Raw genomic sequence first — 144,179 nt, 5'->3', positions numbered from 1 at the left:
TGTAGCTACTTTTCCTAAAGTATTTATATTTACTTCGGAACCGGAACCCCTCAACTGAAGCTAACCACCAGCTATGCTAGCGGTCTTCAGCTAACCGGTCATCAGCTAACCTCTAGCTCGGAAAGCTCTCGCCAGTTCGAACAACGCGACGCTAACCAGAGCATAACGGACCTATTTATTTTTTATCCCCGGATTCCCACCGTACACGGAACATTTTTCAGCTGGATCTTCACAACTAGCTATCGAGCTAAACAGCAACCCTGGTTGATTACTCCTGGCTAGCGTTTCCACCCACGTAGCTTGAAGCTAACCCGGCCAGACCTCCTGTGCTCCTAGCATACTCCTGGGCTACAAGACCCGGACTCACGACCGGTCTATCGATGTCACTGCATTAAGAGGAATAAACAGACTCACCCCATCCCGTCAGTTGAGGATGCCTGGTCATTCTTTAAGAGTAACTTCCTCACTATTTTAGATAAGCATGCTCCGTTCAAAAAATGCTGAACTAAGAACAGATACAGCCCTTGGTTCACTCCAGACCTGACTGCCCTCGACCAGCACAAAAACATCCTGTGGCGGACTGCAATAGCATCGAACAGTCCCCGCGATATGCAACTGTTCAGGGAAGTCAGGAACCAATACACGCAGTCAGTCAGGAAAGCTAAGGCCAGCTTCTTCAGGCAGAAGTTTGCATCCTGTAGCTCCAACTCCAAAAAGTTCTGTGAAGTCCATGGAGAACAAGAGCACCTCCTCCCAGCTGCCCACTGCACTGAGGCTAGGGAACACGGTCACCACCGACAAATCCATGATTATCGAAAACTTCAACAAGCATTTCTCAACGGCTGGCAATGCCTTCCGCCTGGCTACTCCTACCTCGGCCAACAGCTCCGGCCCCCCCGCAGCTCCTCGCCCAAGCCTCTCCAGGTTCTCCTTTACCCAAATCCAGATAGCAGATGTTCTGAAAGAGCTGCAAAACCTGGACCCGTATAAATCAGCTGGGCTTGATAATCTGGACCCTCTATTTCTGAAACTATCCGCCGCCATTGCCGCAACCCCTATTACCAGCCTGTTCAACCTCTCTTTCATATCGTCTGAGATCCCCAAGGATTGGAAAGCTGCCGCAGTCATCCCCCTCTTCAAAGGGGGAGACACCCTGGACCCAAACTGTTACAGACCTATATCCATTCTGCCCTGCCTATCTAAGGTCTTCGAAAGCCAAGTCAACAAACAGGTCACTGACCATCTCGAATCCCACCGTACCTTCTCCGCTATGCAATCTGGTTTCCGAGCCGGTCACTATTGCACCTCAGCCACACTCAAGGTACTAAACGACATCATAACCGCCATCGATAAAAGACAGTACTGTGCAGCCGTCTTCATCGACCTTGCCAAGGCTTTCGACTCTGTCAATCACCATATTCTTATCGGCAGACTCAGTAGCCTCGGTTTTCGGATGACTGCCTTGCCTGGTTCACCAATTACTTTGCAGACAGAGTTCAGTGTGTCAAATCGGAGGGCATGCTGTCCGGTCCTCTGGCAGTCTCTATGGGGGTGCCACAGGGTTCAATTCTCGGGCCGACTCTTTTCTCTGTATATATCAATGATGTTGCTCTTGCTGCGGGGATTCCCTGATCCACCTCTACGCAGACGACACCATTCTATATACTTTCGGCCCGTCATTGGACACTGTGCTATCTAACCTCCAAACGAGCTTCAATGCCATACAACACTCCTTCCGTGGCCTCCAACTGCTCCTAAACGCTAGTAAAACCAAATGCATGCTTTTCAACCGATCGCTGCCTGCACCCGCATGCCCGACTAGCATCACCACACTGGATGGCTCCGACCTTGAATATGTGGACACCTATAAGTACCTAGGTGTCTGGCTAGACTGCAAACTCTCCTTCCAGACCCATATCAAACATCTCCAATCGAAAATCAAATCAAGAGTCGGCTTTCTATTCCGCAACAAAGCCTCCTTCACTCACGCTGCCAAGCTTACCCTAGTAAAACTGACTATCCTACCGATCCTCGACTTCGGCGATGTCATCTACAAAATTGCTTCCAACACTCTACTCAGCAAACTGGCTGCAGTTTATCACAGTGCCATCCGTTTTGTCACTAAAGCACCTTATACTACCCACCACTGCGACTTGTATGCTCTAGTCGGCTGGCCCTCGCTACATATTCGTCGCCAGACCCACTGGCTCCAGGTCATCTACAAGGCCATGCTAGGTAAAGCTCCGCCTTATCTCAGTTCACTGGTCACGATGGCAACACCCATCCGTAGCACGCGCTCCAGCAGGTGTATCTCACTGATCATCCCTAAAGCCAACACCTCATTCGGCCGCCTTTCGTTCCAGTACTCTGCTGCCTGTGACTGGAACGAATTGCAAAAATCGCTGAAGTTGGAGACTTTTATCTCCCTCACCAACTTCAAACATCTGCTATCTGAGCAGCTAACCGATCGCTGCAGCTGTACATAATCTATTGGTAAACAGCCCACCCATTTTCACCTACCTCATCCCCACAGTTTTTATTTATTTACTTTTCTGCTCTTTTGCACACCAATATCTCTACCTGTACATGATCATCTGATCATTTATCACTCCAGTGTTAATCTGCAATATTGTAATTATTCGCCTACCGCATGCCTTTTGCACACATTGTATATAGACTCCCCTTTTTTTCTAATGTGTTATTGACCTGTTAATTGTGTACTCCATGTGTAACTCTGTGTTGTCTGTTCACACTGCTATGCTTTATCTTGGCCAGGTCGCAGTTGCAAATGAGAACTTGTTCTCAACTAGCCTACCTGGTTAAATAAAGGTGAAATAAAAAATAAATAAAAAAAGGAGGGGGAGCCAAAGCGAAGGCTGGTGTGACAACCACCAAAAGTAGAGAAGCCATGATGAGGAATAAAGTTCCACATAGAAGTGGGCCTTCTTAGAAATTGTTTTATCCAATTGATCTTAAAAGTATTATAAAATTCAGCCCACGATACTCATAAGTGTTCATTACAACAGTTTTCCTAATGTAATGGGTATGGTTTCTTGACAGAAAGTTGAAAAGTATCTGGTCTATCGCTTTGCTTATGTTCTGTCAAGATATAAAGAAAGAGCGACATATGTTAATTTAGAGATACCTTCAGCCTTGGTTAATAGGACTCTTCCTTTTTGAGAGAGAGGGGGAAGCCACGAACTACACCCAGAGAGGGCCACGTCATGAAACTAGCTACATTCTTCCATAAAGCATAGCTAGACAGCTAGCAAACTTTGGGAACTTTTGGGAAACTGCCACGCTGCTAACTTATAATACATGCAATGGGCAAGATCATTTGTTTTATCAGCTACAGTTTGTATTGTGAGAGGCTGGTCTTGGTTGAGGAAATGTTCACTAACAAGCAGCTGTTTGTGCTGATAGTGACATCTGGCTGCACACGTAGCTATGTTGAATCTAAACCCGGCCAATGCACATGCAAGTAGCGCATCGACTGCGCATTGTAGTGAGCATCCAGAACAAATTTCAGCCCTTACCTTATGATACATAAAATCAGTACACTCACTCCTCTGTCAATGCAATTTTCTTCATGACATTTAAATAAAAATGTGCACTCTGATCAACAGTGTCAAGTTACTTTTCAATGTGTTCCCAAAAATCGGAACCCAGTAAGCAAAGTTACGTCTTTTTGCAGTTGTTGAAGTTAGGTTCATTTGAGGTTCTGAATGAAAGGTGAAAATATATATTTTCAGGAAGTTTAAAAGATGTATTTTCCAGACGTTGAATTGTTATTTTTAGATGGTGAAAATATGTTTTTTCCGGACGTTGAAAACACGTATTTTCCAGACATTGAAATCAGGCTCATTTTCGGTTCTGAATGAATGTTGAAAAGAGTTTCTCTACTTTGTTTTACTGTACTGTAATGTACTACACTCTGCTGTTCCCTGCTGCAGTGGTTCTCAAACTTCTCCTCTGAGTACCACAGACTTTTCACAATTTTGCTGTAGCTCTGAACAAGCTTTTCATTTAGTTACATTTATACATTTGAGTCATTTAGCAGACATTCTCATCCAGAGCAACTTAAAGTTAGCACATTCATCTTAAGATAGCTAGGTGAGATTTAAGAGCTTGAGGATTAGTCGACAAGTTGAATCAGGTGTGCTAGCTCTGGAATAGATTGATTATATCGAATGACCTGGGGTCCGCATGGAGAGTTTGGGAACTATATTGTGAAACGTAAACTACATGGCCAAAAGTATGTGAACACCTGCTTGTCAAACATCTAATTCCAAAATCATGGGCATTAATATGGAGGTGCCCCCCCTCTATGCTGCATAAACAGCCTCCACTCTTCTGGGAAAGCTTTCCATTAGATGTTGGAGCATTGCTGTGGGGACTTGCTTTCATTCAGCCACAAAAGCATTAGTGAGGTCGGGCACTGATGTTGGGCAATTAGGCATGGTTCGCAGTCGGCTTTCCAGTTTGATGGGGTTAAGGTCAGGGCTCTGTGCAGGCCAGTCAAGTTCATCTGCACCAATCTCGACAATCCATTTCTGTACGGGGCATTGTCATGCTGAAACAGGAAACATATTGCCACAAAGTTGAAAGCACAGAATCGTCTGGAGTATCATTGTATGCTGTAGCAATACAATTTATCTTCACTGGAACTAAGGGGCCTAGCCCAAACCATGAAAAACAGCCCCAGACCATTATTCCTCCTCCACCAAACTTTACAGTTGGCAATATGCATTCTGGCAGGTAGGGTTCCCAGATTCGTCCATTGGACTGCCAGATCACTCCAGAGAACGCGTTTCCACTGCTCCAGAGTCCAATGGCAGCAAGCTTTACACCACTCCAGCCGATGCTTGGCATTGCGCATGGTGATCTTACGCTTGTGTAAGGCTGGTCGGCCATGGAATCCCATTTCATGAAGCCCCCGGTGAACAGTTCTTGTGCTGACGTTGCTTTAGCAGGGCAGAAATTTGACGAACTGACTTGTTGGAAAGTTGGCATCCTATGATGGTGTCATGTTGAAAGTCACTGAGCCCTTCAGTATGGGCTGTTCTACTGCCAATGTTTGTCTATGGAGATTGCATGGAAGTGTGCTCAAATTTATACACCTTTCAGGAACGTATGTGGCTGAAATAGCCAATTCCACACATTTTAAGGGGTGTCCACATTCTGGTGTCCATGTAGTGTAGAAGTCTATGATTGGTTCACATTTGTTCACAAATTCAAGTTCTGTGGACGAGATTCCCTAATAACATGCCACTTCGATACAGGTACAACTTTTTGAAGAAGGTTGGGAGAATATACACAACAGGTTAGCAGAATTAATGTAACAGGTTAAGGTCAGGATAACATTTTAACTAACCTAAAATGTTATCCTAACCTGCTACGAAAAGTCCCTTGTATCAAAGTGGTCCGTTTTTAAGGAGTCCCGTCTGTGGACGTTGAAATCAAGGCCGAAAAGTCCTTTTAGTGGGAAGTAGCCATCAGTGAGTTAAAAGGATCTGACCCTTTTTCACCTAAAAAGACATAATCCAACTGATACCATTTGAAAGGAAACACTTTGAAGTTTGTGGGAATGTGAAATTAATGTAGGAGAATATAACACATTAGATCTGGTAAAAGATAATACAAAGAAAAATACATGTGTTTTTTCATATTTTTTTGTGCCATCATCTTTGAAATGCAAGAGAAAGGCCGTAATGTGTTATTCCAGTCCAGGCGCAATTTAGATTTTGACCCCTAGATGGCAGCAGTGTATGGGCAACGTTTTAGACTGATCCAATTAACCATTGCATATCTGTTTAAAATGTTGTATTAAGACTGCCAAAATGTGCCTAATTGGTTTATTAATACATTTTCAAGTTCATCATTGTGCACTCTCCTCAAACAATAGCATGGTATTATTTCACTGTAATAGCTACTGTAAATTGGGACAGTGCAGTTAGATTAACAAGAATTAAAGTTTTCTGCCCAGAACATTGTTCTGAAGTTATAGGCAGTCACAGAGAGACAGATAAACATCTTGATTATATGTTTAGCGGAAATATTGTGTATTAAGTGACATGGAAAGGCAAAAAGGCATTGAAGGACTCATTTAGCTGTTCTACGGGTGGTCTGAGGCAGTGGGTAAACAGCAATTGTTTTCAAGTGCCTTTTTAGTAAAACATGGTTTTGGGAAACAGCTCAGAGATTTAACGAAAAGCCTATGAATGTTCCAACGATAAACTTAGCCTTAAGATACTTTTTTTGAAACTGGGCCCTGGAAAATAAATTATGTGAGTCAAAACACCATTTTTTTAACCTAATTTGATGCGCAACTTACAATTTTGAAAGAAACCTTTTGCATGTATAATCACCTTAATTAAAAAAAAACATTAATTAAAAACAAAAAACTACATTTTAAGTTGGATGTAGGGATTGGTCTGAAGCCCCCCAAAATAAAGAAATTCATGAGTACCACAATTCCTACTCCACCCATGTTCTACCAAGGTTTTCCAGCGCACAGCTTTGACCTACTACATTAGCTATTGTACTTTCAACAATGTATATGCAGGCTGCTTAGGATTCAAACAGCTTAATTCATACTCTTCAGAGGAATAATGGACGTTACAGTGTCCTATTAGTCAAATAATGTACCTTCAACAGTGCATTCAGAAAGTATCCATACACCTTGACTTAGTCCACATTGTGTTGTGTTACAGCCTGAATTCAAAATGGGTAAAATATTTTTTTTTTCTGACCCATTGACACACAATACCCCATCATGACAAAGTGAAAAGATGTTTTAGACATTTCTGCTAATTTATTGAAAATGAAATATATAAATATCTAATTTACATAAGGTACCAATCAAAAGTTTGGACACACCTACTCATTCCAGGTTTTGCTTTATTTGTACTATTTTCTACATTGTAGTGTAATAGAGAAGACATCATAATTATGAAATTACACATGAAAAAAAAGTGTTAAACAAGGTTTTTACGCCCAGCTGGCACCTCCGGCTGCTATCCCTCCGCTGGATCGACAGGCCTTCATGCTTCAGCCCGGCTCGCCAGGCTCTCACGCCTCTGCCGCGGCCGGCCCGTCAGGCTCGCCCAGCTGGGACGCCGGGTGGCTCCCCTAGAGGGGCTGGTACTGTCACGCCTGCTCCCACTCTTCGAGCGCCAGGCTCCCCAACATTACTTACTCCTGCCACCATCATTGCACATCAGCGATTATTGGACTCACTTGGACTCAACCACCTCTGTCATTACCTCCCCTATCTGTCTGTTCCCCCGCTCTGTTCCCCGCTTCAGCATTGATTGTCATATGTCCTTGTATACCCGTGGACTGACATTGTTCCTGTCTTGTTCCATGTCTGTTCCGTTTAAATGTTTGACTCCTCGTACCTGCTTCTCATCTCTGGCGTTAGTCCCTACAAGTTGATGAGAGTCAGAAACATCTAAATATAATATGTTTTAGATTCAGGCAATAACATAACAACATTTTGAAAAAGTCAAGTGGTTTGAAAGGTTTCTAAAGGCACTGTACTCACTGTATAACTGATAATAGAGCTAAATGTGGAATAATCTGAAATGTTTAGTTCTGAATATGCTCTTCAAGAGGCAATATTAAAACATTTATTTAACAATCCCTTGAAAACAGCACATAGTTGTCAATGGTTTTAACAGACCTGGGATCTCCTTGCCCCCAGCAGCCAAATCTAACGCTATTGTGACATTTTGATAACTACCTATAGGGTATGTGATTTCATGGACTGTCAGGTCTTGTATCCATAGGTCCATCTAATTCAGTTGAAAGTGGTTACATTTCTCCAGCCCCATTGCTCAGCTTTACAGTAAACACGTGGCAGTGCTGCCATACCCACACTATGTATTACGTTTAATCACACAGAATTAAACAGATTAAAATATGCAGAGGAATGGAGAACGGACAGAGCATTACACTTTATAACATTTCCTCATTCAAATGATCTAATGTATAATTTTAATCAACCCATATGTACCTTCTACTCTAAATGTGCTCTACTCTGACAGAATAGAGGGCTGTAATTGCTGTGTAATTACTCTGTGATATAATTAGACAGTGATTAGTGGGATATTTTTGAGTTTGAATTAAATAATTGTTATTTTTTTACTCCCTCTGTTTGAAATGTTAATCATTCTGTAAGGCTAAGTTGACGGCGAGAATTGCAAAAACACTTTAAATGCTTGAAAGTAAAACCCATTCGTAATTGACCCAGTTTAGTTGCGATTGTCCTTGCGTTATTGTTACGTTCATACATAAAAAAATATCATATTCACGATTACAATCAATGCTCAATTGTAGGGCTTCAGTAAAAAGTTAGAACTACCCACAAGCAACACATCGAAGTATCTTATGTCAAAGCTTATGCTAAATTGCAATAAAGGCATTCGAACCAGATGTTCACCTTTGATGTGTAAGTGCAAAGAATCCTTAAACAAAAACCCAGAATGTACAACAATTTATTGAACAAGGAACGACAGCCAATAACAAAGGCTACCATTCTAGATGGTGTCAGGTTTCTAATAGTTGTACATTTGTTGACTGTTAAAAGTAATTAAACCGATTTACTGCAAAAAGAGAAAATATTGTTGATATGAAATGTTAGAAGTGTTAATTGTTCTCTGTACGAAATGATGTTCTTGGGATGTGACAATTATAACCAATCACAGGCCTACAGTATATCTGGAACTATGGTATACAGCCAATAACCCAGACATAAACAGAAACATCAGTGTCATCTGTACAAATCCTTAAAACAGTGAAGCTGACGTGAGCCTAAAATGAGTATTGTCAGATTTACTACCGCGCTAGTTCTGAAATGCATAGACAACTACCGCGCTAGTTCTGAAATGCATAGACAACATCACATGTGACAGTCTCTATCATTTCCCCTCTCCTTCCATCTCAGCATTCTATCTATGCATCAATCAGATTATAAGGGGCTGTCCGAATATATGACCAGTGTCCAGAGGTCATTGTGAATGTCCGAGTCCTGTGGAGCTCATCACGCCAAGCGCAGCACGCTTCAGGAAGTAATCCAAACCCTCCAACCTTTCCCCATCAACATTCTTCGCTGCCCTTAGGCCAGCAAGCAGATGTCAACTGGCATGCACCTCCAACTCAAAAGTAGCTGTTTGACTTTCACAAATCGGCCATCATCCAGGCAGCGTACATACTTCCAGGCAAGGTTGCCATATCCTTGGCACCGTAATTACATGCCAGTTAGGAGCGTCAGGTTACGCATGCAGATTTCCTCCGCTGCTCGCAATCAGGAGGTCCAAGTCATACTACATAGGTTACCGAGCATGTATAGATATTGTGGCATCTTAATTATATGCCAGTTAGGAGTGTCGGGTTGTGCATGCAAATGTCCTCCGCTGCTCGCAATTAGGAGGTCCTAGTCATACTACATAGGTTACAGAGCATGTAAAGATATCCCAAAATATTTAAATGACTCATAGTGCCAAATGTTGTTTTTGTTATATTCCCATTCCTCTTGTCAATAGAATACATTCTATGTAACGATAACCTTGGATATTCACTAAATGAGCTTAAAACTTTTTAATGTCATAAAACAAATATCTCTAACATCATTGACTTGTGTGGAGTGATTGATTGAATACACATGAATATTAATCAAACAGAAGATTGTCAACAAATCCCTCAATTGACAGCACGTTATTGGGCCAGAACTAAAGTGGGGTTGGACCAGAACTACTGTTTAAAGTGGGGTTGGACCAGAGCTATCGTTAAAAGTGGGTTTGCACGAATTCAACTCGCTACAAAACAACATACAGAAAATGGAAAGAGGGAATAAAGATGAGTACAGAACTTTGCACATTAGGTAAATATAATGTCATACGCACTTCAGAGAGAGAGAGAGAGAGAGAGAGAGGGAGAGAGAGAGCTTAGCCGTGCCTTTGAGGAGCTGACGGCTACAATATCATATTAAACAATCCATCAAATAGATTGATTGACTGATTGCAACACACCCGGGCTGAAATTCATTAACGGCAAAGTGCCTCATCTGGAGTGACAATGACTGTTAATTGTAATGCATAACACACTATCAGCCTAATATCTAACACTGACAAATAGATATGTGTGCTCACCCTAGAGAGTATTAACGGGAGCCAACTCAACTCTGCAGTGTCAGAGAGGGAGAATGGGGGTGGTGGAAGGGGAGCTGGTGGCTTGATGGTCCTGGTCTACAAAGTATTGCATAGGCTCAAGGTTTCGTTTCAGGGCAAAATAGGGACTTTGATTAATATGAATATTATAAACATCAGTGAAAGAGACATCGGTGTTGAAACAGTTGATATACAGTGCAACATTTTGGTAGAGCAAAAGCACTGTGCAAAGAGCAAGAAATACCTTAAACCTCACTCTAATCATGCTGTTTTAGTTTGAAACTTTTCCTCAACAATGTGCATTATAAGGAGGTGATTAATTAATTAAAGTTTCATAAACCGAGCATTACTTACATACAGTATAGCCACCTCTTTATAACTTTGAATGTTTATTTGAGATTATTACCTAAAATGTATCAATTGAAAGTGTGGGTTCACAGCTCCAATCCAGATGTGTTGGTCATTACTGAGATGTGATTAAGAAAGAGTGTTAACCTTTCTGGTTATAACCTTTTTCGGCAAGATTAATCTTCCAAAGGCGGTGGAGTGGCAATCTTTACCAAGGAACACCTTCAGTGCTCGGTTGGCTCCACCAAATCTGCCCCCAAACAATTTGATTTGCTGGCTTTAAGCATTAAACATTCAAATAGCTCTTTGTTGACTGTTGCTGGGTGTAATCGTCCACCATCAGCACCTGCCTGTTCCCTACCTGCCCTAAGCTCTCTCCTGGAACTTTACACTAAGAATCTGTCCTGCTAGGTGACCTAATTTGGGACATGTTTAAACCCCCTGACCAAATCCTATAGCAATAGGACTCCCTAAATCTTTCTCAGATTATTACCAATCCCACAAGGTATGACTGCAAACACCCATAAAAGGCTACTCTCCTTGATGTTATCCTCACAAATAATCCTGTTAGGTATCAGTCTGGTGTTTTCTGTAATGACCTTCGTTATCACTGTTTTATAGCCTGTGTTCGTAATCGCTGCTCAGTGAAACGACCAGTCCTGATAAGTCATAGACGCTTCCAATTTTTGTTTTTATGAGCAAGCCTTCCTTCATGACCTGGCCTCTGTAAATTAGTATAGAATCAGCTTGATCCCCTCTGCCGAAGACGCTTGGACCTTCTTTTTTTTATATTTTCAGTGGTACTGTTAATAAAAATGCCCCCCATAAAGAAAATGATAATTAAAACAGGTTCAGCCCCTGGTTTGACCGTGATCTTGCAGTGGTTACTCCACCTCAAGAATTGCATTTGGTGAAAGGCACGGCACACGCATACTCAGGCTGACTGTCTCTCGTTCAGGCAAATGAGAAATAAGTGCACTCAGGCTATCCGGAAGTCAAGTTAGTTACTTTAAGGGGCAGTTCTCTCTCTGTGGGTCTAACCCCAAGAAGTTCTGGAACATGGTTAAAGACCTGGAGAATAAACCCTCCTCCTCACAGCTGCCTATATCCCTTAATGTTGATGATGTTGATGATGTGGTTGTTACTGACAGAGCACATGGCCGAGCTCTTTAATCACCACTTCATTAAGTCAGGATTCCCGATTTGACTCATGCCTCCTTGCCCGTCCAACATTTCCTCATCTTCTAATATGACAATCCCCGATGCTCCTCACTCGTCTCAGATAATCGCATCGTAATCTTTCGCAGTAAATCCTTTTTTAAATCTGACAATGCAGTTGGATTAGCAGGATTCTAGGCTTTCAAAACATGTGAGACACTTTGAATGTTTAATATGACTATTTATGTAGCCATCACCGTATGTTGTCGAATTTCATCCCACTAACATGTTCTGTGCGCAGAGGTTAAATCTAGACTTGGTTTCCTCTATCGCAATCACTCCTCTTTCACCCCAGCTGCCAAACCCCTGATTCAGATGACCATCCTACCCATGCTAGATTACGGAGAAGTAATTTATAGATCGGCAGGTAAGGGTGCTCTCGAGTGGCTAGATGTTCTTTAACATTCGGCCATCAGATCTGCCCCGAATTATCCTTATAGGTCACATCACTGCATTCTATACTGTTCTCTAAACTGGTCATCTCTGTATACCCGTCGCAAGACCCACTAGTTGATGCTTATTTATAAAAGCCTCTTAGGCCTCACTCCCCACTCTCTGAGATGCCTACTGCAGCCCTTATCTTCAACATACAACACCTGTTATGCCAGTCACATTCTGTTCAAGGTCCCCAAAGCGACACACATCCCTGGGTCGCTCCTCTTTTCAGTTCTCTGCAGCTAACGACTGGAACGAGCTGAAAAAAGCACTCAAAATGGACATTTTTATCTCCATATCTTCATTCAAAGACTCAATCATGGACACTCTTACTGACAGTTGTGGCTGCTCCTCGTGATATATTGTTGTCTCTACCTTCTTACCATTTGTGATGTTGTCTGTGCCCAATAATGTTTGTACCATGTTTTGTGCTGCTACAATGCTGTGCTGATGTCATGTTGTGTTGGTACCATGCTGTTTTGTCATGTGTTGCTGCCATGCTATGTTGTTGTCTTTAGGTCTCTCTTCATGTAGTGTTGTGGTGACTCTTGTCGTCATGTGTTTTGTCTATTTTTTAATCCCAACCCATGTCCCCACAGGACGACTTTGGCCTTTTGGTAGACCGTCATGGTAAATAAGAATGTGTTCTTAATTGACTAAATAAAGGTAAAATAATGTACAAAACATTTGCCAGGAGTGCCAGACCTTTGGGGCTACTCAATTGGTTCCCATTGCACCAGGCAAGCTCAATCAAGAACAACTCAAGTCTTTGAAAGAAAACTATCACCACTAGAAACCCAGGTCTGCTCTCAAACACATAGGTGTGACGATAACAATCATTTGCACATTGTTATAGACTCACATACAAAACCATTTGCATTTAATAGGGAAGATATACATTTAAGACACTATGCCTCACAATATAAATGTTTTTCCTCCTACTTAGGAAGTTTAAACAAGGTGAGATTGTACCTGATTGACTTGTGTCGGTGTGATGTGAAGGACTCAGGAGGATGCAGAGTGATTGCTGTCTTCCCTCTGTCAATACTCTCATTACCACAGCCCAGCTGCAGGAAGCAGCTGTAGAATATATTGTATTAGCACCTGGCAGAGGAGGAGCCGGTGACACTTCATACCAGGTAATAAAGCTAATTTCTCAGGAGGAAGATAATAGGACTGCTTCCCGAATGGAAACCTATTCCTTATTAAGTGCACCGCTTTAACCAAAAGTAGTGCACTATGTAGGCAATAGGGTGCCAGTTGGGATGCAATCTAGATATTCATGCAGAGCTTTGGATTTGAATTATGCGAAATCTTATTGGTGACTTTTGTAAAGTGCATGTACAGTATGTGAAGGTGTGCTGCAGATTATTTCTCATAGCAGTTCACAATGCAGCACTCAAAGTGAGAAGTCTATTAGAAAATAAACAGGTTATACCAGTAGATAGAAACTGATGTTTGTTCTCACTGGGGAAAGAGTAAGATGAGCTGTGTAGTAACGTAATTACTAATAATATTTCATAATAACATTTAATAACATTTCATCAATAATATATGCCATTTAGCAGACACCTTTATTCAAAGCAACTTAAGTAAGCAATCTACAGTTGCTAAATTCATTTTTTTGGAGTAATAAATTAATCAAATGTAGCCCAACCTAATGATTCTTGGAGAAAATCATATTTAAAAAATTACAAATACAAGAAAAACGTTGAAAAAAAAGTGGGAAAAATATGAATTAAATAATTAATATATATATAAACATCTGATAACTGTTACGTGTCAAATCAACTAACTATGTTTAATTGTTACAAATTAAATTAATAATGTAACAATAAACTCATTAGGAATTTGAAGCACCACGGAAGAAGTTGTTTAACGAGTTAACATCTCCCGAACTAAACTCTAGAAGATATACATAAGTTATATATTGATAACTCACTTATTAATCATTACCTCATATCTGTCTCATTCTGAACAGTTGTCACCCTCTTGGATCTGCAAGAACCTCAACATTTGCTCATCATTCAGTACTACTCAAATTGAATTATTTATTTATTTACTAAATAATAACACAGAATACACATACATGAGACAAAAGTCCCTTGTGGACTGACACGATATGACAGCTTATTACACAAAGAAGGGAGTGGGGAAAACAGAGAGAGAGAAAATGGCACATTTATTGTGGATACATTCTGTAACTATTCTCACATTAATCATATTCCTTGCACATGAACCACTGCCCATTTGGGTAAAAAAAATAACAAATGTATTTACATTTGAATACCTTCATTCGTCGTCTATCTGGGTCAGAACCAAGCCCTCTCGGAAGGTTGTTTCGGTGGGCTCTCCTGTGCGTGTAAGGCTTGGATTGAAGTCACAATGTCCTTCTTAGTTGTCTGGTCTCCAATGGGCTGTTTTTGTTCAGAACCTGTTCTTAGCTTGTGTTGATAGTCAAAATTTGAACCCCTTTACATGGACAGTTGCAGCCTGTTCATGTTCGGGTATAAACTCACCATCTTCTTCACCTCGTGTTGAGATTGAGAGTTTCAGAGTTTCCAACCATTTCAACGTGTGGACCATGGTCTCACGTCTTCTGGTATGATAGGTGAGGTTTGAAAATAAAAGAGAGCCGCACACTCTAGGAGCTCAGATGCAAACATTTAATACCAAATTTTCGACAGCCAAGCTGCCTTCATCAGGGTATATATCTTTTTCTTCTAGATTGATAGGTGAGGTTATCTTCTCATCTAATGTTGAGGTTGATAGTATCCAATGTGTGGACCACATTCTCACTTCCTCTGGTATGATATGTTAATTCTTAGTCAGTCCTTTTAAGCATTCTGGCCGAAAAGGGCAGTTCTATCATGCTGACAAGCTATCTGAACTCATTTGGGGCGTGGCTGCTTAATGGGCAACATATCACCAAAACTATGATCTCGTTATAGAACTAAAATCATATTCCTATCTTTTTCATATTGTCTACACCACGTATTGGTTGGAAACTTGAAATAAACGATGTGTACACTTTCCAAGTTACAGTATTTTCATAATACATTTTTTTTATACCATTATTAATTACTTCACAAAATATACATTAGTGTTCCATAGACCATCTCTCATCATTCCCCACATCTAGATATTTAGAAATATTGTTCCTAAGTTCACTCTTTGGTTGTTAAGAGTTTTTGGGTGGCCAAAGCACATTCCAATCTTGATACTAAAGAGCAAGAGTACAGTATGTTCTCTACTGCATACAATTTATGAATGGCGTGAGGTGTCAAACCGGCAAAGCCCCCCACCCCCCTCCTCTTCTGTGGGTGTGAGAGGGGTCTGGTCATCGTCAGCCATTTGCCAAGCTGAGGCCTTGGATTCTGTCGTGACGTTGGCCTGGGGGGGTAGGTTTATGACAGTCATAAATACCTCTTCCCCCCTTTTCCCTCTCTCTACCCTACTGATGTTACAGGGCGGCAGGGTAGAGTGTTGGACTAGTAACCGGAAGGTTGCAAGTTCAAACCCCTGAGCTGACAAGGTACAAATCTGTCGTTCTGCCCCTGAACAGGCAGTTAACCCACTGTTCCTAGGCCGCCATTGAAAATAAGAATTTGTTCTGACTTGCCTAGTTAAATAAAGGTAAAATAAATAAATAAATAAACATTTGCTAAAACCTTGGTTGTGGTTAACATGGAGATTCTGGGAACATCAGAAGATGGGGGGAAATGAGCTATATTCTGGTAATCTGAACAATTGAACATATGCAGTGGTACTTAATTAATATGATGTCAGTTCAGTTGTCATCTGAGACATTCTCATCAATGATAAGATGACAAACTCTACAGTGGAAAGTCTACACATCAGAGTTATCGGATTCACATGGAATTGTTGTTCAATTTAAGTGTTTAAATGTGATTTTAGCTTCTAAAATGTGAGAATTGGGTTTTCATAAGACAGGGCTCTGCTCAATCACTGGCCCGCCCCTGTGAAGGGACATGGGCTATAAAACTTTTCAAACACGCCCTCCTCTCCCTTCCTATATAAGCCCTTGACGACAATATAACCTCATGTTCCGAAGATGTGAGGACGACGGTCCTATGTCAGAATGGTTCAGATAATAATTACAGAACGAAGCCAACATCAGCGTGAGCTTTGGTTGAGAATGGTATGAACTTTGAAATCTTATTCACTACAGAAGTGATACCTCCTAGCCGTTGAGTTAGCGACAGCTGCTGCAAACGAGGGTTAGGAAGGAACAGACAGAGTATCCCGTCTATCACACAAAGACGTTACTACAACTTATCCGATTCACAACCAGAGACATTCTTCAAAGGACAGAGGACTCGGTTTGGCAAGAAGGCCTTCCATCTACCACCAACCTACCGAAGCGCAGCTCAGAGTAAATATTTATTACATTTTCCTTTTCCAAATGGGTGGTAATTTAGAATGCATAAGATACTGTATTTACGATAGCACAGCTTCGCCTTTGTTCCTCAGTCTTCCCGCTCCTTCACTCAAACCCAGCGCTTTTCTTTTGTGTAACAAGCTGTCATATCTGTTCCGCCCACTAGGGAATGTTTTCATTTATGACGTGATGTGTAATCAAGTTATGATTTAATTATGTGTATGTGTAATTCTGTGTGATTAGTTAGGTATTTAGTAAATAAATAATTAAACCCAATTTTGTATTGCTGATTCAAATTGTTAGCCAGGGTTCGTGCAGATAACCAAGAATTTACAACTTTCAGATGAATTAAGATGACGATTGTTATTGACTGCTATTGATGTAAAATATGACTAGGTCTTTAAGAGTTTTTCCGGAAGATAACAGCTCTATAAATATTATTTCGTGGTGCCCGACTCTAGTTAATTACATTTATATGATTAGCTCAATCAGGTGATATTAATTACGGATAAATTATTTTATAGAATAGCATGTCATATCACTTAATCCGGCATAGCCAAAGACACGACAATCCTCAGCCAGGAGAGTCATGACAAAAAAATATGTATATATATGTTTTACAACCTTTGCATATGGGAATCATGAATGTAAGTCAGACACGCTTAATGAGTAAACAGCCTCAATAATGAATTACTTTTTCAATCATTGTTACTGTTTATTGCTTTGACATCAATGACAAAAAAACACTCAAACAACACATAAAGCTTTAGTTGAGAACACATGTTCTGACTTGGAGTGTGGCAGCTTTGTATATTCGACTTGACACCAGTGTTAAGGTAGAGCAGACATTGGGCCATGAGGCAATTTCACTCTGTAGCCTTAGATCCAGTCTAAGACTGCGTTCTGAATGGCACCCTATTTCCTATATAGTGCACTACTTTTGACTAGGGCCCATAGGGCTCTGGTCAAGAGTCGTGCACTATATAGGGGATAGGGTGTCTGGGACGCATCCTAAGCCTTCTCAACAGAACCCCCCTGCACATTCCTCTGCCACTGCTGAGCTCTACTACAAAATACTCATTACAAAGTTCACTGTAGTCAGCACATTAGAAATGGAGAACTTTGTGGCATGTTGTTGGCAATGGCAAGCCAACTCAAACTAGACGCTGGAGGCTAGATTGGATTTCTACTATTGCCATGTAGGACGCGCATCTCAGTTCAATAGTGTATCAACTGGATTCCTTTTTTGCTTATTCTTTGGGACACATTACTGTGAAACTGTTGTCTATCAATAGCACTTTGCATAAGTAGTAAACAATAAATCCAAAAATGCAAATGAGTCTAGCAAACATGAAACTAATGAAACACCTCAAGGCGGTTGACAGATTTGGAGTTCACACCTTTCTCAGTGGAAAAGTGCAAAGTATGAAACTGCAATGCTTTGGACAAAATAGTTTATTTATCTGCAAAGAAACACAGAGTGCAACTCCGAGCAAATATGGAACAGGTGCAAGGGATTCCAATCATGCATATCCATCTGCTTTTCAAAGTTAACACAGGATGTGACTAGGGGATCAGGACAGTATGTGACTGGAGGATGAGGACATGGTGTGACTAGGGCATGAGGACATTTTTTTTGGACCCACTCAAAAAAAATAATGCTTACCTCACAGCTGCACGTTTACTACAGATTTGACTTATTGTTATTCACTGTGTATTTATTGCTTGTGTCACTATCTCTTTTAGATTTTTTATCTTTAACTCTGCATTGTTGGAAAAGGACCCGCAAGTAGCATTTCCCTGTTAGACTACACCTGTTGTTTATGAAGTATGTGACAAATAACATTTGAGATGTTTAGCAGTTTTCACTCTCTGCTTCACCTGCGTCCCTCTTCACGCCACTGTTTTGACTAACCCCATGGATTGAGCACATGAACATTATTTACATTTTAGTCCAGGGGACAATTGGCCAGCTGGCAATTCTGGCAAATGCCAGATGGAAAGAACCATTTTATAGTTGGGTGTGCTGGTCGAAATTGACACAACCAAAAATAAGCAATTTCTCTGTTACACTAATCTATAATGAGCCTTTTGCTGTTCAGTGGGCAAGAGCCAGCCCCCCTACCAACATTCAAAGTCAAATGCTGCATCAGCAGCAAGACCTGCTCTGATTCTGTCACCAGTTAGACAACCAAGATCATGGATCGTAAAGAACTTAAAGGGTCCCTTAAAACGTAGAAAGAACACATTCTATACTGTCACCTCACTCAAAACATCACATTTTTGGGTGGCTAAAACCATGATTTGGTCAAACAGTAGTGTTAATCCTCATGATTCTTGAAATGAAAGTGTCTGCCCTTCCCCTGTGCCTGTGCCCTTGTTGGAGCCTGCTGCTGTGATGAGCAAGCCACTCTCCTCTCCCCCATGTGCTTGAGAGAAAAATTAATTCTGATCGTATAACATTTCAAAATCCAATTGCAGGAAAAACACAGCTTTGGAAGCGTTGTCTCCTTGTCCCTGTCAAAGAGGGGAGGGTCTCAGCATTCTGTAGGTATTCCCAACTCTCAATATTCAACTCAAAAGTAACTATTTTACAACCAAGATATTTGATATGGCTTTGAGATATGGAGCACCGGCCATTGCACACCGGCCATTGTGAGGGCAACCCTGGTCCCGGAGGGACCCTGGAAGATCAGATGTGTTGAATTTAGACAATCATTGAACTGATCAATTAGCTCAGTTGGTCAGGTGTGGTGTCTAGTTGTAATAAAATCTTGAACAGGGTTGCCTACCCCTGTGTAACGGTTCTCTTGTGGTGAAGGAGAGTCGGACCAAAATGCAGCGTGATGATGATTCATGATATTTTAAAGAAGGCAAAAACTATACATGAAGAAACTATAAAAAATAATGAAATGTGAAAACCGAAACAGCCCTATCTGGTGCAAACACAAAGACAGGAACAATCACCCACGAAACACTCAAAGAATATGGCTGCCTAAATATGGTTCCCAATCAGAGACAACGATAATCACCTGCCTCTGATTAAGAACCACCTCAGGCAACCATAGACTTTCCTAGACAACCCTACTCAGCCACAATCCCAATACCTACTAAAACCCCAATAAAAAACACACCACAAAATAAACCCATGTCACACCCTGGCCTGACCAAATAAATAAAGAAAACACAAAATACTAAGACCAAGGCGTGACACCCTGGCATAGACCTATAGGTCTCATGGGTAGTAGGGTAGATGGGTAGATTTTTTAGGACATTATATTTTCAGTTGGATGAATACATGACTAATAGCAGTGGGAATTAAATGTAGAGTTAGCGATTTAGTTTTGAGTTTCAACTTCCTGAGGTGAATTAGCCTATGATATTAGTTATTCCACATAAAAATGCTTAATTCATCTCTATTGATCAAAATTCTGGGGCCCTATTTTGACATTAAAATAGCAACTACAGTCAAATGTTTTACCCAAAAGTCATGAAAATCACTGGATTAGGTTACACATAAAAATATTTGACTGAATCATGGGCTGGTACCACCAACTGTAAAAGTTAGTGGCACCAGTGACACCAGTGGATAACGTTAATCTGGAGCCCTTAAACCCATAACAGTCTAAGCCCTGTATGAACCGGAGATAAGGGGGGTGGGTTCTACTTAGCTACAGTATATGGAACTGTTTTAAGAGGGTCATACGAAGGATCAATAGCTATTTGATTTTGAATTTTATGACCCCTTGAAGTATCCTAAAAATAAACAGATTATTTGATTAAACAGTTTTTTGGGGCCTTACTGCTATTAGCCAATACAAACACATTGAATAACAGATTCACTACATGGAACAGATAGTCTCCCCCCAAAAAATCAAAATTAAGTTTGTTCTGAAGTGTCTATCGTATATCTGAGAAAACTAAGAAATATTATGAAACAAATATATATATTTGTGTATTTAACCCTTTATTTTTGGCACGAAACAGTCTCCATGTACAGTTGAAGTCGGAGGTTTACATACACCTTAGCCAAATACATTTAAATTCAGTTTTTCACAATTCCTGACATTTAATCCTAGCAAAAATTCCCTATTTTAGGGCAGATAGGATCACCACTTTATATTAAGAATGTGAAATGTCAGATAATAGCAGAGAGAATGATTTATTGCAGCTTTTATTTCTTCCATCACATTCCCAATGGGTCAAAAGTTTACATACACTCAATTAATATTTGGTAGCAATGCCTTTAAATTGTTTAACTTGGGTCAAACGTTTCAGGTAGTCTTCCACAATATTCCCACAGTAAGTTGGGGCAATTTTGGCCCATTCCTCCTGACGGAGTTGGTGTAATTGAGTCGGGTTTGTATTCCGCCATGCTCGCACACGTTTTTTCAGTTCTGCCCACAGATTTTCTATAGGATTGAGGTCAGGGCTTTGTGATGGCCATTCCAATACCTTGACTTTGTTGTCCTTAACCTCTTGGAACCAACCACCCCCGGATCCGAGATAATTGCCATCAACTACGCTAAATATCATAGCTCAATGGTCAAATAATCTTACTAGAAAATATTCATATTCATGAAATCACAAGTGAAATATAGCGAAACACAGTTTAGCCTTTTGTTAATCACCCTGTCGTCTCAGATTTTGAAATTATGCTTTACAGCGAAAACAATACAAGCATTTGTGTAAGTTTATCGATATACTAGAAAAACATTATGTACACCTAGCGGCAGGTAACTTGGTCACGAAAATCAGAAAAGCATTCAAATTAATCATTTACCTTTGATGAGCTTTGGATGTTTTCACTCACAGCAAATGTTCCTTTTGTTCCATAAAGATATTTTTTATATCCAAATACCTCCGTTAGATTGATGCGTTATGCCTAGGAATCCACCGGAAATAGCGGTCACAACAACGCAGACAAAAATTCCAAATTGTATCCATAATATCGACAGAAACATGGCAAACATTTTTTATAATCAATCCTCAAGGTGTTTTTCAAATATCTATTCGATAATATATCAACCGGGACAGTTGGCTTTTCACTAGGACTGAGAAGAAAAATGGCTACCTCTCTGTTTAGCGCAAAAATCACACTGAGAGCCAACAACTGACCACATATGCAATGTGGACGTTTACGCTCATTCTTCAAAATAAAGGCCTGAAACTATGTCTAAAGGCACCTTAGGGAAGCCACAGAAAAAGGAATCTGTTTGATATCCCTTTCAATGGGCAATAGGGATGCATAGAAAGACAGGGGTTTCAAAATAAGAGTCACTTCCTGATTGGATTTTTCTCAGGATTTTGCCTGCAATATCAGTTCTGTTATACTCACAGACAATATTTTTACAGTTTTGGAAACTTTAGAGTGGTTTCTATCATAAGCTGTCAATTGTATGCATATTCTAGCATCTGGTCCTGAGAAATAGGCAGTTTACTTTGGGAATGTTATTTTTCCAAAAATAAAAATAGTGCCCCCTAGCTTCAAGAGGTTAAACAATTTTGCCACAACTTTGGAATTATGCTTGGGGTCATTGTCCAGTTGGAAGACCCATTTGTGACAAAGCTTTAACTTCCTGACTGACGTCTTGAGATGTTGCTTCAATATATCCACATAATTTTCCAGCCTCATGATGTCATCTATTTTGTGAAGTGTACCAGTTGGTCTGGAGTCCAAATTGGAGATGTTTGGTTCCAACAGCCGTGTCTTTGTGAACGGATGATCTCCACATGTGTATTTCCCACTGTGTGTTTAACTCTGCCTGTAATCACGCTGGATGATTCAGAATCCATTGAAGAGCTTCATTGACGAAAGATACTTACGAACTCAAGGAAACATGTCGCTGGTTTCGGAGGATTCAAGCATTGTTAAGGACAACCAACCCAATCAACACTAAACAAACCAAAACCAGGTTGGCCAATAGGTATCAACGATGGAACCAAACCATCCCCTAGTGTGGCGAGTGGGGAGAGGTTTACTGATATGGATGTGGACTTGTTAAAATCCATCAATGAAAGGCTTGCCAAACTTGATATATTGGATACACTACGAGAGGACGTCAATGCATTATGTGCCAGTCTAGAATTCAGCCAACGTCAGATTGATGATCTAAGGAAAGAGAACACCGCGCTGGAAGGTACTGTAGACTCTATTCATAGCAAGGTGGAGGTGATGCAAAGGGAGAACAAACAACTTAAAGAAACTTTGCTTGATGTACCGTGTCGATCAATGCGGAACAATTTTTATTTTTATTTTCAGGGATAGTGGAGAATGACAACAGCTGAGGCTGTGAGGACACAGTCCGAGACTTTATGTCAACTCAACTAAAACTGTCCACTGATGTTGTAAGTAATGCCACTTTCTCCAGAGTCCATAGAATAGGCAAGGCCTCTGGAAATAGGCCACAGGCTATTATTGCATGTTTTGACAAATTTAAGCAAAAGGAAATGACGAAGAACATGAGAAGAGAACTCAGAAACACTGATTTTGGAATGAATGATCACTTCCCCACCGAGATCAATGAAAGGAGAAAAAACTATATCGCATCATGAAGGAAAAATGTTGCCTGAATCAACAAGTCTCCATGGTGATGGATAAACTTTATATCAACGGGCAATTGTATCGGGACTCTGCAGTAACTCCCTGGCTATTTTAATTTAATGTTCAAATTTGAGTTTGTGTGTTGTAGTGTATCATGACAACTTCAACTATAACAAATACATGCTCTATTGATCTTCACTTGATAAGGAAAGGGTTGCATATAGCTCAGGTTAATGTATGTAGCCTTCCTAACAAAATACATGAGGTTTTTAACTTGGTCAACATAAATAATATTCATATTTTGGCTTTGACCGAAATACATTTAGATCCATCTGTAAATGATGGGCAAATTAACATTCATGGATATAGTCTACCGAGAAGAGATAGGAATGGTGGGGGTGTAGCACTGCACATTCAGAATCATATACCTTTTAAGAGGGATGACCTTAATGTATGTCAGGTTGATAAGAGAATTATGTTCTCCAGGTACATATCCCAACATAATTATATTACTCTCAGTCTGCAAACCAGAATATGTAAGATCCTGGTCGAATGAAACAGACGGAGGCCCAGCTAAAACAGTCAAAAAGGTTTATTCACGGGAACGTTCTAAAGTCAAGAATACAAAACAATTTGTTTTATACTGACTTCTCACACCCACCCATACACACAACCATACGCACACACATACACATAAACAGACAGAGATTAGTGACCTTGTCCTTGAGACGTACTCCCTGTTCTCTCCCAAATCTCTAGTCAGGTCGGCACCAAGCTCAAGACAGTCTGTGTTTAAAATACCATAAAGACATATTGTTTTCCCCTAATTCTGACTAGGACTACACATTTATTGACTATGATTTTATACATTCTAATCAATTCCATACAATTCTATGTTTCAGGGAGGAATATTCTAATCATTCAATTAACAGATCATTCTAAACTAACACAGGTAGAGGCACTATGGGCTCAGGTACATCTGCCTCACCAGGCACCCTGGTAGGATGTGTGTATAGACCTCCTAGCTCTAAGGTGTCCTATCTGGATATCTTATGTACTGGGTTTGACCAGGCCACAGATAGCAACAGAGATGTATTTATCTTGGGTGATTTTAATATAAATTGGAAGGATCACAATAATTGGAATAGAACAACATTGATGAGATATGCAAAGAACTGTGGTTTGAAACAAATGGTTAATGATACTACTAGATCATCAATTAAGTTGGGTCATCGTTCAGACACATGCGTTGATCTGATTTTCTGTAATATACCATTGCAATGCTTAAAAGCCAGATCAATGCCAGTGGGCTGGACAGACCATAATATTGTGACCATAACCATGAACACCAAGGTTCCAAAGAAACCCCCTTGGGTTGTGGTTAAGAGAAATGTTAAAACATTTAATCATGAGCAATTTCTAAATGATTTGGCTGCTGTACCCTGGGAGCTGATTTATCTAGAGGATGATTTAAATCACGCTACAGAATGTTTTATTGATTTGCTCACTGAGGTAATGGACCATCATGCCCCTATAAGAAAAAATACAGTTGGTGCTCGTGCATCTCCATGGATTGATGGTGAACTGGGTGAGGCTTTTTCTCAAAGAAATATGGCAAAAGTCTTAGCAGCCAAGTCAACATTAGAAATTGATGAACAGAATTCTAGAACATTATGTAATTATGCAGTTAAATTGAATGGAAAGATTTTTTTTTTACAACAATGCTTTTATTGATTGTAAAAATGATTCTAAAAAGGTATAGAACACAGTTAAGGGCTTACTTGGTACATCTATCTCATCATGCCCATCTAGTGTGGAGGTTGACGGGAGAATAATAACAAAACCAGCTGATATTGCCAATCATTTTGCAGATTTTTTTACAAATTAAATTAATTTACTGAGCAACACTTTAAACATACATTCTTCCAAACAAGCTATTGTCCAATGGATTGATGATCATATTATGAGCAACAAGATCTTTTAGTCTGCAAACGGTGTCAGTGGAGGAGGTGTTAAACCTATTGAAGTCATTACCTGATGGTACATCTACAGGTTATGGTCTTATGGACAAATTTTTGCTTCGCTGTGCTGCTCCCCAGATTGCAGTTCCACTGAGATACATATTTAATTGGTCACTGGAAAAGGGGATGTTTGCAAATGAATGGAAGCATGCAAAACTGTGTCCTATTCCGCAAAAGACTGCAAAGAACCCATTACTCCTGCCAATAGTCGACCAATTAGTCTACTCCCTACACTCAGTAAGATATTGGAGGGTATTGTGAGTAGAAAAATATGGGAGTACATGGAAAATAATGATCTGATTACAGCCAATCAGCATGCTTATCGCAAAAACCATTCCACTACCACTGCATTGGTTGACATGACTGACCAGTGGCTCAATTCTATGGATAATGGCAAGTTTGTGGGTGTGCAATTTTAGATTTCAGTGCAGCATTTGATTTAGTGGAGGTAGTTTTAAGGAGGTAGCATTGAATTGGGTACAGTTATATCTAACTGACAAGAAACAGTCCACCTATATCAATGGTTCATTTTCTTCCCCTCGTGTTAAACTGTGGAATACCACAGGGCAGCTGCCTTGGGCCACTTCTCTATTTAATATATACCAATGACCTTCCCTATGCCTGAGCTGAAACTCAAGCTACTATATTTGCAGATGATACTACAATTTATTTAGCAAGACAATCTGTTCAACAGGTACAGCAAGCTTTACAAGGAGATTTGGAGATTATTAGGGAGTGGGTTTGCCAAAACAAACTAGTCTGTTCCACTAGGAAAAGGCCTTTAACAGCATGGGATAAAATTAAGTATGGAAGGAGTACAAATTGATGAAGTGGCAGAAACCAAACTATTGGGAGTGCAGCTAGACAACTGCTTATCATGGTCGTCTCAAATAACTAATCTATGTAAAAAAAAAAAAAACATATTAAAACAGCATGCATAATCAGAAGGATAGCTAAATATTTACCAGGAAAAATTATTCAGCAAATAACACAAGCATTAATTGAGAGTCAGGTGAACTACTGTTCTGTGGTCTGGGTAAATGCATCATCAAGTGAAGTTAAGAGGCTGCAGAATGCACAGAACAAAGCAGCAATGATTGTTTTAAGGTGGAGATATGGTTCTTCTGTTGCAGTCATGCGCAATGTTCTTGGTTGGTCATCAATCGATAAGATAATTGAAAGGAACATGCTTATTTTATTTCATAATATACATCATTTAAAATGGCCAAGTTCTATTCACAATGGTATTCAGTTGGTAAGAGACAGACATTCCGTAAATACTAGGAATAGATTGTCCACCATCTATACGTTGACCAGACAAAAAAGAGAAATAGGCAAAATAACATTTCGATTTAGAGCAAAAAAGAAATGGAATAAATTAACTGAGCAAACCAGTAACCTTTCAATATATAAATTTAAACATTATACATAGAAATGTTGTGGGACTATAGTAGATGACAATCAATATTTTTTTTGTTTGACTATTTATTGGGTTATTATGTTAGTATATATGTATGTTTGTAATAGTGTGTTATGTGGAAATATGTTTCGTATTATAAATTCTATTTGAATGTTTAAGGACTCTTGGAAGATTAGTACAAATGGGGACTAAAAGAGATCCTGATAAAATAAAATCAAAAACCAGTCCCTCCTGCAGAAAAGCACCCCCACAACATGATGCTGCCAACCCCAGTGCTTCACGGTTGGGATGGTGTTCTTCAGCCTGCAAGCATAACGATGGTCATTATGGCCAAACAGTTCCATTTTTGTTTCATCAGACCAGAGGACATTTCTCCAAAAAGTATGATATTTGTCCCCTTGTGCAGTTGCAAACCGTAGTCTGGCTTTTTTATGGCGGTTTTGGAGCAGTGGATTCTTCCTTGCTGAGCGGCCTTTCAGGTTACGTCGATATAGGACTCATTTTACTGTGGATATAGATACTTTGTACCTGTTTCCTCCGGCATCTTCACAAGGTCCTTTGTTCTGGGATTGATGTGCACTCTTCGCACCAAAGTACATTCATCTCTAGGAGACAGAATGTGTCTTCTTCCTGAGTGGTATGACGGCTGCATGGTCCCATGGTGTTTATACCTGTGTTTGGTGTTTGGAAATTGCTACCAAAGATGAACCAGACTTGTGGAGGTCTACAATTTTTTGTCTGAGGTCTTGGCTGATTTCTTTTGATTTTCCCATGATGTCAAGCAAAGAGGCACTGAGTTTGAAGGTAGGCCTTGAAATACATCCACAGGTACACCTCCAATTGACTCAAATGATGTCAATTAGCCTATCAGAAGCTTCTAAAGCCATGACGTCATTTTCTGGAATTTTCAAAGCTGTTTAAAGGCACAGTCAATTTAGTGTATGTAAACTTCTGACCCACTGGAATTGTGATACAGTGAATTATAAGTGAAATAATCTGTCTGTAAACAATTGTTGGAAAAATTACTTGTGTCATGCACAAAGTAGATGTCCTAACCGACGTGCCAAAACTGTAGTTTGTTAACAAGAAATTTGTGGAGTGGTTGAAAAATTAGTTTTTATGACTCCAACCTAAGTGTATGTAAACTTCCGACTTCAACTGTATATTTCCAATATTTTTTTCAACGGTACCGTAGGACCGTATCTGTTCTATGTCAAGACTAAGTTGCTTGGGCCGGAGAGAGGGGAGAGGTCAAGCTTGTATCTCTTGGCTCCACAATGTCTGTGTGCCAGTCAGTGTGTCTCTGTGATCTTGTCAAGATAGGATGGATATGTTTATGGTTCTGAGTTTGAGAAAATAACATAGTTTAGGAGACAAAGCTGAACGATAAATTATGCCTATGCTGTCTCACTATGTGTGTCTTTGCTATAAAGGATCTCAGTTGCAATGTGTAAGGGACTCTCAGAGAATTCATTGATAGACACTGAATTGATCTGAGAGTCACAGGGTTGTGATAGAGCTCATATAATTAAATATGGACTTTTGTGATAACTAACTCTGACTTGTGTGTGGTTTGCTCTCATGATTTGGTAAATAGAGGAAATTTCCACGACAGAGCATGCAGATCTTGGTGCAGATCCTCTCCACGCCACCTGGTAGGAGCGACCTGCCAGGTAAGATGCAATCCAAAAGTGTGCAGAACCTGAGATGCCCAGCCCTGAGAGGGTGGAGAGGAGGATATGGTGGTTCACGGTATCGAAGACAGTGGATCGATCTCAGAGGATATAGAGTCATCTTTTACAGAGCCTCAGTGATGCAGATGAGAGTGGTCTTAGTTGAGTGAGCCATCTTGAAGCTGGTTAGGGTCAAGAAGATCATTCTGAGCGAGATAACAAGAGAGTTAGTCATACATTATTTTGGAACGAAAAGAAGAGGGGATACTGGTCTGCAGTTTTTGACGTCAGATGAGTTGAGTGTTGGTTGACTAGCCAGTGGTTAGGGATGAGTTGATGAGGGAAGTATGAAAGGTGAGAAGGTGTCCAGATATGGTCTGGAGAAAGGAGTAAGGGATGGGGTCAAGCGGGCAGGTTGTCGGGCGTCAGGATTTCATCTCGTGAGATAGGGGAGAAAGAGGTAAAGGCGTGTGGTCATTCTGTGAGAGTGGGATAAGTGGACTCAATTGGCTGATTGAAAGAGGAGCGGATATCGTCAACCTTCTTTTCAAAGTGGTTGACAGTCATTCATAGAGAGGAAGGTGGTGGAAGATTAAGGAGGGAGGAGAAGATGGAAATAAGTTTGTTAGGGTTAAAGGGAGAAGCTTGGAATTTAGAGTGATAGAAAATAGCTTTAGTAGCATATACAAATCAATAAAATAAAATAAATATATATTTGTCACATGCCGAATACAACAAGTGTAGACCTAGCAGTGAAATTCTTACTTACAAGCCCTTAACCAACAAAGCAGTTTAAAAAAATAGAGTTAAGAATATGTTTACTAAATACATGAAAGTAAATACATTTTTAAAAAGTAACAAGAAAAAAACAATGATGAGGCTATATACAGGGGGTACCGGTACCGAGTCAATGTGCAGGGGTACAATTAATTAATAAAAAAATAATATATATATAATAAATGTGCAGGGGTACAGGTTAGTCAAGGTCTTTTGTACATGTCAGCAGTCTTATGGCCTGGTGGTAGAAGCTGTTAAGGAGCCTTTTGGACCTAGACTTGGTGCTCTGGTACTGCTTACCGTGCGGTAGCAGAGATAACAGTCCATGACTTAGGTGACTGGAGTCTTTGACAATTTATTTGGTCCTTCATCTGACACCATCTGGTATATATGTCCTGGATGGCAGGAAGCTTGGCCCAAGGGATGTACTGGGCTGTATGCACTACCCTGTGTAGAGCCTTATGGTCAGATGCCGAGAAGTTTCCATGCCAGGCGGTGATGCAACCGGTCAGGGTGCTCTCGATGGTGCAACTGTATAACGATGTGAATGGGGGAGTGGTGGGCCCTCCTTTTCCTGTTGTCCACAATAATCTCCTTTGTCTTGCTCACGTTGAGGAAGAAATTGTTGTCCTGAGACCAGACTGCCAGGTCACTAACCTCCTCACTATAGGCTGTCTCATCATAGTCGTGGATCAGGCCTACCACCATCATGTTGTCAACAAACTTAATGATGGTGTTGGAGTCGTGCTTGGCCACATAGTCGTCGGTAAACAGGGAATACAGGAGGGGACTAAGCACGCATCCCTAAGGGGCCTCAGTGTTGAGGATCAGCATGGCAGATGTGTTGTTGCCTACCCTTAACACCTGTGTTCCTTTTGTCCAGGTGGGAAAGGGCAGTGTGGAGTGCGATTGAGATTGCGTCATCTGTGGATCTGTTGGGGCGGTATGCGAATTGGAGTAGGTATAGGGTTTCCGGAATGATGGTGTTGATGTGAGCCATGACCAGCCCTTCAAAGCACTTCATGGCTACTGACGTGAGTGCTACGGGGCAGTAGTCATTCAGGATTAGGATTAGTGTCCCGCTCCTTGAAAGCGGCAGCTCTAGCCGGTAGCTCATTGCGGATGTTGCCTGTCATCCATGGATTCTGGTTTCTGTACGTATGGTAACTTTTTCACACGTACTAACACACGGGTGTGATCATTCTACAGTGGTCCCTGTAGCGTACTATCAAACCGGTGTGATTAGAACGCTTATTTAGAATGCTTATTTAGAACGGGCAGTTTTGAATGACACAACAATCAGCATTAGAGCTGCCCACACTGTTTTTTTTAGAAACATTTTGCACAAACACAGCAGCCCCTACAATGTTGTCCAGAATATGAGCAGTTTATTTTTGATGCAATGTTCAGACATTCACAGAAGCATCTACAGCATTACAAAATAATCCAAACCCAAAAAATGTAAGCTACATTTGTCCTCGAGCTAACTGAGGAAAGATTGACGTAAAAATATGACCGCTTGTGTTATAACTCTCGGCTGACATAAACTACAATATGAATTAGCTAGTAGCAATTACTATTATAATTAATCACATCACGGTGAGCTCACCATTGATCTAAATAATTGAGTAAAACACTTTCTAGAAATCAATTGAAGTCTGACGATTGGTAGTTTCTGCGTGCCGCCATGCTTTTTTTCTCTCACAGAAACCAAAGATAATAAGAGAAGACAAGATAAGTTTGCTATGTTTATAATATGCATGTTGAAGGGGGTGTGTCGTCTACCATCGTTCACATCTCTCCATTCACTTCCAGAAGTTCTCAAAAAATGAGTGAACCCTTACTCACCTCATATTCATATAACATCTTTGGTCCGACAGACGATTACGTGACACCCAGAATGCTTTGTATGTCAACAAACATGGCTCCACACATTAGCGTAGCTCATCATAATCAATACAACCTTCAAAAAAAAATGTGCCCATTACAATCTATGCAAGGATCGGAATGCATGATTTGTCACTTGCAAACATGTGAATAAAACAGTAAATATAGAAATAATTACCACACAAAACATTTTCTGATAGTGATTAATTGATACAAGTGGCATGTGTTGTTGTATATTTATGTATGTAGCTAGTGAGATAAGCTGTAGCATTAGCAATGTCTTTCAAAAGGAGACAACTCTCAAATGCGGAAATTCTGGAGATTTTGTCAATTCTGACAATGAGTCTGAGTATGAAAGTGAGGAATCAGATTCTGACAGCGAAGAGCTGTAGCCATTGAGCCATTGAGAACCCCGAATCTGAGATCTCACAGGTCCCTTTTAAGACGCTGGTGGTGATGGAGGCAGACCGACAGTGGATGAAGTACAGTGATTCTGTGGTAGCTGGAAGGCTGCCAGCCATTTCACCCCTCCTGGCCCTGCAGTTTGCTTTGATAAGTCCCAGTCTGGAGTGCTACGCCCCTTGCCATTTCCATCTGAGGCAGAGTGCTTCAAGTTGTTTCTGACAGATGAGCTGGTAGGAGACATAGAGTGCCTTGCAAATGTATTCATCCCCCTGGGTGTTTTTCCTATGTTGTTGCATTACAACCTGTAAATTAAATGGATCTTTATTTGGATTTCATGTAATGGACATACACAAAATAGTCCAAATTGGTGAAGTAAAATAAAATAAAAATCTGAAAAGTGGTGATGGATATGTATTCACCATTTTGCCATGGAGCCCCTAAATAAGATCTGGTGCAAACAATTACCTTAAGAAGTCACATACTTAGTTAAATAATTTCAACCTCTTAGTGTCACATGATCTGTCACAGTATATATACACCTGTTCTGAAAGGCCCCAGAGTCAGCAACACCACAAAGTAAGGGGCACCACCAAGCAAGCGGCACCATGAAGACCAAGGAGCTCTCCAAACAGGTCAGGGACAAAGTTGTGGAGATGTGCAGATCAGGGTTGGGTTATAAAAAAATATCAAAAACTTTGACTATATCCCACCGAGCACCCTTAAATGCATTATTCAAAAATGAAAAGAATATGGCACCACAACAAACCTGCAAAGAGAGGGCAGCCCACCAAAACTTACAGACCAGGCAAGGAGGGCAGTAATCAGAGAGGCAAAGATAACCCTGAAGGAGCTGCAAAGCTCCACAGCAGAGATTGGAGTATCTGTCCATAGGACCACTTTAAGCTGTACACTCCACAGAGCTGGGCTTTACGGAAGAGTGGCCAGCAAGAAGCCATTGCTTAAAGAAAACATAAGCAAACACATGTGGTGTTCGCCAAAAGGAATGTGGGAGACTCCCCAAACATATGGAAGAAGGTACTCTGGTCAAATGAGAGTAAAATTATGCTTTTTGGCCATCAAGGAAAAGTATGGTGCAAACCCAACAGCTCTCATCAACCCAGAATACCATACCCATAGTGAAGCATGGTGGTGGCAGCATCATGCTGTGGGGATGTTTTCCATCGACAGGGACTGAGATACGGGTCAGAATTGAAGGAATGATGGATGGTGCTAAAAACAGGGAAATTCTTGAGGGAAACCTGTTTCAGTCCAGAGATTTTAGACTGGGATGGAGGTTCACCTCCCATCAGGACAATGACCCTAAGCATACTGCTAAAGCAACACTCAAGTGGTTTAAGGGGAAACATTGAAATGTCTTGGAATGGCGTAGTCAAAGCCCAGACCTTAATCCAATTGAGAATCTGTGGTATGACTTAAAGATTGTTGTACACCAGCGGAACCCATCCAACTTGAAGGTGCTGGAGCAGTTTTGGTTCAAAGTGGTAGGCATGTTGTGTAAATCAAATGACACAACCCCCCCCCAAAATCTATTTTAATTCGAGGTTGGAAGGCAAAAATAGGAAACATTTCAAGGGGGGCATTTGTAGCAAGCAACTGTAGTAGAGAAGACCAATCGCTATGCCTTGGATCTAAAGGAGAAGAGAGAGCCAGGAGTGAGGGGGAAACTCACTAAGTGGGTGACAACCACTATTAGTGAAATGTATACCTTCTTGGTGACAGTCCTTCTCAGGGGTATAGTAAAGAAGAATTCCCTAAGTAAATTCTGGAGCACAGATCTTATGTTTGCAACTCCCTTCTTTGCCATCCTCTTTTCCCAAGACGGCTTCCTAGTTTTGCTGTGATGCCTGCATTTCTTCAAAAATGCTACTCCCATCCTAAATGACCCATTATACAAAATAACAAATGTTCTTACAAGTCTGACATCAGCATTTGATCGGGTCTTTGTGCCATACAAGGACCTATGTATTGATGAGTCCCCCCCCCCAGGTAGGCTGGTGTTCCGTCAATATATTCCCTCCATAAAGCACAGGTTTGGGGTCAAGTTCTTTGTCATGTGCGATGTGAAGACAGGATTTGTCCAGGACATTATAGTTTACACAGGATCCACCACTGACATCCAACCTTATGAGGGGCATGGGGTGTCGGGGTCCGTGGTGATGACCATGCTGGCTTCTCATCTCAGCAAAGGGACACACTTTGCATGTGGACAAGTGATACAGCAGTCCCACACCCTTCCAGCATCTGCTCTCCAACAGCACAGTGGCCTGTGGCACAGTCAGATCGAACAGGAAGGGGATGCCAGCATTCGGATGCAGGAAGATGCAGAGAGGGGAGGTGGAGTTCAAGGAGAACGGTCAACAGCTGGCAGTAAAGTGTCATGACAAACGAGACGTCCATGTCCTCTCCACTGTCCATACAGCAACCATGTTGGCCACAGGGAAGGTGGACCACCTGACGGGAGCGAGAAAAATCAAACTAGACTGTGTGCTTGACTATAACCTCAAAATGGGGGCAGTGGATAAGGCGGACATCATGAACAGCTTTGTGGAATGAACACGGAAATTGACCAACTGGTACAGTATATGAAGATATTTTTCATCTGATCGACACTGCTGCCCTCAATGGCCACATAGTTCACCGCCAACTAACAGGTGAGATGATTACTGAACAAGGTATTTTTTGTAATTGGACCTACAGTTCAAGGACAGAAACTATTAACGCATTAACGTAATAAGGCACTTACTTTCATAGAAACACACACATTTCCAAAGTTATTATTGGTCACGAAAACAACAAAGACTGCGATGTGGGCAATAGACTGAAAATGTGAACACTTGTGTGCAGATCCTGTTCTGACGGAAGATGTGCAAATGTCTGCACATCTTGAACTGCACAAACAATTGGGAAGTGCCTGGGGTATTTTGTTCGGGTCAGAAATGTCCAAAAAATGTATTGTCCGTAAAAGTAAAATGGACTACTTTGATGTGAATGAATAAGGAGGTGGAACACACCTCAATTCAAACTGTTCTTAGAAAAATAACTTGTTCGAAAATCATTTGAAATTGACAAGTTGAAAACAGCCTATAAATAAAAACAGGCTGCTTGCCTTGGTTTACATTTACATTTACATTTAAGTCATTTAGCAGACGCTCTTATCCAGAGCGACTTACAAATTGGTGCATTCACCTTATGACCTCCAGTGGAACAGTAGTGCATCTAAATCTTTTCAGGGGAGGGGGTGAGAGGGATTACTTTATCCTATCCTAGGTATTCCTTAAAGAGGTGGGGTTTCAGGTGTCTCCGGAAGGTGGTGATTGACTCCGCTGTCCTGGCGTCGTGAGGGAGTTTGTTCCACCATTGGGGGGCCAGAGCAGCGAACAGTTTTGACTGGGCTGAGCGGGAACTGTACTTCCTCAGTGGTAGGGAGGCGAGCAGGCCAGAGGTGGATGAACGCAGTGCCCTTGTTTGGGTGTAGGGCCTGATCAGAGCCTGGAGGTACTGAGGTGCCGTTCCCCTCACAGCTCCGTAGGCAAGCACCATGGTCTTGTAGCGGATGCGAGCTTCAACTGGAAGCCAGTGGAGGGAGCGGAGGAGCGGGTGACGTGAGAGAACTTGGGAAGGTTGAACACCAGACGGGCTGCGGCGTTCTGGATGAGTTGTAGGGGTTTAATGGCACAGGCAGGGAGCCCAGCCAACAGCGAGTTGCAGTAATCCAGACGGGAGATGACAAGTGCCTGGATTAGGACCTGCGCCGCTTCCTGTGTGAGGCAGGGTCGTACTCTGCGGATGTTGTAGAGCATGAACCTACAGGAACGGGCCACCGCCTTGATGTTAGTTGAGAACGACAGGGTGTTGTCCAGGATCACGCCAAGGTTCTTAGCGCTCTGGGAGGAGGACACAATGGAGTTGTCAACCGTGATGGCGAGATCATGGAACGGGCAGTCCTTCCCGGGAGGAAGAGCAGCTCCGTCTTGCCGAGGTTCAGCTTGAGGTGGTGATCCGTCATCCACACGGATATGTCTGCCAGACATGCAGAGATGCGATTCGCCACCTGGTCATCAGAAGGGGGAAAGGAGAAGATTAATTGTGTGTCGTCTGCATAGCAATGATAGGAGAGACCATGTGAGGTTATGACAGAGCCAAGTGACTTGGTGTATAGCGAGAATAGGAGAGGGCCTAGAACAGAGCCTGGGGACACCAGTGGTGAGAGCACGTGGTGTGGAGACGGATTCTCGCCACGCCACCTGGTAGGAGCGACCTGTCAGGTAGGACGCAATCAAGCGTGGGCCGCGCCGGAGATGCCCAACTCGGCGAGGGTGGAGAGGAGGATCTGATGGTTCACAGTATCGAAGGCAGCCGATAGGTCTAGAAGGATGAGAGCAGAGGAGAGAGAGTTAGCTTTAGCAGTGCGGAGCGCCTCCGTGATACAGAGAAGAGCAGTCTCAGTTGAATGACTAGTCTTGAAACCTGACTGATTTGGATCAAGAAGGTCATTCTGAGAGAGATAGCGGGAGAGCTGGCCAAGGACGGCACGTTCAAGAGTTTTGGAGAGAAAAGAAAGAAGGGATACTGGTCTGTAGTTGTTGACATCGGAGGGATCGAGTGTAGGTTTTTTCAGAAGGGGTGCAACTCTCGCTCTCTTGAAGACGGAAGGGACGTAGCCTGCGGTCAGGGATGAGTTGATGAGCGAGGTGAGGTAAGGGAGGAGGTCTCCGGAAATGGTCTGGAGAAGAGAGGAGGGGATAGGGTCAAGCGGGCAGGTTGTAGGGCGGCCGGCCGTCACAAGACGCGAGATTTCATCTGGAGAGAGAGGGGAGAAGGAGGTCAGAGCACAGGGTAGGGCAGTGTGAGCAGAACCAGCGGTGTCGTTTGACTTAGCAAACGAGGATCGGATGTCGTCGACCTTCTTTTCAAAATGGTTGACGAAGTCATCTGCAGAGAGGAGGAGGGGGAGGGGGAGGAGGATTCAGGAGGGAGGAGAAGGTTGCAAAGAGCTTCCTAGGGTTAGAGGCAGATGCTTGGAATTTAGAGTGGTAGAAAGTGGCTTTAGCAGCAGAGAGAGAAGAGGAAAATGTAGAGAGGAGGGAGTGAAAGGATGTCAGGTCCGCAGGGAGGCGGTTTTCCTCCATTTCCGCTCGGCTGCCCGGAGCCCTGTTCTGTGAGCTCGCAATGAGTCGTCGAGCCACGGAGCGGGAGGGGAGGACCGAGCCGGCCTGGAGGATAGGGGACATAGAGAGTCAAAGGATGCAGAAAGGGAGGAGAGGAGGGTTGAGGAGGCAGAATCAGGAGATAGGTTGGAGAAGGTTTGAGCAGAGGGAAGAGATGATAGGATGGAAGAGGAGAGAGTAGCGGGGGAGAGAGAGCGAAGGTTGGGACGGCGCGATACCATCCGAGTAGGGGCAGTGTGGGAAGTGTTGGATGAGAGCGAGAGGGAAAAGGATACAAGGTAGTGGTCGGAGACTTGGAGGGGAGTTGCAACGAGGTTAGTGGAAGAACAGCATCTAGTAAAGATGAGGTCGAGCGTATTTCCTGCCTTGTGAGTAGGGGGGAAGGTGAGAGGGTGAGGTCAAAAGAGGAGAGGAGTGGAAAGAAGGAGGCAGAGAGGAATGAGTCAAAGGTAGGCGTGGGGAGGTTAAAGTCGCCCAGAACTGTGAGAGGTGAGCCGTCCTCAGGAAAGGAGCTTATCAAGGCATCAAGCTCATTGATGAACTCTCCGAGGGAACCTGGAGGGCGATAAATGATAAGGATGTTAAGCTTGAAAGGGCTGGTAACTGTGACAGCATGGAATTCAAAGGAGGCGATAGACAGATGGGTAAGGGAGAAAGAGAGAATGACCACTTGGGAGAGATGAGGATCCCGGTGCCACCACCCCGCTGACCAGAAGCTCTCGGGTGTGCGAGAACACGTGGGCAGACGAAGAGAGAGCAGTAGGAGTAGCAGTGTTGTCTGTGGTGATCCATGTTTCCGTCAGTGCCAAGAAGTCGAGGGACTGGAGGGAGACATAGGCGGAGATGAACTCTGCCTTGTTGGCCGCAGATCGGCAGTTCCAGAGGCTACCGGAGACCTGGAACTCCACGTGGGTCGTGCGCGCTGGGACCACCAGATTGGCGTGGCCGCGGCCACGCGGTGTGGAGCGTTTGTATGGTCTGTGCAGAGAGGAGAGAACAGGGATAGACAGACACATAGTTGACAGGCTACACAAGAGGCTACGCTAATGCAAAGGAGATTGGAATGACAAGTGGACTACACATCACGAGTGTTCAGAGAGTTAAGCTTACGTAGCAAGAATCTTATTGACTAAAATGATTAAAATGATACAGTACTGCTGAAGTAGGCTAGCTGGCAGAGGCTGCGTTGTTGACTAAGTAGGCTAGTTGGCATTGGCTGCGTTGTTGACACTACACTAATCAAGTCGTTCCGTTGAGTGTAATAGTTTCTACTGTGCTGCTATTCGGGGCTAGCTGGCTAGCTAGCAGTGTTGATTACGTTACGTTGCGTTAAAAGAACGACAATAGCTGGCTAGCTAACCTAGGAAATAGCTCTAGACTACACAATTATCTTTGATACAAAGACGGCTATGTAGCTAGCTATGTAGCTAGCTACGATCAAACAAATCAAGCCGTTGTACTGTAATGAAATGAAATGAAAAATGTGATACTACCTGTGGAGCGAAGCGAAATGCGACCCAGGATTGTTGAGTGCAGAAGTTCTGTTCGGTAGACGTTGGCTAGCTGTTGGCTAGCTAGCAGAGTCTCCTATGTTAAGGACGACATAAAACTACACACTCTAAACTACACAATTATCTTGGGTACGAAGACAGCAAAGACAACTATGTAGCTAGCTAACACCACACTAATCAAGTCGTTCAGTTGAGTGTAATAGTTGTGCTGCTAATCGGTAGACGGTGGACTAGCTAACGGTGGACGTTAGCTAGCTGGCTAGCTGCAGGGCAGTGTAGACTGCGTTAGGACGACGAAATACGATAATTACGCAATTATCTATGATACAAAGACGGCTGTGTAGCTAGCTAAGAAGAAATTGCTAAGATTAGACAAATCAAACCGTTGTACTATAATGAAATGTAATGAAATGTAATACTACCTGCGGACCGAGTGCAGATGCGACCGCTCGCTCCAACCCGGAACCACTGAGGGCCACTGAGGGCAGTGCGGATTAAATATACTGTTGCGTAACTATCACATTCTGGAATGGAGAACATTCTAACATCACGTGCATAAAAAACTGAGGCGCTGAGGCGACCGTTAGATATATTTGGAACTCACGCATGAAAAGGTTGTTTGCCTGCATTAAAGTTCCCGTCCACTAGGAGCGCCACTTCTGGATGAGCATTTTCTTGTTTTCTTATGGATCCCTGAGTGCGGTCTTAGTGCCAGCGTCAGTTTGTGGTGGTAAATAGATGGCTACGAAAAATATAGATGAAAACTCTCTTGGTAGATAGTGTGGTATACAGCTTATCATGAGGTACTCTACCTCAGCTGAGCAATACCTTTAGACATTTGCGCGACAGATGTTATTGACAAATAGACAAACACCGCCACCCCTTGTCTTCCCGGACGTAGCTGTTCTGTCCTGCCGATGCACAGAAAACCCACCCAACTGTATTTTATCCATGTTGTCGTACAGCCACGACTCGGTGACACATAAGATATCACAGTTTTTAATGTCCCGTTGGTTGGATAGTCTCGAACGGAGCTCTTCCAGTTTATTCTCCAGTGATTTCCCATTGGCCAATAGAATGGATGGTAGAGGCGGGTTACCCACTCGCTGACAAATTCTCTCAAGGCACCCTGATCTGCGCATCCTGTATTTTCATATTTTCTTCATGTCAATGACGGGGATGTGGGCCTTGACTGGGAGCGACATTATACCCTTTGCATCAGACTCATTAAAGAAAAAATCTTCGTCCAGTTCGAGTTGAGTAATTGAGGCAGAATCAGAAGACAGTAGAGAGGATTTAGCAGAAGGTAGAGATTATAGGATAGAAGAGAGTGTAGTGGGAGAGAGAGTTAAGATTGAGATGGTGCATTACCATCTGGGTAGGGGCTGAGTGGGTAGGTTTGAAGGAGAGAAAAATAATCAAAGTAGTGGTCATAGACATGGAGGGGGATGCAGTGAGATCAGTATGTAAACAGCCTCTAGTAAAGATGAGGTTAAGCGCATTGCCTGCCTTGTGAGTGGGAGGGGACTGGGAAAGGGTGAGGTCAAAAGAGGAAAGATGTGGAAATAAAGGAATCAAAGTCAGGCATCAGGAGATTGAAGTAACCCAGTACAATGAGCGGTGAGCCATTGTCGGGAAATGATCTTATCAAAGTCATTGAGGAACTCTCCAAGGGCACCTGATGGGCGATAGATGACAACAATGTAAAGCTTGAGTGAACAAGTGACAGTGACAGCATGAAATTCAAATGAGGAGATAGACAGGGGAAAAGAGAAAATCTCCACTTAGGAGAAATGTGTAGCCCTGTTCCACCACTGCGATGACCAGATGCTTTCGGACTATGAGAGAACACGTAGTCAGATGATGATAGAGCAGCTGGAGTAGCAGTGTTCTCTGGAGTAATCCATGTCTCCGTCAGGGCCAAAAGGTGTATGGATTTAAGGGCAGTTCCAAACGCCGACAGAGACTAGGAATTCCATATGGGTTGTTAATTAGAAGGGTTGCAGCCATGGGGTGGGGAACGTTTGTAAAACCCTTCCTAACAATGCAGAGATTTTTTTTAAATAATAGGAAAATAATAACATGAGGAATAAATCATGAGTAATGATAACTTTGCTATATAGATGGGGTACCAGTACCGAGTCGATGTGTAGGGGTACGAGGTAATTGAGGTAGACATGTACAGTACCTTCAGAAGGTATTCACACCCCTTTTACTTTTTCTACATTTTGTTGTGCTACAAAGTGGAATTTAAATGCATTTAAATGTGTTTTTGTCAATGATCTACACAAAATACTCTGTAATGTCAAAGTGGGAGAAAAAATCTAACGTTTGAAGAATAATAATAAACGCTAACATGTTAGAATTACCTTTGGATGTTTCAGGGTAAGTCTAAGAGTTTTACACACCTGCGCAAGTAGTGAACAATTAACAGTTCAGACAGCAATGATTAACTAGGTAACTAGAGAGACAACACTTCAAATCACCAAGACTATACCAATAACAAGTTATTGAAACAAAAAGTATACTCTGCTATTATTGTAGAAACAGTTGAGGTACCTTCCCAGCTATAGATGGAGCTGTACATTGAGTGTATAACATTAGGAACACCTGCTCTTTCCATGACGTACTGTAGACTGAGCAGGCGAATCCAAACGACAGCCATGATCCCCTATTGATGTCACCTGTTAAATCCACTTCAAATCAATGTAGATTAATGGGAGGAGACAGGTTAAGGGTGAATGGGCAAGACAAAATATTTAAGTGCCTTTCAACAGGGTATGGTAGTAGGTGCCAGGCCCACCGGTTTGAGTGTGTCAAGGAATGCAACACTGCTTGTTTTTTTTACAAGCTCAATGGTTTCCCATGTGAATTAAGATTGGTCCACCACCCAAAAGGTTTCCAGACGACTTGACACAACTGTGGGAAGCATTGGAGTCAATATGGGCCAGCATCTCTGTGGAATACTTTCAACACCTTGTAGAGTCCATGCCTCAATGAATTGTGTGTTCCTAATGTTTTGTACACTGTGTAGATGAACACATTATAATACAAAAAAACAGTCTTGTGCTTCTATTGACAGTCTGATCCATTTATAAAGAAAATATGTTCCTTCATGTCAGTATCATTTGTTTTAATTTCTGATCCAGAAAATAACTTACAAAAGCCATGTCAGTAGCTTGTGTGCTTGCAGTCAGTCTTTGTAACAATGAATCTTCTTTTCTTTTTGACCTGAAAAGATGTCATCCTTGCATTCTACGGACAGAAAATGACATTGTTACCAAAAGACAGCACAGATGTAGTGATAGACAAAAATGCCGTTGAGGCTTATTTAATGAAGCCTAAATGAGCATTATTATTAAGTTGTATGGTTAATGTGGAGACTTTGTGCAGATCTCACAAAGGCTATTGACACAATGGCTGGTCGCCATGGCAATAGCCTTGCGGCCGGCGTGGGCTCAAGGCCGAAGGGGCTTGATTATATACTGGCCAAACAGAGAAGGCAAATATAATATCTCTGGGTGTAAATGCCAGTCATTGATTAGATATGATTGAGCCACATCAGCAGGGCTGTATGTGCATGATAACATACACCTGCTGCCAAGCGTGGATGCCACTCTAGGTTATAGGTGGGGAATGAGAAAGGTGAAGATTAAAAGCATTGCTCTGGAAGTAACAGTCCTAGATCCGCTTCTATACAGCACAGCCTTATGTTAAGTATTTCAATCTTAATTTCTTTTTAATTCACAGAAGGAACAGTGTTTATATAATTTCCAATCACGTCTGGCACATTATAGTTGTAATGTATTTTCCTCATTACATCCCATGTTAATTAGAAATGCAAAACTGTATGTCCCAATATGCTTGTGTGTAGCTGTGAATGTAAAACATGAAAATCCCAAGCAGCCAGCCCATATGCATTGATGTGTATGATCAACTATTTTATGTTATAACAACCCTATACACTAAAACAAGTGACATGTTAGACAACTGCAACCTCTAAAATGTTATGATCTTGTGGCTAGCAAGTAGCAACTAATGTTGTTCAGAAAGATTTGTTTTCAATTCTGAGTCAGAAAATATTTAGCATTGTTCAACATATAGAAAGCCAGCCAATAACTTTAGTTTGCTAGCTATGAACTCGAAAATGTTTTAGTTATAAATGAACTAGTTCGCTAGTTAATAATAGGCTGAACATTTCCTTACCCCATTGAAGTTATTAATTTTCCTTCTCGGATGTCCTTTGTTCTACCCATGTTCACTTCTGACAAGTTTCCTCCCTGCCCCCTAATTTTGGCAATGCATGATGTACCCTAAACATTAATAGATCATGGTCTGGCCCAAAAAGCTCACAATACATCATGTATGACCAACAAAACCAATCAAAATGTTTGCTCAGATTCTGAGCAAATATTGCATTTTACATGGCCTCCTGTAAACGTCAGTCATGCTACGAGTCTCTAGCCTTTAATTGGGGAATTATCTGCACTGCCAAACTGCTTCTCCTCCTTTAGCGATGTGCTGCGCATGGTGGATTGACACACTTGGTTTACACTATCCTCATTCACATTAGAGGCATCAGTGAAGGAGGGGTGAATGTCATAGCAAAAGGCTAGCATGAAATTAACCATATCCAAGTAAAATGGGTACAAAGAACCACGTTCTTGGCTAGATATGGCCAGCTAGCATGCTAGCATACAAAAGCTTTATTTCATGCAAAGTGCTAGGTACTATGTCAACTAATGCGCAATGATTATAAGCAATGGCTATTGGTAGGCATTAGCAATATTGGAAAGAACAGGTGTTTTTTTGATCAGGTACAAAGAAAATGAAGGCAATGGTTTTATACCTTTAATTGTGACTCGTTTCAGGAAACTAGGCATATGTTGCGGGTACCTATTTCACAGGAGAGTCATTTGAATGCATTTTTTAATCCAAAATGCATTTTTTTGGCAGAAATGTCTTCTCGAACATGTGAACTTTCATGTGCCTTATTAACAGACTTTGAATAAAATTGTTAAATTACGAGTCCAGTTGGTTTAGCCATAGAAAAAGTCAGCAACCTCCCCACTAGCGTTGATTGGCTGAGATGATGAGTGGGCTGGACATGCCAAGAGATGATATCACGACTTCCACCGGAGGTGGCTCCTCTTCCTGTTCGGGCGACGCTTGGCGGTTGTCTTCACCGGTCTACTGTCTGCCACCGATCCTTTTTCAATTTGTTTTGGTTATGTCTGTTTTGTGTTTCACCTGGTTTCATTTTGGTTAATTAGGGGGCATATTTATCTTGACATTTCCTTTGTGTTTTTATGCAGGATTGTTTTCATTTGACTGTCAGTTTGGGTTGCGTTTTCATTAGTTCATGTTTAACAGGTGGTTTTTCCCTGGACTGTGTCTGAGTGGGGTTTTGTGGCTACTGTTGTAGTCCGGTGTCCTGTTATTTTTGAGCTGGTTTATTTAACAACCTTTTCATTCGGGACTTGTTTCTCCTGCACCTGACTCCACATCTCCTTGGGGAGTTCTGACAGATGAGTTCGGATTGGTCTGCCATATAGCATGCTTCTGTCTACTCGAGCTGGTCAGTATGTGTAGGTAATCCTGTCTAAAGCAGCTTTATTTTTAATTTTTTAATTTTTTATATATGTAGAACTGCATAAGTGTTACTCTCCACTTTCTGGAGGACAAAGTTTTGAAATCAGTGGAATTAGAGTATGATAGCTAAGGAGATGGAGAAAACACCTGTCTCCAGATTTCATCTTCAAACTAAGGGCAACCATGGCATCTGTGACAGGGAGAGGCGTCCATCCACGATGTACAGTGGGGCAAAAAAGTATTTAGCCAGCCACCAATTGTTCACGTTCTCCCACTTAAAAAGATGAGAGAGGCCTGTAATTTTCATCATAGGTACACTTCAACTATGACAGACAAAATGAGAAAAACAAATCCAGAAAATCCAGAAGGATTTTTAATGAATGTTCTTGCAAATTATGGTGGAAAATAAGTATTTGGTCAATAACAAAAGTTTCTCAATACTTTGTTATATACCCTTTGTTGGCAATGACAAAGTCTTCACAAGGTTTTCACACACTGTTTCTGGTATTTTGGCCCATTCTTCCATGCAGATCTCCTCTAGAGCAGTGATGTTTTGGGGCTGTTGCTGGGCAACACAGACTTTCAACTCCCTGCAAAGATTTTCTATGGGGTTGAGATCTGGAGACTGGCTAGGTCACTCCAGGACCTTGAAATACTTATTATTAGACAGAAATCTTGCTTGTTTGTAGGTGACCACATACTTATTTTCCACCATAATTTGCAAATAAATTCATTAAAAATCCTACAATGTGACTTTCTGGAATTTTTTCCCTCATTTTGGCTGTCATGGCAGACCAATGTATATGTGTAAGATAGTCTAGCTAGCTACATTTTCAGATATTACACATTTTTAATTTTGACGAAGTTGTTTTCATTTCGAGTTAAAGTGTACTGTTAGCTAGCTAGCTAACATTAGCTGAATGGCTCGCAAGCTAACGTTAAGTGTATGATCTTATTATTCTTATCTCAGAGCCATTTTCTTTGCTAGTTATAGACTAATGTTAGCTAGCTAACATTGAACCTGGTTGGTTACATACCTGCAGATTCATGCAGGGTAGTAATGTCATGAGTTGCGATTATGGTTCATTGTTTACCTAGCTAGCTAGCTACATGTCTTGACAAAAGACTCCACTATGCAAGTAACCATTTCAATAGAATGTCACTGCGACAACTGTTGATAGACGTAGCTGGTAAATTCGCTCTGGCTTTCTACTCCGATTTCAGAGCACTCTTGCCTGAGTGTGCTAGAGAGCAGAATAACTGTCAAATTTATGAGCGCTCAACACCCGTTAAATATGGCCGGTGTCAGCAAACGTGGGCAAAAAAGCGTAAATATTTGCCAGCAGCACAGTTGCAGTCACCAACGCTCTGGATAACATAAAAACAGCCTAACCAGCTCTGCTAGGGCGAGTAAAACGGTCAGTGAAAGGTTCACTCTCGTTAGCTTGAGTGCTTGACGTCTGCTAAATGACTTAAATGTAAATGTAAAATGTTGACGTTAGGACAGAACACTCGGATTACCCTTAAAGAAATGGGTGGTGCTAAAGTTTAAGAGGGTGTGAGGTCTCTAGTAGGTACCAAAACATTCAAAGTTGATCAACTTTAAAAGCAGGATTACTTTCCCATTGTTCCTCAAATGCAGTGTATGATATACCATTTTGTAGCTCTGTGTCTCTGCTTTTATCCAATGTAAAAAAAAAAAACACCAAATCAAGGCGGTCAGTCACTAATTGCACAGCTGTTCAAGACTTTTGAAAAAGTACCACCATTTACGTTTAATAATGTGAATATGGCTACAACTGTAGCTAGTTTCTGTAGGTCGATACAGTTGGAAAACATTGAATTCAGGCATCGTCAGTCCTTGAAGGGCAGACCTACTGGAACAACTATGAACTAATACCCAGCCAGCCAGGTGTTTACAAAAAACAAGCAAATTCATCATGAATATTCATCATGGTGTCTCACGCACTTCCCGTATTAAAGGAATTATGGAAGAAAGCCTTACGGAGAGAAAAAGGATGACATTTCGAAACACTCACAATACTGTCAACTGCAAATCCCAACCTAAACGGGAGATATTACAAATAGATTGGAGTGAACAGCATCCTATCCCGTTGTTAATACTGTACAATACTACAGATCACATCTAAGCTGTGTATTCACCCATCAGGGTTTCTTAAAGCCTGTGTTTGACAGCTATGGTTTCTCCCCTAGAGGCATCACATCAGTCTATCCAGCGCACTGTAGTTGTGCCACCTTAGGGGTTACTCAGGATTGTTGTCTCTTCCCGCTCCTCTTTCCTCTGCCACGTCCAGTATCTTTGCATCTTCGTTTGAGTGTGATATGGGAAGCCCAACCTCTATACTCTCTACTGTAAGGTATGACACACCTCACCCTTTTTACTTAGCGATCAGAAGGGTGTCTATGTCACTTGGCCTGCCGTGAGGCCCTCTTTGACAGGGTATGTGTGAGGTTTTATGGGCTTCCTTCTCTCCCCCAGGTAACAGGGTTAAGTCAAATGTTGTATGCTTTCAAAAGCTTTTCCCCCTCACTACCTGAACAATTTGCCAGAAAAGTATTTTCATTGCAATCACCATTACTGTCCCATTAATCCACAACAATTCATTACAATGTAAAGAGGGAACGTTCTGTATACAATAATACTTGAAAGTAGGTTGTTTTAATGGTATCAAACAGCATATTGAACTTTGGAGCAGAACAACTTAAATTCATGTCCTCCTACACCGTGCCTCTACAAGAGTTCTCTTTGATTTGAATGTTAAAAACATGTTACTTTCCCAGAACTGGAATTGTTTGGAATTGATTGATACAAGTTATTGTACCTTATGGTGGGGAGGTTGTGATTGAGGTTAGGGTTGCTGAGGCGGTGAGGAGAATTGAGATGACAAAAAAGGTCAATATCAGGGGATCTCTTTATCTGTATATTTCCAGATATCTGACATTTTATTAGATATAAGGAGTAGACATGGTCCAGATACACATGTTCTTAATTTCATATAAGGAGCTAGGATATTCTTCGTGAATAGGACAGTTTCTACATTCCTCCAATCCGGGCCTCAGAAATGTCCCTGCTACCGTATGAGTCCAGTTAGATATCTGGGGTGAGATACGTTCAAGACACACATCTGATACACATGCACCCGCTTACATATTTGTAGAATATTCTAACTCCAGAAAGGGCATGCGTAAACATGCTGACATATTTACGCCTTTATACTTAATAAGCATGAACGAATCCACATATTTGCAGAAATGTATATACAGTCAGTATTTGTCAACTTTATTTGGCCTATTTGGCCTTTCTAGGGAGCTTTTCCTAGCCACCGTGCTTCTACACCTGCATTGCTTGCTGTTTGGGGTTTTAGGCTGGGTTTCTGTTCAGCACTTTGAGATATTAGCTGATGTATGAAGGGCTATATAAATACATTTGATTTGATTTTGATTTGAAAATAGGATATCACATATCTCCGGATATTGAATGAGTCCATATCAAGCCATAGGAAATGTCCATGTGTGATACTCGGAGTAATCCCCAAATAATATATGTCTAAAAGACACATTTGGATTCCGAATTTGTCAGGAGAAAGTGCAAATCCCAAAAAACTCAATATGCATTGGAAATGGTCTGTATTCTATAGAATATCAAAAGCATGGACCCTGTAACGAATTCCCCCTCCTGGATGTTACAATAAATTACAACTTGTTTTTGGCTGGTGCCAAGTTGTCTAGGTCCAACCCATCCTTATCTGCTCTTGCTCATCATGTGGCTTCTGGGAGTAGGAGCTACCTCACCTTATCATAACTCAGGATAAGACCCAGATGCAGACAGCTAGAGTCACAGATGTTTATTGACCCAAACAGGGGACAGTCAAAAGACCGGTCAAAGGCAGGCAGAGGTCCGTAATCCAGGGTAGAGTCAATAAAGTACAGAACAGCAGGCAGGCTTGGGGTCAGGACAGGCAGAGGTTCGTAAACTGGTCAGAGTCATGCAGGTACAGAATGGCAGGCAGGCTCAGGGTCAGGTCAGGCAGAACAGCACTTGAGAAAGCAGGGAGATGGGAAAACATGCTGGTAAGACCTGACAAGATAAGACGAACTGGCAACAGACAAACAGAGATCAACATGTATAAATACACTTGGGATAATGAGAAGACACCTGCAGTGGGTGAAGACAAGCACACCTGATGGATATTACCATGCCACACTGATAAACGCCCACCGGTGTCGACTTGGATTACCCCTGCCGATCTTCACATCTTTTGTGATGCCTTCGAGAGGACATACGGCTCTGTGGCCTACCTATGTGTAACAGATGTGCAGGAACACACACACATTTCCTTCCTGCAGGCAAGATCCAGGGTGCCCAAAGAAGGAGCTCACTATGCCACGCCTCCAGCTGAATCTAGCTCTTACTTGGGCACAGGTCTCTGACTCTGTACGGAGCTGTCTGTGCCCCTGGGGCAGATCACTCTATGGTCTGACTGAGCTGTGCTCCTGGAGGTACGTGGACACTGCTAACAACCCTGCCGACGACATCACCAGGGGTAAAACTCAGAGAGCTCTCCCTGCTTGGGCAGTGGAGCATGGGCCCTCTGTTCCTTACTCAGCCCACAGATACTTGGCCTGATACACCGCTGCCTCCTGCCAAGGTTCCGTACCCAGAGGAACTTAAGAAGGGAATCTTCTGTAGCCTTTTCACTGTGGATAAGGATACTCCTCTGCCTGACCCGCTGCAGTACCAGACGTGGGGTGACTTGGTGGCGGTGACCTATCTCTCCCTGCACGGAGCGGCAGCGCCAGACCTGCCCCCTTACACTGACACTGAGGTGTTCCTGCTCAGTAAGGTGCAACAGGACGTTTTCCCTGAGGATTACAAGCTGCTGCATGTCAGTGAGTCTGTTCTCTCCTCCAGCCATCTCTCCTCTCTGTCAAGTCTTCCATACAGGTTGTACTGGGGATCAGACCATGTCTGCGGAGGTGCTGCGCACCGTTCTTGTGGAGGTTGAGGGCATACTGAACTCTAAGCCACCAAGATATGTCTCCCTTGATGTAGCTGACCCAGAACCTGTCACCCCTAAGCTTCTCCTGATGGGACGGCAGGATGCCTCCCTCCCCCAGGCTGTGTATACGGACAGTGACCTGTTGTGGAGGTGGAAGCACACCTCTTTAACAGGGAAATCATAATGAGTAAATAGTACACACCTGAGTGTTGGTAATGTCTCTAGGATGGTCTCTGCCACCCTCTGGTGACAGGCGGAACCATGACAGGTAATAGGCTACATGAGGAGTCGGCAACCTTTGTCATGTGGAATGCCAATTTATCTTACCATTTCTACCAATCTGAGTGCCAGTTATGGTTTTCATATGCACATTTATTTGAAACAGTTTAATTTAATTTATAATAACGTCTTCATATCTCAAAATCATTGTAATGTGGTTTATCAAAATTCTATCCAAATCTAAACTAAAATGATACAAACGTAAAAAGTAACTTATATTGCCATTGCCAACTACAGTGCCTTCGGAAAGTATTCAAGTCCCTTGACTTTTTCCACATTTAGCATCACAGCCTTATTCTTCAATTGTTTTCTCCCCCTCATAAATCTACACACAATACCCCATAAGGAAAAAGCAAAAACAGGTTTTTAGAAATTGCTGCTAATTTATGACAAAAATAACTTCACATTTACGTAAGTATTCAGACACTTTCCTCAGTACTTTCATGAAAAACCCTTGGCAGTGATTACAGCATTGAGTCTTCTTGGGTATGACACTACAAGCTTGGCATACCTGTATTTGGGGAGTTTCTCCCATTCTTCTCTGCAGCCCCTCTCAAGCTCTGTCAGGTTGGATGGGGAGCGTTGGTGCACAACTATTTTCAGGTCTCTCCAGAGATGTTCGATCGGGTCCAGGCTCTGGCTGGGCCACTCAAGGACATTCAGAGACTTGTCCCATGCCACTGCCGTGTTGTCTTGGCTGTGTGCCTAGGGTCGTTGCCCCGGTCTGAGGTCCTGAGTGTGCTGGAGCAGGTTTTCACCAAGGATCTCTCTGTACTTTCTTCCGTTCATCTTTCACTCCTGACTAGTCTCCCAGTCCCTGCCGCTGAAAAACATCCCCTCCGCATGATGCTGCCACCACCATTGTAAGGTTCTGTATGTATTTTCTTAGTCAACCTTGTGTTCTGTTTCGTTGTGTTCTTGAACGTAGCCCTGTCTTTCATTTTTGTTCATTGATTTCACCTGTGTTTAGTTACTCACCTGGTCTCATCAGCTCCTTATTTTGTTCAGTTCATTCTGTTTGTGCCTTTGTGAGGTATTGTTCTTTTTGACTCTACTAAGCCTTTTCCTAGCTCGTTTGTGAGAACCAGTGATATCCTTCAGTCATAGTTTTGATTCACCTGCCTGTTTGCCTGCCTGTGTTCTTCTGCGAAGGCGAAATAAACACCTTCCACGCTCTACGTGTGAATCTACACCTTTTCTTTCCGAGTATTCATTACAACCATGCTTCACTGTTGGGATGGTGCCAGGTGTCCTTCAGATGTGATGCTTGGCATTCAGGCCAAAGAGTTCAATCTTGGTTTCATCAGACTAGAGAATCTTGTTTCTCATGGTCTGAGAGACTTTATGTACCTTTTGGCAAACTCAAAGTGGGCTGTCGTGTCAACTGTGGGACCTTATATATAAATCATGTCCAATCAATTTATTTTACCACAGGCGGACTCCAATTAAGTTGTAAAAAGATCAAGGATGACCAATGGAAACAGGATGCACCTGAGCTCAATTTCGAGGCTCATTGTAAAGGGTCCGAATACTTACTGTATGTAAATAAGGTAGTTCTGTTTTTTTTATACATTTGCAAAGATTTCTAAAAATCTGTTTTTGCGTTTGTATTATGGGGTATTGTGTGTAGATTGCTGAGGATTTAAAAAATATTTAATCAAATTTAGAATAAGGCTGTAAAGTAACAAAATGTGGAATAAGTTAATGGTTCCGAGTACTTTCCGACGGCACTGTATGTAACAAATGACCTAAATAAAGCCAACAAATAAAAGCATTTCAGCCTGCAGGTAGAGAATAAATATCCTATAAATCATACTGGCTACACATGGCTTATCTGTAACGAACTTAAAACATTGTAGCAACTATTGGCGCATGGTCATTCTGACGTCTGCATTGGCCATGCAGCATTCATGGTGATATGGCCAGGGCATTCATACTTCAGATCTGTTGTCAAGGGAGTGAGTTTGTGTTTATACAGGATGTACCGTCTCCACCTACCGTCAACCAATCATGTCAATGCGGAGCTACACAGCACCCTCCGCATTGTTACAACATTTGGGAGGCGCATTGCTATGTGGTACAGAGCTCGATTTCCACTCTGCATGCTCCTGGAGGCTCTGCAAATGTATCACACCCTCTACATGGAGCCTCCAACCACATTTTCGAATCAAGCATAGATTGGCTTTTATTCTAGGCCTCCGCAATGGATTAGTTCACTGAGAAGTGTGCAAATATTTATATATATTTATATTACTGCTCTACTAAAACAGCCTAACGACAAAGCAATCGACCAGTCGACTAATTGGGGTCAGCCCTAGCCCACACATTGTCTAAAGAACATTTTAAATGTTTAATACCCTCAAACACTAAGTTAGGCATAGGCAAACTAATTTCAAAAATAGGCCATCACTGTCATTCGTGAATGATAATTCTTCACATTTTACCAGTGCAACGTCCAAGCAGCATCTCCATGACAAACATTTGATTGATCTCAATCAGTGTCATGGGAATGTGCATTAAGATCTTCTTGAACTATGGTTTTGTGAGCGAATTAGAGTATATGGTGTTGACAAACTATTAGCCTTTCTTGTATTTTGTTTCAATCAGTGCATATATCCTGACTAGTGGCACGCTTGTTGAGTTTTGGGCTAACCGTTCTAAAATCGAATTCGAAATGAGGTGTTTTTGATATAAAAGTAACGTTATAGGTCTACTATGGTATTATACTCTTATGTTAATGCTAATAAATCATAATGTGATATTGCAAGACATTGATTCAGCCTTTATCTAACTCTACTAAACAAGTGTCCTTGTGAGGAGTGATAATCTTCCATTTGTAATAATAATAATAATAATAATAATAATAAGTGATGAGTATGACGATTAGGATAGGCAACAAATCTTGATGAGATGTCATTTTAAGTTATCGTAGTGCCCGTTCTGGTGTTGAAAGGACAGCGTCAGGATCGTGCAATGACGTTAAAGAAGTTGAACCAACTTGTGGTGCTGATGGATAGCTCTGCCATTCAGCCCGTTCAGAAACAAACAACAATAATGTGCAGTAGGCCCCATAGCCTAATAGGTCAATGACTATGTGGTATAGTCTAATGTAAATAGAAATACATGTACACTATATATACACAAAAGAGTGTGGAAACCCCTTCAAATTAGTGGATTCTGCTATTTCAGCCACACCCGTGGTTGACAGGTGTAGAAAATCGAGCACACAGCCATGAAATCTCCATAAGACAAACATTGGCAGTAGAATGGCGTTACTGAAGAGATCAGTGACTTTCAATGTGGCACCTTCATAGGATGCCACCTTTCCAACAAGACAGTTTGTCATATTTTTACCCAGCTAGAGCTGGTGCTGTTATTGTGAAGTAGAAATGTCTAGGAGCAACAATGATAGTCCACACAAGCTCACACAGTTTGGGGAAGGCCATTTCTTGTTTGACATTGCATGGCAATGCCGCCGTGCACATACAGAAACGGTTTGTCGAGATCGGTGTGGAAGAACTTGACTGGCCTGCACAGAGCCCTGACCTCAACCCCATCGAACATCTATGGGATGAATTGGAACGCTGACTGCGAGCCAGGCCTAACCGCCCAACATTAGTGCCTAACCTCACTAATGCTCTTGTGGCTGAATGGAATCAAGTCTCCGCAGCAATGTTTCAACATCTAGTGGAAAGTCTTCCCAGAAGAGTGGAGGCTGTTATCGCAGCAAAGGGGGAACCAACTCCATAATATCATTGCACTTATCGCGAGGAGAGCTTTATTTCGAGTAGGCATTTCATTGTATTGTGTAGCTTACACTCGGTATCATAAATAAACGTTTGATTAGCTTGAACACATGGTTACAATAAACCATATTACTAAATACAAGAAAACAGAGGTGTAGGATCAATTCATTGAATTTATTTTCATAGATAAAACATGCCATCAAATCAAGATCAAGTATTGAACAGAAATCATTACTATGTAGAATAGCAGGATATTTGTTTTATAAACAGTCATAAAATCAAGCTTTTGGTATGGTGTATTCATGCATCGCAATAAACTATAACCTACATGCATTATTACCTCAAACGTGGCCCTCTTCATATTTCCAATTGCCCACCCTGACATACCAAGCTAGAATGGACACTGCTTCTCAACCAATACCCGTTAAATATCCCAAGCAGGGTTACAGCAACTTCCAGAGAGGGTCACGATCCTTGGGCTTTGCGGTGGCTACTCAAGTTTGGGTGTCCTCGGCAGAACAGTGTTGCCATGGTCACATATCATTCTGGGTTTCCCTGCAAAGAGGGGTCTGTAGGATTTTATGAACATCAAGACACACGCACAGTGAACAGTTTTTTTTTTCAATGTCCTGATTGGCCAAAGTGGTCAAGCCTCTGACTAGCATCCACAGTGCACACGCGTAGCCTATAGGTCTTCATCATTCTTGCCATCCAATGAGAGAAGACAGGGAGTGCCGCTCCACTGCACTCCTGCAGCACTTCACCCTTTTTCATTCCCACCATGCCCTTAGAATAGGAAACAAAGTGAATTACTTCATGCTTACTGGATTAAGTTAGACTGGCATTCAGACCGGCCTTCGTGATTGAACTTTCGTAAACTACATTACATCCTCTCTGAGATGAGGACTCCCTGAGTAACCAATTATTGTGCAATTTATCTATGGGGCAAGGTTCACTCAACATCTCCACTTCTACACTGAGTATACCAAACATTAGCCATCCAGACAGAAATCATTGATGAATGGTGGAACATGAATGACTGAAATAATTTATATTTGAGTAGCTTATATTATCTGGTTCAGAGAGGGACATCGGTGTGTGTGAGCATAATCGCTGTTGCTAACATGGCTTCTCAAGAGAATGCAGGCAATTACATTTTAATGCCAACTTTTGATACATGTCCCAAACAAAACCCGCTTTCGAGACAGAAACTTAGTTTCCTTAACCCAGTTATTAGAAATCATTCTACTATGAAACTTTTTCAAATTGTTAATAAGGTTAAAATGCTCTGGGATCCTTGTTCCAAGCCTAGAGGAATATTGAACGTCATATGAATATTCCAATCATTATTTCTAATAGTGAACAGGTAGAACATTTATTGAATGACTAATCTTGATTTTTTTTTCTGTTTCTCTGAGACATGGCTGAATAAATATTCTCCTATTTCTGCCTTTAATGTCCCTGGATATTCCACATTCAGGAGGGACAGGGCAGAGGGGGTGGATTGCATATGTACATGAATGATAACTTTACATGCATAGCCCATCCAACTACGTCATCCCCATAATGTATTTATTTATTTATTTATCTTGCTCCTGTGTACCGCAGTATCTCTACTTGCACATTATCTACTTGCACATTCATCTTCTGCACATCTACCATTCCAGTGTTTAATTGCTATATTGTAATTACTTCGCCACCATGGCCTATTTATTGCCTTACCTCCCTTATCCTACTTCATTTGCAGAAACTGTATATAGACTTTTTCTACTGTATTATTGATTTGCTTATACCATGTGTAACTCTGTGTTGTTGTGTGTCAAACTGCTTTGCTTTATCTTGACCAGGTCGCAGTTGTAAATGAGAACTTGTTCTCAACTAGCCTACCTGGTTAAATAAAGGTGAAATAAATCAAATAAAATGCAATGGTATCATATGGAAACATGCCATTGACCTTGAATGTATGGGGCTGAATGTCTTCCTCTCCCTTCATGTCTCTCACTATTAATGGATTGTATTGACCACCAACACATCTATCTATTTTGTGAACATCTAAATGCCATGCTTCATGGGCGATTTCAATATAAACTGGGAAAACAACCTGCAGGAAAAAACCTAGAGATCAAAAACTATTTCAACCTGACTCAAATAATACAACGTCCAACCAGAGTAACACAGTCATCCCAGACTTGTGTTTACAAACAGACCTGATCGAATAACTAAGTCCACTAACTTGCATAACTGACCACATTGGTTGTTAGAAAGCTCACTAAAAAGAGATTCAAGAATCATATTAATGCTCAACAGTATGATAAAAAATCTGAAAAGTGAGCAGAGTAACTATGATGCAGCTATAAGTCAAATTGACTGGTCTGATCTGTTAAGCAATGAAGACCCAGAGTCTGGATACAGAACATTTCTGTCAGCTATTGACGAAGGGTATACCTATTTTTCTATGAAACGTCAACGTAAGCCACAAGCTTCACACAATAAGTTGGGTTAATTTTGGCCCATTCCTCCTGACAGAGCTGGTGTAACTGATTCAGGTTTGTAGGCCTCCTTGCCCGCACACACTTTTTCAGTTCTGCCCACACATTTTCTATAGGATTGAGGTCAGAGCATTGGGATGGCCACTCCAATATCTTGACTTTGTTGTCCTTAAGCCATTTTGCCACAACTTTGTAAGTATGCTTGCAGTCATTGTCCATTTGGAATACTCATTTGAGACCAAGCTTTATCTTCCTGACCGATATCTTGAGATGTTGCTTCAATATATCCACATCATTTTCCAGCCTCATGATGTCATCTATTTTGTGAAGTGCACCAATCCCTCCTGCAGCAAAGCACCCCCACACCATGATGCTGCCACCCCCGTGCTTGGGATGGTGTTCTTCGGCTTGCAAGCCTCCCCCTATTTCCTCCAAACATAACGATGGTCATTATGGCCAAACAGTTCTATTTTTGTTTTATCAAACCAGAGGACATTTCTCCAAAAAGTACAATCTTTGTCCCCATGTGCAGTTGCAAACCGAAGTCTGTCTTTTGTATGGCGGTTTTGGAGCAGTGGCTTCTTCCTTGCTGAGCGGCTTTTCAGGTTATGTCGATTTAGGACTCGTTTTTTTTGTGGATATAGATACTTTTGTACGTGTTTCCTCCAGCGTCTTCACAAGGTCCTTTGCTGTTGTTCTGGGATTGATTTGCACTTTTCGCCCCAAAGTACGTTCATCTCTAGGAGACAGATATTCATATGGTTGCACTCAAAAGACTCCCATTTACTCAATAAATGTTTGTTTTGTTCGATAAAGTCCCTCTTTATATCCAAAAACCTCTGTTTTGTTTGTGCGTTTTCTTCAGTAATCTACAGGCTCAAACGCAGTCACAACAGGCAGACGAAAAATCCAAATAGTATCTGTAAAGTTCGTAGAGACATGTCAAACGATGTTTATAATCAATCCTCAGGTTGTTTTAGGCCTAAATAATTGATAACATTTCAACCGGACAATAACGGCACATGAAAAACCTCTGGGACACTGTAGGGTCCACTCATTCAGAGTGGTCTTACTCTCTCATTTTTCAGAATACAAGCCCGAAACAATTTCTACAGACTGTTGACATCTAGTGGAAGCCATAGGATGTGCAATTTGTGTCCTAAGTCTATGGATACTGTAATGGCATTCATTAGAAAACTACAAACATAAATCCATCCAGGAAGTGGGATTTTTCTTTCTCAGGTTTTCACCTGCCAAATCAGTTCTGTTATACTCACAGACATTATTTGAACCGTTTTGGAAACTGTAGATTGTTTTCCATCCAAATCTACCAATTAAATGAATATCCTATCTTCTGGGCCTGAGGAGCAGGTAGTTTACTTTGGGAATGCTTTTCATCCAGGCCCCCTACCCTACTGAAGGAAAAGCACCTTTAGTCAATCTGCTTTCTCTGTGAGAGCTCCCCATGTTTGGAATACATTGCCAGACACACATAACTGCACCACCTATCACACTTTCACAAAAACCTGAAGACATGGCTAAAGGTCAATCAGATTTGTGAACATAATCCCTAGTTGCTGCTTTCCATGTTGTCTGTTGTCTGTAGCTTGTGAGGTGTGGAAACACTTTGTTGCTTTTATGGATTTTGTCTTGTTTCTTTTGGTCCTACATTGCTCTGTGTGTGCTCACCGCTCAATGAGTGTCTGTATTGTTATTGTAATTGTTTTTAATAACACGAGTACACGAGTTATCTGTGGTTCCTCATATGTAAGACAACAGTTGATGATAGTGTTGTTGTTGTTGTTGTTAGAATGATGTATCATTGGATGTAATGTATTTGTATTTTGTATTGTTTTAGTGAGTATTTGTATAGTGGCTCTGTAAAGGCCCTTATCTGCCCAGGGACTACGGGTGCAAATTAGCTTTTGGCTAACCCCGGCACATTTACATGGCTTTTGCATTATTGTAATATTGATGTTGATTAATGTGCATTGTCCCCTATAAATTAATTAATTATTTAACAACACCTTCCTAATAGAGTTGTACCCCCCTACCTTTTGCCCCCCCAAAAAACTAGATTCGTCGGGGCATGAACTCTACAAGGTGTTGAAAGTGTTCCACATGGATGCTGGCCCATGTTGACTCCAATGCTTCCCACAGTTGTGTCAAGCTGGCTGGATGTTCTTTGGGTGGTGGACCATTCTTAATTCCTAATTTGTGAGTGTGAAAAAGCCAGCAGCTTTGCAATCCTTGACACAAACCGGTGTGCCTGGCACTTACCCCGTTGAAAGGCACTTACATTTTTTGTCTTGCCCATTTACCTTCTGAATGGCAAATTTCACAAACCATGTCTCAATTGTCTCAGGGCTTAAAAAGCATTCCTTAATAACCTGTTTCATCCCCATCATCTACACTGACTGAAGTGGATTTAACAAGTGGCATCAATAAGGGATCATAGCTTTAACCTGGATTCCCCTGGTCTGTCTATGTCATGGAGAGAACAGGTGTTCCCAATGTTTTGTATACTCAGTGTAAGTTGTAGCTGCAGTATTGCACAAAATCATGATCCCAGAAGATAAGTTGAACTCTAAATCATTTGAGTCGTGTCCAGTCTATGCTTATGAAATCAGTACAGATGTGGGATCTTGAGCTTCCCACATCACTGCTTTTACAAAGCCAGTGGTGCTTTCAAGGCGCTATACAACTATCCTCTAGATTTGTCCCCTAACAGTCTTAAGATGTTTTTCTTCAAGGATGTAGCTCCTTTTCTTCTTATAACCATAAATAAATGGTTTCTTTGCAAGATGTGCAGTAGGGCAAAGGAGACATGTTCTTGCAAGGCAAATGGATACAGTTGTTGTAACTGCACGGATTATGGAGTGTGTTGCCCTGTCAATTACGGAGTGTGGTGCCATCTATAGATTACGATGTGTGTTGCCGTTTTAATTACAGAGTATTTTTTCATCTGTAGCTGATCAGTCAAACTGTGCAAAAGTTAAACTGAAACCTCAACAATAAGTTCAGGCATTATTTTCAAGATTTTGGTTAAGTTTAGGCATAAGGGTAAAATGTAGCCATTAATTCCGACTGGTTTTAGGTCAGGGTTAAGGTTTGGGTTAAAACTGAAAAACAAAAATTATGAAATGAGTTTCTAGCAGCACTGGGTATGATTCTGGGATGTTCAGAGCCATAGATTCAATTTTTAGCCTGTCCTCAACCCTATCCCAAACACCCTTGCTTGTTGCGAGCCTACTAGGTAACAGGCACTCACGTTGCCTCTAGTGGCCAGTTGGAAAATAAAATGGCAATAAAACAACGAGCCATTCCTTACCTTCAACATTCTAATAACCCCTGGACAGCATGTACTCTATTGGAGTTTGGACTGTCTTCTCAAAGTACTTCAAAGAAAAAAAAATGATCCTGACATAATCCAAGTAGGTTTTTGAACAAGGTTTGAGGTTGCTCTTTTGTTGTACGTGCCATCTCTGAAATCCAGAGAACATCTGTGCCTGTAACTGTGGAAAGATGGAGCCCTCTCTAACCCTGTTGGAGTCCAAAAAGATGGGAGGCCCCTGGTACCATGCACGCACACACCGTGCACACCGTGCACACACACACACATCTGAAAATGTTGATACAGATGTGATAACGCTGTTGAGCAGTGGAGGCGCCGCAGAGGAGGAAGGGGAGGACCATCCTCCTCAGTGAAATTCATTTTTTTTAAATAGTTAAACATTTAAAAAGTTTACATTTTTAGACTCACGTCACCAAATAATTTATTAAAACATTGTTTTGCAATGCAGGTCTGTCTATAGCAGCCTCAACAGCACTCTGTAGTATTTTTCTTTACATTTACATTTACATTTACATTTAAGTCATTTAGCAGACGCTCTTATCCAGAGCGACTTACAAATTGGTGCTTTCACCTTATGACATCCAGTGGAACAGCCACTTTACAATAGTGCATCTAGGTCTTTTAAGGGGGGAGGGAGGGGGGAGAAGGATTACTTTATCCTATCCTAGGTATTCCTTAAAGAGGTGGGGTTTCAGGTGTCTCCGGAAGGTGGTGATTGACTCCGCTGTCCTGGCGTCGTGAGGGAGTTTGTTCCACCATTGGGGGGCCAGAGCAGCGAACAGTTTTGACTGGGCTGAGCGGGAACTGTACTTCCTCAGTGGTAGGGAGGCGAGCAGGCCAGAGGTGGATGAACGCAGTGCCCTTGTTTGGGTGTAGGGCCTGATCAGAGCCTGGAGGTACTGAGGTGCCGTTCCCCTCACAGCTCCGTAGGCAAGCACCATGGTCTTGTAGCGGATGCGAGCTTCAACTGGAAGCCAGTGGAGGGAGCGGAGGAGCGGGGTGACGTGAGAGAACTTGGGAAGGTTGAACACCAGACGGGCTGCGGCGTTCTGGATGAGTTGTAGGGTTTTAATGGCACAGGCAGGGAGCCCAGCCAACAGCGAGTTGCAGTAATCCAGACGGGAGATGACAAGTGCCTGGATTAGGACCTGCGCCGCTTCCTGTGTGAGGCAGGGTCGTACTCTGCGGATGTTGTAGAGCATGAACCTACAGGAACGGGCCACCGCCTTGATGTTAGTTGAGAACGACAGGGTGTTGTCCAGGATCACGCCAAGGTTCTTAGCGCTCTGGGAGGAGGACACAATGGAGTTGTCAACCGTGATGGCGAGATCATGGAACGGGCAGTCCTTCCCCGGGAGGAAGAGCAGCTCCGTCTTGCCGAGGTTCAGCTTGAGGTGGTGATCCGTCATCCACACGGATATGTCTGCCAGACATGCAGAGATGCGATTCGCCACCTGGTCATCAGAAGGGGGAAAGGAGAAGATTAATTGTGTGTCGTCTGCATAGCAATGATAGGAGAGACCATGTGAGGTTATGACAGAGCCAAGTGACTTGGTGTATAGCGAGAATAGGAGAGGGCCTAGAACAGAGCCCTGGGGACACCAGTGGTGAGAGCACGTGGTGAGGAGACGGATTCTCGCCACGCCACCTGGTAGGAGCGACCTGTCAGGTAGGACGCAATCCAAGCGTGGGCCGCGCCGGAGATGCCCAACTCGGAGAGGGTGGAGAGGAGGATCTGATGGTTCACAGTATCGAAGGCAGCCGATAGGTCTAGAAGGATGAGAGCAGAGGAGAGAGAGTTAGCTTTAGCAGTGCGGAGCGCCTCCGTGATACAGAGAAGAGCAGTCTCAGTTGAATGACTAGTCTTGAAACCTGACTGATTTGGATCAAGAAGGTCATTCTGAGAGAGATAGCGGGAGAGCTGGCCAAGGACGGCATGTTCAAGAGTTTTGGAGAGAAAAGAAAGAAGGGATACTGGTCTGTAGTTGTTGACATCGGAGGGATCGAGTGTAGGTTTTTTCAGAAGGGGTGCAACTCTCGCTCTCTTGAAGACAGGAGGGACGTAGCCAGCGGTCAGGGATGAGTTGATGAGCGAGGTGAGGTAAGGGAGAAGGTCACCGGAGATGGTCTGGAGAAGAGAGGAGGGGATAGGGTCAAGCGGGCAGGTTGTTGGGCGGCCGGCCGTCACAAGACGCGAGATGTCATCTGGAGAGAGAGGGGAGAAAGAGGTCAGAGCACAGGGTAGGGCAGTGTGAGCAGAACCAGCGGTGTCGTTTGACTTAGCAAACGAGGATCGGATGTCGTCGACCTTCTTTTCAAAATGGTTGACGAAGTCATCTGCAGAGAGGGAGGAGGGGGGGAGGGGGAGGAGGACTCAAGAGGGAGGAGAAGGTGGCAAAGAGCTTCCTAGGGTTAGAGGCAGATGCTTGGAATTTAGAGTGGTAGAAAGTGGCTTTAGCAGCAGAGACAGAGGAGGAAAATGTAGAGAGGAGGGAGTGAAAGGATGCCAGGTCCGCAGGGAGGCGAGTTTTCCTCCATTTCCGCTCGGCTGCCCGGAGCCCTGTTCTGTGAGCTCGCAATGAGTCGTCGAGCCACGGAGCGGGAGGGGAGGACCGAGCCGGCCTGGAGGATAGGGGACATAGAGAGTCAAAGGATGCAGAAAGGGAGGAGAGGAGGGTTGAGGAGGCAGAATCAGGAGATAGGTTGGAGAAGGTTTGAGCAGAGGGAAGAGATGATAGGATGGAAGAGGAGAGAGTAGCGGGAGAGAGAGCGAAGGTTGGGACGGCGCGATACCATCCGAGTAGGGGCAGTGTGGGAAGTGTTGGATGAGAGCGAGAGGGAAAAGGATACAAGGTAGTGGTCGGAGACTTGGAGGGGAGTTGCAATGAGGTTAGTGGAGGAACAGCATCTAGTAAAGATGAGGTCGAGCGTATTGCCTGCCTTGTGAGTAGGGGGGGAAGGTGAGAGGGTGAGGTCAAAAGAGGAGAGGAGTGGAAAGAAGGAGGCAGAGAGGAATGAGTCAAAGGTAGACGTGGGGAGGTTAAAGTCGCCCAGAACTGTGAGAGGTGAGCCGTCCTCAGGAAAGGAGCTTATCAAGGCATCAAGCTCATTGATGAACTCTCCGAGGGAACCTGGAGGGCGATAAATGATAAGGATGTTAAGCTTGAAAGGGCTGTGACAGCATGGAATTCAAAGGAGGTGATAGACAGATGGGTAAGGGGAGAAAGAGAGAATGACCACTTGGGAGAGATGAGGATCCCGGTGCCACCACCCCGCTGACCAGAAGCTCTCGGGGTGTGCGAGAGCACGTGGGCGGACGAAGAGAGAGCAGTAGGAGTAGCGGTGTTGTCTGTGGTGATCCATGTTTCCGTCAGAGCCAAGAGACTCCTCTGACTATTTAACTAGGCAAGTCAGTTAAGAACAAATTCTTATTTTCAATGACTGCCTAGGAACAGTGGGTTCACTGCCTGTTCAGGGGCAGAAGGACAGATTTGTACCTTGTCAGCTCGGGGGTTTGAACTTGCAAGCTTCCGGTTACTAGTCCAACGCTCTAACCACTAGGCTACGCTGCCGCCCAAATAATACACAACCTATGAGGCTCATGGTTCTGATCCCCTTTCACAGACTTTCAAAGTAAGTATGACAACTTCCGGAGGATGTCCTACAACCTATAAGAGCTCTTGCAGCATGAGCTGACATTTTGTCAACCCAATACAGCTAGCTAACAGGGCAGTGCACAACGTGTGGTGAGTTGTTGACTCAAAGAGAGAGAAAGACAATAGTTGAACAGTTTTGAACAAATACATTTCTTCAAAAATGAAGGAGGAACGAGAGCTATATATATATTTTTTTATCACTTTCACTTATAGCTAGGGAATGCAGCTAGCTAGTTTAACCTAGGGATGCTATGTTACTTAGCTGGCTATGGCTATCCAACAAGGGAACTCTTCCAAGTCAAGGTAAGCTTTTGGTTTCATAAATGTATTGCCACTGGGGCCCACCGGTGTAACTGCTAAACTCTTTGCTGACTGGACTCTGGGCTGCATGATTGTAGCGGGTTTACTAATGCATTAGTTCTAGTAGCTATATTGACTCTGAAATTAGCTAGCTGATATGGTGACGATGTAGGCCGTATGTAGCGGTTAGTGGTTATGATATGAAGGTTTGGCTTGGAAAGGATTTCTCACCTGGTCACAGACAGCTGATATGTTGTGCACGGAAGTCCACAAGTCAAGGGAAAAGGTGAGAGAGGAAGAGAGCGCAAAGATGCAAGAAGGAATCATGCTGTTTGTATGTGGCTGTTATGAAAGTGAACTGTGTTTGCATGTGATCAGAGGTGTATTCTTTCCACCCAAAAACATTTTGGTGTCGACCATACTCCACGTGTTATTTTACTAAGATTTATGGAGTCAAGAAGCTACTAATACTAGCTAGCTGGTTAGATTGACTGGCTAGGGTTCACAATGTAAACAAAAGCAACATGTTTACATTTAGTACAACCAGAAGCAACAATTTAATGAGTACTGCAAAAACAGGACCAAAGCTATTGTACTTACGCATGATCTACTTCTCTCCACTCTCAAAACAAGCGCTCTGTGTAGCAGGTGGAATGTTGCTGATGGCAAAGCAACACAACGCTTATAGTGGAGCTGAAGGGTTAGGCAGCGTTTACTTTTATTTTGCCCAATTATCAGATCAAGTATTTTACCAATAATTGGGCAAAAGATCAGAATTGGGCTTTCTGTGTGAACTCAGCCTAAGCTCCCCCTGGCTAATGCTATTCATCTGGTCAGAAACGTTGCATGGTGTGTATTTGAGTAGGTCTGAGTAATTGATGGTCAAAGCAGAGAGGAGTGCACATGGGACTAAGCCATCCATGTTCTGCACTGGAGGCACATGCTTTGCATCCAAACTCAGATGCTCAGCCTCTAATTGGACACACCTGCTCTAATATAGTATAGGCATTAACCTGGAGGATATTGCAGCAAATTCAGCAGGGTAGTCTGACTGGCAATCAAACATTTAGTCAAACACCTTAGGCATTACACCAAGAGATCAGAACCTCTTGACGTGGTTGCTAGGTGTTGAAACGCTAACGGATAATATATTATTTAGAATAGTGTCACACCCTGATCTGTTTCACCTGTCTTTGTGCTCGTCTCCATCCCCCTCCAGGTGTCGCCCATCTTCCCCTGTGTATTTAGAACTGTTTGTCTGTTGCCAGTTTGTCTTGTTCGTAAAACCTACCAGTTTTCCCAGCTCCTGCCTGTTTCTTGCTCCTGTTTTCCCAGTTTTGACCGTTCTGCCTGCCTTGACCCTGACACTGCCTGCTGTTTTGTACCTTACCCCACCGTTCTGGATTATTGACCCCTACCTGCCCTGACCCTGAGACTGCCAGCCGTTCTGGACCCTTTACACAGTCTCTAGATTATTCACCCCTGCCTGCCCTGGCTCTGAGACTGCCAGCCGTTCTGGACCCTTTACACAGTCTCTAGATTATTGACCCCTGCCTGCCCTGACCCTGAGACTGCCTGCCGTTCTGGACCCTTTACACCGTCTCTAGATTATTGATCCTGTCTGCCCTGACCCTGAGACTGCCTGCCGTTCTGGACCCTTTACACCCTCTCTGGATTATTGACCCCTGTCTGCCCTGACCCTGAGACTGCCTGCCGTTCTGGACCCTTTACACCCTCTCTGGATTATTGACCCCTGTCTGCCCTGACCCTGAGACTGCCTGCCGTTCTGGACCCTTTACACCGTCTCTGGATTATTGACCCCTGCCTGCCCTGACCCTGAGACTGCCTCCCGTTCTGGACCCTTTACACCCTCTCTGGATTATTGACCCCTGCCTGCCTTGACCTGTCGATTGCCTGCCCCTGTTGTAAATAAACTTTAGTTACTTTGACACAGTCTGCATCTGGGTCTTACCTAAACGTGATAGAATAGCAAGTGTCTGATGGCAAGCATGCTAGTTACTGATTCAAAATAAAGGCCCTTTCTTTCCAAAGTAATATGACGAAACTATGAATCTCATAAATCTAATGTTATATGTTTTGTCAAGTGATCTCTTAATGTGGCAATTTGGGATTCAAACAATAACATAGCAGTAATCCCATCACGTTTTTGGTAAACAGCTAAGGATGGGGCTGGAGAAATGTAACTACTCAAATTCATAGATGGAGCTATGGATGCAAGACCTGACCATCCATGAGATCAAAGTCATGTTTTTAACCATATTGTAAAGATATGGAGTAAAACAAGCATATATTTGAGGTTGTGATGGATTAAGACAATCAATCTAAACTCATCAGGCATTTATAAATTATATTCTTCAAAAATCAATGATTATATATACTGTGCATTCGTATAGTATTTAGATCACTCAACTTTTTATACCTTGTTAATCTTGCTTCTACTCGGGACGCTTGCGTCCCAACTAGAGCTCTGGAAATGCAAATGCGCTATGCTAAATGCTAATAGTATTAGTTAAAACTCAAACGTTCATTAAAATACATATGCAGGGTATCGAATTAAAGCTACACTCGTTGTGAATCCAGGCAACAAGTCAGATTTTTAAAATGCTTTTCGGCGAAAGCATGAGAAGCTATTATCTGATAGCATGTAACACCCCAAAAGACCCGCAGGGGACGTAAACAAAATAATTAGCATTTCGGCGTTACACAAACCGCACAATAAAATAGAAAACAGTCATTACCTTTCACCATCTTCTTTGTTGGCACTCCTAGATGTCCCATAAACACTATTGGGTCTTTATTTCGATTAAATCGGCCCATATAAAGCCAAGATATCGTTATATGTAGACTGTGTGATAAACGAAAAAAACATCGTTTCAAAACGTAACGTAATTTTTTTAAATTCAAAAAGTCGACGATAAACTTTCACAAAACACTTCGAAATACGTTTGTAATGCAACTTTAGGTATTAGTAAACGTTAATAAGCGATAAAATTCATCAGGAGGCGATGTAAAGATCATTAGCTGTCCGTCTGGAAAAATGTCCGGCTAGAAACTCAACGAAAATATCCGGTCCTAGACCTAAGGAAATACGGTGCCCTGCATGTGTTTGACCAAGAAAAAACTCGAAGGGAAATGACAAGACTCTAGACACCGTGTGGAAGCTGTAGGTACTGCAACCTCAGTAAATTAATTGTGGTTCACCTTTATCAATGGGTTCAAGTAGCGCATGGATATATTTTCCCATTTTCAGTGATCAGTTTTTCCTGTGCTTTTCGATGTAAATGCCGTTCTGGTAAAGCCACAGCAGTGATTTAACCAGTTTTATAAACGTCTGAGTGTTTTCTATCCACACAGACTAAGCAAATGCATATACTATATTCCTGGCATGAGTAGCAGGGCGCTGAAATGTTGCGCGATTTTTAACAGAATGTTCAAAAAAGTAGAGGGTAGAAGGAAGAAGTTACAGCCTTATTCTAAAATTGATTAAATTGTCCCTTAACAGTGTACACACAATACACCATAATGACAAAGCAAAAAGAGGTTTTAAGAAATGTTGGAAAATGTATAAATAAAATTAAAACTGAAAAATCACATTAACATAACAATTCAGAGCCTTTCTTCAGTACTTTGTTGAAGCACCTTTGGCAGCTATTACAGCCATGAGGTTTCTTGGGTATGAATACACCGGTATTTGGAGAGTTTGTCCACTTCTTCTCTGCAGATCCTCTCAAGCTCTGTCAGGTTGGATGGGGAGTGTCGCTGAACAGGTCCCTCCAGAGATGTTTGATCGGGTACAAGTCGGGCCCTGGCTGGGCCACTCAAGGACATTCCGAGATTTATCCTGAAGCCACTCCTTCGTTGTTTTGGCTGTGTGCTTAGGGTTGTTGTCCTGTTGGAAGGTGAAGCTTTGCCCCAGTCTGAGTTCCTGAGTGCTCTGGAACAGGTTTTCATCAAGGATCTCTCGATACTTTGCTCTGTTCATCTTTCCCTCGATCCTGACTAGTCTCCCAGTCACTGCCACTGAAAAACATCCCCACAAAATGATGCTGCCACCACCATGCTTCACCGTAGGGATGGTGCCAGGTTTCCTCCAGTCGTGACGTTTGGCATTCAGGCTAAATAATTTAATCTTGGTTTCATCAGAGAAGAGAATTTTGTTTCACATGGTCTGAGAGTCCTTTAGGGGCCTTTTGGCAAACTCCAAGTGGGCTCTCATGTTCCTTTTACAGAGGAGTGGCTTCCGTTTGACCACTCTACCATAAAGGGCTGATTGGTGGAGTGCTGCAGAGATGGTTGTCCTTCTGGAAGGTTCTCCCATCTCCACAGAGGAACTCTGGAGCTCCATCAGAGTGACCATCGGGTTCTTGGTCACCTCCCTGACCAAGGCCCTTCTCCCACGATTGCTCAGTTTCGCCGGGCAGCCAGCTCTAGGAAGAGTCTTGGTTCTTCCAAAATTCTTCCATTTAAGAATGATGGAGGCCACTGTGTTCTTGGGGACCTTCATAGCTGAATGTTTTGGTACCCGTCCCCAGATCTGTGCCTCGACACAATTCTGTCTCGGAGATCATGGCTTTTGTAAATGTTATTTTTATGTACAGTACCAGTCAAAAGTTTGGACACACCTACTAATTCCAGGGATTTTATTTATTATTACTATTTTCTACAATGTAGAATAAAAGTGAATAAATCAAAACTATGAAATAACACATATGGAATCATGTAGTAGCAACAAAGTGTTAAACAAATCAAAGTATATTTGAGATTCTTCAAATAGCCACCCTTTGCCTTGCTGACAGCTTTGCACGCTTTTGGCATTCTCTCAATCAATTTCATGAGAACCTGAAATGCATTTCAATTAACAGGTGTGCCTTGTTAAAAATCTATTTGTGTGTTTGAGCTATCAGTTGTGCTGTGACAAGGTTAGGGTGGTATACAGAAGATAGCCCAATTTGGTGAAAGACCAAAGTCATATTATGGCAAGAACAGCTCAAATAAGTAAAGAGAAACAACAGTCCAACATTACTTTAAGACATGAAGGTCAGTCAATCCGGAACATTTCAATAACCTTTTAAAAGTTTCTTCAAGTTCAGTCACAGAAACCATCAAGCACTATTGCTGCAAAGTATGACTACTAAACTACACCAACAAGAAGAACAGAATTGCTTCTGCCAAGAAACACGAGCAATGGACATTAGAACAGTGGAAATGTATCCTTGGTCTGATGAATACAAATTTGATATTATTGGTACCAACCACAGTGATTTTGTGAGACACAGAGTAGGTGAATGGATGATCTCCATGTGTGTGTTTCCCACCACGAAGCATGGAGGAGGAGGTGTGATGGTTCCTTGCTGGAGACATTGTCTATGATTTGTTTAGAATTCAAGGCACACTTAACCACCATTGCTACCACAACATTCTGAAGCAATACACCATCACATCTGGTTTGCGCTTAGTGGGACTATCATTTGTTTTTCAACAGGACAATGACCTAAAACACCCCCCCAAGCTGTGTAAGGGCTATTTGACCAAGGAGAGAGATGGAGTGGTGCGTCTGATGACCTGGCTTCCACAATCACCCAATCGCCAATTGAGATGGTTTGGGATGAGTTGGAGTGCAGAGTGAAGGAAAATCATCCAACAAGTGCTTAGCATATTTGGGAACACCCTCAAGACTGTTGGAAAAGCATTCCTCATGAAGCTGGTTGAGAGAATGCCCAGTGTGCAACGCTATCATCAAGGCAAAGGGTGGCTACTTTTAAGGATCTAAATGATACAATATATACTTATTTTGTTACTGCATGATTCCATATATGTTATTTCATAATTTTGATGTCTTCACTATTATTCTACTATGTAGAAAATAGCCTAAATAAATAAAACCCGTGAATCGGTAGGTGTGTCCAAACTTTTGACTGGTACTGTATATATAATAATTATAAATGTGAAACATTTTCTTAAAACTTGTTTTCACTTTGTCATTATGGTGTATTCTTTGTAGATGAATGAGTATTTTTATTTTATACATTTTAGAATAAGGCTGTAACGTATCAAAATGTGGAAAAAGTCAAGGGCTCTGCATTTTTTCCAAATGCAATGTAATTAATCTAAAAGTTTTTTAAAAAGTATGCATCAATCCCATTATGTGACCTGTAGCAAAATTTGAAATTGTGTTTTTTTAAAGTTTTTTTTTACATTGGACTAAAGTAGAGACTCGGAGCTAAAGAATGGTATTTCACACACTACAGTTGAGGAACAATGGGAAAGTAATTCTGCTTTGAAAGTTGATACATTTTAAACTTCAATTTTCTTTTAAGGCCCTTGAATGTTTTGGTACACCTACTGAGGACATCTTCTTTTTCTACACCCATTCAGCATCGTTCACACCCTCTTAAGCCTTAGCCCCACCCATTTCTATAAGGATTCACATGAGGCCATGTGCTGAATAGAGTGAGTAGAGTAGTAAACAATCAAATATTTCAATACTTAAAGTCATAAAAGTAGTAGCCTACAATAGGGGAAAATTCCAGGTAAAAATACACTTCATCTAGTCATTGGCCTATATCCTAATCTGACTTTGGTGCAGATCATGTTGTTCTTCACATTACCATAACTGGTAAACACACACTACATCAAATAAAGTTTGTCACATGCACAGGATGCAGAAGGTGTATACGGTACAATGAAATGGTTACTTGCATATTTGCATAGTAGCAATATCAAAAACAGAAGGTTTCCAAATACAAATATTTTTAAAGTATTAGATGACGCTTGCCCACAATGAATTGGCATAATCCTAAATCATACTACTACCGATACAAACTATTTGTCATAGCTGTAGTATGAATCTGCATGTAGCTAAAGCAAACCAACTACATTCAATGTTAGCTAGCTTGATAACATTAGGCAATAGCTAGCAATTCAAATGGATTTCTGATTTGAATCATACATGTAACATTAGTTAGGAAGCCAGCAAGCTAACGTTCACTAGCTAGCGAACAGTACGCTTTAACTTGCAATGAAAATTACTTCTGACAAAATTAGAAACATATCATTCTGAAAATGTAGCTAGACTCTTACCTGTATACATGGATGAACGCTTCAGGGCAGATTGGAACCATTTAACACAATTTTGTTTGTAGATACATCTTGTTTGGCCAGCAATGTGTCAAATCACTCCGTGGTGTGAGCAGAAAGTAGCCCATCAAAACATTTTCCAACTGATCTGTCGATAGTGCCTGCTAAATTCAGGACATCAATGTTCTTGAGAAAAGTAGCAAAACTCGTGTAGTTCTCGATGGCTAAAGTTTTATCTTTCAAAAAAGCTGTAGTACAAAGGATTATCAACACATTCTGAGCAGCTCACGTTATAGACAGACACATGCTTCATGGCATACCAATCCAAACTCATCTCCCGGCATGTTCAGCCCATCCATTCTCTCAGCCAATCATAGCAAGAGGGAAGGATCCTGCTTTTTTCTGTGACTAAACCAACTAGGCTTGTAATTTAACAATTGTATTTGTATGTACAGACGGAATACAAGTGTGTTATTTTAAGGCACATGAAAGTTTACATGTTCCAGATTGCATTTCTGACCCCCTTGCCCAGAAAATACATTCAAATGCCTCTCCTGTGAGTAGTGATGTGCAACAGTTAAGAACAAACTCTTATTTACAATGACAGCCTAGGAACAGTGGGTTAATTGCCTTGTTCAGGGGAAATACAACATTTTTTTTTTACCTTGTCAGCTCGGGGATTCAATCTAGCAACCTTTTAGTTACTAGCCCAGCACTCTAACCTCTAGGCTAGCTGCCGCCCCAGACATATGCCTAGCTTCCTGAAATGGGTCACATATTGCCCCTTTAATGGCCTCAGACAGTGAAGGATTCACGCCCCAACTGTTTAATAAACAGTATGATAGGTCTTCACAGTCAGTTAGAGAAGAAAACAAGTTTGTAAAATGATTTATATTCACTCACATGGCGTGCCAGTTTCATAAACAGAAGTCATTGTTATAATACAAAGAACATTTTCTTGGCAGTACTAGGTGCTTGACAAAACATCAAAGTAATTTGGAATGTTTTAACCTTGTGATGAAATATATTGTGCCCATATTTGTGAGGGAGAAATTCCACAGCCCAAATGAAATACATTATTTTTTAAATGCTAACTGACACATCCATTACCTGCAGATCCATTAACACAGGGAAGCAAATCACACACAAAATTGTCTATCAAATTGCAGAGGAATCAGCTATGTGCCTCATAGGCTGATGCCAATGATATTGGAATTAACCCAATGAGTCCCACCGTATCGCTGGCGTGTTTGGACTTATCACTTTTAAAGACTGTATGTATGAACTACAGACTGTTTATTTCTTCTACATCCATAGATACCAACCATTAGCCTATGTATTTTACAGGGGCTGAGCTAAAGTGGTGTTTGTGAGACAAGGGCGGATCCCACAGGGGCAGGGTCTTTTATACAAAAACGTCTGTCGAATCTGAATTGTTTGAGCTACACACTATTAAAAGCTATCTATGAAAAGCTGAGACTCTCACGAACACGCAGTTGTTGTTTTGCTCTATGACGCTCACAAGCTACACAAGATTCATTAGAAGGTAAGTATTTTTTCTACATAGAAGATGACTGGAAATCCCAGGACATAGTGTCTATAATACTGTGATAAGCTCATAGTTTCTGTCACAAAATCCAAACTCTACACAGTAGTCACTGACTAGTTGGATATTCATTTCCCAGTGAGCAAAAATGTCTGTACTTAGAGCATTCTTTAAAATTCATTTTTACCAGGTTTTTGCTTTGGCAGATCTTATTTTATTATTGACCTTTGTCAATATCAATGCAACTGTTTATGTAAAATTGTTTCGCGTTGTACTTGTCTCCCTGGTTGTACATAAAAATTACATGGTAAAATACTTAATTGTGAGTCTAAATATTAGGTATGGACATGACAATAAATGAAAGCCAAATAAATTAAAATACGATTTTTGCTGGGATCTCAGGACTGACAGGGTTAACTATTTGGGGATCGCTAATACGTTCTTAAAACCTCACAGTGAAAACATAATGCATGAATAAATGATTTAGTGGCGATACACCAGAACAGCAATTTCGAGCCACTCCAAAAAGTTACAGGGTTTGAAACACATCTCATTTCAATAGTTATGTTAATTATAATCTTCTGAGACATTCGTTTTTTTCTGAGATTGACTCACTTATTTATAATTTCGACTTTGTATAATGTGTTTTTGAATGGTTTCTCTCACAAATATTTGGATGCCACCAGAGTTATCCTTAAATGTACATTTAATGTGCATCATATTTATGTTGCCAAAATGCTATTTGGGTTTTTAGTTCACATTGACAACTGTGAATCAACAGTAATGATATTAGTCTAGAAAGTGGGACAATGAAAAATATTTGTTTAGTTTCAGTTTGATTTAATTTAGCTTCAGAAAGCCTCAAATTGCTCATTTAAAATCTGTAATGCATTCTATTTGGGTGAATTAAAGTAGTGCATCCCCCTTAAATCAAAAGTACCTATTTCGGAACAGTTCTGTGAAACAAAGTTTTGCTCCCGTCTGAAACTACAAATTGTAAGGCTGAATAAATTCTTCACAAAACCGTCATAAAACCTTCAACAGCCTATATAGATGCTTCAGAAATCATTAATGTTTCAGTAATTTTTTGGCCCACTTCAAGTAATGGCTATAGCTCAACCCCTACCCTCATTAGCTCCCCCATCATTTGCAATTTGAGTTAACCTGTATTTATTTGAGTAAGCTTTCAGACTGCACACAGCACCACTATTTATCCTTGGCGTGCTCAGGATTATCAGTAAAAAAGCATATACCCCACATCTCATATGGCCTTGCTGCTACAGGCGGCACAGATCAGAAAATAATGATAACAAAGCTCCGTAGCATTACACAGACCTACTATTGCTGTCTGATTTCATGTCTCCATAGAGTGCAGGAACTTGAAATACAACAGGCAGAGATTAACACATTTTTCAATGCATCTCATCCATAAGCGATACAAAAGACAAAAGATGGAAATAACTTGGGAGAATAGCTCTATGTGAACTCACTTATTACAATCCTATATAATTCATTCAAAAGGATTAGCCTGACTGCACTTCATTAATTTTCAAGGCTATTTGCTAAAGCCAATCCAACTGCATTCACAACGAGCCATCTTTTTTAAATGTGTTTCAAATAGATTTTTATTCTTTGTGACTGTTACGTCTTTGGCACCCACAATTATATTATTTTAGATTGGACGAAATATTGCAACTGGAAAATAAGTCTCATGACTTTTTAATCCTTGCCATAGTGGCTTTTATATGATGGGAATAGCAGCTTTAGGAAAACACAAAGAAAGAACCTGAAGGTTATGAACTTAATTTTCAAAAGAGCAAAGAGATATACTGTATGTTGTGCAAAAGCCATGGAAGTGACTATATTTTCTCTCTCAAGACTGTTTTCACTGTAAGATCTCTGTTGAGAATCTACTACCTGATAATGGTAGCAGATAAAGTTAATAATTATTGATCAACCAGATAATTCAATGAATTGAATAAGTTAGCATGTCTGTCAGACAGAACTCAGCAGTCCAGCAGAAAAGAAACACCTTTAAAATAAACATTTGCTTTAGGTTTATGGTTCCTTCAAAAACACATAAGGATAATAATGTCACATAGGATGACACTGGAGAGACGAAGCAGGTGCAGGGAGTCAAACATGTAATAAAGAATGGACATGGAACGAGACAGGAACACCATCAGCAAACTACTGAAACAAACAAAAAACTATTAATGCAGAAGCGGGGGAACAGAGCTGAGAAACTGACAAATATAGGGGAGGTAATAACAGGTGAGTCCAATATCACTGATGCACGTGAGAGGGAAGACAGGTGTGCGTAATAGATGATAGGAGTGCGTTATGCAGGGCAGCCTGGCGCCCTCAAGCGCCATGGGGGGGAAGAGCGGGAGCAGACGTGACAGAACCCCCTTAGAGGCGCCACCCAGCGTCCCACCTGTGCGAACCGGCCGAGACACGGGCTTTGGGAAAGCTGGTTGGGGCATGGAAGCCCAACAAACCGGCAGGAGCGTGAGAGCCGGCTGAGGCATGGAAGCCCGGCGATCTGGTTGAGGCAAGACGCCTGTCGATCCCACTGCAGAGAGGGAGCCTGAATATCCGGAGGAGTGTGACGTGGGATGGGAAGCCGCCGACCCAACCGGGACAAGGAAACCTCTCGAGCCAGCCAGGTGGTGAAAGCCAGGTGGTGAAAGCCCGAAGGGCTGGCTTAGGCACCTCCAGTTCCATCGGCGGTGTAATCCACCCCGACGTCACCAACAAAACAAAAAACAAACAAAAAATATTCCTGGACCGGCTGGGCGAACAAGAACTGGCGATCCAGCTGAGGCCCGACGTGGGATGAGCGCCATCCGAGCCAAGGAAACCTCTCGAGCCAACTACGGTGTGGAAACCCCACGAGCTGGCTAGGCATCCCCGGTTCCATCGGTGGCGACCCAGAGCCAATGCCACCATACCAACCGGAACGCCAGTACTCCCCGATGCTTTGTGTGATGGCTTCTGCATTCTGTCACATGTGTTGACGCTGGAGAGACGAAGCAGGTACAGGAGTCAAACATTTAATAAATAACGGACATGGATCGAGACAGGAACAGCATCAGCAAACTAGTAATACAAACAAAAAACTATTAATGCAGAAGCGAGGGAAAAGAACTGGGGAACTGACAAATATAGGGGAGGTGAGTGAGTCCAGGTGAGTCCAATATCGCTGATGCGCATGATGAGGGAAGGCAGGTGTGCGTAATGAATGATAGGAGTGTGTGATGCAAGGCAGCCTGGCGCCCTCAAGGGCCAGGGGGGGTTGGGAGCAGACGTGACAAATAACTCAATCTCCTGAGCTATATTACTGACAATAACTAACTCATTATGGCCAGAGCTGTTATTTCATACTTTTACAATAGCACAGTATAATCTTGGCCGAATATAGCCTTCCATAAAAATAAAAAAATTCCAGGCAAGATGGTAACTAACTTGCTGAGAATAAAAACAGTACTGTAAATTACAGTTCTGATGAAAGTACAGTAATATAGAAGTGCAAATGTTTTCACAGCATATTTCCACAGGACTTGAGGATTCACTGTTTATCCATGGCTGTGATTTATGGTCGCATAAATAGATGCACAGTGCATTCCGAAAGTATTCAGACCGCTTGACTTTTTCCACATTTTGTTATGTTACGGTCTTATTCTAAAATGTATTAAATACATTTCCCCTCATCAATCTACACACAATACCCCATAACAACAAAGCGAAAACATTTAAAAAAAACATTTTTGCAAATGTATTAAAAAGGAAAACAGAAATATCTTATTTACATATGTATTCAGACCCTCTGCTATGAGACTCAACATTGAGCTCAGGTGCATCCTGTTTCCGTTGATCATCCTTGAGATGTTTCTACAACTTGATTGGAGTCAAACTGTGGTCACATAGTTGACAGTGCATGTCTGAGCAAAAACCAAGCCATGAGGTCGAAGGAATTATCCGTAGAGCTCCCGAGACAGGATTGTGTCAAGGCACATATCTGGGGAAGGGTAACAAAAGATTTCTGCAGCATTGAAAGTCCCTAAGAACACAGTTGCCTCCATCATTCTTAAGTTTAGAACCACCAAGACTCTTCCTAGAGCTGGCCGCTCGGCCAAACTGAGCGATCGGGGGAGAAAGGCCTTGGTCAGGGAGGTGACCAAGTACCCGTTGGTCACTCTGACAGAGCTCTGGAATTCTTCTGTGGAGATGGGAGAACCTTCCATTAGGACAACCATCTCTGCAGCACTCTACCAATCAGGCCATTATGGTAGAGTGCCAAACGGAAGCCACTCCTCAGTAAAAGGCACATGACAGCCCACTTGGAGTTTGACAAAAACACCTAAAGGACTCTCAGAACATGGGAAACAAGATTATCTCGTCTGATGAAACCAATAATTAACTATTTGGCCTGGATGCCAAGTGTCACAACTGGAGGAAACCAGGCACAGCTCATCACCTGGCTAATACCATCCCTACGGTGAAGCATGGTGGTGGCAGCATCATGATGTGGACATTTTTTTCAGCGGCAAGGACTGGGAGACTAGTCATGATCGAGGGAAAGATGAACGGAGTAAAGTACAGAGATATCTTTGATGAAAACCTGCTCAGACTCGGGTGAAGGTTCACCTTCCAACAGGACAACAACCCATAGCACACAGCCAAGACAATGCAGTCGTACCCAAGAAGAATCTAGTCTGTAATCGCTGCCAAAGGTGCTTCAACAAAGTGCTGAGAAAAGGATCTGAGTACTTATGTAAATGTGATAGTTTCGATTTTCTTTTAATACATTTGCAAAAAAAAAACATGTTTTTGCTTTGTCATTATGGGGTATCCATTTTAGAATAAGGGTGTAACGTGAAAAAGTGAATGGGTCTGAATACTTAATAAATGCGCTGTCTCCTCTCTTTCTTTTTCTGCTTATGATTTACACTCATAAGATGAAATGCAGATGAAAAAAGAGAAACACATTTGTTTTATATGCATTAGGTGGAGATAATAGAAAAAGGCCTGGAGGTAAAAAAATTTTTTTTAAAGAATACTGAAGAGAAAGAGTGAATCCAATGAGTGAGCGACACAAACCTACTGCTGCTGCAGCCACCAACTACTGCAGATGCCATGTCCTCCAATCTATGGTAGGAGATGAGTATCAAGGTGGTCATAGAGCCTTCCTGTGTGCCGGATACGTCGTTGGAACTATTTAATCATGACAGGAACACTGTGTCAAATTGCAGCCCTCCCATTGGCTTACGCTTGACTACTGTGACCAAATGGCGCGAAATGATATACCTACCTGTTATGTGATGTCCCCAGTAGAAATGATTACTTCATTTAGTCATGCATTATTGGGGTGGCTCTAGGGGGTAGGAGCTGTATAACAATTTTTATTGGGTCATTGTATGGCGCCTCCGCAGTGTATCACCTTTAGCGAGGCCATTTCCTTAGCTAGAAATGGAATTTGGTTAACCTGTTATTAACGGACACCAAAGCTAAACCTAATATTATATGCTTTTGAGATGAGACATAGTCATATTTTCATAAAGCTTCATACATTTTAGCATGCTTATAGGTAAACTTTCTGCGTGCTGTGTATGGGTTTAGTCTATGGTTATTTGGTGGGTATACTGTTACCATAGGCATCTCTTCTGTAATGCATAGCATATGTGCATACTGTATAAATTGTCTTGTGAAACATATTTAGTTCAGTAGTAATACTACCATGTATAGCTTCACAACACAGCAGTATAATATGCTTACATGGGTAATGCTCACCTTCCTAGGGGAAATACAGTTGAAATCGGAAGTTTACATACACTTAGGTTGGAGTCATTAAAACTCATTTTTCAACCCCTCCACAAATTTCTTGTTACCAAACTATAGTTTTGGCAAGTCGGTTAGGACATCTACTTTGTGCATGACAAAAGTAGTTTTTCCAACAGTCGTTTAACAGACATATTATTTCACTTATAGCTGTCACGTTCTGACCTTAGTTCCTTTATTTTGTCTTTGTGTTAGTATGGTCAGGGCGTGAGTTGGGGTGGGCAGTCTGTTCGTTTTTCTAGGTTGTGTTTATGTGTTTGGCCTGGTATGGTTCTCAATCAGAGGCAGGTGTCGTTCGTTGTCTCTGATTGAGAATCATACTTAGGTAGCCTTTTCCCACCTGTGTTTTGTGTGTGAATATTTTCCGTTTCAGTGTTTGCACCATTCGGGACTGTTTGGGTTTTCATTTTGTTTCTCTTGTTCTTTATGTATTTTGTATTCATTCTCATTAATATACATTATGGATACGTACCACGCTGCGCATTGGTCCGATCTCTCCTACTCCTCCTCAGAAGAGGAAGAGGAAATCCGTTACAGATTCACCCACCAACCAAGGACCAAGCAGCGTGGTATCGGGCAGCAGCGAGTTCTGGACTCCTGGACATGGGAGGAGATCTTGGACGGAGAGGGATCCTGGACAAAGGCTGGGGAGTATCGCCGCCCCCGGGAAGAGCTAGAGGCAGCCAAAGCCGAGAGGCGGCATTATGAGGAGCTAGCACGGCAGCGCAACAGGGACGAGAGGCAGCCCCCAAAAAATATTGGGGGGGGGGAGGCACACGGGGAGTGTGGCTAAGTCAGGTAGGAGACCTGAGCCAACTCCCCGTGCTTACCGTGGAGAGAGGTGGACCGGGCAGGCACCGCCAGCCCAGTGCGGTCTGTTCCACCTCGCCGCACTGGCCGGGCTACGGGGAGTATCCAGCCAGGAGGGGTTGTGCAGGCTCAGTGCTCGAGACCTCCAGTGCGCCTCCATGGTCCGGTCTATCCGGTGCCTCCTCCACGCACCAGGCCTCCGGTGGCAGTCCGTCTCCTTCCTCTGAGTGCTCCCGCCTATCCAGCACTGCCAGAGTCTCCCTCCTGTCCAGTGCTGCCAGAGTCTCCCTCCTGTCCAGCACTGCCCGAGTTTCCTGTCTGTCAGGAGCTGCCAGAGCCGCCCGTCAGCTGGAGCTGCCAGAGCCGCCCGTCAGTCAGGAGCTACCAGAGCCGCCCGTTATTCAGGAGCTGCCAGAGCCGTCCGTCAGTCAAGAGCTGCCAGAGCCGTCCATCAGTCAGGAGCAGCCAGAGCCGTCCGTCAGTCAGGAGCAGCCAGAGCCGCCCGTCAGTCAGGAGCAGCCAGACCCGCCCGTCAGTCAGGAGCTGCCGGAATCGCCCTTCACTCCAGCGCTGCCGGAATCACCCTTCTCTCCGGCGCTGCCGGAAACCCCCTTACTCCGGTGCTGCCGGAATCTCCCGTCCATTCGGGGCCCGATGCAGGGGTCCCCAGTTCGAGGTCGGCGGCGGGGGTCGCCGCGCCAGGGGCGCCACTTAAGTGGGCCGAGACTATGATGGAGTGGGGTCCACGTCCAGCGCCAGAGCCGCCACCACGGACAGACGCCCACCCAGACCCTCCCCTATAGGTTCAGGTTTTACGGCTGGAGTCTGCACCTTTGGGGGGGTATTGTCACGTTCTGACCTTAGTTCCTTTATTTTGTCTTTGTGTTAGTATGGTCAGGGCGTGAGTTGGGGTGGGCAGTCTGTTTTTTTATTTTATTTATTTCACCTTTATTTAACCAGGTAAGCAAGTTGAGAACAAGTTCTCATTTACAATTGCGACCTGGCCAAGATAAAGCAAAGCAGTTCGACACATACAACGACACAGAGTTACACATGGAGTAAAACAAACATACAGTCAATAATACAGTAAAAAAAAACAAAAAAAAAAACAAGTCTATATACAATGTGAGCAAATTAGGTGAGAAGGGAGGTAAAGGCAAAAAAGGCCATGGTGGCAAAGTAAATACAATATAGCAAGTAAAACACTGGAATGGTAGTATTGCAATGGAAGAATGTGCAAAGTAGAAATAAAAATAATGGGGTGCAAAGGAGCAAAATAAATAAATGAATTAAATACAGTTGGGAAAGAGGTAGTTGTTTGGGCTAAATTATAGGTGGGCTATGTACAGTTTTTCTAGGTTGTGCTTATGTGTTTGGCCTGGTATGGTTCTCAATCAGAGGCAGGTGTCGTTCGTTGTCTCTGATTGAGAATCATACTTAGGTAGCCTTTTCCCACCTGTATTTTGTGGCTGAATATTTTCGGTTTTAATTTTGATTCTCTTGTTCTTTTTATATTTTGTATTCATTCCCATTAAAATACATTATGGATATGTACCACGCTGCGCATTGGTCCGATCTCTCCTAATCCTCCTCAGAGATGGCCGCCTCGCTTCGCGTTCCTAGGAAACTATGCAGTTTTTTGTTTTTTAATGTGTTATTTCTTACATTGGTACCCCAGGTCATCTTAGGTTTCATTACATACAGTCGAGAAGAACTACTGAATATAAGAGCAGCATCAACTCACCATCAGTACGATCAAGAATATGTCTTTCGTGAAGCGGATCCTGCGTTCTGCCTTTCACCCAGGACAACGGAATGGATCCCAGCCGGCGACCCCAAAAAACGACTTCGTAAAAGAGGGAAACGAAGCGGTCTTCTGGTCAAACTCCGGAGACGGGCACATCGTGCACAACTCCCTAGCATACTTCTCGCCAATGTCCAGTCTCTCGACACCAAGGTTGATGAAATCCGAGCAAGGGTAGCATTCCAGAGGGACATCAGAGACTGTAACGTTCTTTGCTTCACGGAAACATGGCTCACTGGAGAGACGCTATCGGTTTCTCCACGCATCACGCCGACGGAAACAAACATCTTTCTGGTAAGAAGAGGGGCGGGGCGTATGCTTCATGGTTAACGAGACATTTACATTACATTTACATTTAAGTCATTTAGCAGACGCTCTTATCCAGAGCGACTTACAAATTGGTGCATTCACCTTATGACATCCAGTGGAACAGTAGTGCATCTAAATCTTTTAAGGGGGTGAGAGGGATTACTTTATCCTATCCTAGGTATTCCTTAAAGAGGTTGGGTTTCAGGTGTCTCCGGAAGGTGGTGATTGACTCCGCTGTCCTGGCGTCGTGAGGGAGTTTGTTCCACCATTGGGGGGCCAGAGCAGCGAACAGTTTTGACTGGGCTGAGCGGGAACTGTACTTCCTCAGTGGTAGGGAGGCGAGCAGGCCAGAGGTGGATGAACGCAGTGCCCTTGTTTGGGTGTAGGGCCTGATCAGAGCCTGGAGGTACTGAGGTGCCGTTCCCCTCACAGCTCCGTAGGCAAGCACCATGGTCTTGTAGCGGATGCGAGCTTCAACTGGAAGCCAGTGGAGGGAGCGGAGGAGCGGGGTGACATGAGAGAACTTGGGAAGGTTGAACACCAGACGGGCTGCGGCGTTCTGGATGAGTTGTAGGGGTTTAATGGCACAGGCAGGGAGCCCAGCCAACAGCGAGTTGCAGTAATCCAGACGGGAGATGACAAGTGCCTGGATTAGGACCTGCGCCGCTTCCTGTGTGAGGCAGGGTCGTACTCTGCGGATGTTGTAGAGCATGAACCTACAGGAACGGGCCACCGCCTTGATGTTAGTTGAGAACGACAGGGTGTTGTCCAGGATCACGCCAAGGTTCTTAGCGCTCTGGGAGGAGGACACAATGGAGTTGTCAACCGTGATGGCGAGATCATGGAACGGGCAGTCCTTCCCCGGGAGGAAGAGCAGCTCCGTCTTGCCGAGGTTCAGCTTGAGGTGGTGATCCGTCATCCACACGGATATGTCTGCCAGACATGCAGAGATGCGATTCGCCACCTGGTCATCAGAAGGGGGAAAGGAGAAGATTAATTGTGTGTCGTCTGCATAGCAATGATAGGAGAGACCATGTGAGGTTATGACAGAGCCAAGTGACTTGGTGTATAGCGAGAATAGGAGAGGGCCTAGAACAGAGCCCTGGGGGACACCAGTGGTGAGAGCACGTGGTGTGGAGACGGATTCTCGCCACGCCACCTGGTAGGAGCGACCTGTCAGGTAGGACGCAATCAAGCGTGGGCCGCGCCGGAGATGCCCAACTCGGAGAGGGTGGAGAGGAGGATCTGATGGTTCACAGTATCGAAGGCAGCCGATAGGTCTAGAAGGATGAGAGCAGAGGAGAGAGAGTTAGCTTTAGCAGTGCGGAGCGCCTCCGTGATACAGAGAAGAGCAGTCTCAGTTGAATGACTAGTCTTGAAACCTGACTGATTTGGATCAAGAAGGTCATTCTGAGAGAGATAGCGGGAGAGCTGGCCAAGGACGGCACGTTCAAGAGTTTTGGAGAGAAAAGAAAGAAGACGTGGTGTGGTCACAACAACATACAGGAACTCAAGTCCTTCTGTTCACCTGATTTAGAATTCCTCACAATCAAATGTCGACCGCATTATCTCTTCGATTATAATCACAGCCGTATATATTCCCCCCAAGCAGACACATCGATGGCTCTGAACGAACTTATATATCCTGAGGCTGCATTCATTGTAGCTGGGGATTTTAACAAGGCTAATCTGAAAACAAGACTCCCTAAATTGTATCAGCATATCGATTGCGCAACCAGGGCTGGAAAAACCTTGGATCATTGCTATTCTAACTTCCGCGACGCATATAAGGCCCTGCCCCGCTCTCCTTTCGCAAAAGCTGACCATGACTCCATGTTATTGCTCCCTGTGTACAGACAGAAACTAAAACAAGAAGCTCCCGTGCTGAGGTCTGTTCAACGCTGGTCCGACCAATCTGATTCAACACTCCAAGACTGCTTCCATCACGTGGACTGGGATATGTTTCGTATTGCGTCAAACAACAACTTTGACGAATACGCTGATTCGGTGTGCAAGTTCCTTAGAACGTGCGTTGAAGATGTCGTTCCCATAGCAACGATTAAAACATTCCCAAACCAGAAACCGTGGATTGATGGCAGCATTCACGTGAAACTGAAAGCGCAAACCACTGCTTTTAATCAGGGCAAGGTGACCGAAAACATGACCGAATACAAACAGTGTAGCTATTCCCTCTGCAAGGCAATCAAACAAGCTAAGCGTCAGTATAGAGACAAAGTAGAATCTCAATTCAACGGCTCAGACACAAGAGGTATGTGGCAGGGTCTACAGTCAATCACGGACTACAGGAAGAAAACCAGCCCCGTCACGGACCAGGATGTCTTGCTTCCAGGCAGACTAAATAACTTTTTTGCCCGCTTTGAGGACAATACAGTGCCACTGACACGGCCCGGAATCTCCTTCACTGCAGCCACCGTGAGGAAAACATTTAAACGTGTTAACCCTCGCAAGGCTGCAGGCCCAGAAGGCATCCCCAGCCGCACCCTCAGAGCATGCGCAGACCAGCTGGCTGGTGTGTTTACGGACATATTCAATCAATACCTATCCCAGTCTGCTGTTCCCACATGCTTCAAGAGGGCCACCATTGTTCCTGTTCCCAAGAAAGCTAAGGTAACTGAGCTAAACGACTACCGCCCCGTAGCAATCACTTCCGTCATCATGAAGTGCTTTGAGCGACTAGTCAAGGACCATATCACCTCCACCCTACCTGACACCCTAGACCCACTCCAATTTGCTTACCGCCCAAATAGGTCCACAGACGATGCAATCTCAACCACACTGCACACTAACCCATCTGGACAAGAGGAATACCTATGTGAGAATGCTGTTCATCGACTACAGCTCGGCATTTAACACCATAGTACCCTCCAAGCTCATCACACTCAACATCAACAAAACTAAGGAGATGATTGTGGACTTCAGGAAACAGCAGAGGGAACACCCCCCTATCCACATCGATGGAACAGTAGTGGAGAGGGTAGTAAGTTTTAAGTTCCTCGGCGTACACATCACAGACAAACTGAATTGGTCCACCCACACAGACAGCATCGTGAAGAAGGCGCAGCAGCGCCTCTTCAACCTCAGGAGGCTGAAGAAATTCGGCTTGTCACCAAAAGCACTCACAAACTTCTACAGATGCACAACCGAGAGCATCCTGGCGGGCTGTATCACCGCCTGGTACGGCAACTGCTCCGGCCACAACCGTAAGGCTCTCCAGAGGGTAGTGAGGTCTGCACAACGCCTCACCGGGGGCAAACTACCTGCCCTCCAGGACACCTACACCACCCGATGTTACAGGAAGGCCATAAAGATCATCAATGACATCAACCACCCGAGCCACTGCCTGTTCACCCCGCTATCATCCAGAAGGCGAGGTCAGTACAGGTGCATCAAAGCTGGGACCGAGAGACTGAAAAACAGCTTCTATCTCAAGGCCATCAGACTGTTAAACAGCCACCACTAACATTGAGTGGCTGCTGCCAACACACTGACTCAACTCCAGCCACTTTAATAATGGGAATTGATGGGAAATTATGTAAAATATATCACTAGCCACTTTAAACAATGCTACCTAATATAATGTTTACATACCCTACATCATTCATCTCATATGTATATGTATATACTGTACTCTATATCATCTACTGCATCTTTATGTAATACATGTATCACTAGCCACTTTAACTATGCCACTTTGTTTACATACTCATCTCATATGTATATACTGTACTCGATACCATCTCCTGTATCTTGCCTATGCCGCTCTGTACCATCACTCATTCATATATCTTTATGTACATATTCTTTATCCCCTTACACTTGTGTCTATAAGGTAGTAGTTTTGGAATTGTTAGCTAGATTACTTGTTGGTTATTACTGCATTGTCGGAACTAGAAGCACAAGCATTTCACTACACTCGCATTAACATCTGCTAACTATATGTGACAAATACATTTGATTTGATTTGATTGATTTGAGAAGAGGAAATCCGTTACAATAACTCACTGCATCACAATTCCAGTGGGTCAGAAGTTTACATACACTAAGTTAACCCTGCCTTTAAACAGCTTGGACAAGTTCAGAAAATGATGTCATGGCTTTAGAAGCTTCTGATTGACGTCCTACTAATTGACGTCCTATGAGTCAATTGGAGGTGTACCTGAGGATGTATTTCAAGGCCTACCTTCAAACTCAGTGCCTCTGCTTGACATCATGGGATAATTAAATAAAATTAGCCAAGACTTCATTAAAAAAACTGTAGACCTCCACAAGTCTGGTTCATCCTTGGGAGCAATTTCCAAATGCCTGAAGGTACCACATTCATCTGTACAAACAATAGTACGCAAGTATAAACACCATGGGACCATGCAGCCATCATACAGCTCAGGAAGGAGACACGTTCTGTCTCCTAGAGATGAATGTACCTTGGTGCAAAAAGTGCAATTCAATCCCAGACTAAGAGCAAACAACCTTGTGAAGATGCTGGAGGAATCAGGTACAAAAGTATCTATATCCACAGTAAAACGAGTCCTATATCGACCTAACCTGAAAAGCTGCTCTGCGAGGAAGAAGCCAGACTACAGTTTGCAACTGCACATGGGGACAAAGAGTGTACTTTTTGGAGAAATGTCTTCTGGTACGATGAAACAAAAATAGAACTGTTTGGCCATAATGAATATCGTTATGTTTGCAGGAAAAAGGGAGAGGCTTGCATGCCGAAGAACACCATCGCAAACGTGAAGCACGGGGGTGGCAGCATCATGTTGTGGGTGTGCTTTGCTGCAGGAGGGAATGGTGCACTTCACAAAATAGATGGCATCATGAGGCTGGAAAATTATGTGGATATATTGAAGCAACAACTTGGTCGCAAAAGGGTCTTCCAACTGGACAATGACCCCAAGCATGCTACCGAAGTTGTGGCAAAATGGTTTAAGGAGAACAAAGTCAAGGTATTGGAGTGGCCATCACAAAGCCCTGACCTCAACCCTAAAGAACATTTGTGGGCAGAACTGAAAACGTGTGTGCAAGCAAGGAGGCCTACAAACGTGACTCAGTTACACCAGCTCTGTCAGGAGGAATGGGTCAAAATTCCTCAACTTATTGTGTGAAGCTTGTGGAAGGCTACCCAAAACGTTTGACCCAAGTTAAACAATTTAAAGGCAATGCTACCAAATTTTAATTTAGTGTATGTAAACTTCTGACCCACTGGGAATGTGATGAAAGAAATAAAAGCTGAAATAAAGAATTCTCTACTATTATTCTGACATTTCACATTCTTAAAATAAAGTGGTGATCCTACCTGACCTAAGACAGGGAATTTTTACTAGGAAAAAATGGCAGGAATTTTGAAAAACTGAGTTTCAATGTATTTGGCTAAGGTGTATGTAAACTTCCGACTGTAAGTGTAATTGAATAACAATGTTACACATGTTATTACATTAGTACACATAATACACAATAACAAAATGAGAGTTTACAGGCTAACTACAATAGCTTTCATAGCATTTATTTTCTCAAATTCGAATACGTTCTTCTTAAACCTGTGCAGGCTAATCTGTTGCTTCTCTCAAATTACCTAGTTTGTGGGAAAGGTCTTAATTGAGAAACACATGGGTGTTTAGTGATATTTAGCAGGACAATTGTACAGCGATAGGGAAGTGTCATTTACATACCACCAATATAGCATTGGCAGAGCCACCCGCATATGTGGCATTTAGGTAAATGTCAGCCAACGGAATAAACAATTTGGATGTTGCATTTTACCTCCATTCATCCATTAATTAAAACATAATGTCATTGTGTGCATTTACAGCAATTAACCAACTTTTTCCTTAACAAAGCCACCGATTATGAAATGTTAATGTTCCTAGGCGTCGGCAGCCGTATCAAATAATGGCAATATATGATGTAATTTAGAAATGATCATGATATATTCCACGTTAATTTGGAAGAATGCACACTATTTCCTAATTTAACCATTAAATCAGCAAATCTAATATTGTGGTCATTATGCTCGGACTCGTGGAAGTTTATGTGGTACTGATTGGATGACACCCTGTTGTGTAGGAGCGCAGAGACAAAATCATGTCGCAAAATTGAGTTATCACAGAGCATGTTGCCTAAGTGAATCCCTAAGACTATAATTAAATTACCCATTGGCCTGTAGATATGTGTTGCGATAAACTGAATATTAAGTAGTGTGTGATTAAATCAGAGAGCTGTGGGAATTGACAGAGATGATTTAATATTGTGACTGGAGAACAAAATTGGGACATTACTGATTGTGTGACACAACTACTACACATAGAATCTGGGAAATCTTTTGGCATAATTGTATTAGAGATACGAATAATAAAATGGAATACGTTCTTAATTTATCAAACCAGGCTGATTTGACTGAAACATGGTATGTCACTGAGAACTAATTTCCTCAACATATTCTAAATCATTGTCTTGTAACCAAATCCTCTACTGAAATTATTACATGCAATTCTAGACGATTGTATCCGAAGAAATATGACATTTTCTGCAGCTTTGGCATCAAATGGGCAGCAGAATGTTTGTTTGCCTTTATATTGAAATACAGCATCTACAAATTGGTATCTAAATCCACTGTCAAGCTGCACTGATAAAACCTGAGAAGAAGAGACCGATCTGCAGATGCAATGGAAAAACACAAGGCGTGTATGGTATTCAGCATGGCCAATGGACCCGTCCCAAATGGAACCCTATTCCCTATAGTGCACGCCATGGGCCCTGGTCAAAAGGGACTGGAACAATTCTATTCAGCCATATCTCAGGCATGACACATACTGCGCTAGAATAGACAATCATGTCCAACTTTAATCTATACATTTAGCATTTATACAGATATTGACTTTAATTGTTTATACTTACAGGCTTTTCCCACACCTAAATCACTCAAAGAAACATCAACTTTGAGGCATGTGCTCATTTCCAAGTGACAATAAAGTGGAAGAAATCACTCTTATTCTACGCATTTCTCAGATGGGACAATTTATGGAGGGCTGCTTAGATTCCTTTGGCAAATTGAGTTTGCCAAATAAACCCCTTGTAGAATGACGCAAAGCAGATAGTAAAGCCAATGAAATTATGTGACAACATCACCATTGTCAATGCCAAAAATATTCAAAAGATTGTTTCTCAAAAACTGTACTGAAATGAGAAAATGTCCAAATAACACACCAGTCTGATAATAATTCTCAAAGACTGTACTTAGAACTGAGAAAATGACCAAATAACACAGAAGCCTAATAATAGACCAATGTGTGACCGACTAGCTCGATTTAGTCATATGTAGCTAAATTTGAAATTGGATAAAAGTAGAGACCCAGAGGTAGAAAATAGTACACCTCACATTACAGTTGAGGAACAATTGTAAAGTAATTCTGCTTTGAACGTTGTAACCCCACTTTTAAGAATATGGCCCTTGTTTGCTACATGTATTGGAGAGCTCGTCTTTGTCAATACCCATTCAGCATCTCTTTAAGGATTCACATGCATGACATCAGCAGCCTTGTGGTCCAAAATAGCATAAGTGGTGTATTTTAACGCCAATAAACCTATCCGTTTAAAAATGAAATTAACATGTGGTGGCAAGTTAAACAATTTAAAGGCAATGATACCAAATACTAATTGAGTGTATGTAAACTTCTGACCCACTGGGAATGAGATGGTAGAAATAAAAGCTGAAATAAATCATTCTCCCAACTATTATTCTGACATTTCACATTCTTAAAATAAAGTGGTGATCCTAACTGACCTAAAACAAGGAATATTTACTAGGATTAAAAGTCAGTTCAGAACAAATTCTTATTTTCAATGATGGCCTAGGAACAGTGGGTTAACAGCCTTGATCAGGGGAAGAACGACAGATTTTTACCTTGGCAGCTCGGGGATTTGATCTTGCGACCTGCCGGTTACTAGTCCAACGCTCTAAAAACTAGGCAACCTGCCGGCCCAAAAGATATAAGTAGCAATATTTTGAAGGATTTTGAAAAATGTTGTAGATTAAATATTTCACAGGTCTTTGATTATATTTAGCAGGTCTTTAAAATATATATTGCAGGTCTTTGAAATATTTCGCAGATCTGTGAAATATTATGCTCGCCAAAATATTTTGCAGCCTTTTACCAAACTTCACAGGCATCTGAAGCACTTTGCAACCTTTTACCAAATTTCACAGGCCTATGAAATATTTTGCAGCCTTTTACCAAACTTTGTAGCCTATTATTTTGAAAGCTGGTTTTCCTCTTAGGGCCACTGTATGTTATCGTACCAGCAATATCTATACTTAACAGTAATAACCTACCTAGGTGCTGATATTTGCTGATACCATACAAGCAGTATCTGTGATATTCTACTAGCAATATTCTACCAGCAATATCCTACAAATTATTTTCTATCTGCTGATAATCTACCAAAATCAATATCTGCTGATATCCTATCAGTGATATCCTTCCAAAGTACTTGTAAACTCAGCAAAAAAATAAACATCCCTTTTTCAGGATCCTGTATTTCAAAGATAATTCGTAAAAATCCAAATAACTTCACAGATCTTTATTGTAAAGGATTTAAACACGGTTTCCCATGCTTGTTCAATGAACCATAAACAATTAATGAACATGCACCTGTGGAACGGTCGTTAAGACACTAACAGCTTACAGATGGTAGGCTATTAAGGTCACAGTTATGAAAACTTAGAGCACTAATGAGTCCTTTCTACTGACTCCGAAAAACACCAAAATAAAGCTGCCCAGGGTCCCTGCATTAACGTGCCTGGCATGCTGCAAGGAAGCATGAGGACTGCAGATGTGGCCATGGCAATAAATTGAAATGTCCGTACTGTGAGATGCCTCGCTACATCGCTACAGGGAGACAGAATGGACAGCTGAACATCCTCGCAGTGGCAGACGACGTGTAACAACACCTGCTCAGGATCGGTACATCCAATCATCACACCTGTGGGACAGGTGTCTCACCATTTTTGTGTTTATCGTTGAAGGAATGAGCGTTACACCGATGCCTGTACTCTGGAGCGTGATCAATTTTGAGGTGGAGGGTCCGTCATGGTCTGGGGCGGTGTGTCACAGCATCATCGGACTGAGCTTGTTGTCATTGCAGGCAATCTCAACGCTGTGCATTACAGGGAAGACCTCCTCCTCCCTCATGTGATACCCTTCCTGCAGGCTCATCCTGACATGACCCTCCAGCATGACAATGCCTCCAGCCATACTGCTCGTTCTGTGTGCGATTTCCTGCCACACAGGAAAGTCATTGTTCTGCTATGGCCAGCGAAGAGCCCGGATCTCAATCCCATTGAGCACGTCTGGGACCAATTGAATCGGGTGAGGGCTAGGGCCATTCCCCCTAGAAATGTCCGGGAACTTGCTGGTGCCTTGGTGGAAGAGAGGGGTAGCATCTCACAGCAAGAACTGGCAAATCTGGCGCAGTCCATGAGGAGGAGATGCACTGCAGTACTTAATGCAGCTAATGGCCACACCAGACACTGTGTTACTTTTGATTTTGACCCATCCTTTGTTCAGGGACACATTATTCAATTTCTGTTAGTCACATGTCTGTGGAACGTGTTCAGTTTATGTCTCAGTTGTTGAATCTTGTTATGTTCATACAAATATTTACACGTTAAGTTTGCTGAAAATAAATGTACTGTAGTTGACAGTTTCTTTTTTTGCTGAGTTTGTCTGAATATTAAGAGGTTTGAGTTACTTGCAGAGAAAAGATACAGCCACCATACCCAATCTAAAGTTAGCCAAGGTTTCTGTTTCATAGAGCACGTTTAGGCCCTCAAATGTCGCACACTATGCCAGATCAGTTAGATGCATACTGACTGCACAGTGCTAGAGGCCTATGCTGTAGTCCACAGTGTAGAATTGCAGAGATACAGTAGGTTGTTCATGTGTGTTGTGTGATGTTCTAATTCAACAGTATCAAACTAGAGTGCACACAATTATAGATGCTCGCTCATCCGAGGAGTAGCCGTGCAGATAAGTGTGCCTGAAACGTGGCTAGACTTTCAAAGACGCATGTTTTCCATAAAGAGGAAAAGCAAGGTGTAGTTTCATCCAATGAGGTTTGCATGGCTTCAAATGTTTACTTCCTCTCTGTGTCTGTTTCTCCCTTCTCATTAGTATTCTCAACCGCACAGGCAATTTGTTTGTTTCCATTCCTTTAGTTTAATAAAGCTGCTAATATCAATTACACCAAAGATTGCCTTGTGTCTCCATGTCTGCAGCTCAGGGTGTGTACTCAGGAGAGATCATGGTGCGGGGGAGAGGTAAACTCTAAACACAGGATCTCTAATTGCTCTGACGTTGCTCACGCCATTGGGCCTAATTTGAATATTAAGGTGAAGGAGCAATTTTGGTAAAATCCATTGACACAGATCATTTCCCCCACCTTTCTCCTTCTCTCTTTTTACCTCACTTCACCAGCAGTAGGTGGATGGGGAGAGAGAGAGTCATATACTTAACCCATCTGTTCATCTGTCAGACATTTCTCCCCGCAATTTATGAAGTGTGTCTATTTGTTGAAGTGAGTGTGTCTATTTGTTGAAGTGTCTGGCCTCCCACGGAGACAGAGAGAGAGGCTGGGAAGGGAAGTGAACGTTTCTGGTGTCGGCTTGAGCTATGAGGGCTGTATCATTTGCGGTGGAGGTTTCTGACAAATCCTGGACTAACGGGGAGTCAGGGCTACAAATTGCATCCACTCAGACCCACTGGGCAAGCCTGTCATCTGAGTCAATGTATAGCAGAAGAGATGGTCCAGTTGAGCTTAGTTTGGGCGAAGACTAACCTTACCTGAGACCTGAAGACTGGGAAGCTCACAGCGCAATTGCCTAAGCTTTAGTTCAAAGGCATGGGATCGATGTGCGGGGCGATCGCATCTGTAAGGAGGTTTGTATGGGTGCTAGGAACCTTTGTCATTGAACCCCTCTCAGAAGCTTTCAAAAAGATGGGGGAGTGTGTGATTTTGCTTCCCCCAACCAGCAGTTGCCTTTGATCTACTTGAAAGGCTCAGTTAGTTTGCATTATGAAGCCATCTTTATCCATACAGGCCCATATTTTATCCAGCAGGAAGCCAGAGCTCTGCCATCTGACATGACCCCTAAAACCCTGCTGATTAGCAACAGAAGGGCAATCAATTCCCACCAAGGGCTTGCTCAGGCTCCAGCGTCACTTCTATGGCAGACATATGGGGAAACCTTCAATTAACATCAATCACATCACGTCCCACTTATACAAGCAACAAATGCTGTCACTACACATCCAAGTAAATCTGACCAAATTATGAAAGAGAGGCATTGTAATTTTAAATTCTGTAAAGTTAGTGTGGAAGAGGTGAACAAATTATTGTTGTCTATCAACAATGACAAGCCACTGGGGTCTGACAACTTGGATGGAAAATTACTGAGGATAATAGCGGACAATATTGCCACTCCTATTTGCCACATCTTCAATTTAGGCCTACTAGAAAGTGTGTGCCCTCAGGCTTGGAGAGAAGCAACAGTCATTCTGCTAGAATAGTAAAGCCCCCTTACTGGCTCAAATAGCTGACCAATCAGCCTGTTATCAACCCTTAGTAAACTTTTGGAAAAAATTGTGTTTGACCAGATACAATACTATTTTAATGTAAACAAATTGTCCACAAACTTTCAGCATGCTTATAGAGAAGGACATTCAACAAGCACAACACTTACACAAATGACTGATGATTGGCTGAGAGAAATTGATGATAAAAAGATTGTGGGGGCTTTTTTGTTAGACTTGTGCAGCTTTTGACATTATCGATCATAGTCGGCTGCTGGTAAAAATTATGTGTTATGGCATTACACCCCCTGCCATATACAAAGGGTGTTACTTAATGTAAGCCTATTCAACATAATCCAGGTACAATCAGGAATTCCCCAAGGCAGCTGTCTAGGCCCATTACTTTTTTCAATCCTTAGTAATGAATTGCCACTGGCTTTGAGGAAAGTCAGAGTGTCTATGTATGACTCAACACTATACATGTCTGCTACTACAGCGACTGAAATGACTGCAACACTAAACAAAGAGTTGCAGTTAGTTTCAGAGTGGGTGGCAAGGAATAAGCTAGACCTAAATATTTCTAAAACTAAAAACATTGTATTTTGGACAAATCATTCACTAAAACCTAAACCTCAACTAAATCTTGCAATAAACAATGTGGAAATTGAACACGTTGAGGTGACTAAACTGCTTGGAATTACCCTAAATTGTAAAATGTCATGTTCAAAACATATTGATACAACAGTAGCTAAGATGGGGAGAAGTATGTCCATGAAAAAGGTCGCTGCTCTACCTTCTTGACAGCACTGTCAACAAGGCAGGTCCTACAGGCCCTAGTTTTGTCACACCTGGACTACTGTTCACTCTTGTGGTCAGATGATAGAAAAAATGACTGAATTGTAATTGGTTCAGAACAGGGAAGGCTGGCCCTTGGATATACACAGAGAGCTAATATTAATGATATGTATGTCAATCTCTCCTGGCTCAAAGTGGAGGAGAGATTGACTTCATCACTGCTTGTATTTATGAGAGGTATTAACATGCTAAATGCACCGAGCTGTCTGTTTGAACTACTCGCGCACAGCTCAGACATCCATGCATACCCCACAAGACGTGCCACCAGAGGTCTCTTCACAGTCACCAAATCCAGAACAGACTTTGGAAGGCACACAGTACTGAACAGAGACATGACTACGTGGAACTCTATTCCACATCAAGCAACTCATACAAGCATCAAAATAGATAAAAAAAAACACTTTATGGAACAGTGGAGACTGTGAAGAAACACAAACATAGGCACAGACACACTCACGATAGCATACGCACTATACACACACGTACACATGGATTTTGTACTGTATACATGTGGTAGTGGTGGAGTAGGGGCCTGAGGGCACACATGTATTGTAATGTTTTTAAAGTTGTTTAAACTGCCTTAATTTTGCAGCTAATGGGGATCCATAATACAAATACAAATACTTGATATGGACCAACAATACCACCACTCTTGACAAGAGGGCACAAACCTCTACTTCCTTAGGCAGCTGAAGAAATGCTGCATGCCACCTCTCCAAATTCTACCGCTGCACCACCGAGAGCGTCCTGACCTGTTGCAACACGGCCTAGTACGGGAATTACTCCATCCAGTAGATCACTGGGACCATGCCCCCCCCCCTCCCATCCAGGACATCTACTTGGAATGGTGCCAGAGGAAATCTCTCAGCGTCATCAAGGACCCTACACAGCCCAGCCACTGTTCACTCCCTTATCATCGGGCAGACGTATCAGCGTATGAGGTCTGATACCAAAAGGCTCAGAGACAGTTTCTATCTACAAGCCATCAGACTGCTGGACACTTGAACTGGACTGACCACCTGCACTGAATCTCCGCACCCCCAACACTAAATTCAATCCAGGACTCCATCTCCAATGGCACAAAAACATTATATAATTTTATCAACCGCCCTTTAAAGTCAGGTGGTTTTTAATGATCCCCTTTTGAAACACTGCCCCACCCTTTGTAAGTGAATAGGCTCTTGTCTTTACAGTTGTAGTTCAACGCTGTGACACATCCACTTTTACTGACGGTCCCCAGTTTCCGGTTCTGATTTTGGGCTAATAAAACAATGACTTCCATTTCCCTGCCTGACATTCCGCATACAGGGGGGAGGGGGATGCAGGAGGAGCAGAAATGTATTTCTTCTAAAGGGGTCACTTGTATGTTAAATAATTCATCCGGCATCTGTCGAGCTGTCCGTTATTTCCGCTTTCATTAAAAGCTGAGCCTGTCTATCATGGAGCCATCAGTTTCCTCTGAAAGCCTGGGGACTTTCAGCAGCGCGCATCTGCAAGGGAAATGCCAAACATGCTTTATTCCCACACATGTTTACACTCACGGTTTTCACTAAAATTATCTTAGCTGAAATAAGGTCTTAAAAGGTATGCCACTACGGTCCAGGGAGAAGTTAGCTTTCAAATTATATTGATAACATTATCATGTTATCAGTAGCTTTGGCCTTGCACTATAAGAAACTAGAGCCTTTGCATTTGTACAATACATGTTCAAGGACAACTCAAGTAGTACCCCCCCCCCTTTTTGCCCTCATACAGCCTCAACTCGTTGGGGCATGGACTCTACAAGGTGTCGAATACGCATGTGGTATCACAAATACATAGCCATGTTTCTATACCTTAGAGGCCCAAATAAGTAAAGCACATGTGGTATCGCATATGTTGTTTTTTCTATATTTATTTAAAATTAAGTTCAGTATTTACACCCAGGGTGTTTTTCAAGGAAAAATAATTTAAAACAAGTGGATTATGCTAATGGTTGGCAAATTGTACACATAATTACCTCATGAAAGTAAAAAGCAATACAAAATATGTTTTGTTTTATTTTAGGCAATCTAGTCTATTATCAACTGCTTGCCTGCATGTCTGCACCTCCAACTCAGAATCTTTCCTCAAGGTAAATCTAATCAGAGTTAATACGAAAATATAACACTTACTGAGAATTCAGCAATTACATGTCCACATCTGGCTATATTTTCATGGGCCGCATTCGTGTCCTGTCAGCTTTCATTAATTAATGAGTTGTCCTTCTTTCTACTGTGGACCTTAATGAATCTAACTATTTGCATTAGTGCATAGCGGTCCTTTGATTGATACAGTCCTTAGTGGGTAATATGGGACTATTGAGTGCCTCATAGCACAAAGGGAAATCACCTGGGCGCCTTGAATGACAAATCAGAATCGATTGTGATCCTTGAGATTTACATCAGAGGAAATCAGGAGAACACCCAAGAGGGTTTACATGCTCTTAAACAAAGCATAGCCATCAGGCAACCTCAGAGGGAACACAATCTCAGTAGGAACAGATCAGATTGGTTCTGTTAACAAAAATCACTGCTTAAATCTCATACACAAATATCACCAAAACGTACAAAATCCCATGAAATCCACACAGCTACATGTATAACAGTCTGTTAAAAAAAAGCACCCAAGCTATCCTCCCGTGCTCTGAAATGTGTATGAAAACCACTAAATTGACTATCAAACCCAGCTTGTACTCTGTTTGCCTTTCACCCCTGTAAAGTGTCGTTATTTTTCTTGGGTGTCTTGCTGAGTTATGGCCGGGCCATTGTCAGTGGAGAATAGTGGTGAGAATGCACCAAGGGAGAAGGCTGTTCACCTGGTGCCCTGCTTCACTGCTGCGAATAATGAAGTACAGCAGGATTGTGCCTCAGGGAATCCTCCCTCCTCACAGTAGTCGATCTCCCATGGATAACCCCCTCCAAGCAACTCCACACAGCCATTCATTCTACCCCATAGTCTAATAAGCTATAATTTACCTCTGAGCAAACTAAGAGCACTTAGTGTCAACATAAAACCTGTTCGTTTTAGAAGCTGCCGTTGGCAAAACGAAAGTCAATGTCCCAGGCCCCTCTCTAGCTTTTTCCACAAGCACTTTGGTGCCCCTTAGGGGTTGACTTAGAGAGGGAGTGAAGGCAAATACAGCAAAATAAAAGGTCATACTCTGTACACCATGCAGCAAGACTTATAGGATATCTACTGTAGGGGTGTTTCATAATGTTTCAAAGACAACACTTTAAACTAAAACCAATAGTGAAAAAAAAGAGAAGATAACAAAATCAAATCTGCCAGTATGTTTTCTAATGGTTTCTTTACTGACTTTAACCTTCCACCACTTATAGTTACACACATCATTATAATTGCTTTATCAGTTCATTTTCACTGGATCGTTGTCCCATGTAAATAGTTTAAATGACCCATGAAGAAGAACATTCTGAGCAGAATGATCAGAGTGTTTCTCCAGGGATTTCACATAGCCTATCTAGAGTTAAATATCCCCAGTGAAAACGCTTGGTTTACTCCCAGATGGAGGGTTGTGGGACAGTACTAGAGCTCTATAAAACCTATACAGTATGACTATTTCCACAGTCATCATAACACATATGATAAATACATGATGTTCAAGGGTGGATACATATAGTCATACAGGCATTCTTGGGAATGTGTAATGCAACGATAATGTGGCGTTCAATGTAGCTGTTACAGTTTCCCCATGTTTTTTTTTTTACAAGATGATCTCTTTTAAACCCCAACTAAATCATCTTGCAACAAATACCTTGTTCATGATTTTTGGCAATATTTTTAAGTAATCTCCGAAGACAATATCGAAAGGAAAGGAATGTAAAATAATCTCTTAAGTGTGGAAAACACAGAATCATTGGCTAGCAAATTGGACCGCTCTGTCGGACTTCAGCCTATACCAGCTGATGAGTACCGATATGATAGACGGAACCACCCCTAATTACTTAAGCTGTCATGAGATAGAAATGTATATAATGAAGAAGTGCTTAACTCAAAAGGTTGCCGGAATCTTATTTGTGGACGTACAGGAAAAAGTTAATAAGCGAGACAGCACTTAATCGTGGACAAACTGAGCCAACTTTTCTGTGAAGTGTCCTCTTTATCATCCTCTTATCAGGGATTAAAGGAATGCTAATATATGTGTTTTAAGTGCTGACCCGCGATGCATGGCTAAAAGCGGGACATTTATGGGAACGGGAAAAGTTGCGCAAGGTCCTTTGAGCCGATTACTGTACTGTATTTTCCCGTTAGGGGGCCTATATCCCAGGTGCCTCAGTAACCCAGGTGCCTAAGCCTCTCAAAAGCCTCTGAAGCCTCGGCCATTCTTTCCTCTGATTAAGTCATTGTTGCCTGCTTCTCCACTTCGAGCACTGGCAATTTAGCGTTAAAGCAAAGAAGCAAAACTTTTTCTCCCTTTTTAAATGGACTAATACGCATAGATTAACGTTGCAAATCCAGAGAGTCAGCAGATGACAGGAGTATTGTTTCTGGCAGTGCCCCTGTGCTACTGCTATATTCTCCCTCCCCTTCACATCAGAAAATGTATTAGCGGATTTGTTTTCCTAATGACACCTGGCCCCTGCCACTGGAGCATTGTAAATAATCCCATCACAGAGCCCAACCTCATCAGCGACAGGGTAATCCCTTGTTTAAGGCAGACCCCACCCATTAATTCCTCCTTCATAAGGACACAGCTTAGCATATATTACCCAGTTATGATTTGGCGAAGGAAGGCGAACACTCACAGCCAGGTTGGGGGAGCTAGCTCTCTCTCCTCTCTCTCTCACTTTGTTCCAGGCAGAACATGTTACCTCGCTTCGACTCTGCCACATGATATAACAGTCACATGATATCATGGCATCGACGGCCCTTTTCAAAAAAGGCAGAGAAACGGCAGAGTTAAAAACATAAAACTTTCCAGACGGTGACTCATTGGGACAGAGTTAATGCCCCCCCTCCACTCGCTGTTTATTATCTATGCATAGTCACTACACCCCTACCTACATGTACAAACTACCTTGACTAACCTGTACCCCACACATTGTCGGTACCTCCTGTATATAGCCTCGTTATTGTTATTTTAATGTGTTACTTTTTATTACATTTTTTACTTACGTTTATTTAGTAAATATTTTCTTAACTATTTCTTGAACTGCATTGTTGGTTGAGGGCTTGTAAAGTAAGCATTTCACATTAAGGTTTACACCTGTTGTATTTGGCACGTGGCAAATAAAATGTGATTTTATTTGACATTGTACCATCAAGACAGAGCCGTGCATCTGAGAAGCCTAAACAGCATGATGTTTCAAATGAAAGTCTATTGACCTGGTAACAATTTACATGAATTGCTCTGATTCTTATACCTACATAGTAACACTGTAACCACTACAGTGTCAACATAGGTTTTTACATACTAGTTTAGTAATGGAAATGGAATAAGGAACTGGAATAGGTATGGACTTGGAACAGTGTCAATTCATAAATACGTATCATACGTCAATCTCAAAGAGTATCGAAATGGGCCAGAATTGAAATTGCTAGCTAAGAGTTACAGGTAGCTGCCAAAACAAAGGAAACACTTGAGTAAATGAGGGATACAAAGTGTATTGAAAGCGGATGCTTCCACACAGGTTTGTTTCCTGGGTTAAACAATTAACATCCCATTATGCTTAGAAGAAGACATCTCAGTGACTTTTGAAAGAGGGGTCTCAAAGGCGCATAGTGGGTTTAAAGGCTGTGTGTATTTGTTGTTGTTGTTATTTAACCTTTATTTAACTAGGCAAGTCAGTTAAGAACAAATTCTTATTTACAATGACGGCTTACCAAAATGCAAAAGGCCTCCTGTGGGGACAGGGGCTGGGATAATAAAAAAAAACATTTAGGACAAAACACACATCACGACAAGAGAGACACCACCACATAAAGAGAGACCTAAGACAACAACATAGCTTGGCAGCAACACATGACAACCCAGCATGGTAGCAACACAACATGACAACAACATAGCAGCACAACATGGAACAAACATTATTGGTCACAGACAACAGCACAAAGGGCCAGAAGGTAAAGACAACGATGCAGATAAAACTGTCCAGTTTGAGTGTTTAATTGAAAAGAGGAGCGAGCCAGGGATGTGTGTGCTTTGGGGACCTTTAACAGAATGTGACTGCAGGTGTTGTATGTGGAGATGAGAGCTGCAGCAGGTATCTCAGATAGGGGGGAGTGAGGACTAAGAGAGTTTTATAAATGAACGTCAACCAGTGGGTCTTGAGACGGGTATACAGAGACGGCCAGTTTACAGAGGAGTATAGAGTGCAGTGATTCGACCTATAAGGAGCATTGGTGGCAAATCTGACGGCCGAATGGTAAAGCACATTTTGCCGCTCGAGAGCACCCTTACCTGCCGTTCCAAAAATTAAGTCTTTGTAATCTAGCATGTGTAGGACGGTCATCTGAATCAGGGTTATTTTGGCAGCAGGGGTGAAAGAGGAGCGATTACAACAGAGGAAGCCATGTCTAGATTTAATCTTAGCCTGCAGCTTTGATATATATGCTGAGAGAAGGACAGTGTAGCCATACTCCCAAGTACTTGTATGAGGTGACAACCTCAAGCTCTAAACACTCAGAGGTAGTAATCACTTCCTACTGCCTGAGCTATGATGTTGATGTAAATTGAGAAGAGTGTGGGGCCTCAGATCGAGCCTTGGGCTACTCCCTTGGTGACAGGCAGTGGCTGAGCCAGCAGATGTTCTGATTTTATAAACTGCATTCTTTGAGAGAGGTAGTGAGCTAACCAGGCCAAAGACCCCTCAGAGACACCAATACTCATTAGCCGGCCCACAAGAATGGAATGGACAAGTCAATAAAATAGCAGCACAACATTGCTTAGAATAAAGGGCAATGGTGACATCATTTAGGACCTTTAAGGTTACAGTGACACGTCCATAACCTGAGCGGAAACCAGATTGCATAACAGAGAGAGTACTATAGACATTTACATTTACATTTAAGTCATTTAGCAGACGCTCTTATCCAGAGCGACTTACAAATTGGTGCATTCACCTTATGACCTCCAGTGGAACAGTAGTGCATCTAAATCTTTTCAGGGGGAGGGGGGGGTGAGAGGGATTACTTTATCCTATCCTAGGTATTCCTTAAAGAGGTGGGGTTTCAGGTGTCTCCGGAAGGTGGTGATTGACTCGGGTGGGTTGCTAGAGACCAGACATCAACAAAGCCAGTCAGTTGATTATTGACAAGTTTTCCAACACTTTTGATAAACAGGGCAAAATAGATATTGGCCTATAACAGTAAGGATCAGTTTGACCTCCCCCTTTAAATAAAGGACACACTGTGGATGCCTTCCAAACAATGGGAACCTCCACGAGAGAAGTGACAGGTTTAAAAGTTTAGAGATAGGCTTGGCGATGATAGGGCAGCAACCTTAAAGAAGGAAGGGTCTAAACCATCTGACCCAGATGCTTTTTGAGTGTCAAGTTTAAGGAGCTCCTTTAGCACCTCGGAATCAGTGACCACCTGCAGCAAGAAACTTCGTAGCGGGGCTGTGGAAAAAGAAGGAGGAGCATTGGGGCTAGTCGCATTAGAAGGGATGGGAGATGAGGAAATGTTGGACGGGCAAGGACGTCCCACATCTTGTCACCCTGCTACTCTGTCCTGGATTCCCCCACGGACCTGCTTACCCTGTCTCAACCCCTCTCACTCCAGCCTGAGCCTCCGCACCTGGTCTCTAGCAACCCACCCGAGCTTCCCCTGACCTGCACCCCATCTTCCCCCTGGTTACCTCATCCCGTCTCCTCGTCCGTCTGCTCTCCGCCTAACAGAGCAGATCTGGACCAAAGAGATGAACCCAGCAGACTCTGCTACTCTCCACCAAACCTTTGTCGGCCAAGGCACCCTGCTCGAGCAACATGACCAAGCCCTGAAGACCCTTCTGGAGCACATCAATGAGTTTTCACAAGACCGAACCCCCTCGCTCAGAGCTCACCACCAGTTCCTAGTCCTTCTCCTCCACTCCGGGAGCCATTTGTTTCCGACCCCCGAGCATTACAATGGCAACTACGTAGCTTGCAGATCCTTTTTGGTACAATGGTCACTAGTATTTGAGCAACAGCCCTACTCTTATGTTAGAGAATGGGCCAAGATTTCCTTTCTGATTGGCTGCCTTCGTGGAGAAGCTCTTTCCTGGGCCACAGCGGTGTGGGAGAGACAGTTCTCCATCACCTTCTCCTACTCCAGATTCACGGAGGAGATGAAGGTCTTTGACCACCCGGTCTGCGGTAAGGATGCCGCTAAACTACTGTCAAGGCCCCCATAGTGTTGCTGAGTTTCGCACCCTTGCCACTGAGAGCAGCTGGAATGAGGAGGCCCTTCAGGGAGCATTCCGGAGTGCACACACTGAGACCCTCAAGGACGATTTGGTGTCCAGGGACGAGCCTGGTGGACTTGATGAACTCATCTCTCTCGCTATCCGCATCGACAACAGTCTCAATGAGCGTAGAAGGGAGAGGGTAGGTAGGGATGCATGTCCCATAAAATCTGCTTCATCCTGCATCCCATCCCCAGGCATGTCCAGACCCTGAAACCATGCTGCTCGGCCGGGCCCGTCTCTCTCCAGAGGAGAGGCAAAGACGAATTGGCACTTGGAGTTGCCTATGCTGTGGCCAGGTTGGTCATTTTGTCTCCACTTGTTCCCTGCATCCAGCAAAAGAGGGGGCTCGGCAGTAGTGAGGGATATACTGTTGATCCAAACCGCCTGCCCATCTTCACCCAGAACCCTGCTTGAAGTCAAACTTGTGTGGCAGAGCCAGGCGTTTCCTCTGTCTGCTCTCATCGATTTGGGCGGCGACGAGAGCTTCCTGGACCGAGGTGTCGTTACCCAGTTAGGCCTGGACACTGTTCCACTCGATTCCCCCCTCGATGCCAACGCTCTCAATGGAAACCTCCTTGCCTGTGTCTGTGAGAACCATCCCTGTCATCCTGAGTCTCTCTGGAAATCACCAGGAAAAGATCAGTTTCCACATAATCTGTCCTTACTCTCCCCTGGTTCTTGGTCATCCTTGGTTAACCTCTCAGGGGTAGGTTGGACGCTTGCGTCCCACATGGCCAATAGCCAGGGAAAATACAGAGAGCCAAATTCAAATACACTTCTATAAAAATCAAACTTTCATTAAATTACACATGCAAGATAGCAAATTAAAGCTACACTCGTTGCGAATCCAGCCAACATGTCAGATTTCAAAAAGTATTTTCGGCGAAAGCATAAGATGCTATTATCTGATGATAGCACAACAGCAAACAATGAGAGAGTAGCATATTTCAACTCTGCAGGCGCGACACAAAACGCAGAAATAAAATATAAATCATGCCTTACCTTTGACGAGCTTCCTTTGTTGACACTCCCATAAACATCACTAATGGTCCTTTTGTTCGATTAATTCCGTCGATATATATCCAAAATGTCCATTTATTTGGCGCGTTTGATCCATAAAAACACAGCTTCCAACTTACGCAATGTTGCTACAAAATATCTCAAAAGTTACCTGTAAACTTTGCCAAAACATTTCAAATTACTTTTGTAATACAACTTTATCTAAACGTATATAATCGATCAAATTGAAGACGGGATGATCTGTGTTCAATACAGGAGCAAAACAAACTGACGCTACTTTTCTGGTTACGCTTCTCTATCAAAAGGTACACATGAAGTGACGTTCGTTCTGAGCTATGGTACTTCTTCATTACACAAAGGAAAAACCTCAACCAATTTCTACAAACTGGTGACATCCAGTGGAAGTGGTAGGAACTACAGGAAAATCAATTAGAATTCTGGATTCCCCATGAAAACTTATTGAAAAGACAGTGACTTAAAAAGAAGAAGATCTGAATGGTTTAGCCTCTGGGTTTCACCTGCTAAATAAGTTGTGTTATACTCAAAGACATGATTCAAACAGTTTTAGAAACTTCAGTATGTTTTGTATCCAATACTAATAATAATATGCATATATTAGGATCTGGGACAAAGTAGGAGGCAGTTCTGTTTGGGCACGCTATTTATCCAAAAGTGAAAATGTTGCCCCCTACCCCAAACAGGTTAAAGCTACACAACCCACAGATTGACTGGTCCACCGGAAAGGTAACCACTTGGATTCATTTTGTCACTCTAATTGTTTACATTCTGCCTTTCCCCCTGCCTTGTATGTGCCCCAGTTCATTCCAGAACCTCCGGACCTGTCATCTGTTCCTCCCGAGTATCACAATCTAGCTCCTGTGTTCAGCAAGCACCATGCCCTGTCGCTGCCGCCTCATCGACCGTATGACTGCGCCATTGACCTCCAGTCTGGAGTTCCTCTCCCCAGTAGCCGGTTGTATAACCTCTCGTCCCGAGCAAGAGGCTATGGAGAGTTACATCCAAGATTCTATGGCTGCAGGACTTATCAAGCCATCTTCCTCCCTGGAGAGTGTTGGGTTTTTCTTTGTGAAGAAGAAGGATGGGTCCCTGAGGGCATGCATAGACGTCCGTGGGCTGAATAATATCACTGTTAACGGGTCCCGCTAGCGGGACAACTTCCGTTGAAACTGGAGGGCACACAATTCAAATAAATCATAAAAACTATGGATATTAAACATTTTGGAACATTGTCTTATTTTGGTTAAAAGCTTCAATTCTTGTTAATCTAACTGCACTGTCCGATTTACTATAGGCTTTACAGCGAAAGCATGCCATGCGATTGTTTGAGGACGGCACCCCACATAAAATTATTTTTCCACAAGCACAGGTTTCATAAATTCACAAATAGCGATTAACCTCTTACGTCGACCCGACACGCATGCGTCCCATCTAGCCATCTGGAAATGCAAATGCACTACGCTAAATGCTAATAGCACTCGTTAAAACTCAAACGTTCATTAAAACACACATGCAGGGTACTGAATTAAAGCTACACTCGTTGTGAATCCAGCCAACAAGTCAGATTTTTAAAATGATTTTCGGCGAAAGCATGAGAAGCTATTATCTGATAGCATGCAACACCCCGAAATACCCGAAGGGGACGTAAACAAAATAATTAGCATAGCTGGCGCTACACAAAACGCAGAAATAAAATATAAAACATTCATTACCTTTGACGATCTTCTTTGTTGGCACTCCTAGATGTCCCATAAACATCACTATTGGGTCTTTTTTTCGATTAAATCGGTCCATATATACCCTAAATATCGATCTATGAAGAGTGTGTGATCAAGGAAAAAAAACTGTTTTAAAACGCAACGTCATTTTTTTTTATTAAAAAAGTCGACGATAAACTTTCACAAAACACTTCGAAATACTTTTGTAATCCAACTTTAGGTATTAGTAAACGTTAATAATCTATCAAATTGATCACGGGGCGATGTGTATTCAATAGCTCCACGTCTTGAAATCATGTTCAGAAATTTCTACTCCAAAACATCCTGTCGGAGACCGGAAGGAATGGGCTCTCTCGTACTCGTTTGACCAAGAAACAAAGCGCAGGCAATTGACAAGACTGGCGACATCGTGTGGAAGCTGTAGGACTTACAATCTCAGCCCCATCTAATTTGCTTTCCAATACACAATACATGCAAGTGGCGCATTGATATATTTTCCAGTTTTCAGTGATCAGATTTTCTTGCGCTTTTCGATGAAACGCACGTTCTGTTATATTCACAGCCGTGATTTAACCAGTTTTAGAAACGTCAGAGTGTTTTCTATCCACACATACTAATCATATGCATATACTATATTCCTGGCATGAGTAGCAGGACGCTGAAATGTTGCGCGATTTTTAACAGAATGTTCGAAAAAGTAGGGGGTAGACTTAACATTAAGGAACATGAAAGTTTGATAAAAAATATATGTTTAAGTTAAAACGGCTCTCCTGTGATGTTGTGACTTGAGACATATGCCTAGTTACCTGAATCGGGTCACATAGAGTGGCTTGCAAATGTATTCACCCCCATTGGCATTTTTCCTATTTTGTTGCCTGGAATAAAAATAGATTTTGGGGGGGTTTGTATCATTTTGATTTACACAACATGCCTACCACTTTGAAGATGCAAAATGTTTTTATATTGTGAAACAAACAAGAAGTAAGACAAAAAACCTGAACTTGAGCGTGCATAACTATTTATTCACCCACACAAAACCCATACTTTGTAGAGCCACCTTTTGCAGCAATTATAGCTGCAAGTCTCGTGGTATGTCTCTGTAAGCTTGGCACATCTAGCCACTGGGATTTTTTCCCATTCTTCAAGGCGATACCCTCAAGACAAGTAGTTTTCAGCTATACTTTTTGTGGCTGTTTATATACCACCACAGACAGATGTTGGCACTAAGACCGCACTCAATCAGCTGTATAAGGAAATAAGCAAACAGGAAACCACTCACCCAGAGGCGGCGCTCCTAGTGGCCGGAGACTTTAATGCAGGGAAACTTAAACCAGTTCTGCCAAATTTCCATCAACGTGTTAAATGTGCAACCGGAGGGAAAATAATTCTAGATCACCTGTACTCCACACACAGAGACGCATACAAAGCTCTCCCTCGCCCTCCACTTGGTAAATCCGAACACAACTCTATCATCATGATTCCTGCTTACAAGCAAAAATTTAAGCAAGAAGCACCAGTGACTCGGTCTATTTAAAAAGTGGTCAGATGAAGCAGATGCTAAACTACAGGACTGTTTTGCTATCACAGACTTGAACATGTTCCGGGATTCTTCCGATGGCATTGAGGAGTACAACACATCAGTCACTGACTTTATCAATAAGTGCATCGAGGACGTCGTCCCCACAGTGACTGTACGTACATACCCCAACGAGAAGCCATGGATAACAGGCAACATTCGCACAGAGCTAAAGGGCAGAGCTGCCGCTTTCAAGGTGTGAGACTAAGGTGTGTCTAACCTGGAAGCTTACAAGAAATCCTGCTATTCCCTGCGATGAACCATCAAACAGGAAAAGCGTCAGTACAGGGTTAAGATTGAATCATACTACACCAGCTCCGATGATCGTCTTATGTTGCAGGGCTTGCAAACTATTACAGACAACAAAGGGAAGCACAGCCACGAGCTGCCCAGTGACACGAGCCTACCAGACGAGCTAAATCACTTCTATGATCACTTCGAGTCAAGCAACACTGAGGCATGGATGAGAGCATCAGCTGTTCCGGACGACTGCGTGGTCACGCTCTCCGAAGCCGACGTGAGTAAGACCTTTAAACAGTTCAAAATACAGAAGTCCGCGGGGCCAGACGAATTGGGGAGATCTGGATGAAGGGAGGATTCCAAAGGATTCCAAAAAAGTTACCAGCAAACAAGTCAAATAATGTTTTTAATTAATCCTCAGGTTGTCTATTATCTAAATAAACGATAATATTTCAGCCGGAAATTACTATGTTCAATAGCAAAGGAAAAGAACGACCCCACATTCACGCGCGCAAAAATAATACTTTTGCCCTGGTGCTCAACTTGGAAAGACTACAAATACTTCTTCATTTTTCAAATCAACAACCCTAATACCTTGTATAAAGACTGATGACATCTACTGGAAGCCATAGGAACTGCAATCTGGGAGATGGAAATTAGATCTTTCATTGGAAGTCATTCGGAGCACCAAAATAACATTTTCCAGATCAATTTTCCTCGGGTTTTCGCCAGCTTTATCAGTTCTGTTATACTCACAGACATTATTTTAACTGTTTTAGACATCTCAGAGTGTTCTCTATCCAATTCTACCAATTATATGCATATCCTAGCTTCTGGTCCTGAGTAACAGGTAGTTTACTTTGGGCACGTCAGACAGGCGGAAATTCATGAAACTAGCCTTACTCGCAGAGAGGTTAAACGGCTTGCCTAGTTAATAAATAAAGGTTAAATAAAAAATAAATAAATACAATTCTGTGTGAGTTCCGGAGGTTCACTGTGAGAAGCATTGGTACAGCCGATGTGAGGGTGTGGTTGTGAGGCTTGTGATAGGTTCCAGTTGGTTTCAGAGTGTGGATGGTGGTGTCTTTGTGTTCTAGAAATTATATGACTGCTGACAACTCCCTTTGTAGCTCCTCCCTGATATCAGCTACCTCTGTCCTCTCGACTGTTGCCAGTTTCTCTCTCAGCTGTTCCTTATCCTTCCTCAGAACAGTGACCTCACCACAAGGCTCATTCACCTACCTCCATTCGGGAGATACTCCCAAAGGTCTGGTACAGCTCGGACAGGTTGTCACTCTCCATGTCTGCCAGGGTAGCTTGGTTAAATATGAGGGTGGGGGTACTTTTGGAATTAACTGATTTCTCATCAGGTATGTTTTCTGATTGAAGCCTTGCAGTTAGTGCCATTCTCTTTCAAGGTGTCTGCTAGCTCTTTCAGTGATGAAAACCCGTGTATATAGAGGATAAGTGCAGCTTCTAGGCCTGGAATAATTACGGTGCCGTTGTTGTAGGTGTTAATGGCGAAGAGTCGGTTATCAGGCTTCTGTTCATCAAATACCAAGACCTGTCGACCATTAGTGATTCCTCTCTTTCTGGCATGGCCAAAGTGCCTACATGTGGCAGAATACCAAGCAGCAGTAAGCTCTGTATAGAAGAACAATCAGAGATTGTATTCTTGTCTCCTATTAGGGTATAATCAGCAAACAATGTCTCTGGATTTTCTCTTAGCAGCTTTTGTTTGTGATGCTGTTTACAATGTTCAGACTTCTTTTCTGCTGGTAGATCAAATGGAAGTAACCAAACTCCTGCTACTGTTGCCATTGATATTTTTAGAATTTGAGTATTGAATAAATGCAACTTTTTAAATAATTTACTTTTTATAATGAATATATAAAGCTATTAAATATGTACATTTGTGTAATTAACACTGTACTCATCAATTACAATGCCCAGAACAATCTTACTTCGCCTTTATGTACTTTTATGTTTGTTTCCTTTTCAATGCCTCATACTGTCTTTCATTTAGAAATCTTACAGAAATCCTACAAAACAATTCCCTTTTCTGTAGATTTTTCCCTCTATCTTGACTCCTTCTCATTGTCCTTATTTCCTAATCCCTAAATCCTGACCTTGATGCTTACTGCCAGATGATCAAAATGATTTAGTAGACGAGCTAAGTTTCAGAGCCAGGTTGATCAATCTCTCAAAATCTCTGTCAAAATCCCAAAAAATCAAACAATCTTCTCAAAGGAAAAACAGGAAAAACAACCACTGATATCTCCAGATGTGGAGAACACAGCACAGCACTGAAACAACAAAACTGTTCACTAAAAAACATCTTTCATTTATTGTTGCTCTAGAAAATACACTATACATTTTTATGAGATCAGGCATGTTGTTTTGGGTTAGCAGGCAATGCCCCCGGGATGCTAGCTAGCTACCTAACTTGCAAATATGGGTTAGTTATCATATTTGTCTGAGTTTAAATGAATTGACTAGCTAGCTAATATTAGCTAGTCAGTTCAAGTTGAAACATTATTGAAAAAGCTGGCTCCATCCTATGATTAGCTACCAAGCTATGGTATTTGGTATTTTATTAGGATCCCCATTAGCTGTTGCAATAGCAGCAGCTACTCTTCATGGGGTCCAGAAGCGAGAATCCAAGTGCCTGCCCTGTATTGATCCTAAATGCCAATGGGCTAAAGTTAGCTGTTTTTAGCAAGGTATCTACAGTGGGACAAAAAAGTATTTAGTCAGCCACCAATTGTGCAAGTTCTTCCACTTAAAAATATGAGAGAGGCCTGTAATTTTCATCATAGGTACACTTCAACTATGACAGACAAAATGAGGGAAAAAAATGCAGAAAATCACATTGTAGGATTTTTTATGAATTTATTTGTTATGGTGGAAAATAATTATTTGGTCAATAACAAAAGTTTATCTCAATACTTTGTTATATACCCTTTGTTGGCAATGACAGAGGTCAAAAGTCTTCACAAAGTTTTCACATACTATTGCTGGTATTTTGGCCAAATCCTACATGCAGATCTCATCTAGAGCAGTGATGTTTTGGGGCTGTTGCTGGGCAACACGGACTTTCAACTCCCTCCAAAGATTTTCTATGGGGTTGAGATCTGAGGACTGGCTAGGCCACTCCAGGACCTTGAAATGCTTCTTACGAAGCCACTCGTTCGTTGCCCGGGCGGTGTGTTTGGGATCATTGTCATGCTGAAAGACCCAGCCACATTTCATCTTCAATGCCCTTGCTGATGGAAGGAGGTTTTCACTCAAAATCTCACGATACATGGCCCCATTCATTCTTTCCTTTACACGGATCAGTCGTCCTGGTCCCTTTGCAGAAAAACAGCCCCAAAGCATGATGTTTCATCCCCCATGCTTCAAGTAGGTATGGTGTTCTTTGGATGCAACTCAGGATTCTTTGACCTCCAAACACGACGAGTTGAGTTTTTACCAAAAAGTTATATTTTGGTTTCATCTGACCATATGACATTCTCCCAATCTTCTTCTGGATCATCCAAATGCTCTCTAGCAAACTTCAGACGGGGCTGGACATGTACTGGCTTAAGCAGGGGGACACGTCTGGCACTGCAGGATTTGAGTCCCTGGCGGCGTAGTGTGTTACTGATGGTAGGCTTTGTTACTTTGGTCCCAGCTCTCTGCAGGTCATTCACTAGGTCCCCCTGTGTGGTTCTGTGATTTTTGCTCACCAAGTTGGAGTGTGACTGTTTGATGTTGTGAAAAGGTGTCTTTTATACTGATAACAAGTTCAAACAGAGGCCATTAATACAGGTAACGAGTGGAGGACAGAGGAGCCTCTTAAAGAAGTTACAGGTCTGTGAGAGCCAGAAATCTTGCTTGTTTGTAGGTGACCAGATACTTATTTTCCACCATCATTTGCAAATAAATTAATTTAAAATCCTACAATGTTATTTTCTGGATTTTTTTCCCTCATTTTGTCAGTCATAGTTGAAGTGTACCTATGATGAAAATTACAGGCCTCTCTCATCTTTTTAAGGATGTATCACGACTCAGGATATGACCCAGATGCAGACACAGGAGGCGGATAGTACGAGTCTCAGAGTTTATTATAGTAACAGGGGCAGGCAATGGGTCGTGATCCAAATCACAGTCAGGCAGGTGCTGGACGGCAGGCAATTGGTATATAGAGGCAGGCAAAGAGTTGTGGTCTTGGGGTCCGCCGGTGGAGCAGCTGGGCTAGAAAGGTGTGAGAACATATCGGCTTCACATTCTTGGACCCCAGGTGGTAGGAGATGGTAAAGTTGAACCGAGTGAAAGCAGGGCCCATCGAGCTTGACTAGAGTTGAGGCGCTTGGCGGTGCGGAGATATTCCAGGTTCTTGTGATCAGTCCACACTATGAATGGATGTTCCACCCCCTCTAACCAGTGCCTCCATTCCAACACCATCTTGACCCCGAGTAGTTCTCGATTCCCCACATCGTAGTTCCTCTCAGCGGGGTTAAAACGATGGAAAGGAAACTGTAGGGATGCAGCTTTTGGTCCTGGGCAGAACGCTGGGACAGGACGGCCCCCACTCCGATGTCCGAGGCATCGACCTTCTCAGCGAATTGACTGGGTCTGGATGGACTAAAATGAGAGCTGTATTGAACTGAAGTTTGACATTCGAGAACACCCGGTCAGCTGCTGGAGACCACGTGAACAGAATTTTGGGAGAGATGAGTGCTGAGAGAGGGGAAACCAGAGTCCTGTAACCCTGGATGGAGCGGCGATAGAAATTAGCAAACCCCAGGAAACGTTGCAGCTGCACTCTGGATGTGGGTTGAGGCCAATCCACCACCACTCTCACCTTGCCAGAGTCCTTCTCAATATTTCCAGCAACAATGATGTACGCTAGGAAGGAGATAGTGGAGCAATGGTGATGATTTAACTTCTTAAGGTATAGGGGGCAACATTTTCACTTTTGGATAAATAGCGTGCCCAATTTCAACTTCCTGCTACACATGCCAAGAATATAAGATATGCCTATTAATGGATTTGATAGAAAACACTCTGAAGTTTCTAAAACTGTTTGAATCATGTCTGTGAGTATAACAGAATTGATGTAGCAGGCAAAACCCAGAGGACTTAACCGTTCAGAATTTTGGGAATTTGGTTGAAGTTATTCATTTGTGCAATGAAGAAGTACGGCCATCTAGGAACTGCGTAACACTGTTGAGAGTTGCGCAAGACTTGAAAAGTAGCTTGGTTTGATGTGTTCCTGTATTTAACACAGATAGACCCGTCTTCAATTTGCTATTTATCCAAAAGTGAAAATGTTTCCCCCTATACCTTAAGAAGTTAAAGGTCTTACTCACATCGGCAGCAGAGAGCATGATCACGCAGCCTCAGTGCCATTTGCCTCGAAGCGAGCATAGAAGTAGTTTAGCTCATCTGGTAGGCTCGTGTAACTGGGCCGCTCTCGGCTGTGCTTCCCTTTATAGTCTGTAATGGTTTGCATGCCCTGCCACATCAGACGAGCGTCAGAGACAGTGTAGTATGATTAAATCTTAGTCCTGTATTGATGCTTTGCCTGTTTGATGGTTCGTCGGAGGGCATGGCGGGATTTCTTACACGCTTCCGGGTTAGAGTCCCGCTCCTTGAAAGCGGCAGCTCTAGCCTTTAGCTCAGTGCGGATGTTGCCTGTAATCCATGGCTTCTGGTTGAGGTATGTACTGTGGGGACGACGTCATCGATGCACTTATTGATGAAGCCAATGACTGATGTGGTGTACTCCTCAATGCCATTGGAGGAATCCTGGAACATATTCCAGTCTTTGCCTGCAAAACAGTCCTGTAGCTTAGCGTCTGCTTCATCTGACCTTGGCTTGACAAACTATCACGGACTACAAAGGGAAACCCAGACGAGAGCTGCCCAGTAAACACAAGCATACCAGATGAGCTAAATGGCTTTTATGCTCAATTTGAGGCAAGCAACAATGAAGCATGCACGAGAGCACCAGCTCTTTGGACGAATGTGTGTTAATGCTCTCGGTAGCGGATGTGAGCAAGACCTTAAAACAGGTCAACATTCACAAAGCTGCGGGGCCAGACTGATTATCAGGATGTGTACTCAAAGCACGCACAGATCAACTGTCAAGTGTCTTCACTGACATTTTCAAACTCTCCCTGACTGAGTCTGTAATACCTACAGTGGCTTGCAAAACTATTCACCACCTTGGCATTTTTCCTATTTTGTTGCCTTATAACATGGAATTAAAATATATTTTTGGGGGGGGTTGTATCATTAGATTTTTATTGTGAAACAAACAAATAAGACACAAAATAAACAGAAAACTTGAGCGTGCACAACTATTCACCCCCCCAAAGGCAATTCTTTGTAGAGACAAATTTTACAGCAATTACAGTTGCAAGTCTCTTGGGGTAGGTCTCTCTAAGCTTGGCACATCTAGCTACTAGGACTTTTGCCTATTCTTCAAGGCAAAACTGCTCCAGCTCCTTCAAGTTGGATGGGTTCTGCTGTTGACAGCAATCTTTAAGTCATACTACAGATTCTCAATTGGATTGAGGTCTGGGCTTGGACTAGGCCTTTCCAAGATATTAAAATGTTTCCCCTTAAACCACCCAAGTGTTGCTTTAGCAGTATGCTTAGGGTCATTGTCCTGCTGGAAGGTGAACCTTCGTCCCAGTCTCAAATCTCTGGAAGACTGAAACAGATTTCCCTCAATAATTTTCCTGTATTTAGCACCATCCATCATTCCTTCAATTCTGACCAGTTTCCCAGTCCCTGCCGATGGAAAAACAGCATGATGCTGCCACCACCATGCTTCACTGTGGAGATATTGTTCTCAAGGTGATGAGAGGTGTTGGGTTTGCGCCAGACATAGCATTTTCCTTGATGACCAAAAAGCTACATTTTAGTCTCATAAGTCTCATAAGACCAGAGTAACTTATTCCATATGTTTGGGGAGTCTCCCTCATGCCTTTTGGCGAACAACAAACTTGTTTCCTTATTTTTTTCTTGAAGCAATGGCTTTTTTTCAGGCCACTCTTCCGTAAAGCCCAGCTCTGTGGAGTGTACGGCTTAAAGTTGTCCTATGGACAGATTCTCCGCAGTGGAGCTTTGCAACTCCTTCAGGGTTATCTTTGGGCTCTTTGTTGCCTCTGATTATAATGCCCCCCTTACCTGGTCCGTGAGTTTTGGTGGGCGGTAGGTGAGTTTTGGTCTCTTGGCAGGTGTGTTGTGGGGCCATATTCTTTCCATTAATTAACCTGTTGCCACGAACAATCCCGTATCCGGGAGCGTAATTATAGCCTCAAGCTCATTACCATAACGTAACGTTAACTATTCATGAAAATCGCAAATGAAATTAAATAAATATATTGGCTCACAAGCTTAGCCTTTTGTTAACAACACTGTCATCTTAGATTTTCAAAAAATGATTTTCAACCATAGCTACACAAGCATTTGTGTAAGAGTATTGATAGCTAGCATAGCATTAAGCCTAGCATTCAGCATGCAACATTTTCACAAAAACAAGAAAAGCATTCAAATAAAATAATTTACCTTTGAAGAACTTCGGGATGTTTTCAATGAGGAGACTCTCAGTTAGATAGCAAATGTTCAGTTTTTCCAAAAAGATTATTTGTGTAGGAGAAATCGCTCCGTTTTGTTCATCACGTTTGGCTAAGAAAAAAACCCGTATCCGGGAGTGTAATTATAGCCTCAAGCTCATTACCATAACGCAACGTTAACTATTCATGAAAATCGCAAATGAAATGAAATAAATATATTGGCTCACAAGCTTAGCCTTGAATGAAACGACAGAAAGTGTAGGCTCATTCCTTGCGCATTCACAGCCATATAAGGAGACATTGGAACACAGTGCCTCCAAAATCTGGCTCACTTCCTGTATGAAATTTCATCTTGGTTTCGCCTGTAGCATTAGTTCTGTGGCACTCACAGACAATGCTCGACTATGCATATAATTGACAGCTTTGGATAGAAAACACTCTGACGTTTCCAAAACTGCAAAGATATTGTCTGTGAGTGCAACAGAACTGATGTTACAGGCGAAACCCAGATAAAAATCCACCAGGAAGTGCCCCATATTTTGAAAGCCCTGCATGCCAATGACTTCTTATATGGCTGTGAATGGGCTACGAATGAGCTTACACTTTCTACGTATTCCCCAAGGTGTCTACAGCATTGTGACTTTTTACGCATTTATGTTGAAGAATCTTGCGTAAAGTACTGAGGTAGCCATTATTCCAATCGCTTCTTATGAGAAACCAATTGTCCCGGTGGATATTTTATCGAATAGATATGTGAAAAACACCTTCAGGATTGATTCTAAACAACGTTTGCCATGTTTCTGTCGATATTATGGAGCTAATTTTGAAAAAAGTTTGGCGTTGTAGTGACCGCATTTTCCGGTCGATTTCTCAGCCAAACGTGAAGAACAAACGGAGCTATTTCGCCGACAAAAATAATATTTTGGGAAAAAAGGAACATTTGCTATCTAACTGGGAGTCTCCTGAGTGAAAACATCCGAAGTTCTTCAAAGGTAAATGATTTAATTTGATTGCTTTTCTTATTTTCGTGAAAATGTTGCCTGCTGTTAGCAGAGCCTAGCATAGCATTATACCATGATAAACTTACACAGATGCTTGTCTAGCGTTGGCTGTAAAGCATATTTTGAAAATTTGAGATGACAGTGTGATTAACAAAAGGCTAAGCTGTGTCTCAATATATTTCATTTGTGATTTTCATGAATAGGAACAGTTTCTAGGGATATTTATGTCCACTGCGTTATGCTAATTAGTTTGAGGCGATGATTACGCTCCCGCATGCGGGATGGGTAGTATCAAGAAGTACTCATAAATACTCATAAGGCTCTCTATGGTCAGGGCGTGACATACTTTTTATAATTTTTTACTGGCCAACATCCAGTGAAATTGCAGAGCGCCAAATTCAAAAACAGAAATACTCATAATAAAAATTCAAAAAACATACAAATGTTATATATCGGCTTAAAGATGAACTTCTTGTTAATCCTACCATTGTGTCAGATTTCAAAAAGGCTGTACTGCGAAAGCATACCATGCGGTTATCTGAGGACAGCGCCCAGCACACAAAACATTACAAACAGTTACCTGCCAAGTAGAGGAGTAACAAAACTCAGAAATAGCGCTAAAATGAATCACTTACCTTTGATGATCTTCATATGGCTGCACTCACAAGACTCACAGTTACCCAATAAATGTTTGTTTTGTTCGATAAAGTCCTTCTTTATATCCAAAAACCTCAGTTTTGTTGGAGCATTTGTTCAGTAATCCAATCGCTCCAAGGCGGTCACAACAGGCAGACGAAAAATCCCAAAAGTATCAGTAAAGTTCGTAGAAACATGTCAAACAATGTATATAATCAATCCTCAGGTTGTTTTTTGCGTCATAATAATCAACAATATTTCAAACGGACAATAGCTTCATCAATATAAAAGAAAAACAAGAAAGGCGCACTCTCGGTCGCACGCAGTAAACAGCTCTGGGACATTGCAGGGTACACTCATTCAGAGTGGTCTTACTCTCTCATTTGTCAGAATACAAGCCTGTAACAATTTCTAAAGACAGTTGACATCTAGTGGAAGCCATTGGAAGTGCAATCTGAGTCCTATGACCATTGGATACTGTAAAGGCAGTCATTGGAAAACTACAAACATAAATCCATCCAGGAGGTGAGATTTTTTTTTCTCAGGTTATCGCCTGCCATATCAGTTCTGTTATAAGCACAGACATTATTTTAACCGTTTTCAAATCTACCAATATATGCATATCCTAGCTTCTGGCCCTGAGTAACAGGCAGTTTACTTTGGGCATGCTTTTCATCCGGACGTGAAAATAGTGCCCCCTACCCTAGTGAGGTTAATCACTGGTATATGTAAACATTTTAAATTAGAGACATTTTCAGATTTCTATACTGCACTTATGACCTGTACTCAATACTATTTTTTTGTGTACATTAACTATGTTAGGAATCCAATACACCCACCATATACACTCAAACATCTGTGTCTGAATATATAAAAAGGCAGCAGACTATTTGGCATGGCAATATCAATTTTATTCCAAGTCACCAGCCTCTTTGAGGATCAATGAGACAACTGGCAGGCTCCAATGAAAGGAAAGAGATTCCAACCCTGGACTCTGATAACCTCTCCCTAGCTCTACAACTTGCCCCCACTGTGGTATAACTTGTCCCCCCAGAACAGGGCTCTTAAGTCACCTCATCATTTAGAAGTGAGCTTTGACTCATTGCTATTCCAATAGGTCTGCCTGAATACAACATGACCTTTTTGTTGCATTCCCCCTTCAACTGGTTAACTGCATTTGTGATGCACATTGGGATGTTCCAGTGCACTCTTATCCTGTCCTGGGTTGAGCTGGCACATCCCTTCTTCCAGACAATCATGTCCACTATCCTGGCTGTCTGCCCTGGAGTTGCCGCATATGTGGATTTGTTGACAGTTATGGTGTATAGGGGCAACCACACATGACAAACACATAAGGCAGGTACTTGTTCACTACAATCAACCAACACAGCCAGATACTCATTGATAAGAAATGCCATCAACTTATTGGGCCTTCACGTGTCATAGGAATTGCACCTCTAAAATGTCAATGCAATCCTGAATCTCCCAGAACTGTCCTTGATAGGTCCACTCCGCCATTAGTCCTCCCCTGAAGCAGTTAATAGAGACAGAGACACCATGGAACTGGCCTGCCGCATTTCAGGCCATTCAACAACCAGAAAGTTATCTGGAAATGTGTAGTGTGCATTGCCTTCATATCTACCAACCATGGCCGGCCAGCCCATGTGACACCTGATCTGGACTCGCATGTGAAGAATGAGTTTTCATGCTGGGGTGACTCATGCATTGTTCTGGGAAACTGAGCAGTAATCCCTTATAAGAACATATGCCATTTATGGCAAACACGAGTCAACTTACAGGTTCTGTCACTGTCTGGAGCACATGCCCCAGTCCGCAATCAATACCAACCACCCATAGTTAATATCAGCCAAATTATCATCCTACCTGAATCCCATAGGAATAGAAAGAAATACGTAGGACATGACCTGCAGAACTTTTTGCCACTGATAGGCCAATTAGGCATTTGAAAGATCTAAAGGCAAGTCTGTTTGTGACAGCCCTTTCATTACTATAGAAATGGAAACTGAGGACAGATGCCGGAGATGAGAAGCAAGTACAGGGAGTGAACATTTAATGGAACACGGACAGGAAAAGAATACGGACAGCGTCTGGATGGGAGAAAACAAAACAAAAATAATGCTGACACAGGGAACAAACTGAGGAGCAGACAGATATAGAGGGGGTAATCAACAAAGTAATGGAGTCCTCATGGTGAAATCCTTGAACACTGTCCCCAAATTAATATAATTGGTTGAGTTTGTTTTCATATTTCAACCTGCTTGTCATGATAGCTTTTGGTGGAGGGGGGAAAAATACATTTGCGCACAATGGCGCGCGCGGACATTTTGGGTACGGTGTCATGGTGAAATCCCTGAACAGTTTCCTTCATCTTCGGCAACTGAGTTAGGAAGGATGCCTGTATCATTGTAGTGAATGGGTGTAGTGATACAACATCCAAAGGGATGTTAAATGTCTGCTTTTTTACCCATCTACCAATAGGTGCCCTTCTTTCCGAGGCATTGGAATACCTCCCTGCTCTTTGTGGTTTAAATTGTGTTTGATATGCATTGCTCGACTGAGGGACTTTACATTTATCTGTATGTTTTGGGTACAGAGATGAGGTAGTCATTCAAAAATAATGTTAAACAGAGTGAGTCCATGCAACTTATAATGTGACTGGTTAAGTACATTTGTCCTCCTAAATGTATTTAGGCTTGCCATAATAAAGTACTTAATGATTTTCACTAATAATATGTAAAAAAACAATGTGGAATAAAACAAAGTGGAACATGATTCCACCTTGACATGTGTGTAAGCTATTGTGGGAAACATCTATTTTATCAATTTTAAACTCTGGCTGTAACACAACAAAAAATGGAAAAAGTTAAGGGGTGTGAATTCTTTCTGAAGGCATTGTACTTTTCTAACACATAATGTAGGCCAGGCCTAGTTGTTACCTCATATCCCTCTGATAGTGCCTTGCATTACTCCTGGGAAGAAAACACTTGAATTTGCTCAAATATTTTGAATATATTAGCCCACACAGCTACAAGTATGCACTTTCATGCTAGGTTTAGGACCTCATATTGAATCTTATAGAGACCGCAACTGATCTATAGAACAATCTTAAAATGATCTACTTTGGTTTAGATACAAGCATCATGAAACGTCTAACCACTGGCATAGCACACATCCCATTTGTCCCAGACAGCTTTGTGGGCCCCCAACCTCCCCAAAGGATTTACCATAAATGGTTTTGTTTTGGTTGGGATCCCCCCGGAGGTCAGGCCCCGCAGATAGCATATGAACATGTCATAAGCAATGAACATTTTTTGGTAGAATAGCAGGAAATTAGCTCAGGGATTCCCGAAAGTCAGGACAGTGCTTGCCTGACAAGAAAACTACATTTTTAGGGCTGAAAATTCCCTTGTCTGGAGCAGATCAATTTCAAACTCTCCAAAAAAGTTCAAAAAAATTGAAAACATTTATTTTAAATTAATGATCGTATTTAGATTCTTGCAACAGCCCTTTGTGACATTAACAAATTGTCTAAACTCCTAAATTAATCAGGAATGAGCAGGGTCAGCCTTATACATGTCCTCATTCCTTGTATTGCAGCAAGACCACTCATGGTCTGTAAAGTTCTCAACTTTTGTTGGATTTAAAACAAACAATATTGGAATCACCATGGTCAGAACCATAAACTTTCAACTCCATCTGCCTGATACATTAAAATACAGTATTCATTTTGGTTCAAATATGTTACATTTAATTAGGTTTTAGAGTCATTAAGCAACGGAGGAAAAACTAAATTTCTACTGTGTATACCATTTGAATGAAAAAGAAAAAGGACATTTTTGGAACGGAAAATGAAAGGGGGATATCGAGTCAGTTGCACAACTGAATGCATTCAACTGAAATGTGCCTTCCGCATTTGACCCAATCCCTCTGAATCAGAGAGGTACGGGGGGAACACCTTAATCAACATCATCGGTGTTGCTCATGGGTAAACTGAGGTCCTCTGCCGCTAACGATGTCAGTGGGGATGCCATGCAGATGAAATGATGCAGGTGGCTCAGGACCCATTTTGTTGGTGGTGAACTGGTGAGAGAGGGCATCAGGCTTGGTTTTCTTCTAAATGGGGCGATCAGTGAGTGTGAAATTGAATCTACTGAAGAACAAGGCTCACCTGGCTTGTCGGGAGTTCAGACGTTTGCCGGTCTGGATGTAGGACAGGTTTTTATGGTTAGTCACACGATGAAGGGGGTTACAGAGCCCTCCAGCCAGTGACTCCATTCCTCCAGAGCCATCTTAACTGCCAGGAGTTCCCGGTTTCTGATGTGAAAATTCGGGAAAATAATGCACATGGGTGGGGCATGTTGAGACAGAACAGCACCTACCCCGGTGTCAGAGGCGTCCACCTCTACGATGAACTGGAGTTCTGTGTCGGGCTGAGTAAGGTGAAGTGACGCTTGAGTTCCAGGAAGCTTTCTATGCCTCAATAGTCCAGTGGAACGGAGTGGAGGTGGAGGTAGAGGTGAGAGTGGTGAGAGGTGCTGCTAGATGGCTGTAGCTGCGGATGAAACATCTGTAAAAATTTGCAAACCCCAGTAAACACTGTAGCTGCTTCAGGTTGGAGTGCGCAGGCTACTCTGTGACTGCCATGACCTTGACCTTGGCGTGGTCCATACATAACTGTACCTGTACGTGCAATAATATAACCCAGGAAAGACACTGTGGCAGCATGGAACTCACATTTTTCAGCTTTAACAAAACGTTTATTCTCCAACAGCCGTTGAAGACCGTGTTGCTGGTGAGCCTCAGGGTACTTGGAAAAAAATGCAGGATGTCATCTAAATAGACAAAAACGATGCGTCCAATTACATCCCCCAGCATGTCATTGACTAGGTTCTGGAAAACAGCAGGGGCGTTAGTAAGACCAAAAGGCATGACCAAATACCCAGTGACCCAGTGTTGTGTTGAACACAGTCTTCCACTCATCCCCCTCTCTTATGCGGACAAGGTGGTAGGCATTCCGGAGGTCGAGTTTGATAAACACCATGGCACCATGGAGGGGGCAAAAGCAGAGCTGATGAGTGGCAAAGGGTACTTGTTCTTAAAACTTCTTCAGGATAGGGTCCATTTTCTCAATTTCCGCCTGACTGACATGTCCAAGTAAACTGCTCAGGCCCTGAAGCTGGGATATGCATATAATTGGACCATTGGAAAGAAGACACTTTGAAGTTTGTAGAAATGTTAAAATAATGTAGGAGACTCTAACACAATATATATGGCAGGAGAAAATCCAAAGAAAAACCAACCTGTTTTTTTTGGAGAGCCCATGCTCTTACAATGGAAAGTAAGGGGCATTCTGAAATCTAGCTCTCATGATACAATTCCTATGTCTTCCACTGGGTGTCAGCATTCAATGTTCAAGGTTTCAGGCTTATTTCTTCCAAAACGAGATACGTTTTACCACAGGGATACAGATTTGGAAAATTTTGTGTGTGAGCGCGAGGAAGTGGACACACACCTGCTAATATTGTTTTCCTATAGTTAAATGAAATTGTAGTGTATCTGAGGATTAAATAGAAATATGTTTTGACTTGTTGAAACAAAGTTCAGGGGAAGATTTTCGGATTCCTATCTTGGCATGTTGAACGAGTGGATTACTCAAGTCGATAACGCCAACTAAACAGACTTTTTGGGATATATAGAAGTATTTTATCTAAATAAACAACACTGCATGTTATAGCTGGGACCCTTTGGATGACAAATCAGAGGAGGATTTTCAAAAAGTAAGCAAATATTTAACCTGTTAAGCCTACCCGACACGCATGCGTCCCATCTAGCCATCTGGAAATGCAAATGCGCTACGCTAAATGCTAATAGCACTCGTTAAAACTCAAACGTTCATTAAAACACACATGCAGGGTACTGAATTAAAGCTACACTCGTTGTGAATCCAGCCAACAAGTCAGATTTTTAAAATGCTTTTCGGCGTAAGCATGAGAAGCTATTATCTGATAGCATGCAACACCCCGAAATACCTGAAGGGGACGTAAACAAAATAATTAGCATAGCTGGCGCTACACAAAACGCAGAAATAAAATATAAAACATTCATTACCTTTGACGATCTTCTTTGTTGGCACTCCTAGATGTCCCATAAACATCACTATTGGGTCTTTTTTTTCTCGATTAAATCGGTCCATATATACCCTAAATATCGATCTATGAAAAGTGTGTGATCCAGGAAAAAACGCTGTTTTAAAACGCAACGTCATTTTTTTAAATTAAAAAAGTCGACGATAAACTTTCACAAAACACTTCAAAATACTTTTGTAATCCAACTTTAGGTATTAGTAAACGTTAATAATCTATCAAATTGATCACGGGGCGATGTGTATTGAATAGCTCCACGTCTTCAAATCATGTTCGGAAATTTCTCCTCCAAAACATCCTGTCGGAGACCGGAAGGAATGGGCTCTCTCTTACTCGTTTGACCAAGAAACAAAGCCCAGGCAATTGACAAGACTGGCGACATCGTGTGGAAGCTGTAGGACTTGCAATCTCAGCCCCATGTAATTTGCTTCCCCATAGACAATACATGCAAGTGGCGGATTGATAATTTTCCCAGATTTTGGTGATCAGTTTTTCTTCCGCTTTTCGATGAGACACACGTTCTGTTATAGTCACAGCCGTGATTTAACCAGTTTTAGAAACGTCAGAGTGTTTTCTATCCACACATACTAATCATATGCATATACTATATTCCTGGCATGAGTAGCAGGACGCTGAAATGTTGCGCGATTTTTAACAGAATTTTCAAAAATGTAGGGGGTAGGCTTAAGTGGTTTTAACCTTTCTGGCGCAGGCGTTCCGCGAGCGACCCACCTCAACGACATCCGGTGAAATTGCAGAGCGTCAAATTCAAAGAACAGAAATAGTCATAATAAACATTCAGAAAAATACAAGTGTTATACATCGACATAACCTCTCCTGGGTAGGGGCAGTATTTTCACGTCCGGATGAAAAGCGTGGTAGATTTGGAAAGAAAACACTCAAAAGTTTCTAAAACTGTTAAAATAATGTCTGTAACAGAACTGATAAGGCAGGCGAAACCCAGAGGACAAACCATCCATAAAACATTTGAAAAATTAGCCTACCACTGTTTCCAATGGCTTTCATGTTTATTATGAGGCGAAGTCCTCCCAGATTGCAGTTCCTAGGGCTTCCACTGTCAACAGTCTTTAGAAAGAGTTTCAGGCTGGTTTTTGGAAATACTATCTAGAAGTTGTAGTTTTTCTAAGTGGCTCCCATTTTGGCAGTTGTGTTTCCATGCGTGTGGATGAAAGCCCGTTCTTTGTTATTTTTCTCCAGTAACGAACATACTATTCTCCGTCTTAAATGTTATCGTTTATTTACGTATTAGGGTACCTGAGGTATGATCATAAATGTTGTTTGACTTGTTTGGATAAGTTTATTGGTAACGTTTGGGATTCATTTTGTATGCATTTTGGAGGAGGGAAACCGGTGGATTATTGAATGAAGCGTGACAGCTAAAATGAGTTGTTATGGATATAAAGGACTTTATCGAACAAAAGGACCAATTGTGATGTAACTGGGACATTTTGGAGTTCCAAGAGAAGAAGATCTTCAAAGGTAAGGCATTTATTATATTGCTATTTCTGACTTTCGTGTTAATCCAGCTGCTTTGTCACATTTCAAAAGGCTTTGGGGCGAAGACATACCATGCGATTATCTGAGGACAGTGCCCCGCTTACAAAAGCATACAAACATTTTCCAACCAAGTAGAGGAGTCACGAAAGTCAGAAAGAGCGATAGAATTAATCACTTACCTTTGAAGATCTTCATCTGGTGTCAGTCACAAGAGTTCCAGCTACACAATACATGATTTGTTCGATAAAATCCCTCTTTATATACCAAAAATTCTGTTTTGTTGGTGCGTTTTGTTCAGTAATCCACTGGCTCAAAGGCGGTCAAAACATGCAGACGAATACATCCTAATAGTACCGGTAAAGTTCGTCGAAACATGTCAAACGATGTTTATAATAAATTCTCAGGTTGTCAATTGTCTAAATAATCAATCATATTTCAACCAGACAATAGCGTATTCAATAGAAAGAAAAAACAACGAAGCGTGTGCACTTGGTCATGCACGCAAACCAGCACTGCATGATTCTACAGTCCACTGACATTAAGGTCTCAATCTTCTTCATTTCTTAGAAAACAAGACTGAAACAATGTCTAAGGACTTTGACATCTAGTGGAAACCATAAGAAGTTCAATCTGGGTCCTAACCCATTAAATACTCAATAGACATTCAATTGAAAACTACCCACAACAAAAATCCCACTTCCTGGATGGATTTTCCTCAGCTTTTCGCATGCCATATCAGTTATGTTATACACACAGACATTATTTTAACAATTTTGGAAATGTTAGAGTGTTTTCTATCCAAATGATATGCATATCCTAGCTTCTGGGCCTGAGTAACAGGCAGTTTACTTTGGGCATGCTTCTCATGCAGAAGTCGAAATACTGCCCCCAAGCCATAAGAAGTTTTAAAGCTAATAAGAGTCTCATGCTTTAGTAATTTTCACACTTTGTTACAGTCATTGGCAGCAGAGAACTAGAAGGAGAGGCGGCCGAAGAAAGAATCGGCTTTGGGGGTGACCAGTGAGATATACCTGCTGGAGCGCGTGCTACGGGTAGGTGCTGCTATGGTGACCAGTGAGCTGAGATAAGGCGGGGATTTACCTAGTAGAGACTTGCAGATGACCTGGAACCAGTGGGTTTGGCGATGAGTATGAAGCGAGGGCCAGCTAATGAGAGCGTACAGGTCGCAGTGCTGGGTAGTATATGGGGCTTGGGTGACGGATGGCACTGTGGTAGACTGCATCCAATTTGCTGAGTGGAGTGTTGGAGACTATTTTGTAAATGACATCACAGAAGTCGAGGATCGGTAGGATAGTCATTTTTAGGAGGGTTTGTTAGCCAGCTTGAGTGAAGGATGCTTTGTTGCGGAATAGGGAGCTGATTCTAAATTTAATTTTGGATTGGAGATGTTTAATGTGAGTCTGGAAGGAGAGTTTACAGTCTAACCAGACACCTAGGTATTTGTAGTTGTCCACATATTCTAAGTCAGAACCGTCCAGAGTAGTGATGCTGGACGGGCGGGCAGGTGCGGGCAGCGATCGGATGAAGAGCATACATTTAGTTTTACTTGCATTTAAGAGCAGTTGGAGGCCACGGAAGGAGAGTTGTGAGGCATTGAAGCTCATCTGGAGGCTAGTTAACACAGTGTCCAAAGAAGGGCCAGAGGTATACAGAATGGTGTCGTCTGCGTAGAGGTGGATCAAATAATCACCAGCAGCAAGAGCGACATCATTACATATACAGAGAAGAGAGTCGGCCTGAGAATTGAACCCTGTGGCACCCCCATAGAGACTGCCAGAGGTCCAGGATAGCAGGCTCTCCGATTTGACATACTGAATTCTATCGGAGAAGTAGTTGGTGAATCAAGCGAGGCAATCTTTTGAGAAACCAAGGCTGTTGAGTCTGCCAATAAGAATGTTGTGAATGACAGAGTCGAAAGCCTTAGCCAGGTCGATGAATACGGCTGCACAGTAATGTCTCTTATCAATAGTGGTTATGATATCATTTAGGACCTTGAGCGTGGCTGAGGTGCACCCATGACCAGCTCTGAAACCAGATTGCATAGCGGAGAAGGTACAGTTGGATTCGAAATGGTCGGTAATCTGTTTGTTAACTTGGCTTTCGAAGACCTTAGAAAGGCAGGGTAGAATAGATATAGGTTTGTAGCAGTTTGGGTCTAGAGTGTCTCCCCCTTTAAAGTGGGGGATGACCGCAGCAGCTTTCCAATCTATGGGAATCTTAGACAATACGAAAGAGAGGTTGAACAGGCTAGTACTAGGGGTTGCAACAATTTCAGTAGATCATTTTAGAAAGAGAGGGTCCAGATTGTCTAGCCTGGCTGATTTGTAGGGGTCCAGATTTTGCATCTCTTTCAGAACATCAGCTATCTGGATATTGGTGAAGGAGAAGTGGGGGAGCTTTGGGCGAGTTGCTGTGGGGAGCGCAGGTGTCACGTTCGTCATAATGATCGGACCAAGGCGCAGCAAAAACAACAAACAACCAACCAACCAAATGAAACATGAAGCTGTACAAACTAGTTCTGGCAGGCAACTAAACATAGACAAGATCCCACAACTAACAATGGGGAAATGGCTACCTGAATATGAGCCCCAATCAGAGACAACGATAAACAGCTGTCTCTGATTGGGAACAATATCAGGCCAACATAGACATACAAAAACCCTAGATGACAAAAACCCTAGACATACAACAACTAGAGTACCCACCCTAGTCACACCCTGACCTAACAGAATTTAAATAAAAAAATAGAATTAAAAAACAGAATTTAAGGTCAGGGCATGACAGCAGGGCTGTTGACCGGGGTAGGGGGAGCCAGGTGGAAAGCATTGCCAGCCGTAGAAAAATGCTTATTGAAATTCTCAATTATAGTGGATTTATCGGTGGTAACAATGTTTCCTAGCCTCAGTGCAGTGGGCAGCTGGGAGGAGGTGCTCTTATTCTCCATGGACTTCAGTGTCCCAGAACTTTTTTGAGTTTGTGCTACAGAATGCAAATTTCTGCTTGAAATAGCTATCCTTAGCTTTCCTAACTTCCTGTGTATATTTGTTCCTAACTTCCCTGAAAAGTTGCATATCACGGGGGCTGTTTTATGCAAATGCAGAACGCCACAGAATGTTTTTGTGCTGGTCAAGGGCAGTCAGGTCTGGAGAGAACCAAGGGCTATATCTGTTCCTGGTTCTACATTTTTTGAATGGGCCATTCATATTAAAGGTGGTGAGGAAAGATATTTTAAAGAATAACCAGGCATCCTCTACTGATGGGATGAGGTCAATATCCTTCCAGGATACCCATTAGAAAGGCCTGCTCTCTGAAGTGTTTTTGGGAGCATTTGACAGTGATGAGGGGTGGTCGTTTGACCGCAGACCCATTACGGATGCAGGCAATGAGGCAGTGATCGCTGAGATCTTGGTTGAAAACAGCAGAGGTGTATTTGGAGGGCAAGTTGGTTACGATGATATCTATGAGGGTGCCCGTGTTTACAGATTTGGGGTTGTACCTGGTGGGTTCATTGATAATTTGTGTGAGATTGAGGGCATCAAGCTTAGATTGTAGGATGTCCGGGGTGTTAAGCATGTTACAGTTTAGGTCACCTAGCAGCACGAGCTCTGAAGATTGATGGGGGGCAATCAATTCACATATGGTGTCCAGGGCACAGCTGGGGGCAGAGGGTGGTCTATAGCACGCGGAAATGGTGAGAGACTTGTTTCTGGAAAGATGGATTTTTAAAAGTAGAAGCTCGAATTGTTTGGGTACAGACCTGGATAGTAAGACAGAACTCGGCAGGCTATCTCTGCAGTAAATTGCAACACCACCCCCTTTGGCAGTTATATCTTGTTTGAAAATGTTATAGTTAGGGATGGAAACTTCAGGGTTTTGAGTTTAGATGACCATCTTGAGATTGTGAATGTGTCAGGAGGAGAGAAGTCCTCAACTTCAAAATGTTGTTCTCTCCATAGCAAAGCTATTTTAGCAAACATTGCTGTACTCACTACTGGCCATGTTTGTTGTGAGTGAATGACAAAGACACCCAAGAAACAACCAGAATCAATCACACCCCCAAGACAACTCTCGTTTGCCTTCAGTCATGGCCGATAGCTTTTCTTAATGAGCATTGATGAAAAACAAAGCCAAATCAGGAAGTGCAGCCACCCTTTAAACATATTCCCCCTATAGCTCTTGATCAGCGGCAACTCTATACCCAAACTGGAGACAACCATCTCTAACCTAACTCTCAGGCCTCCCGGCCTGTAGACAGCTCACTTGTCTGTGCTGGAGGCAGGGGGGAAATTCATAGGGAGTGACAAGGTCTGAGAGTGCAGGGGAAGCTATGCTCTATTGGATTAGGTTGTAGATATGCTGATCCACTGTCCTTGGCCCAGACCTTACAGGGCCGTCTAACTCAATTTCCACCTCCGACTCGTCTGTTAGATGCCTGGAGAATCATGAATGAAAGCGTTTTGAGGAAGGGAAAAGGAAAGGAGGGAGAGAAAGATTACCATTTGAAAAAAACATGTACAATGTGCAGTTTCACATGTGAAATAGCTGTTTTCACATGTTGAGCTTAAATTTAACGTGAAACCATATTTTCATGTATATTACATTTAGAGTTTACATGTTAACACCACCTTTTCACATGTGAGAAGCAAAACATGTTTTCATCTCACGTGAATTGCAGTTGCACGTCAAATTTGCAGTTTGTAAAATCACATTTGCAGTTTCACATGTAACTAAACTCCACATGCGTTCACAATTGGAATTGCAATTTCCCATGTGAATACATTCATATAAGAAAACACCACATGTGAAAATTTCACATTCACATGTGAGAATCGAATTTGCAGTTTCGCATGTAAGAAACATTCACTTGAAAACCAATGTGATGGTGAAACAGTGTTATTCTCCTCACATGTGAAAAAGTGGTGTTAACATGTTGCAGTAGCAATATTTCCACAAATGGAATTGCTAATTCGGTAATGCAATTCTGTAAAAAGGTAACTTAGCCTAACTGAGTATAATAATGAAAGTGTGTTAAAAATGAATTATTTCTTATTTCTGAGCCATCCATTCTTGGTCCATACGTTGGTCAGTGAACGTTGGAAGAAGCCCAGTGAAAATAATTAAGATGAAAAGAACAGAGAAGCTAGCACTCTGTGTCTCTTTATTTTTATTTTTTTAACATGTTAAAATTTGCGCTTGGAGAGTTATTAATCAGTTAACTCAAGTTAGCTTTTTGTCATTTAAATGCATAATTTTTTTATTGTTTCAGTCAGGGGACTTGATTTCAAAAGCATCTCTTCTGCCCATCTGTAGAAAAAACGAGGAAGAGTTGATGAGTGACATGTATTCCCTTACAAAAGAACATATGTAATATAGCTGTTTTCACATGTCCAGCTTCAATTTCACATCATATGAAATTTAGAGTTTACATGTTAACACCACCTTTTCACTTGCAAGAAGATAAACATGTTTTCACCTCACTTGTGATTGCAGTTGTACATGTGAAAATCTCTCTTTCACATGTGAAATTGCAAGTTCAAATTTGCAGTTTCACATGTAAGAAATCTCCACGGGTGAAAATCTCACGTTCACATGTGAAAAACAAATTTATAGTTCATAGTTTCACAAGTAAGAAACATTGCTATGTGAAAATCTAACTTTCACATGTGAAATTACAAGTTCACGTGGTGAAACAGCATTATTCACCTCACATGTGAAAAGGTGGTGTTAACATTGCTGTAGCAATGTTTCGACATATGGAATTGCAAAATTCTCTAATGCCATTCTGTAAAAAAGGTAACCTGCCTGAGCATAATAATTCAAGTGTGTTTATTTATTATTTCTGAGCCATTAATTCGGAGTGTTAAAACCTGTTGCTCCTACCCTCTACTTTTTTGAACATTTTGTTAAAAATCGCGCAACATTTCAGCGCCCTGCTACTCATGCCAGGAATATAGTACGTTCATATGGTTAGAATGTGTGGATAGGAAACCCTCGGACGTTTTTAAAACTGGTTAAATCACGACTGTGGCTATTACATAACGTGCGTTACATCGGAAAAACCTGATCACAGAAAATGGAAATAAATATCCTTGCGCCACTTCAAGCAATTGTTAACAGTGAGCCGAATTAGATAAGACCGAGCATTCAACTCCCACAGCATCCCCATGTTGTCTAGAGTCTTGTGAATTGAATCCTCTTTGATTCTTGGTTGAACCGAAAGAGGGGCACGACTTACCTCCGGTCTCCGCCCAGATCATTCCGGAAGAGCTCTCTCCTGAAATTTTTTCCAAGACGACAGCTAATGATATTTACATCGCCTACGGATGATTTTTATCGCTTATTAACGTTTACTAATACCTAAAGTAGCATTACAAACGTATTTCGAAGTGTTTTGTGAAAGTTTATCGTCTACTTTTTGAATTTTAAAAAATGACGTTACGTTGTGAAATCGCTGTTTTTTTCGTTTATCACACAGTCTACATATAACGATATCTTGGCTTTATATGGCCCGATTTAATCAAAATAAAGACCCAATAGTGTTTATGGGACATCTAGGAGTGCCAACAAAGAAGATGGTGAAAGGTAATGACTGTTTTCTATTTTATTGTGCGGTTTGTGTAACGCCGAAATGCTAATTATTTTGTTTACGTCCCCTGCTGTGCTTTTCTGTTGTAGTGTATTGGTGCATGCTATCAGATAATAGCTTCTCATGCTGTCGCCGAAAAGCATTTTAAAAATCTGACTTGTTGCCTGGATTCACAACGAGTGTAGCTTTAATTTGATACCCTGCATGTGTATTTTAATGAACTTTTGAGTTTTAACTAATACTATTAGCATTTAGCGTAGCACATTTGCATTTCCAGAGCTCTAGTTGGGACGCAAGCGTCCCAACTAGAGGCAAGAGGTTAATGCTACAGGCACACATCTATCTCCTTCATACATTGGTCAGAGACCGTTGGAAGAAGCCCAGTGAAAAGAACAGAGAGCTAGTGCTTTGTCTCCTCATTTATCCTTTCTGATATTTTTAAATTAGCACTTTCAAGAGTTAACCAATTAACTCAAGTTAACTTGTTGTAATTTTAGTGCACCTTCACACCCTGATCTGTTTCACCTGTCTGTGTGCTTGTCTCCACCCCCCTCCAGGTGTCTCCCATCTTCCCCATTATCCCCAGTGCATTCATATCTGTGTTCTCTGTTTGGCTGTTGCCAGTTCGTTTTGTTTCGTCAAGCCTACCAGTGGTTGTCCCGTGCTCCTGTCTCTCTCTAGTTCCTGTTTTCTAGTTTTCCCGGTTTGACCATTCTGCCTGCCCTGAGCCTGCCTTCCGTTCTGTACCTTGTCACACCACCCTGGATTACTGACCTCTGCCTGCCCTTGACCTGTCGTTTGCCTGCACCCCTTGGCTCCCGAGTGGCGCAGCGGTCTGAGGCACTGCATCTCAGTGCAAGAGGCGTCACTACAGTCCCTGGTTTATATCCAGGCTGTATCACATCCGACTGTGATTGGGAGTCCCATAGGGCAGCACACAATTAACCCAGCGTCGTCCAGGTTTGGCCTGGGTAGGCCGTCATTGTAAATTTGAATTTGTTCTTATTAACTGACTTTCTTGGTTAAATAAAGGTACAAATTTAACTTTTATTACTTTGAAACTGTCTGCATCTGGGGCTTGACAGTGCACAATTGTTTTCATTGCATTGTCTGAAAGCCTTCAAAATACACTGAAAACAACAATTCGATATCAAAACAAGTTACGTGTGTTGATCAATTTACCAGAGCTTGCTAACCGTTACTTTGAACAAAATCAAAACGGCAATATTCTTGTAAAACAGATCTTAAATTACAGCTCAATTTGAGCAAATTATGAATTTGCTATTATTCGTGATTAATCACAGCAAATCTTGCAATAAACTCTAGATTTTTTTATCGTTTGACTGCACTCATTTACATTAATGTGAAAATACACATGTTAAAGTGAAGCGGACATGAGTCAGTCGTGGTCGCTCATGAGGTAGCCCCGCCTGCGACTTCAAACTTAGTGTTGTTCCTATTGGGAAAATGGTCAAGACTTTGTCTTCTTCCGGGTTCTAATCCCGCCAGTAACAAAAGCACACATGTGACACCCTTAATATAACTTGACATTTTGGGAAACCATGGGTCATGAAAAATGTCCATGTGAAAATGTGTCTGAAAACCCTGTCTGGCTCTTCAAAAAACACACAAAATATAATTACATTTTTGTGATTTATTCACACGTGTTATTTCACGTGTAATTTTTTTTAGAAGAGTGGAAGGGGTGCTGTGTTGACTGTCCATGTGATGATGGGGTCTGGTCAGGCCCCATGGGTTGGAGTTGAGCTCAATGGCTGATCTGCATGTAGGGTAGACAAACATTGTAGGTGCAAGAACTCTTTATATTCCATGTGGAGGCAAAGGCTTTGTGTCACATTGCTTGTTGCATCATGCTATTGTAACAAAAGAGTTAAAAAAATACATAATCTGTATGCTATATTGTCTATGAGATCACTTTCTCGCATAGCCCACCCCATAATTTGACATAATTGTGTTCATTGTCTCTCTTATTGATAAGTAGAGCAAGGGTGTGCTTATTTTAGATGCAATATATTGAATATGTGAATGGGATATTTACCATTAGTCAGGGTTCATCTACAATTGAGAGACACTTGCATCAGATGTTTGAGAGAGAGAGAGAGAGAGAGAGAGCTTTGGATAATCAATATTCATGTCTTCCTGGCACCTTAAGCTAATAAAAATCTGTCAGGAGGAGCCAGACTGCTTGGCGCACCGAGTACTTACAAGGGAAATTCTCTGCAGTAAATGCGCATTAGAATGTGTGTGCAGTTGCCATTATCCATACTGTATGTTGGTAGTCTTGGGTTTTACAGGCTTCCTATGGTCAATACTAATTATCACAGACTGGAGATTTTGCTAAAGCTTGTGGTGAATGCATGGGATTGTACACAGAGAATAAAGTGTCTCCCAGTGTTTGAATTTCAAAAGACGAACTGTTATGCATTTCATATAGTTTCAATATTTACAAGTTTGTGGTTCCTGCCTCAAATATTAGCTGTGTTTCCCCTATATTAATTTAGTAGCGATGCATTGCAGTTGTATGGCAGGGAGCCACCACTGCAAAAAATTAATAAATATATCTATATACATACAATACCAGTTAAACGTTTGGACACCTACTCATTCCAGAGTTTTTCTTTATTTTTACTATTTCCTACATTGTAGAGTAATAGTGAAGACATCAAAACTATGAAGAATCTCAAATATAAAATATTTGGTTAACACTTTTTTGGTGTGTTATTTCAAAGTAGCCACCCTTTGCCTTGATTACAGCTTTGCACACTCTTGTCATTCTCTCAACCAGCTTCATGAGGTAGTCACCTGGAATTAATTTCAATTAACAGGTGTGCCTTGTTAAATGTTAATATGTAGAATTTCCTTCCTTTTTAATGCCAATCAGTTGTGCTGTGACAAGTATAGGGGTGGTATACAGAAGATATTTGGCCCTATTTGGAGTGAAATTAAATGAAATGCCAGTCAACGCTGGAAATTTCAAGAACTTTTAAAGTTTCTTCAAGTGCAGTCCCAAAAACCAACAAGCGATATAACTGGCTCTGCTGCAGAGGATAAGTTCATTCGAGTTAAATATATGTAAGCCTCAGATTGTACCAATAATAAGAGGAGACTTGCTTGGACCAAGAAACAAGAGCAATGTACATTAGACCTGTGGAAATCTGTCCTTTGGTCTGATGAGTCCAAATTTAAGATTTTTGGTTCCAACCGCTGTGTCTTTGTGAAATGCAGATTAGGTGAACGGATGATCTCTGCATGTGTGGTTCCCACCGTGGAGCATGGAGGAGGAGGTGTGATGGTGTGGGTGTGCTTTGCTGGTGACACTGTGTGATTTGTTTAGAATTCAAGGCATACTTAACCATCATTGCTACCACAGCATCTCATCTGGTTTGGGCTTAGTGGGACTGTCATTTGTTTTTCAACAGGACAATGACCTAACACACCTCCAGGCTGTGTAAGGGCTATTTGACCAAGAGGGAGAGAGATGGAGTGCTGCATCAGATGACCTGGTCTCCACAATCATCTGACCTCAACCCAATTGAGATGCTTTGGGATGAGTTGGACTGCAGAATGAAGGAAAAGCAGCCAACAAGTTCTCAGCATAGGTGCGAACTCCTTCAAGACCATTGGAAAAATTTTGGCTAACACAGCATGCTACATGATTTCATTTGTGTTATTTCATAGTTTTGATGTCATAGAAAAACATAGAAAAACCCTTGAAAGAGTAGGTGTGTCCAAACTTTTGATTGGTACTGTATACTTCCTGAGCTTTCTTATATCTCCTAGATATACAACAGACACTTCAAAAACTTGTTTCTTATAATAGATTTTTGGGCATAGTAGTAAAGGACAAATTCAATATTTTATCCCCCCCCAAAAAATATATTTTTTATACCAAAAGCGGTCCTAAAATTCTAAAATAAAAAATCGAAATGATCAATAGTATGACCATCTTAAAACTATTCCACATGTATGCTTGGTGTGTCATCTGAATTATCATTGAGAGAGAGCGAGACCGAATACCTGTACTTGCGTTCTTAATAGTAAGTCGTTTTTGGTATGCGAAAACTGAACGTTTGTGTATGTGAAATTTTAAAATTGAGTGTTTTTCTAAATGGCAGGATGTTATACTAATTTCAGCTTTTTTAAAAAATATAGTAGAGTTCGCTGCACACTTGAGGAGAAGAATGGTCTTTTGAGACCATGTGTGTTTGACAACAGCTGATAATCACTTAAGATGACGTAATGTACCAACCGTAATAAATGGCAACGTAATTGCTCATTGGTTTCTCAGTATGGATGAGCCTAGAATGTGGATATGTGTTGCTTACTGAATTTGGTATGTAGTACGATTAGTATGTAGTTTTAGTAAGTAGTAGACAGATTTCGGACACAGCCAGAGAGAGTGCGAGAAAGAGAGACCTTAGGGCTCCATACTTCATTAGAGAGGACTGAGAAAGGTGATGTTACATTTTGTTGCCAGATTCAAATACACCTCTGAAGACTCTAGTCACTTTCATGCCAGTCGGAAGAACTTGTGTTTTATCGCTGAACACTCAAAAGATGTTTTTTCAATCTACTGTTAGATAAGGGAAACCATAGGGTGTTAACAACGCTCAGTGGAGACTAGAGATCCTGACTGCCAATTTGTCCAGCATGAGGCATGCCATATCTATGAAATACAAATTAATAAAAAGAAGCGGACAAAATAAGCCAAAACATAAGTAAGTAAACAAATTATGCCGAAACCCCCTTCCAAAAACAAAGTAATGAAATAAGTTAAATAATACAAAATAGTAAGTAGGTCTGTTCTGTGTAGGGCTGCTGTGGACTTGGATGTGTCACGTCCTGACCTTAGTTCCTTTTTTTATGTCTCTATTTTAGGTTGGTCAGGGTGTGAATTGGGGTGGGCATTCTATGTTTTGTTCTATGTTTGTATTTCTAGGTGTTTGGCCTGGTTTGGTTCCCAATCAGAGGCAGCTGTCAATCGTTGTCTCTGATTGAGAACCATACTTAGGCAGCCTGTTTTCACCCTTGAGTTGTGGGTAGTTGTTTTCTGTCTCTGTACCAGACAGGACTGTTTCGGGTGGTCTAGTGGTGTTGCTCTAGTGTTCAGTGAAATTAAAAGAGCATGAACACGTACCACGCTACACCTTGGTCCTCTCCTTCTTCCACCTACGACAGCCGTTACAGGATGGTTGTTCCAGTTTCATTCTGACTGAGCTTTTTCTCCCGATAAGTGCCCTTGACCCTTCTTCTCTGGTCTGCTGACACAATCAGGTCCTCAAACTCAGGGGAGCTAGGGTGGGGAGGTTATTAAAAATGTTTCCGGGTCCTCTGGGACTGACTCCGCATCAGACATCATGTCTTCAGTTTCCTCTGCAAATCGCTGCTTCTCTTTAGCAGAGTTCTTTTGACCGACTGGCCAGAACCTGTGAAAATATAGAAGACAATAAGTTATTTTGCCCATGTCTTGACCACGGGACTATCAAAGCAAAAAAGGCACACTAAAATCTGTGGATCAAGTCTCAACTTTTTGTATCGGAGCGCCGCTATCAATATTATCTGTAACCATTTCCAAGGTTTGGTGCGACCGGTAAAAATGATGTGAGTGCTTTATGAATATGTGGTAGGTTGTAGCAAGCTATGTGCTTAAACATTTCGAGAGGATCGATCCCTGTCGAGGGAGGAGCTGGTTTTTACATATGTATTTATTCTGAACACATATTAGTTTGTTGGCAATGTGAATTCTTGGAATTTCTTCTAAATACTTACCAATGAAGTATTTTAAACTTGTGTACTATCTCTGCTAATCACATGTGCCAATTACGTTATCGGTATCTAAGGCAGTAGACAGCTGATGTTACCTTGATATACTTATTTTTTATTTATTTGTAATCTAACTATTTAGTTATAGAAATGTGATACCATCAATTTAAGCTGTAAAATGACTCCCAACTTAGAACACAACATCCTTAGGCATGTAGCTAGCTTGCTAGTTAGAACAAGTATGTATCTTGCTAGGTAGCAGGAGCAGATAGCTTTAGCACTAGTTAGCATGCAATTCCCGGACAAGAAGCATTTTAGCAGTTTATTCCAAGTTATAAGACCACAACAAATCTATAGGACAAGTGATGAACATCTAATACAGTCATCAAAGCTAATTTAATGAATACTGACATTAGAAATGTCACATTATCCCTGTCAATAGTTGGAGTAGGATGATTGCAAGCACCCTGCCTCCAACTTTCAGGATGTTCATTTTCTAGCTTACAAACTACATTCCTTTGCTGTGATGATTTATTTAATTAATTCTTGTCTCTCACTTTTGTCTCACATGATCTATTCAGCTCTCCTGTGTCCTGCTCCCAGAGATCAATCAAGTGCTGATTCCAAGATGGCGTAGCAGTCAGACGTCTTGTCGTGTCCCTTGTATATATCGTTTTGTTTTTTTTAAACATATTTTTCTTCGCATATCTTTTAAAACATTTTGCTAAACCTCAACTTCTAAATACTCTCCTGCAACCCGCCTCACCCAATGTAGTGCGGATCTGCTTTTTTTTCTAAAGTATTTATATTTACTTCGGACCCGGAACCCCTCAACTGAAGCTAGCCAGCTAACTACCAGCTATCAGTCAGCAAATCATTGCTAGTGGTCTTCAGCTAACCGGTCATCAGCTAACCTTTAGCGCGGAAAGCTCTCGCCAGTTCGAACAATGCGACTCTAACCAGAGCATAACGGACCTATTATTATTATTATTTTTTTATCCCCGGATTCCCACCGGATTCCCAACGCAAACGGAACATTTTCAGCTGGATCTTCACAACTAGCTAACTGCAACCCCGGATGATTACTCCTGGCTAGCGTTTCCATCCATTTAGCTTGAAGCTAGCCTGGCCAGAGCTCCTGTGCTACCACCGAAGCATACTCCTGGGCTACAATATCCGGACCCACGACCGGTCTATCGATGTCACCGCATGAAGAGGCATAAACAGACTCACCCCATCGCGACGTCCCCCAAAGGCTAACTTTCTAGCCCTTGCTATCTCCTTGCTTGCTAATTCGGCCTGCTAACTGCTAGCTTGTTTAGCCCCGGTCCGCTAACTGCTAGCTTGTTTAGCCCCGGTCCGCTAACTGCTACCTTGTTCAGCCCCGGCCTACTAACTGTTAGCTTGCTAGCACAGGCCTGCTAACCGTCTGAATCGCCGCGTCCCAACCACTCACCGGTCCCATATTTACTTTCAATCTCTTTTCGATTTTTAATTCGATTATACCTTCCGGTAACCTGCCTCACCCAATGTGATACGGAATCGCTATTATTTTAAATTTTTAGAACACATTCAAGAACCTCCAGAGCTAACCAGCTAACTAGCTACAAGCTATTTAGTCATTGTTAGCCACTGCTAGCGGCCTTTACCTTCTGCACAGGCAGCCAGTTTTTTTAACCTGGATAATACTCGCCAGTCTAGCTCCCCTGCCCCATGCACCGCTGCCCCCTGGACACTGATCACTTGGCTACATAGCTGATGCATGCTGGACTGTCCATTAATCACGGTACTCCATTCTGCTTGTTTATGTTTTATCTGTCGGCCCCAGCCGCACTCAGGCTCTGTGTGTAGTTAATCCGACCCTCCCTGCCTAGTCAACGCCATTTTACCTGCTGTTGTTGTGTGCTAGCTGATTAGCTGTTGTTGTCTCACCTACTGTTTTAGCTACTGTTTTAGCTAGCTCTCCCAATTCAACACCTGTGATTACTGTATGTCTCGCTGTATGTCTCTCTCAAATGTCAATATGCCTTGTATACTGTTGTTCAGGTTAGTTATCATTGTTTTAGTTTACAATGGAGCCCCTAGTTCCACTCTTCATACCCCTGATACCTCCTTTGTCCCACCTCCCACACATGCAGTAACCTCACCCATTACAACCAGCATGTCCAGAGATACAACCTCTCTCATCATCACCCAGTGCCTGGGCTTACCTCCGCTGTACCCGCATCCCACCAAACCCTGAATATATTCTACCATGCCCAGAAATCTGCTCCTTTTATTCTCTGTCCCCAACGCTCTAGGCGACCAGTTTCGATAGCCTTTAGCCGCACCCTCATTCTACTCCTCCTCTGTTCCGCGGGTGATGTGGATGTAAACCCAGGCCCTGCATGTCCCCAGGCACCCTCATTTGTTGACTTCTGTGATCGAAAAAGCCTTGGTTTCATGCATGTCAACATCAGAAGCCTCCTCCCTAAGTTTGTTTTGCACACTCTGCTAACCCTGATATTCTTGCCATGTCTGAATCCTGGCTCAGGAAGGCCACCAAAAATTCTGAGATTTCCATACCCAACTATAACATTTTCCGTCAAGATAGAACTGCCAAAGGGGGAGGAGTTGCAGTCCACTGCAGAGATAGCCTGCAAAGTAATGTCATACTTTCCAGGTACATACCCAAACAGTTCGAACTACTAATTTTGAAAATTACTCTCTCCAGAAATAAGTCTCTCACTGTTGCTGCCTGTTACCGACCCCCCTCAGCTCCCAGGTGTGCCCTGGACACCATTTGTGAATTGATCGCCCCCCATCTAGCTTCAGAGTTCTGTTAGGTGACCTAAACTGGGATATGCTTAACACCCCGGCAGTCCTACAATCTAAGCTAGATGCCCTCAATCTCACACAAATCATCAAGGAACCCACCAGGTACAACCCTAAATCTGTAAACAAGGGCACCCTCATAGACGTCATCCTGACCAACTGGCCCTCCAAATACACCTCCGCTGTCTTCAACCAGGATCTCAGCGATCACTGCCTCATTGCCTGTATCCGCTACGGAGCCGCAGTCAAACGTCCACCCCTCATCACTGTCAAACGCTCCCTAAAACACATCTGTTAGCAGGCCTTTCTAATCGACCTGGCCTGGGTAGCCTGGAAGGACATTGACCTCATCCCGTCAGTTGAGGATGCCTGGTCATTCTTTAAAAGTAACTTCCTCACCATTTTAGATAAGCATGCTCCGTTCAAAAAATGCAGAACTAAGAACAGATATAGCCCTTGGTTCACTCCAGACCTGACTGCCCTCGACCAGCACAAAAACATCCTGTGGCGGACTGCAATAGCATCGAATAGTCCCCGCGATATGCAACTGTTCAGGGAAGTCAGGAACCAATACACGCAGTCAGTCAGGAAAGCTAAGGCCAGCTTCTTCAGGCAGAAATTTGCATCCTGTAGCTCCAACTCCAAAATGTTCTGGGACACTGAAGTCCATGGAGAACAAGAGCACCTCCTCCCAGCTGCCCACTGCACTGAGGCTAGGTAACACGGTCACCACCGAAAAATCCATGACAATTGAAAACTTCAACAAGCATTTCTCAACGGCTGGCCATGCCTTCCACCTGGCTACTCCAACCTCGGCCAACAGCTCCGCCCCCCGCAGCTACTCGCCCAAGCCTCTCCAGGTTCTCCTTTACCCAAATCCAGATAGCAGATGTTCTGAAAGAGCTGCAAAACCTGAACCCGTACAAATCAGCTGGGCTTGACAATCTGGACCCTCTATTTCTGAAACTATCCGCCGCCATTGTCGCAACCCCTATTACCAGCATGTTCAACCTCTCTTTCATATCGTCTGAGATCCCCAAGGATTGGAAAGCTGCCGCAGTCGTCCCCCTCTTCAAAGGGGGAGACACCTTGGACCCAAACTGTTACAGACCTATACCCATCCTGCCCTTCCTATCTAAGGTCTTTGAAAGCCAAGTCAACAAACAGGTCACTGACCATCTCGAATCCCACCGTACCTTCTCCGCTGTGCAATCTGGTTTCCGAGCCGGTCACGGGTGCACCTCAGCCACGCTCAAGGTACTAAACGATATCATAACCGCCATCGATAAAAGACAGTACTGTGCAGCCGTCTTCATTGACCTTGCCAAGGCTTTCGACTCTGTCAATCACCATATTCTTTTCGGCAGACTCAGTAGCCTCGGTTTTTCTGATGACTGCCTTGCCTGGTTCACCAACTACTTTGCAGACAGAGTTCAATGTGTCAAATCGGAGGGCATGCTGTCCGGTCCTCTGGCAGTCTCTATGGGGGTGCCACATGGGGATGAGGTAGGTATATTGGGTGGGCTATTTCCCGATGGACTATGTACAGCTGCAGCAATCGGTTAGCTGCTCAGATAGCAGATGTTTGAAGTTGGTGAGGGAGATAAAAGTCTCCAACTTCAATGATTTTTGCAATTCGTTCCAGTCACAGGCAGCAGAGAACTGGAAGGAAAGGCGGCCAAATGAGGTGTTGGCTTTAGGGATGATCAGTGAGATACACCTGCTGGAGCGCGTGCTACGGGTGGGTGTTGCCATCGTGACCAGTGAACTGAGATAAGGCGGAGCTTTACCTAGCATGGACTTTTAGATGACCTGGAGCCAGTGGGTCTGGCAACGAATATGTAGCGAGGGCCAGCCGACTATACAGGTTGAAGTGGTGGGTGGTATAAGGTGCTTTAGTAACAAAACGGATGGCGCTGTGATAAACTGCATCCAGTTTGCTGAGTAGAGTATTGGAAGCTATTTTGTAGATGACATCGCCAAAGTCGAGGATCGGTAGGATAGTCAGTTTTACTAGGGTAAGTTTGGCGGCGTGAGGTGAAGGAGGCTTTGTTGCGAAATAGAAAGCCGATTCTAGATTTGATTTTGGATTGGAGATGTTTGATATGAGTCTGGAAGGAGAGTTTACAGTCTAGCCAGACACCTAGGTACTTATAGATGTCCACATATTCTAGGACGGAACCATCCAGGGTGGTGATGCTAGTCGGGCGTGCGGGTGCAGGCAGCGAACGGTTGAAAAGCATGCATTTGGTTTTACTAGCCTTTAAGAGCAGTTGGAGGCCACGGAAGGAGTGTTGTATGGCATTGAAGCTCGTTTGGAGGTTAGATCGCACAGTGTCCAAGGAGGGGCCAGAAGTATACAGAATGGTGTCGTCTGCATAGAGCTGGATCAGGGAATCGCCCGCAGCAAGAGCAACATCATCGATATATACAGAGAAAAGAGTCGGCCCCCATAGAGACTGCCAGAGGACCGGACAACATGCCCTCCGATTTGACACACTGAACTCTGTCTGCAAAGTAGTTGGTGAACCAGGCAAGGCAGTCATTAGAAAAGCAGAGGCTACTGAGTCTGCCGATAAGAATATGGTGATTGACAAAGTCGAAAGCCTTGGCCAGTTCGATGAAGATGGCTGCACAGTACTGTCTTTTATCGATGGCGGCTTTGATATCGTTTAGTACCTTGAGCGTGGCTGAGGTTCACCCGTGACCGGCTCGGAAACCAGATTGCACAGCGGAGAAGGTACGGTGGGATTTGAGATGGTCAGTGATCTGTTTGTTGACTTGGCTTTCGAAGACCTTAGATGGATATAGGTCTGTAACAGTTTGGGTCTAGGGTATCTCCCCCTTTGAAGAGGTGGATGACCGCGGCAGCTTTCCAGTCCTTGGGGATCTCAGACGATATGAAAGAGAGGTTGAACAGGCTGGTAATAGGGGTTGCGACAACTGCGGTGGATAGTTTCAGACATAGAGGATCCAGATTGTCAAGCCCAGCTGATTTGTACGGGTCCAGGTTTTGCAGCTCTTTCAGAACATCTGCTATCTGGATTTGGGTAAAGGAGAAACTGGGGAGGCTTGGGCAAGTAGCTGCGGGGGTGGCGGAGCTATTGGCCGAGGTTGGATTATCATGGATTTATCGGTGGTGTTACCTAGCCTCAGTGCAGTGGGCAGCTGGGAGGAGGTGCTCTTGTTCTCCATGGACTTCACAGTGTCCCAGAACGTTTTGGAGTTAGAGCTACAGGATGCAAATTTCTGCTTGAAAAAGATGGCCTTTGCTTTCCTGACTGACTGCGTGTATTGGTTCCTGACTTCCTTGAACAGTTGCATATCGCGGGGACTATTCGATGCTATTGCAGTCCGCCACAGGATGTTTTTCTGCTGGTCGAGATTAGTCGGGTCTGGAGTGAACCAGGGGCTATATCTGTTCTTAGTTTCGCATTATTTTGAATGGAGCATGCTTATCTAAGATGGTGAGGAAGTTACTTTTAAAGAATGCCCAGGCATCCTCAACTGACGGGATGAGGTCAATATCCTTCCAGGATACCCGGGCCAGGTCAATTAGAAAGGCCTGCTCGCAGAAGTGTTTTAGGGAGCGTTTGACAGTGATTAGGGGTGGTCGTTTGACTGGGACGCATAGCGGATACAGGCAATGAGGCAGTGATCGCTGAGATCCTGATTGAAGACAGCGGAGGTGTATTTGGAGGACCAGTTGGTCAGGATAACATCTATGAGGGTGCCCTTGTTTACAGATTTAGGGTTGTACCTGGTGGGTTCCTTGATGATTTGTGTGAGATTGAGGGCATCTAGCTTAGATTGTAGGACTGCCGGGGGTTAAGCATATCCCAGTTTAGGTCACCTAGCAGAACAAACTCTGAAGCTAGATGGGGGGCAATCAATTCACAAATGGTGTACAGGGCACAGCTGGGAGCCGAGGGGGGTCGGTAAAGCAGGCGGCAACAGTGAGAGACTTATTTCTGGAGAGATTATTTTTTTAAATTATAAATTCGAACTGTTTGGGTATGGACCTGAACAGCATGACATTACTTTGCAGGCTATCTCTGTAGTAGACTGCATCTCCTCCCCCTTTGGCAGTCCTATCTTGACAGAAAATGTTATAGTTGGGTATGGAAATCTCAGAATTTTTGGTGGCCTGCCTAAGCCAGGATTCAAACACAGCAAGGACATCGGGGTTGGCAGAGTGTGATAAAGCAGTGAGTAAAACAAATTTAGGGAGGATGATTCTGTTGTTGACATGCATGAAACTAAGGCTTTTTCGATAAACTGAAGTCAACAAATGAGGGTGCCTGGGGACATGCAGGGCCTGGGTTTACCTCCACATCACCCGCGGAACAGAGGAGGAGTAGGATGAGGGTGCGGCTAAAGGCTTTCAAAACTGGTTGCCTAGAGCGTTGGGGACAAAGAATAAAAGGAGCAGATTTATGGATGTGGTAGAATATATTCAGGGCATAATGCGCAGACAGGTATGGTGGGGTGTGGGTACTGCGGAGGTAAGCCCAGGCACTGGGTGATGATAAGAGAGGTTGTATCTCTGGACATGCTGGTTGTAATGGGTGAGATCACCGCATGTGTGGAAGGTGGGACAAAGGAGGTATCAGAGGTATGGAGAGTGGAACTAGTGGCTCCATTGTAAACCAAAACAATGATAACTAACCTGAACAACAGTATACAAGGCATACTGACATTTGAGAGAGACATACAGCGAGGCATAAAGTAATTGCATGTGTTGATTGGGAGAGCTAGCTAAATCAACAGGTGAGACAGCTAATCAGCTAACACAACAACAGCAGGTAAAATGGCAATGACTAGGCAGAGAGGGTTGGATTAACTACACACAGAGCCTGAGTTCGCGGCTGGGGCCGACAGATAAAACATAAATAAACAAGAATGGAGTACCGTGATTAATGGACAGTCCAGCAGGCATCAGCTATGTAGCCAAGTAATCATAGTGTCCAGGGGGCAACAGTAGATGGAACAGGGAAGCCGCCACTACGCTAGCGACACAGTGTTTAAAGTTAGTAGCACTGGGCTAGTAGGAGCGTCTGCTCCGACGGAGGCCGGATGAAGGCACAGCGGATGGAGCATTCGTCGGCAAACCAGTCGTGGTGGTGCGGCGCCGTGTGTCGTCAGAGAATCCAAGCCAGATGGCGAAAGAGGTATAGTGGAATTTAGTTTGCTAGCCGGGAGATGTGCCTGGCTCACGGCTAACTGGTGCTAGCTTCGTGGCAGCGCCAATATATCCAATCGGTAGCAGCGGTGATCCGGTGCCAAGGTCCAGAGTTTATAATAAGGATCCGGTGGAGTATTGGGCTCTAGCCGTGTATGAGTGGGGTTCGGGTGGGCCGGGAGGTGGGCCTCAGGGATAGCTTTGGTACTGGGTACCATGGTGAGTGCAAGCTGTGAGCTAGCTAGCTGCAAGCTGTGAGTGGGGTTCGGGTGGGCCGGGAGGTGGGCCTCAGGGATAGCTTTGGTACTGGGTACCACGGTGAGTGCAAGCTGTGAGCTAGCTAGCTGCAAGCTGTGAGCTAGCTAGCTGCAAGCTGTAAGCTAGCTAGCTGCAAGCTAGCTGTGAAGATCAGAAGTAGTGGTCCAGGGATTAAGGCAGGAATCCGGCGTTGTTGTGGAGAGACAGTCCAATACTGGTAGACTAGCGAGTATTATCCAGGCTAAAAACAGGGCTGGTATCTGTGCAGAAGGTAAAAGCCGCTAGCAGTGGCTAACAATGACTAAATAGCTTGTAGCTTATTAGCTGGTTAGCTTCTGGAGGTTCTTGAATGTGTTCTAACATTTGAAATAATAGCTATTCCGTATCACATTGGGTGAGGCAGGTTACCGGAAGGTATAATTGAATTAAAAATCGAAAAGAGATTGAAAATAAATTGAAATATATATACAAAAAATACAAAAGTACACGAGAGGACAAAACAAACACGTCTTCACTGCTACGCCGTCTTGGACTTAATCAGGCTGTTGATTGTGGCCTGTGGAATGTTGTCCCACTCCTCTTCAATGGCTGTGTGAAGTTGCTGGATATTGGCGGAAACTGGAACACGCTGTCGTACACGTCAATCCAAAGTATCTCAAACATGAGTGTGCAGGCCATGGAAGAACTGGGAGATTTCCAGCTTCCAGGAATTGTGTACAGATCCTTGCAACATGGGGCCGTGCATTATAATGCTGAAACATGAGGTGATGGCGGCGGATGAATGGCACAAGAACGGGCCTCAGGATCCCATCACGGTATTTCTGTGCATTCAAATTCCCAACGATAAAATGCGATTGTGTTCTTTGTCCGTAGCTTATTCCTGCCCATACCATAACTCCACCGTCACCATGGGGTACTCTGTTCACAATGTTGACGTCAGAAAACTGCTCACCCACATGACTCCCTACACGTGGTCTTCGGTTGTGAGGCCTGTTGGACGTACTGCCAAAATTTTCTAAAATGACAATGGAGGCTTATGGTAGAGAAATTAACGTTAAATCATCTAGCAACAGCTCTGGTGGACATTTCTGCGGTCAGCATGCCAAATGCACACTCCCTCATAACTTGAAACATCTGTTGCATTGTGTTGTGAGACAAAACTGCACATTTTAGAGTGGCCTTTTATTGTCCCCAACACCTATGTAATGATCATGCTGTTTAATCAGCTTCTTGATATGCCACACCAGTCAGGTGGATGGATTATCATGGCAAAGGAGAAAAGCTCACTAACAGGGATGTAAAAATATTTGTGGACAAAATTTGAGAGAAAAAAGCTTTTGTGCATATGGGAAAATGTAT

This window comes from Oncorhynchus nerka, linkage group LG5 (genome assembly GCF_034236695.1).
Source record: "Oncorhynchus nerka isolate Pitt River linkage group LG5, Oner_Uvic_2.0, whole genome shotgun sequence".
Classification (NCBI taxonomy): domain Eukaryota; kingdom Metazoa; phylum Chordata; class Actinopteri; order Salmoniformes; family Salmonidae; genus Oncorhynchus; species Oncorhynchus nerka.
Note: the sequence above shows the minus strand (reverse complement) of the source record.